Below are 144,179 nucleotides of genomic sequence, written 5' to 3'. Positions count from 1 at the left end.
CAATAAGAAGTCGGGGGCCAGGACCTGGGAGCTATGAGTCTTTTGGAATGTTTCAGCCTTTCTCCCCGCCCCCCCCGCACCCCCCACCCCCACCACCCTCTGTTTTTTTCCTTCATCATTTTGCTCTGAAAACAGATATGTGACTTTAGTTTTTATTACTTCAAAAGCAGTATGTGTCAAGGAAGAAGGCATATGGTAAGAAGATGTACATTGTGAAAAAAAACATTGGGCCTTGATTTCCAAAGTTCTTAAGGGAGCATGGAAATTTACAAAAGCAGAAAGGGGATGTGGAAAGAAGGTGGGCAGAGGGCCTGGTTAGAAAAATAAAATCCTTTGGAACTAGGGAAGAATGGAGAGTGATGGTCCATCTTTGACAGGTGTAAAACTCTTCAGGAGACAAAACTTGGTTCATACAGCAAGTGCACTAGGGGAGATTTGGGAACCCATAGTTTCATGAGGAGAAAAATGAAACAAGACAGATCCACACCATGAAGATATCCATGCCGACTGCCCATAACCAAAGAATTGAGCATTATCATAGAGAAGATATGGTGCCTATAGGTTGAGAAGGCTTGAGTTGAAACCCAGTACAAATACCTGGCTCTAACACAGTGGTGGGTATTGGCCTTCGTACATCAACATTGAAAGATCCATTGGCATGGACTGATTTAAATGTCATGGTAGCAGGTGAAGGTCACAGATGTGGGCTCCCCATAATTTCCAGTGAAACAGACGACAAAGGATGCCATGTAAAGCAGGTGATGAGCCCTGGCAGTCTCTACTCAGTGGTTGGAGTTTGTCCTTAGGACTTTCCCTCAGGTTTACCACTACCTAAGTCATTCCTTATTCCTCTTCCCCTACCTCTTCCACAACTGCTTCCTTCTGAGTCTGTCTCTCCTTTGACTATTTCCTCCCTATAGCTGTCCCTCCAATACTTCTTTTCTTTCTTTCTTCTCTATCTCTTTAAAAAAATAAAATGGATTTATTATGTGTGTGTGTGTACATGTGTGTGCACACACACAACGTAGTATGTGTCTTCAGAAGTCAGAGGGAGTCCGTACTCTCCTTCCATCCTGTGGGTCTCAGGCATCTTCTGTTTGAGTCTATATTCTCTTTTCTATGACACTGTGATCTATAGGTCTCTCTCTCTGGAGGACAGTGGAATTTGGAAGCCCTAAAGAGGAGTTAAGCACTTCCTGGTCCTTGCTTTAGACGCTGATGGCAGAGCTGGCAGGAAACAGTGACTGTAGGAACAGCCATTCACAAACTCCACCCCATTTCCTGCTCACAAGCCTACCAGCCAGGCTGTTCACATGCTGTCACTCCAGGCAGGATTGTTTATCCATCACATAATGTTAGTCTATGTTGTGTCTGTTAGGGCTTTGGCGAGGATTCTGACTTGGATTGGACAGTTGGACCTAGGCACATGGTCAACACAAAATACGAGAGATCCATATTTGGGCATGAGCAAGCCTTAGACATGAATAGGGGTTGGGACAACTGTGACTCTGGAAATCCAGCCCACAAATCAGGTCACACATCAGGGAAAATCAAAACAGAATTAAGTTGGCTGCTTTTTCTCTGCAGAGACTTGAGAGGCATTCTGTGAAGCATTTTTTTTTAATGTTCAAGTCAGTTTTTGGCATGGCTAAATGTTATCAGCGCCCTATTTTATACAACTTTTTCTCACACACCATTGAAGGAGTTCCAGAAACCCATCCAAAGCATGGATTCAGCAGCAGCACACAATCAAATGGAATTTTCTTCCTAAAGAACTGAGAGATCCCTCTGGACAACAATGCACACATTGCTCCTCAGGGAATGGACAAGAACTACCATTGCATAAAAGGACACAGATCTGTGACCTCCATGGCTGACGTTCCTTGGACCCTGAAATTTAGAATCTTTTCCGATTTACCCTTTTCTGCATCTCCTGTGAGCTCACGACTTCCCTGCAGCCAGCTCTTCGTTGGCCTGCCTTCGTTTCTGGATAGCAGTTAGCATGATCTTTCCAGTTTCACACCATTCTTCTACTGGTCATCCTTCAAGTCCTGGGTCATAGTGTCTAAATGGATCTCCCTCTCAATCAGGCTGCCTCTTTAAACCCACTGTGTGTTCCAGTTGTGACCTGAGGGAATTCTGGTGCCACTAGAGTTTCTTGCTGCTTCCAACTTGCCCCCCACTCCCGCCACCATCTATTCTTTTCCTAAAACACAAACTTTTTTTTTTTAAATCTGTTATTGGTTTGGAAGGAGAGAAAATGTTCAGTTGGACTGGAAGGAGGAAAATGCAGCAGCAGCTCAGGAACCTAAACCTGAGTTCTCTTCCAACCGCGGGCACAGGCTTGCACGCCTAATAGCCAATTTAGGGAATTAAACCTTTCGTGCTGTCAAGAGACAAGAGCAGACTTAGAGGAGATCGTCATGGTAACTTCAGACACTTGAGGCAATCTGGAAAAATCGGGAGACGTGCAGACCCAAACTCCAGAGCTCTTAAATAGGAACCGTGGCCAGAAAGACTCCCCATCCAGCAGATGGTGAATAAGGCTGATAATTATTTAAAATTTCAGACCTCTGAGTTCCCTTGTAGCCCGAAAACACAGTGTTGAGAACTGTATCCATGCACATGTTCTGTTAATGAAACACATTTCCTCACCCAAGGTTAGTACGCGTTGATAGTAGGGGTGTGAAGAAAGGAAGGCATAATGGTATCTCGGGAATAGGCAGACCTTTGAGTCCTATACCTGGGAGATGGCCTCTAAATGCTTGAAATTGACGGAGGGATAGGAGGGTCTTTGTTATTCTCAGTGGGTCCTTGGAACCACTTAGAATTTATGCCAATGAGATGGCTCAGCGTGGGACAATCATACCAGAAAGACCAACCACGTGGTTAGTGGGCTGGAGCTGTGAACCATATGATGGAAAACATGTGGACAATGAGTCAGTCAGTCATGCTTACATGGTCAAAATGCAGTAAATGTCTGGATTTTGAAGTTGTGGCCCACTGGTCTAATTGGCATTATTCTGTGTATTGTCACACATTGATGTGCTGAGAAGGTGACACGTGCCAGTTTTGCATTTGGGATCCTCTCAGATCTTGTATTGTTTTGGCTGATTCTATTTTTCCATTCTTTTGCTATCTAAAATTGTACTTGGAGCTGGGAATATAACTCAGGCATAACAGAGTACTTGCCTAGCATATATAAAGCCCTAAGCTCAATTCCCAGGGCCCCTCCCCCACAAAAAACCCAAAACCTTTAGAATATATGAATAGCACTTCCCTGAGTTGTAATTTGGAAAAATATCAAATGTGAGGGGATATTAGGAACCCGCAGGTTTAAGCCAGTGGGTCATAAATGTGCAAGCCCTGGGACTCCTGGGCTTCAAGCTCTTGCCTAAAGTGAGGAAGTCTTTTGGAGGGTTGTGCCCTGTGGGGTCAGGGGTCCTTACAGCAGGAAAGCAGATATCCACAAGACAAGATTTGCTACTCAGTGACCTGGGTTTCCAATGAAAGAGCCAGGACGCAGTGAGAACTCCAGGCTTGCATATGCCAGCGAGAGGGCTGTGTCTTCCACAAGCCTATGGCTCCAAGTATAGTTAGTATGAAATCTTAATTTGTGTTTGTTGAAAGAAGAAATTGCGTGACTAACGCTATTAAAAAAACAAAACCCCCAAAAAAAACCCCGCTAGTTTTTGCAGTTTTGTACCAAGTTGTGTGTGTTCTATGCCAAAGTTAAAAGGAAGTAAGAAAGAAACGAGTATATGCCATGAAATATCAGCAATGGTTTGGTTCTGTTCGAACAGATGATATATTCCAAAGCATATATTACTTTTTGTTTGCACATATGTTTGCTTATCTTATGCTTTGCTTTTATAATCTAGGAAAGTAAGTTAAGAGGGAAATCCAGCAAGCTTGGAGGAAGGAGAGATGGTTGCCAGAGACTGGAGAAGGCTCCTTCTAGACCTGCTTATGCGTAACTTACATAATAGTATTTTTTTCCCTGTGGGTATCATTTTGGCTCAGTGGTCTTGGAAACATCATTTCGCCATATGTTAAACTGAGGCTTAAACAAGATGACTTAATATTTCATTCCATTTTATAACTGTCAGTGTACCTCTAAAGACTTGTGTTTATTTACCCATATCTTAAAAAAAAAAATCCACAGATGTTGGAGGTAAGGGAGCAGAGTTCTGGAATAGGTGAGCCCTGCCATGGTAAGATTTGCATAAAACTGATTTAGCAAGTGAAAAATGGACTGTGACAGATGAATGCTGGGAGACGTCGTCTGCTCAGTATCTGGCCCACACAGCCTGGTCTGATCAGATCTTCAAAGTCATATGGTCCCTATTTGGTTTTACAATAAATAACTCAGACTTATGAGTTAGACACCAACTAATGAAATCATCTAGCCTAGAGGAGCGCAATCCTCCTGGGCAGTCGTTTGCAAACATAGCCCATTCATTAGGTTTGCCAAGTATGCCCCTGATAGAAATAATAGGATCCTGCCCAATGCCACAAGACCTTTGCTCTGAAATCTCCCCATTGGCTGCTGGGGAGGTCAGGGCAGGACTGATACAGATTCACTAATGACTTGGGGTGCTCTCATTTTAGAGAGTAGACTGGATAATGGGAAGTACTTGGGCTACCTTAGACAAGGGACTCCTGCTCAATTACATTTCCTTACTCTGTGTGCATGCACACATCTTGAAAGGACATAGGATCGATTTCAGGTAAGAAGCATTTTATAAACTACTTTAGGAAGCATCATGTTTCTGGTTGGGGAGAAAAAGTATTGATGTATTCATGAATATTGAGAAACAAACCCTCCGTGAGTGCTCAATAAATATCAAGCAATCAATCCATTCTCCAGCCGCAGAGATGCTTCCTGTGCCAAATATGTAGTCATGGAAGGGAGCCTGGCCCAAGACCTACCTCCCTCTTCCAAATGATGTGACTCCAAACTCCAGGGAAAGTTCTGGGTGTTTGTTTCCCTCTCCCTTATCCTGCAGCACCTGATGGCACAGCACCCTGGTATTGCTGGAAGGAGCAGTTTCCAAATCAGACACGGAAGCCATGGGATCCTGCTACGAGTTGGTCAGCCAACTACATGGAAATATAACCTCAGGTTTATCCAGGCAGCTCACTGGAAGTCGCTGTAGCTTCTTTCCGTTAAGATAAATGTGATTTTGAAAATGTAGACCTATTGTACAGAACTGTCCAGCATCGAAAGCCCCGGCTGGAAGACAGCCACTCACTGCATTTATTTGGGTCAATTTTGCATCAATCAACATGCCTCAAAGGTGACAGTCTGCATTTCTTTAAATTTAGTAATCCTTATAAATTTCTCCTCTAAGTGTTATGAAAGAACATTTAAAATGCACTCTCATGGTTGACAAGTAGCTAAGAATTTTTAAACAGAGTTACCCTGAGTAATTACCACTGAGGTCTGATCTGTTTCCACAAATATGAAATGCACTTCTGGGGCTCAAGCTTACCCTGTCCTTTAAAATGCTGCATGTTTTAATGGTTCCTTGGACACACATGATTTGTAAGACTGTTTTAGTCATAATTTTGCAGATCTTTCTATGGGTCATTGCCTTTGGCTTTAAGGGGACTAAAGTTACAGGATCATTTATGTTTTCTATTTCATAGCCACGTGTCAAATATCTGCACAGTTATTAGCAATATGGGATAATAATTTGGTATATTAGTTGTGTGAGGTTCTTTTCTCTTGCCTTGTGAGTCCAAGCTTCTCTCCTTAGGACTGTCAGACATACAGCTTCCATGGGAAGGCAATTTCAGAGAAGACAGGTGAACAAAAGACACACTGTGTATTTTTAAATTCAAAAGCTGATTTCCCTGGAGTGTGACAGAAGAGTAAGGAACCAGTGTCCCTGGGGTTCCAACCCTAACCTATTCCAGTGGTCCTCAGAGCTGGCAAATGAAAGATTACTAAGGATTTACTAACAGTCAAAAACTGAGGTAGATACTTTGCCCAGGTTGGGAAATGGATGGAGTTTGTTTTCCTTTAGGGGTGCTGAGAGATGACCAACCCCACAGGATTCCTTCTTTCACTGTGCCTCAGGAAAGCAAGCTAGATGAGGTACAGCCATCACAAATATGGAAGAGGAAAGAAAAAGAAAGTTTCAGGATGTCTTAAGGCAAGGGTAACTAGTCACTGAAGGCAGGGGTGTCATTTAGGGTGTCCAGCCAGGGGTCTAACATAGCACTCCTTCTCACAGGAAAGCCAACTTTGGCAGAGTGGCCAAGATTCAATAGATGGCATATCCCACAAAAGTCAGCAGATATGGACAGAGAGAGGCCCTGTGCTTCCTGACCCCCCGAGTTATCCACCCTCAACGCTCATTCTAGATGCTTTGTTGATAAAGAGGGTACCTAGATGTGTACCACATACTTTGTCAGAAAAGATGTCCAGCTGAAATCTATAAGCCCTCACAAAGGAAAGAAAGAAAAAAGAAATGCTCATGTGAGTGCCTTTAATATCCAAATTATAGATTAAAAAGTTGGTGAGGTGGTTCAGCGGGCAGAGGTGTTACATGGCCAAACCTTGTGATCTGCGTTCAATCCTCAAGACCCACGCGGTAGAAGGAGAGAACTGGCTCCTTCCACAAGTTGTCCTCTGACATCCACAAGTCTGCTGTGCGTAAGTGCGTGTGCATGTGTGTGCGTGTGCATGTGCAAATTAATACATTAAAATTTTTAAACCAAGAATACAACGTTAGAATTAATCAGATTATGTTTGACGAAGAGAGAAATTAAATCCAAGGATGAAGCCATGATTCTTCCCAGTTTGTGACTTGACAAATGAACATTCTTGGTGTAGAGTAAAGCACTTTCCTTATTGTCTGCCCAAACATAAATAATATACCCTACAGTCAGGAGGCAAAATAAACACTGGTTTAGTAAGGTCAGGTCATCAGCTAAAGTTTGCTTAGAGCATAAAGAGTCACCAGAAGGATCAGTCCCAGCCAGGCTACTCAGAACCTTAGTGAGCAAATTTACATAAGTCATTACTCTTTCTGAGCTTGTTATCTTATGTCAAAAATGGAGATAGCATTGCTCTGCTGTGACTCACACAAGGTCATGGTAAAAATCAAGTAAGCAGAATACGTGGACATGCTTCTTAGATGGCAAAGCGCTGCAGAAATGTGAAGTATCTTGACCATTTCTTTCTGGTGACAGAAACAGAGGTCAGCTCTAAGAAACAACGTCCAGCAGACAAAGCAACTGCCCTCAAGACCCGAGCTATGAAAATAACTCTTCTTAATGGGTATAGAAGGAAATGGCTGGAAGCGTATGTTCAGATGCATCTGAAAGATGATTTTAACCATGTCTGAATCCAGGAAGTGTGGTGGGCACAGCACCTTCTCATCCACACGTGGAGAAAAGAAACAATCAGAAATTGATACAAACTTACTTGCTTTTGATCCAAACTTTATGTTTGCTTTTATTTTACGAGGCTTGTTTCTGAGTCTATAATACTGATCCTTTACTCCAGAGGAATCACTAGATACATGACGACAACTCTAATTAAAACTGTCGATTTTCTTAGGTTTCATCTCTAGGAAAGTAAATCGGAGGCCAAGAAGCTACAAGATCCAGCAAAGCAATGGGAACATTAAGAACAGGCCCCAGTAGGTGGATAAACAGACTCTGGGGGTGAAGGTATGTGAATACAAAGGCATTATTCAGCACTGGCCCGGTGCCTGTGTGATCTCCTGTGAGAGGAGATCAACCATACACGTATACACTTAACTTACAACAACAGCTTAGCTACATATATTCATCATGTCATGCAATTAGAAATACTATAAATTGTTTCTTGCACATGTAATATTTATTATGCATTGCCTTTTCTATATAATTGAGATTTTTGTATATATATAATATATATTTCTGTACTGTGTGCTGTGAGGGTTTATCAAAAATGGTTGCATTATATGCACTTATTTCTATAAATACTGATCCTGAAATCAGATCTTTACAAACAATGGCACTTCATTACATATCTTAGTAACCATTTCTCACTAAGTTAAACAAATTTTTTTTACTATGAAAGAATCATGCGCAGCCCTAAGACAGAGTCATCCCATCCATAGCTACCTACCTTTGGGGATAGATACCAACTAAATTTCACTCCAAATTGATTTAGAAGTAAACACCCACACTAGATGTATAAACCTGAATATAAGATTTGTACCTCTTTGGCTAATCTGTTTATTTTACCCACAAGTAACCAATTCCAAGAGTAATTACCACTGTATTTCTTAACTCCATAGGAACTTGGCTTTAAGAGGTCCTGGCTTCAGACACGGGACAGCAGGTGACTAATCCATCACACACTCAACCAAGACCCAACAAAGGGCAGAAGTATCTGATTTGAAAGCGAATCTATTTGAATCACATCCAAACTTATGAATCTAGACATGCAATCCTCGGAACAGGCATGCAAGAGACGAGGAAAGACTCTTTCAATGTTCCTGTCTGCTTTTGTTAACAGTTTCTGGAGACACAGATGAATTTGTGTTTGGAATAATCCCATGAATGCAACCTTATCAAATTATGACTGGCTTCTTCAATATTCAAAATTATGATAAATCCTCTTTTCCTATTCCTTTCGGACTGAGTACCTCAAAACATCAGCAGACCCGGAAATGAGAATGATAAATAGTAGGTATTCCAACACAAGAGAGAGCGTCAAAGAGTGATGTCATCATAGCCTTGTGACAGTGCTGTTTAAAGTCACCACTGAACTGAAAGGAAAGTTGTGGGAGATGATAGTAGCTGTAGAGATACTCCTATTGATAACATCATTCACAGCCAAGCCAGCCTTGAGTCTCCGTCTCCATCCCTGCTTGGAGCTCTGTTAGCTTCTTAGCAATGCTTGCCAAGGATGCCTGGTCCAGTGTTTCAACCGTGATTAGTTTTTAGAATAATTTCCTAGAATACGCATTTTCATCCTCTGACCACTGAAGCCATGGTTACCTCATGGGTGAATTCCGGTGGGGTAGGGGAGAGCCCTGTGACCAAAACATTTCTTCTTGAAATTGTTTTGTGTATTGCAATCTTGTGATTATGTTTATTTTTATTTCCACCATTAGAAGAAAATTTGAAAAGTTCTGATTGAAATAAACTGCAGTCCCCAGTTAGGTGAGGTGGTACACACTTTTAATTCTAGTACTTAGGAGGCTGAGGCAGGAGGCTCACTGCAAGTTCGAGGCCAGCTTGGCCAACATAGTGTGATCTTGTTACAATTAGGTAGTTAAAAACACAGACTGCAGTCAATACAATTCTTTCCATTTATATTCGGAGCTAAATAATATTTCCGGGGGATGAGGTTAATGACTCATGAATAGTAATAGGTGTGAATCAATATTCAGTGGAAGCCTTTTGATTTAATTGATCCCTGTCTGGACTCAATCATGAAAACAAATCAGAAACACCTGCACTACTGTGTGTCTTTCGGCACCTGTCCCTCTCTGACATGCCTTACTTGATTAAACACTGTTCACCAATTTCCTCTCACCCATCTTCTGTATCCTTTTGCTGTTGACATCATTTTGTGTCCCTCTTGATAAAGCAAAAAGGTAGGCTTTTTGGAACACCTCTTCTTGCTGGTTGGCCTTGCTGCCTAGAACCTTCTTTTTATCCATTCTGGATGGAGAATTAGAGCAAGAAGGGGAACCGTGGGGCTTTGTGCATGCGATGTCATTCTGGTGTTTGACGTTGATGCCAATCATTTGTGGGCCAAATTTTGACCCACGGTTAGTCTTTAGTTCCTAACACGTTCACCGCCTGTGATGCGTCATATTTATTGTTGAGTCTCATCGTTTGTCTGAGGGACCTAACGAAAGCCAGAAAACTTGCCCTTAGAGGAGAGCTTCATCTCAAGGATCCAGAGTCTTATAAAGGAAATGCTTTCTAGTGTTTGTGAGGGTCATTTGGACTTTGCTTGGAACTAAGTCACTTCGAAGCCCCATGCCCTGAGTCCTCTTCAAGAAGGCTTTAATGCCAACTACCGTAGGAAGATAAACCCATGGACTGTCCACAGCAGGTCATAAGGAAACGAAAAATGTGGTGGGCAGTTAAGGAGGGCTACCTACCACAAAGGCCCCTTTGGTGCAGTCAAGTACATTTGCCTTGTTGATGAACCCCAAGCCTTGCAGGGCCAAACCCAGCCCAAACCAGGTCTCCTAACTGTCTAAGAGGGGCTGGGCAGAGAGACCCCACGAAACCAGAGATGTAGCACATCCTAGTAGATTCTCCCCAGTGCCCTGCCAGTTACCACGGTGATCAGCGCCTGAGGCTCTGTAAGGACCACAGATGACAAGCTTCAGATACGGTTAAAAAAAAAAAAACACCGAGAGGAGGCTGGCCCTCCATCCTCCAAAAGCCTTATCAGAGACGGAGCCATCCAAACTCTTTCCATCCTACCAGTCCAAACCCAGAAACAGCATTGGCTGGACACGGTGTTGAGTCTTCCCGTGTTGATCCACTGACCAAAGACGATACCCACACAGCTCGGGATTTTTGCAAGTTTATAATCCACACAGAAGAAACGTTGTTATATAAACCTTGCCAAGACTATAGGCCTTTTAAATTCCCAACTAAGAAGCCGAAGAAATTCATGACAGCGTTGCTAGAGGGGGAGGCCAAGTAAACTCACAATGTTGATCTTAGGTCTGTTTAAATTTCTCTTGCCTCCTGGCACTTTAAGCAAGAGTGGAAAGAAATCATTTACTCCTAGGAGCATTAAGCGTTTGGAAACACAGGGTACCAGGGAAGGGCATTAGGGACATAATTGATGTGTCACATGTGGTCCTGGCCTGTGGAGGGCAGGATTTCACTCCAGTGTTGTAGCCATTTGTACCCCTGGTGACATAAGAAAGAACCACAGGGTACCTTCATGTAATAAACAGTGAGTTATATGGAGGCTCAGTTTTCCTTGACCATTAACCCACGTGAAAGGGCACGATGCTCAGAGAGAGAGAGAGAGCCATCACATAAGGACAATCCAGTTGGCTCCCAAACACAAGAAAGTAGTGGATTTTCCCATGCAGATTTCCTTTGCTCCTCTGAAATTATTTCTGGTTCCCCTCTCGTGCCTTTTCTGTCTCTGAGGACTGCAGGATTCACAGCAGGAGTCGTACAAATTCTGGCCCTTTTAGGACTGTAGCCGGAGGAGAATGAGTCGAACCCTGAAGAGAAAAATCAGCATTTAGCATGGGGCCCAGATTTCATTTGCCAATCACGTGTCTGTGGGAGGGTGTGGGATTTGATCAATCATGACACCAGGTTCTTGCAAAGTGTTATGATTCTGTGGAGGTGGGTGAGACAGAATACTGTAGCAATCTCCCCTCCTGGGGAGAGCCGAGAAGGAGAAGAGGGAGCCGAGTTTTCCTCTCCAGGGCACTTTGATCTAATTTAAGATGAAAAGCAATGTGATATGTGCAGTAGTAACGGACTAACAGATGACTCAAGTGTAAAGACATTTTAATGTGCACTCCTGGCCATGATGGATAGCCTTCTGGGGAGCTGCTAGAGCCGCCCCGATGGCTTGTGTGGCTACGGGAATTTTCCGGAGGTGATGCCTACGGTTACCTACCCCCTTCCCACCATCTCCACTTTAGTGCTTGTGTGTGTGTGTGTGTAATCCGAGTCCTTCAGACAGGAAAATCTGGTTGAAACTGGAACTGGAGAGAAACACGGCTTAAGACAATTTATAATTTAGCAAGCTAATAATTCAGACTAGAATTTTTTTTGGAATAACATCTCCTAAGAACCTTCCATATCCCAACTTTCACAACTAGTAACCTGGGTCTTTAGAAGGAAGAATGCTTGACGTTGTCCTTAAGCTGAAGGAGTGAAGGAGCTGAATTTACTTCAAGTCTCTAGGGCTCTTTATAGACACTGTGAATGATGAGGAAAAGAGAGCGGAGGGAGGGAGAGACTGGAAGGAAAGGAAGGTCCAGCTTCCCACTTTTCCTGCAGCAGGAATCACTGGTTTTGCCCCGCTAGGCTCCACCCTTCTCCCATTAAGTTCTGGGATTTGTGTATCTTTCGATGCAGACTCTCAAATGCTTTCTTTACTCAGGAAGTTATCCTCCTCACGCCTTGTGAGGTCTTGGAACAAAAATTAGTTGAGAAAGAAACAACTGCTTCTCCTCTGTCCAGGAAAAAAAAAATCGCATTGCATCCTGTAGCTCAAAAAAGCTGGGGTGTTTGTGGGGGAGATAATTGGCGGGGGTGGGGGATGGGGGGTGGATCTTATTCCCACATGTGTCATTTTTTTCTCCTTAAGGGAACACAAGAGCCAAGAGGCAATGTCTGCTAACATGGTTTAGAGGAGAACAGAACAGACATAAATAGAGAGCATGAAACTGGGGACAACCTCTTAAGCCACGATGTATAGTGTTGATCCCACGAGGATTGTACTCAACTCTCTCTCTCTCTCTCTCTCTCTCTCTCTCTCTCTCTCTCTCTCTCTCTCTCTCTCTCTCTCATTTCTGCCCACCATTCCTAGTTCACACTTTGACCCCTAATGCTAAGGCTTAAAAAAAAAAAAAGCAGAAATATTTAATTAAAAGTACTTTTCACACCCAGAGAGCTGATAACTCACTCCCGTGAGTAAGGAAAACTGTGGTTTGGAAAAGCTCTGTTTATTGATCTATAAATCATAGTAGCCATGTCTGACCCAGCTGCTGGGGCGGTTGGGGTCAAGGAACCCTTTCAGGGTTAAGAAGCCTTGAAGCTTCTCTCTTTGCAGGACTCTCAATCAACCATCCCAAGGCAGAAAGAACATTAAACAGCCAAGACCCCTGAGCAGGAAGGACAGGACAAATGAGCCCACGTCTGCAGGCTAAGAATGTCTTTGAGATTCTTCCTCACTGTGAGTGATTTTTCCCAGTTATTTGGAAGTAAGCAAGAGACTGTCAGGCAACAGCAGAGATCACCGCAATTAACACCAATGGTTTGAAGCAAAGATCAAAGACAGTGACTATCATCCATCTCTTGCCCAGTCCCCTCCCTTACAGTAGAGATAACTGCTTCCTGGTATCCATGAAAGGACTCAGGGGACAGGGGACCCAGGTCCAGCATAGTGGCTGTCTTGTCTCGCTACTCAGTTTGCTATAGTGAGATCCTACTCTTTCAGACTCCATTTCTCTTGTTTATAAAACGATAATAATTGTAGGACTACTTTATAGTGCTGTTATGAGAATTTAATGATGAAAGGCACACAAGGATCTTGTAGAATAGTATGCTATATGGTATGTGCTCAAATCATAACTGTTGTCGATCCCTAACATGTCTAGACCCATCACAAAAGCTGGTCTCCCTGTTTGCAATTGTGAATCAGATAGTATGTTCAAAATGAAGCAGTAATGAAATGCCCTTAAGAACATGACTTTTAATGTCATTGGATTTGGGTTCAAATACTTGCTTATCATTGCCTCTGTGACTTTAGCCAAAGAGTTTCTCTAAGCCTTGTTGTTCTCTTCCCTGGCAAGGCCTAGCTCACACAGTAGCTATGAAGTCAACATCAGAGACCTACACAGAAACATTTGATAGTGCTGTGTGGATTAGAAGCTGGCAAAACCCCAAGGATGCTAGTTCAGCATTCACAGGGTCTGATAACAAAAGCATTTGCTACATTCTCACTATGCAGGGCTAGGCCCCAAAGATACAGAGGTAAGAATCACAGAATCTTGCTCTCAAGGTCGTCTAGGGAGGGAGACACAGAAAACACTTCAGTTTCTTCCTGTGTGGTTCCTGCCATGGTCAAAGCATACTAAAGAGACTAAGGAAGGCTCGGTGACATGGTATTCCTAGCCTGATGTATCCTCCTCCAATTCTCCATGGGATCCAGTTCTATTCACCCTTCAGCTTTCAGAAGACACTTGTCAAGGCAGCTTCCTCAAATCTCAGGGTGTTGTCCATATATGTTGGCTTAGGTCATCATATGGCCTCTTATCTCAGCCACTAGTGTTTTCAGAGTTCCGTGACTTCATTCTCTTTGAATACGCAGTTCACACATTTAACATAAGAAGAACAGATGTGTCCCCAAAGCTTCTTGTGGTCCAATAAAATAATTCCAAGAGGTAGATTAAGTATTGTAGGATGCTCTGGGGGTCTCTTGTCTAAACTGTGGTTCGCAGGAGCCGGAGGTGATTGCATGGCCGTTAACACAGTGCAGTGGGTTAAAGAGCTTAGAGCCTAGACAAACATCTGGTATAATTCAATGGTAAAATACATGTTTAGCATACACAAAGCCATGAGTTCATTCTCCCAAACACACACACACACACACACACACACACACACACACACAGAGAGAGAGAGAGAGAGAGAGAGAGAGAGAGAGAGAGAGAGAGAGAGAGAGAGAATGAATTCTAGAATATACAGTCCAATAATTTTTAGTAAGGATTCCAAACCCATTCAAGTGGGGAAAAGATAGTCATTCAAACCATTGTTGCAGGGAAATCTGGAGACCCACATACACAAGACTGATATTGGCCTTGACCTTCCATCATATACACAAATTACCTCAAAATGGATCAAAGACACATATAAGAACTAAATCTATAAAACTCTTACCAACACATATGGGAAAACCCTCATGATATTGGACTTGGCAATAATTTCTTGGATCTGACACCAAAGGCAATGGTAACAAAAGAAAATAGATAAATCAAACCACATCAAAATTAAAAACTCTTGCACATCAAAGAGCACTGTTAGCAGAGTGAAAAGGCAAACCACGGACTAGGAGAAGACCTGCAAATTGTACAACTGATATGAGCTTAATATCCATAAGAAATAAAGAAGTGCAATTCAACAACAACAAAACTAAAAGAACCCAATTTAAAAATGAGCCAAGAACTTGGACAGATGTTTCTCCATGGAAGCCTTAACCAATGTCCAAAGGATTTGCAAAAAAAATTAGGGAAACACGTGAAAATGAAAGCCACAGTAAGATAATATGTCACACTGCTAAGGTGGCTTAGTTTTATGTCAACTTGGCACGAACTAGAGTCCTCTGAAAGGAGGGAACCTCAATTGAGATCTGGCTAGGGAGCATTTTCTTAATTAGTGATTGATGGGCGAGGGCCCAACTCATTTTAGGTGGTACCATCCCTGGGCTAGTGGTCCTGGGTTCTCTAAGAAAGCAGGCTGTGCAGAACCGTAGCCACAGGATTTCCATGAGTCTGGGCAGTAGCAGGATATCTGAGAGGAGTCTTAGTGAGGGTTCAGTACCGGTGGTGTAGCAGAAGCCAGAGGCCCTGAACCAGACCAATGCAATGCAAAGCTGTTTGGGCAAAAGGATATTCTGCATGACACACCGCAGCACCCAATGCCATTATGACAGACATATATGTGATGGAGAGGCAGGAAAGACAGGAGCAGAGTGGTACACGTATGGCAGCAGCCGTGACTGGTGTGAGAGAAGCTGCATTTGATAGAGGAGTGGGTCATTGCCCAGAGGGTCGGTGAGATGTGCTTTTCTTTAATATCTTAATTTTTATTTATTTTATTTTATTTTCTGGGGGTTACAAGAGTAGAGGGCAGATATAGAAGGACTGGGAAATGTGTGGGATTGAGATGCATGATGTGAAATTCCCAAAGAATCAATAAAAAAATATGTTCAGAAAAGAAAAAGAAAGAAAGCAGGCTGAGCAAGCCAGTAAGCAGCACCCCACCATGGCCTCTACATCAGGTCCTGTCTCTAGGTTCCTGCCCTGACTGCTTTCCATGATGAATGGTGATCTATAAGTGTAAACCAAATAAATTCTTTCCTCTCCAACTTGCTTTTGATCATGATATTTCATCGCAGCAATAGAAACCCTAAGTAAGACAGTGGCTATCATTTAAAAAAAAAAAGAAGAAGAAGGAAAGAAACAAAGTAGATGATAGGAAATAAGGCCATAGAAAAATCAAGATGCTTACGCAATGTTGGTAGTAATATAAAAGTGAATACTGTGGAAAACAATATGAATATTCCTCAAAGAATTAAAATTAGCATTATCTCATGATGTAGAAAGATCACTCCTGAGAACCTACTCAAAGATGTCAAAGTAGAATCCTGAATCGAAATGTGTGCAGCTGTGTTCATGCCCGACACATTTACAACATCCAACAGGAGGAAGCCATGAGGAAATGGATGGATAAATAAAATATAGCGGACTCATACAATAGGATTTCAGTAGCTTTCAAACAGAGGAGGAAAGTCTAATACATTTCAACATGTACCTAACTCAAATACATCATGCTGAGTGACAAAGGGAAAAATGCTATATGATTTCATATACTAGGGTCCCTGGAGAAGCAACACCAACTGAATCAGAAAGTAGAATGGGGCCTGGAGAGATGGCTCAGAGGCTAAGAGCACTGGCTGCTCCTCCAGAGGTCCTGAGTTCAATTCCCAGCAACCACATGGTGGCTCACAACCATCTGTAATGAGATCTGGTGCCCTCTTCTGGTATGCAGGCATACATGCTGGCAGAATACTGTATACATAATAAATAAATGAATCTTTTTAAAAAAAGAAAGTAGAATGGTATTGGCCAGGACTGGCAGTGTGAAGACTGGAGTCACTGCACAGAAGTTCCAGTTGGGGAAGATTAAAAAGAATCTTCTAGGGATGGGTTGGTGGATGGCTGCATAACCATGCATTTAGTACCACTGAACCGTATGTGCAGTTACCATGGTAATTTTATGTTTTTTCTATGTTTCCCGCAATTGCAAAAAGAAGAGAATCGTTCTGAGCAGAAACCAGTTGGTAATGAACAGTCCAAGGCTCTCACTGCAGGACTGAAGTCTGAGGTGTTCTTTCCCAGTTCAGTTGGGGTTCTCTGCAAGGCTGAAGAGCAGCAACATTACCGGTAGAGGGAATAGGCAAGAAGGCAGGGTGCTGGGTCGTGTTTAGAGCTGGGGAAAGACTCTGGCCTGCTTGGCTATGTGTATTTAACTGAAAGTTCTTTCAAGCAGAATTTACTTCCTTTTCTTTGGCTACTGTCTTTTTGGAAAAATGGCGACCGTCTGGGCTTAGTGATTAGTATGTTTAAAAATGTTGCTTTGAAGAGCCTTTCTCCATCCCTTCATTGTCAGTCAAAATGGCTTCAAGACTGGCCAAGAGTTCACACAGCCAGTGAGAGTAGGCTTTGTATCTAAGGCTCTGGCCTGTGGAGCTGAAGCACATCCAAAACATGGCTCAGAGGAAGGGGGCTGTATGGAAACGCTTCAGAATGAGCTCTGCACAATGCCAGTTATCTAGAACGTGAACTATGACACACAACTCTGATTCCTTAGGGATCCTTCCAACAAAAGCAGGAGGAGGCAGGAAGGCTGGGATCCAGGAGGGGCCTTATGGCTATGTGGCTCATGCTCACAGAGACACAACTTAAAGAAGAGTGACATGTCTCACCAGGCTCAGGCCCCCAGGTGCGTGTGAACATGCCTTCCAGGAAAGCTGACTCAGATGGAAAAAGCAGCTTCAAGTTGGAGGAAGACCAGGATGTAAGAAGATGCTCTTAGCTATGGGAGACAGGGTTTGAACAGAAGCCGAGCCAAGTCTGTCCTGCTTCTTCTGACCTTATTCCGAGAGATACAAAGTACCTCCACCCTAGATTCAGTCTTCTGGCCTCATCTGAGGGTTTCAGTGTCCTTCTCTTCTTATTTGGCCCAACACAGAGTCAACAAAGGTGACCCTAATCAGTAGCAATGGGAGATACCAAATGTACTTGCCTCATGGATAGTGTCAACTTTTAGAAAGCAAATGGTTTGCAAACCTGGAAACAGATCTCCTCCAGCTGTGGATTCTGGCCCATTTCCATATGGATTCATTTAAGAACAATCTCTCTTAGACTAGTTTCTTGTGGTCTGTTTTCTGTGGGTGGTGCTCTCACATCGGACACTCTGCATTGGCTCCTTCCCTGCTGATAAGAAAGGAAGGCCCAGGCAAAGGATGCTTCAAGTGCAGGGCCAGGCCAAGTCTTCACATGACAGGTCCCTGAAGGGGGACTGGCAGGAAGGCAGAGGGAAGAGGGAAGGGTTTTTTAGGTTCATGTACAAAGTTTTTTTTGAACAAGTAGCAGGGCCATTAAAAACAAAACAAAACAAAAAAACCAAACTAGCAATTAATTTTCTAAGGCCCAGGAAAGGCTGAGTGGACCCGAGGCTGCCAGAGAAGAGCTGTTCAAATATTCTGTGGCTTCAGAGCAGGGAGAGTGCCCAGTCTTAAGGGAGACCAGCATGGCTGTCCTTAGCTTTCAACAAACTTCAACCAACTCTCCACTTTCCTTAGACTTATTTGTGAGCTCTCTTGGTGCTGACACTGTGTTGTTTCTCTTACAAAAGGCTTCAGATAAGCATCCATGGATGGCACAGAGGTTAGCATAGGAGATCTTTAAGAAACCATTGAAGAGACTGGGGAAGAATAATTTCAATACACACACCACAGAGGAATGTGTCTGCAGATCTCCGGTGGTGCTGGGAATTCTACTGAGTGATCTATGATCCTTTAAATATCTAGCCCAGAATTCTTGGTCTTTCTTCACTAGACAGGTTTGTGGTGGCTTCAACAGAGAAGGTATGGTGGGAGTGTTGTTATATATTATCCTAGGGTTGCCATGATGGAGCAGCCATGGCTGAACATTCTGGTCAACAGCCCCAGCTCAGCTCTCAGCTGGAAGAGGATCAAATGCCAGCCACACAAGAGGGCTAGTTATTGTAATTGCTGTTGTTGATGAAGAGGGAGTGAGGGAAACAGGGAGGGAAGGAGGGTCGAGGGAGAGAGAGAGGATCTTCATTATATTGAATGCATAATACATACTGAAGTTTTGATACTGGTTTCCAGTTATGCCTTCTAGCAACTATGGAACAATCTCTGGCCCATTTTCTCTTCCTTTGAATGTTGATCCTAAGGTCTGCTGACCCTCTTATGTTTTATGCTGTTCTTTCCTTCTGCAGGAATATTACAATGAATAGGTCCCCGTGGAAGACTGAGGCAGGAGTTGGGGGGTTGCCTTGGACACCCAGCCCCACTGAGCTTTCAGATGATCTGGCTCCAGCCAACTGCTTTGGCATCTGCTTGAGAGATTCTGAACAAGAACCATCCAGATGAGCTCTTTCCAAATTCCTTATCTTCAAATTTTGAAGAGAACACGAAGATTGTTTTAAGCTGTTAATTTGGAGAGTAATTGGTCATACTGTGATAGCAACCTATGTGGTCTGTTGTAGTTTGTGCTTTCCAAAGAAAGGGTCAGGAGGAAACTTTGCATGCATGTTACAAATTGGATTTGCAAGTCGAGCTTTGTTATGGCTTTTCAAAATTCCCATGCTGTTCCTGACAGCTATTATGTTCTTTAAAAAATGTTTTTTAAAAGATTTACCTAAAAATCATGTATATAGGTGCATATAGTGCCTGAGAAGCCAAAGAGGGTGGTATTAGAACCCAAGGAAATGGAGTTAGAGATGGCTGGAAACCACCATGTGGGTGCTGGGATTTGAGCCTGGGTCCTCTGGAAGACCAGCCAGTACTCTTAATTGCAGAGCTATCTCTCAAACCACGCTATTATGTTCTTAAAAGTTACTCATGTCTTACTAGGATTCCAGCTCGTCCTGGTTAGCCATTTGCCATCAGACAGCAGTCTTCATTATGTTTGATTGTTACTATTTACAGTAGTTAAATTTCACTTTTTGTTTTTCTACACATATTTTCAAATCTTATGTGGAAAATATTGACTAAGCACCTATTATATGCTATTATTTTAAGTGAACACATTTAATCTTCACATTGATTATACAGGATAGGTGTTATCACTGCTAATCCCACTTTATAGATAAGAAAACTGAGTGAGAAAGTTCAGTACAAACTGAAATGTCAATGAATATGTAGTAAGAGTGAATATCATATGTATACATATGTGTATACATGTCATGATAATTACAGATGTTGGATTTGGAATTGACTACAGACAACCTGATGCAAATCCATCAACCCTGACCCTCTACTGCCTCTCTACTTTGCAACATTTTACCTCATTTCTCTCTCTTCTTTCACACACACAAATGATGCACTGCAACATGAAAGGAGCAAAGTAATAACAACAATAAAATAATTAATGTCATAAGTATTAACCAGAAATCGCATATAAATATAAAATATGAGCCTGTGTGGGCTAGGATAAGTGACTTAGTATATAATATATGAAAATTAGATGTGGTAAGATTATTTACCCATCACCCCATCTCTTATAGATTATGTTATGAAACCGTCACATTGGGTCAAAAAGCAACTTAAGCCTTCCCCTTATTTTTAAACACAGCATAACCACACTCCTGATAAATCAACAGACTTTCTCTGGACCAAGTACAAAATAAGACTTTCCAATTAAAGCACTTGCAAGTTGTGTGGCTAAGACATAGGCAAGACCACGAGTATGGAGATGTGACTTGAAGTGTTTCTCTCTACAGCAAAGCAGCCACACCATTGCCAGTTGGCTTTTGAAGCCAGTTACATGTTTGCTTATTGGCAAGAAAGCCCTTGAAGCCATTTGAGAATCTCCTTTTCCAAATGGCCCTGTAGGTGCCGCCTAACAACTGTGGCATGACGTGTAGATGAGTAATTACTATCCTGTGTCACGATTAAGAACGTGGACCCTAGAGCCAGAAGGCCAACATCCACATCCCAGCTCTGCCACTCGCTAGCAAGGTGACCTTCAGCAAGGTTCTCAGCCTCTCAAGACCTCCATTCCCTTCTGTATAAAGTAAGGACACTAACAGAGCTCACCATACAGCTGTGGAAGGAACTCGGTAAATCAGTGTTATGAAGCACTTAGGACAGTGCCTGGCACAGGCAACTGGCTGTATAAACGGTTGTCCAATAAGTAAATGAAATGTGTTACCAACAGATATTTCATCCTGCGGTCATACACAACCACCGGTGTATAGTCCACAAATGCAGAATGTGAGTAACATGTACATGAGGGGAAACATGGAAGGATTTTTATGCTGATGTTGAAAGCTAATACTACAGATGAGATATTTTTAGGTTGTTATTATTATTATTATTATTGTTTGGTTTTTTTGAGACAGGGTTTTGCTGTGTAGTTTTGGTGCCTGTCCTGGATCTTGCTCTGTAGACCAGGCTGACCTCGAACTCACAGAGATCCACCTGGACCTGCCTCCCGAGTGCTGGGATTAAAGGCGTACACCACCACCACCCAGCTATTTTCAGGTTATTTTGTGAGCTATGATATGAATGGAAAAAGTGAGTTCACTTAAGCTTTAGTTGAGGGGTGGGGCAGGTGCTTAGCTGTGCATGCAGCGAGAGTAAAAGAGTAAGATAATGGTTCTTAAGAGTTCTTAAGTATGACTTTCTGCACTGAGCTCTGTCTGGTGTGGTTCTGATTGCCTATGGTTATAATCACTCCTGTAGCCAAGAGTCACAAAATCTTGGTGGTGTGCCTCCATGCATGTATGGCTCACGGAGCTGGGATTACTGCAGGGTTAGGTAGCTCCTCATGACTGGGAAACAGTGGCAAGAGAGAAAGCAGAGATGCACAAAATTTCTCGGGGCTGTGGCGGAGAAGCAGCGTACTGTCACTGCCAGCGCAATCAGCCAAACAAGTCAGATGCCAACTGGTATTCAAGGTGAGGAAACATGGGCTCTACCAGTTTAACAGCCCGGACTTTAAAGTCACACGGCAAAGGGAAGGGCCACAGAGGCAAAACCAAAGGCTAGGGCCATAATCCAAAACACTTGCCCAAGGTTTACTTTTATACTTATGCTTTTAAAAAATACATCTAAGGGGCTTGAGAGATGACTTAGCAGTTAGAGCACTTGCTGCTCCTCCAGAGGACCTGGGTTCAATTTCCAGAATCTATATCAGATGGTTCACAACCATCTGCAACTCCAGTTCCAGGAGATCTAATACCCTCTTCTGGTCTCTGTGGGCACCTTCACTCACATGTACACACACACACACACACACACACACACACACACACACACACACACAATTAGAAATAAAGATATTTTTAAATAAATGAATAATACCCTAAACCCAGTGAGTTGCATTTTGTATGAATCACTCATAAATAGGCTCTATGTTTGCTTAAAGGTTTGAGAAGCTGATTCCATCATCAGCACTAAGAAGAACACGGTTTTTAAGATAAAAAATATTTTTCAGTTTATGTTGTTGTCATTGGGGTGGGGCACACATGTGCTGTGGCACATGCATGGAGGCCAGACAGCTTGGTAGAGTTAGTTCTCTCCAGGCACCTTTACTCGGGCTCCAGGGATTGAACTCGGGTCGTCAGGCTTGCGCAACAAGTACTTTTACCCACTGAACAATCTCGCTGGCCCATAAAACAATGTAGTTGTTTATAAGACCCACCCGAATGCAGAGAGTTAGCTCTTAGGCTTTTCTGGTATTTGACTATTTTTTTTATTATTCACTTGAGAATAAAAGCATTGGTGTACTGTCAAATACATTTTGAAACTATAAGAATACACTATGATGGACCTGGAAGAAATGCCTTCCACAATCAGGTACAACAAGAATGGTTTAGGAAATACTGAGTTCTTATCCCCGGAAATAAAAGGACAACTTCCTAACTTGGAAATGCTGTGCGTTCTTTGGGCTAGTATCTGACAGAATGCTAAAAGTATCCCCTGTAACTTCGGGGTTTAGATCTAGCCTGAACCTTGATGACATGCGCAGAACCATTAAACACAACACCCAATAGCAACAACTTAAAACTAGAAATGGGGGGCTGGACAGATAGCTCAGTGGTTAAGAGCACCTGCTGCTCTTGCAGAGGACCCCGGTTTGATTCCCAGCACCTACATGGTGGCTCACAACTGTCTATAACTCCACTCCCAGGAGATTCAAAGCCCTCTTTTGATCTGCTCGGACATCAGGCATGCACATAGTGCACTCAGACAAAACACTTATACACATAAAATAATAAATCTGAAAAAATTAGAAATGGAGTTGAAAAAGAAAGAGGGAAAACAGCAGGAACTTGAGGAGATGAGGAAACAGATTTGCAGCCCAAGCTGTCAACCATGGAGTCAGGTGACAAGATGACCTTCAGGAATGGGCTGGAGAGATGGCTCAGAGGTTAAGAGCATCGTCTGTTCTTCCAGAGGTCATGAGTTCAATTCCCAGCAACCACATAATGGCTCACAACCACCTATAATGAGATCTGGTGCCCTCTTCTGGCATGCATGCAGGCAGAACACTGTATACATAATAAATAAATAAATCTTTTAAAAAAAAAAAAGATGACCTTCAGCTCAGAAGAGAATGCCAATACTACCACTCCTTTAGTTCACACGAAAAATAGAATTGGGGTTAAAATATACTATTTATTTATAAACTTATTATGACTCATCTATACCTATGACTAGCAGGCTACACGTGTGTTCTTTGCTAGCGTATGCTCTATAGACAATGATAATTTTCAGAACACATAAAGGTCAGCATTTGGGCTAGATGGTATATTGTCCCCCAAAGTCATACATTGATGTCTTAAGCTTTAGTTTTGAGGTGGGGCATTAGGGAATAATTAGGTTGAGATGAGATCATGAAGTTAGAACTGCCTCTGTGGGTGCCTTGATCTTGGACTTGCTAGCTTTCAGGACTGTGAGAAACCAAGACATGCTTTTTAATCTGCCAGGCTGCCACTTCGTTAGAGCAGCTCAAGAAAACTCAAGGAGTCTCACGTGTATGAAAAGGATCCTGTGAAAACAGCTTTGTCCCGAGAGTCAGCGGGACAAGTTCATCTGGATGAGACCCTTGTTGGTCACCTTTAGGACCAGATTTCTCACTAGGGAATGTGGTCATTCTGCATTAGAAAAGGAGCATGGTCACCCTTACTGATGAACGAGAGTGAGCAGAGGTGAAATTATCTCATTGGGGAGAATGCTCCTAAAAAGGGAAATTATTTAAAGGAACTATTGCCCTCCTGCTGATTGTAAGCTGTTGAATTATGAATTACAATGGTGCATTAGTTTTCTAGGACTGCTGGAACAAATGACCAGAGACTGGTCTTATAACAGCAATCATTCTCATACTGGTGGAGGCTCTGTGGGTCTGAAATCCAGATGTCAGCAAGCCATGCTTCCTCAAAGGCTCTACAGGAGAATCTGCCATTGCCCGCTTGTTTCTGGTGGTTCCAGACCACCCTTGGCACTACCTCTACATGGACTCTTCCCCAACCCCGTCCCTCACCCCCGTGTCTCCTCTGAGGACCCCACGGACTGGATTTAGGACTTTCTTGCACAATCCAGAAGGCTCCCAGGATCACTAACTTACTCATGTCTGTAAAGACCCCTTTTCAAAGCACAATCACATTTACAGATTTGGAGTGAATTTGTATTTTTGATGGACCAGGGACCATTCAACCCTCTGAAACTGAAAAACAAAAACAAAACAAAACAGAAAGGCTAAAAACTCAGAAGAGAATCCAAACAATGGAAGGTTCAAATCTTTGTGTTCAGGACGGGAAATGTAAAAGATGTCATTATCTTTTCTAAAGTGAACATGTGGACAATCATGTGTGAGTGTGTGTGTCTCTGTGTGTACCAGCCTTGGTTCCTGACAGGAGGAAAAGCTGATAGAAAGACCCCACAAGAGCTCTTCCTGTTTGGTTATACGGTAAGTTCTGTTCTGTCTGGTAGATGCCATAATCTATTTTGCTTGTGCTGGGGATCCCAGATAGTGAGTATTCTCTTTCAGTTGGATAGAGGCTTGCATAATTTCCATACACAGATTTTTTTTTTTTTAACTAGGGGATGGGAAAGACGATGATGACCAAGTAGGGAGGGTCTGAGCTTGCTGTCAGCTGCCTTGCTGAGAGACACCCATTTATGTGAAGACAAATGTTCTAATGTTCTAACCTGGCTTGCCTTTCCTTCTGGGTCTCTACAAGCCTCCTAATTAAGAAAAAGAAAGCTCCTGATTCCCCAGCCCCTGTCCTTCTTGCTACGTGAATATGAGTCCATTACCCCTCTTTGTTTCCCTCATTACTTAGAATTTTCATGTAAGATGATAAATAAATATCTGATTTTATTATTCACTGGGACTTTGGTTTTTTTTTTTCATCTCCACCTAATCTCCCGAAGATAGAGTTGATATCAAAAGGTGGTTTTCCAGTCATAAGATCTAAGAGTCAGGGATCTTAATATGGAATTCAGGTCCCTTTTCCTAATATTCAATGTGAATTTTGTTGAGAATTTTTCTATAGAGTGGTCTATTTTTTAGCACATTCCCAGAAAACAATTTTTTTTTGTTTTGAGAAAACATTCTTTAACAAAATCAATAACAGGAAAAATTTAATTCAAATATGAGACAAATGTCCCAGAGAAGGCTTCCCAGAAGTCTTCAGTGCAGGGGCCAATCTTCACAGGAGGCCCAATGGGCGACTGACTCCTGGTGGTGGAGGTTTTGTATGTAAATAAACGTGTGTCTGTTTATTTAACTCACATCTCAGAAAGCAGCTCCTGACTTACCTGGGCTTCTTGGGAAAGGACTGAGTCCAGTGTGGGCTTCTGTAGCCTCTATATTTTAATTGACTACATGTCCTTCTTTCCTTCCCATTTCTTATTTCTACCATGTCTCATTCCTTTTTATATAAGCATGTGTGAATAAACGGATGAAGGACAAACGCTATGGGTCTGTGGACTTCAAGCTTCATTGAAAGTCCTCAGAATACCAGAAGGCTGAAAAATACTCACCATCCAATGTTTTGCCTGATTTGCCCAACTCAAGAGACGCTGACTGAATCTATAGCCTGATCAAGAAACAAGTCACATAAGAAGAGCCCATGCCTAATCCCAGAGCCCCTTTCCCTAAAGGATTATCTGGAATGGAGACTCAGGTACCAAGAAACATTTGCATGTTGTTCCTGGGCAGTGGGCTATCCATGTGCCGTACCGGAAGATGTAGGCTGAGTCAAGCTGGGTGAAGGTGGCCTAGTCACTGAGCTTCGCCACACTGGGAGGAACAGCGGGCTAGACAGCTAGCTGCCAGTGGTGCATGCTCAGTCACATATTCATTACACTGAGACTGTCCTGGTACTCTGGATAAATAATAATCTCTAAATTAAATGTAAGCACGAAAACCCAATGACACCATTTCTTCCCATTGATTAGACCAAGAAACCCGAGAATCGTTATCCGCTCCTCTTTTAGCCTAACATCCAACATAGAGCCCATCGGTAAATTCACTACTGCCTATTGAAATCCAGATGCAATCTAACCACTTCCTGCTACCTTTGCCAGTATCACCGTGCAGATGGTACCATCATCTCTTGCCTGCTTGGCGATCTCCCCTGGTCATCTGTCACCAGCCCATGTTCTTCCACCGTCTATTCTCTCTCCCTTTCTTCCTTTTCTTTGTTATCGTTGATTTCTGAGACTGGAATTTAATTATTGCATTTCTCCCTTCCCTTCTCTCCCTGTAAACCCTCCCATATTCCCCTTCCCACTCTCCTTCAAATTCATGACCTCTTTTTTCACTAATTGTTATGGCAAACATATGTGTATTTGTATATACATCTATGTTCCTAAATATAACCTGCTGAATTCATATAATGTTGCTTTCTGTATGTTTTCAGAAAACCAGCCAGAGGATTGCTTTCGAGCAGAACATGCCCTGCTTCTACTCAAAACCAGCCTTTCCCACCTTCCCGAGAGGAAACACTGCATTCTCATGATGCCTTTCAAAGGCACCCTGCTTTACCTCCCTACCATCTACTCCACCCTCAGTGTCTACTTGCTCTTCTTGGAAGCTCACATACTTCTCAGTCAAGGAGAACTTTGCTCTCCAAAGCGATAAGACATAAACCACGTGGCTGACTCAAGCCATTGTATGCGATGGGAAGTTGAAGACGATCCTATTTCCGCTCCATTCTAGACATTAGTAGGAAGTTTAAATTGCTGCAGGGCTCTGATGGGATCTGAACGCCCGCCTTCTACCAGCACACTGCAAAACTGAAAGCCTTCCCTTGATATGACAAGCTTCACTAACTCGGGGACCTTAGGCCCCCAGGAATTTTCACCTGATCTGAGCTAATTTCCCTCAAACCTTCACACTTGAACCAGGGGATTCTCTCTCCTACCAGAACTGAGACGCCCAAGAAGAATTTGCCTCAGGTTTTTCCTATTTCATTCTCTCTGAGTTGGGACACACAAGAGAACGTAGACGAGATTCTTCAGGGAAAGTAAAGCTACAGGTGTTGATTGTGTTAGCATTTGACTGTGTTCACATGTGGACTAGCCAGGACTTCAATTTGGATGTTTGGTCTGGAATGGCCGCCCTCGCCAACATATGGCAATCACCTGCTGTGGCGGGATTTCTTTTCCTTTTTTCTTAAAAGCAAAGAGTTCTGCTGTGGAAATGTATCTCCAGCTTGTTAAGTTTATATCAAGATTGTTTTTTTTGTTTTTTTTTTTTTTTGTTGGGAGTTACGTGCCAAGCTTTTGGGAACGAAGGCAGTAACAGAGATGTTTTTGCGAGGCAGGAGACAGGAAATACCAACTAGGAGGCTGCCATGTTCAACTGGCTTGGAGACACGTTCATTGCTTTTAACAAATGTCCCTGTTAGGATCAGAATGTAGGTTAACACGGCACGCACTGCTTTCAGTCAAGAGTTGCCTGGTACTAAAGCCAGCTCGTGAAGACTCTTGTAAACTTGCTTTTGGAACAAACTTGACAAACAGCTTCATCTCGATTCCACCAGGAAACTGATCCGGACCCCGGAGTACCTCCTGCGTAGAACTGGAGTATTTGTACCCGTGACAGATCTGTAATGACGCGTTGCTCTAAGCCAACAGGGTAACCGCATATAAGCCATAAGCCTATTACTCTTCATGGACAGAGCTGCGTCATTGCTCCATGGGTACCCGAAAAGTAATTTGGTTAGCATCCAGAAAGAACAAAGGAAGCCCTGCTTCCGCCTAACTTCATTCAGGACGTTTTTCACTTGTCAATGGTGCTCAAGCCTTCCTCTTTGGGCCACTCCCTCACACATCACGCGCCCCCTTGCCTGCTGCCATTTGTCCTATGTGTTTCCCACACTTGAGAGGGTTATTTTTCCCCCTATGTTTGCTGATGTTGTTTTCTTTTTGAGACAGGACCTCACTATGTAGCCCTGGCTAGCCCTGCACTCCCTATGTAGATCAGGCCAGCCTTGAACTCACAAGATCTTCCCAAGGGCTAGGACTAAAGGCCTGTGCCGTCACACCTGACCACTCATTTTTTTTTTCTTTCTTTTACCGTGGAGTTTCAGCTGCATGTTTAGAAAAATTAGTGTCTGCCAGTCATGAGGTGTTTGGAGATTACGCTCTCACCCACTGTGGCGGCAGGGAGACCTGGCGGCAAGGGTGAGCAGGAGCCATCGCTATGAGCAAGTATGTGGTGAAGAGATGGGAGAGACGATGGAGTGGTTCATGTGTTGTGGAGAGAGGCAGAACTGGAGATTTGACAGTGGTGAAGAGCAGGTGAATGTGAGTAGCCTGCCCTGCCTCCTGAGGCCATGTGAAATCCCAGCCCATGATGCCACCTTGTCTGGGTCTGTGGCCTTAGTGCAGGTGGGGTCTGTGTTGATGTTCATGCCTGTGTTGCCACCAAGGGCCATGTGGATGCCCAGGGTCTGGGCTGCTGCCTGAGGCCGTGTTGATGTCTGAGGGCTGTGCTGAGCTGACCCGGCCCCTCATCGGCCCACCGCACTGCAGAGCTGGCGGTGGCTGTGTGAGCTGGCCCACCCCAACATCTACTCCATCTATGACCTGCTGGAGCGTGTGAAGGGACTGGTCCTTTGGAACCAAAGCAGCAGGATCCCCATGACTCTGGGCAACAGCAGGATATCTGAGAGGATTCCTGGTGAGGGTCCAGTATTGATAGTGTAGCAGAAGCCAGCGGCCTCGAACCAGTCCAATAACTCATGGCAATGAACATTTGCAAGTAAAGCTGTTTGGGCAAAAGGGTGTACTGTGTGTGTGACAGACTGCAGCTTCCAATGACACTACAACAAAAGGATATGTGACAGAGAGGGAGAGGCGGGAAAGACAGAAGAGCGGAATGATACATGCACCGTGGAACTGGAGAAAGACAGCCATGACATGTGAGAGAAGGCCTCAGGTGATGAAAGAGCAGGTCATTGCCCAGAGGGGTCTGCGAGATGGTTTTGTTTTGTTTGGGGGGCGGTGGTTATAAGTGTGGGAGGCAGACATGGAAAGACTGGGAAATGAGTGGGATTGGGGTGTATGATGTGAAATTCCCAAAGAATCAATTTTAAAAAAATATGTTGAAAAAAAAAAAAAGTAAGGGAAGAGAGAACAACTATTGACTCAAAAAAAAAAAAAATCACCCACTGCGAAGATTTGTATTTTAAGGATATTTTAGCATTGTTCTCAAAAACACATTTTATCAACAAAGAAATCTATATTTGTTAACTTTAAACAGTTCTTGTTCTCAAAGGAAGCTTAGCCCATGGAAGCCCCCTTCCCTCTTAAAAAATCACATGGGTTTTGGAGTGGAGGCTGATGAAGCTGCTGAGATAATATTAAGTATGTACAAGAAAAGGATGGCGAACATTTTTGTCAGAGAGTGAGGATAACCTTGTACAGTCCATGCTAAGCCTTCAGAACAGTGCCTGACATGGTTATATAATGTGAGCTATGACCATCATCATCATCATCATCTTCTTCCTCGACGTCTGAGGGAAGCAGCTCAGAACAGCTTTATTTTCCCATGAACCTGCACTCAGGAGACTCTTTCCTAGTACCGTGGTAGCCGCTTCATCACTTGGGGCTGTAGTTTCACATCTTTGCTCTATTTTCTAACCTATTTTTTTTTTTGCCATTTTGTAAATAAATCTAATGAATCATCTGACTCTCTATTTTAAAGAAAAAAATCCCTGTGTGGGCCAGGGCTATGGCTCAGTGGTAGAGTACTTGTCTAGCCTATGCAAGGCCCTGAGTTCAAACCCCCTGTATCACCCCAACAAACAAACACCAAGGGCCTGACACAGCAGTGGCATTTCTAGAACCTACTGTTATCACTTAAAGACGCAGATCTCTTAGAATCCCTGAGGATTTGATGTCAGGGATTAGAGATGACTGTGGAAAATCAAATTAAATACACATCAAAGAGTTTATTTGTTATTCCTGGCCTGGTTTCTGCGGTCCTGTGTAACCCTAATGGACAGCAAAGAATCTGTTACTAAACACAAGGCTGCTGGATGGACAGAATGGCCCCCTGGACCCACACTACTCTGGAACTGCCCCACACTGTGAGATGTGTCGTGTTCCCAGTTACGCAATCAACAACTACTTACACTTGATCAACTCTACATTTGTGCAATAATGTAAAGCAAGCAATGATGCTATCTTATGAAAAACAAATGGAATATTAGCTTCTTGCATTAGCCATACTAACCAGTCATGGTAATTAGTTTTGCAGTGATATACCACAGAGTTGGAAGTCCAAATATGGAGTCACTGAACATCTTTCAATTTTAATGCATACGAAGTTTGACAGCAAGATTAAAATACTGAAACCATAGTTATTTTCAAGCCATGGGTGAATATCTACTCTAGTCAGTCACTTAGGAGGAAAATATTATTTTCTCATCAACAGTTAAATAATTTTGCTTATAGTGAACACCTACAATGAGCTCTTGCCACACAAATTCAGTATGTGTTGAATGAGTGAATTTAACACTGAACCAATCAACCCAGGAGAAAGCTAATGAATTGGTAAATGAATGATATTTTCTGAGGTCAAGACTAAACACATTGTGACCCCTGTGAAGACAGAGGAGACATCATCATCTTTTTCTGCTGTGTGCAGGTTTCCAACAAAAATATATTTAATGTAAATGTAATAAAAAGTTACTAATGAACTAAATCATATAAATTATGCAAGATTAAGCTTTATAACTTTAATTATACAATCATGTTGTGAAACACGTCTCCCCTGAAAAAAATTTAATATTTTTAAAGACAAGGACAAAACAAAATGAAGAATGAAAAAAAACGTTGATATATATTTCCTGAGGAAAATACTTACCTTTCCATCGATTACTGAGCTTTTCTTACAGAAATATGACGATCTGTGTTCCTACCCTTTTCCTTTCTGCTCTGTGACTTTCATAGGCTTCACCCTTTGGATCAGACACTTGGCTAAGTGCATGAGCATATGATAGGATGGTAAGTCTTTTTTAAAAATATATGTATTTATTATTGTAAGTGTGCATGCATGCACGCCGTGATGTATATGTGGAGGTCAGTGCACAACTTGGAGTCCGTTTTCACCATATGGGTTCCAGCAAGTGCCTTTACCCACGGCACCATCATGCTGGCCTAAAAAGCCTTATGGCGAGAGGAGCTTCATCTGTCTCCCTTAACAGAGAATACTGAAGACATGATTCAGTTCTGATCATCCACCTTTTCATCTTAGAGAGCATCTTTCTTCATACCATTACTAGTTAGGATTATAGTTTCCACCAACCATTCACCATGTCCCAAAGGATTGTTTGTATACTTTAAATGTTAAAAATTCCTGGTCTTTCTGTTGAGAGGTTTCAAGGAATACCTTCCCCTGCACACACATTGACGAGAAGCATTTGAGACCCACATGACTGCAGGACTCGCTTTGGGTGCCAAGTTGGCGTGCAGGAGCAGGCCTGTCCCTAGCTAGACCAGTGGCTCAGGCTGCCCTGTAGGAAGCTGGGACTGGCTCCACAACGTGAGAATTGTGGGTATCAAAATGCCTAGAAATTTAGACTATCCAATTTTCTATTTTTTTTTTTAAGCAGAAGATAATTTCTGACCAAATTCAGTTGAAGATACATGAAACAAATCCATAACAACAAAAGTGATCATGGAGTCAGTGAAGAACCCTAGAAGGGCGTTTGGGTATGGCTCACTGCCACATGCAGTGGGAGCTGGGGAGCAGCTGGCAAAGCCATCAGAGCAGCAGCAGAGAGCATTGTTCTGGAAGGTGCCCCTATGCCAGACATGAAGGGAAGAGCTCTCATCAAAAGCTGGTATATTGCCTGGTATTCAACTGGGAAATGAGGCAAATCGCTAAGCTGATTTTTCTCACTGGAAAAAAAAAAGTGAGAAACCTACAAATGAGTTCATCGTTATGAAAGCTCAGCCAGATATTTCAACTTGGACGCGTGAACATTTGCTCCTTTGTGGGGCAGACCTGTCAGTTTCTCAAAGGTCTTGGGTCTATATGGATACACGTTCTGTTTACCTTTCCCAGGGATACACATTGGCAGATGCCTCCCCCTCACTTACAGGAGGGAACTGTGAAACCAGAAGGCACTCCCACGCACCAGAGAAAACATCTGACCTCCATGACAAGGATACAACAAAAACTGGGAGAAGATTCCGGGTGAATGACTTGAGCTGGGAAGCCGAGGCCAGAATTAACCAAGTTTATCTTTGTGGCCACAATCCAAGCCATTATTATAACTAGAGACACAATACACTTACCTTATGCTATTCTATCTTATTCTCTTCTAGATGAAGCAGTTGAGTGGTAAGGTATAGAGAAAGAGTGAAATTGAACAGAGGAGAAAGCGGGCCAGAGAGATGGCTCAGCAGAGGAGGTCACTAGTTACTCTTGTAGAGAATCCGAGTTCAATTCCCAGCACCCACGTGGTGACTCACAACTCCAGTTCCTGGGAACCAGACGGCCTCCTCTGGCTTCTGCAGGCACTGCATGCATATAGCACACATATTCATGCAGGCAAATTACACATAAAATAAAAAATAAGATAAATGTTTTTCAAAAGAGAGAGAGAGAAGAGAGCTTTTTGGAGGACCAAATATACCACGATATATTAAACAGAGCCATACTATTCCTTTCTGAAGTTACTCCATGTCGTGTGTGTGTGTGTGTGTGTGTGTGTGTGTGTGTGTGTGTGTGTGCACCCCCACATGTGCACACACGAACACACTTTCCAGAGGACAATGAGCAAGCTCGGAAAATGAGGCGCTCCTTCAAAGGCTGTGCTTAGCCACCAGAAACCTGCCACAGAATTACTATTAAGCATTCCCTCGGGCTGTTTATGAAAACGGGCTGCAGAGGTACACTCAGGCTCTGGGTTTCCACTGGGAGCTAATGGACCAGAAGTCACACACACTAGCATATTTTCCCAATGCCAGGTGGGTGCATAGCCCTTGATCCCTATTCCGGTGGCAATGATTTTGCCACACTCAGCAGGGAGTGGAGGAGCCTCCAGGGCCTCCCTGTGTTCCAGTGGAAGACGCCATTGCCTGAACTGAATCTGCCAGTGGGGCTGAGCACGATGGCTCATCCACTCAAGTCCTGCTCAGAAACAATGACAACAAAAATCACTTGAAGACTGACACCTTCGGTTCAGCCTCAGACCAAAGAACTTTATTTCTGTTTTCATTTTTCTTAAGCTAAAATGTTACCGGAAACAACATTTCCTCAGCTAGCTGCTTCAGGACGATATATTGTATTGTGAAGCTCCGTACACGGTAAAGGTGTCTGACATCCGGACAGGACAAAGCAAGTCCTCCACTTTCGTCCTTCGACTTGGCCATCTGAAGCTGTTTTTCTTCCTTTCTCCAGCATCAGTTCCAGGCTGTTGGGTGGAAAGGAGCCGCAAGAAAGTGCATGAGACGTGAAAACTACAGACACGGGCCACCTCGGAGGCTGCAGGTGGTGCCGGGCTAGGCAGCCAGGTTCTCACTTCTGCCTCAGCCATCCTTGCTGGGGTCACCCACACGGGGTGGGCCAGGCCTTGACAGAAGGAGGAAGGCCGTGCAACGGGTCCCCTTGAAACATGCTACTACCAAAAAAAAAAAAAAAAAAAAAAAAAGGTGCAATGAGAACCAAGTCCCTGTGCGTTCTTTCTCACAACTGTGGGCAGAGGAATCCTCCCTTTGGTATTAAATAACAGTTTGTTTGTTTTTTTTTTTTAAAAAAAAAAAAAAAAAACTTTTTTTAGAAATAAAGCAAACTCATGGTTGGACTGGAAATGCTAGCCATCCCAGGTGAGCTGTCCACGAAAATCAGTCTCATCCCTAGTCATAAATAAATAATCTCTTTCCTGGTCTGACTTCCATGCCAGGATCAATATCTCTTAACATCTTACTTATTTTATTACTGCTTTTGGTTTTCTGGGACTGATTGAAAGTTGCTCAGAGGAAATCTTTGGTTTTGCTTAAGTGTCCGTGACATTTAATCATGACTTTCCTTGCAGTTTAATTCCAGCCAGTCAATCAGTTAATCCACTTCGATTGATTCCGGGCTCTCGGTTATTGGCTTGCACTCGTTGGGCATTCTCTGGTGTCGACTCAGCTGCGTGGCCTGTGTGAAGCTCCTCTCACACCTCTCGCACCTGGTGGAGGCAAGAGAGAAAATTGAGACCAGGGAGCGGGGGGCCTTGGGGGTGATGGGCTTCCTCTCATCCTGACTAATCAGAACAGACACTCCAAAGTGGCTTCAGATTTGACTGGCTCAAGAGGTTTAATTGGTGGCTCCTTCCAAGGCCTGGATGCCCGGGATGGGACAAAGCCCGTCTGATGCAGAACAGAGGGACCTGTCAATAGGCAGGGGGAAGGTGATTTCTCCAGAGAACCCTGTTCTGCTCCAGCTCTGATCACTGTCAGTTCAAATAGATAAAGAACAAAAAGAGATTTTTAGGAGTGAGCCATCAGAGCAGCGGCTCTGCTGCAGTTTTCCGCTCGGTAACCCCAAAGAGAAATTGATGACAAATAGAATTTCACCCGCTGCTAATTTAAACCCCGGAATTCTACTCCCCTCATCTACCACAGCCAGAAAGCTGATCATCTCAGAATTTGGAAACACATGGAAGCAATGCCTTAGTTTCCAGGGACTATGGGGATGGGGGTCAGGATAGGGGTAGGGGATGGAGATAGGAGGTAGGAGTGGGGGGGGGGAGGAATGGAGTGGGAGGACCAAGTATAGGTGGCTGGGTTTGTTTGTTTTATTTTTTTTGGAAACTCTAATTATAACGTCACAGTCAAAGCAAATTTAGGGTTAAAATAATTTCTAAAATTAGTGTTTGCCAAGGTGGAAATGGGATGACTCATAAAAAGAACTGGGAGCTGGGGTGCTGGGATGGTTTAAGAGGCTCAGCTATAGAGGGAGTACAGTATATAGGATACCTGTGGGCCAGGGTATCTGAGAGAGAAAACAAGGATCTCTCTTTTACTTAAAAGAAAGGCTGTAACCCAGAGAACTTAGGCCAGTCCCTGTCTCCCACAGAAACCACACATCAGTTTCATGGTTACTTAATCTACTAAAAAGTCACACACACACACACACACACACACACACACACACACACACACACACACACACACACAAACTTGTGGAGGCTGAAGTTTCTCTGTGGCTGCCATTCCTGACTACGTGCACAAGCACACATAGACTCTCTCTCTCTCTCTCTCTCTCTCTCTCTCTCTCTCTCTCTCTCTCTCTCTCTCTCTCTCTCTCTCTCACACACACACACACACACACACACACACCCATGGCAGCAACCTGGGCTACCTCAAGCATGATCAGACTGGACAGCCACACTGGCCATCCTTTTACTACGACCTCCTCAAATCTTTGAAGGAAAAGGCATTCAAGAGGAGTGTCAATGGCCGTCTTCTGAAGTCCCCAGCTCTCAGAACCCTATGCTATTGGAGCAGAGGCACAATCAACCTGGAGAGAAGCCTCCTGTCCTGCCACAGACGAGGAAGTCACACACCCCATTATCTGATGAGCATTATTCTTTCCCTTCTCTTCAGGAAATTGTGGACAGAATTAGCTAGAGAAACAGAGCACAGCCATCCAGTTTGGAGATTCTCACATGCCTGGGAATGCTGGGAAACTGGAGTCTGGTGACCTGCTTTAAAGCAGTGGTTCTCAACCTTCCTAACGCTGTGACCCTTTCATACAGCTTCTCATGTTGTGATGACCCCCCCCAACCATAGAACTATTTTAATTGCTACTCTATAACTGGCATTTTGCTACTGCTACGAATCATAATGTAAATACTTTTGGAGGTAGAGCTTTGCCAAAAAGGGTCGCAGCCCACAGGTTGAGAACCACTGCCTCCAAGTTTCCAGGCTCCTGCGCCAACTGAGTGTGTCAGGATGAAGAAGTTGTGTTTCTTTGATTGTCTTTCAAGGAATATTTTTAGCAGCCTGCCCCACTGTTAAAAACTGCACAGTGATCTTGACAAATGTATAATGTCAGCTTTAATGTATCAGACCCATCAGCTCAATGAAAATAACTCAGAAGTATTGATCACCTAATGATTTTTGGTGTATTCATTAACGTCCATGAGCAGCTCATCCCCTCTCCAGAGCTACCGGAGTGCTGATGACATGGCTCGAACTGCTGATTGTTTATTAGAAAACTGATTAGTTACTGGATTAGTGTGTTCAAATATACTACCTTTCACTACTTGACAAACTTTCAAATTATTATATTTCTTTTTTTAATTTTGAAGCTGTAGGATCAATTTCAAAGAGAGAGAGAGAGAAAAAAGGTTGAACAATTGTGAAGGATGACAATTTACCTGGCTGTACCTTTGCCCTCCTCATCCTGTATATTAAAAGGTGAAGAATTCATGCGCAGGAAGCCTGGTGCTTTACATAAGGCTGAAGTCTACATCTCTATGTAATACTCAAATGCCCATGCTGAATGACCACAGCAAGAGAAGAATCACATTCTTCTCAAGAGCTTTCTTGAATGTCTCAGTGAGATTCGTATACATAGAGCAATCTGTTATAATTGTCAGAAAATTCTCCCCATTTATGATGCCTAAGAAGACCACTCCTGCAAAGACCATGTCTAGTCCCATCATCTTACCAAACAGAAGGAAAAATAACAGGCAGATGTGGGGAAATCACTTGAATTTAGATCCTATCCCTAGGAATTGTCTCCTGTTGGGAAACATGGATTATTAGATATACTAACTATGATGTTTGGGAATGATAAGGATTTGTATATTTGAGGAAGTAAATACATGTAGATAGAAGACTACCTTTAAAAAAAATAAGACTAGGGTTTCAGTTTTATATCTATCATCTTAAACTCCAGATGAGAAATCTCTACAAAATATTTTCACAGTTTTATGGAACTCATCAGAAAGACCTACTCCATCATGTACCTTGATTCTGGGAGGTCAGAGCAGGGCTTCAGCTGAGCTGGCATTTAACCCTGAATTGCAATCTTGTGCCTTCCCTTGGCATGGGCACTGATGTCACAGCCTTGAAGGGGACATCACGGACACAGGCATGTGGAAAGTCTTCCAAATGCTTCAGCAAAGACAAAGTCCCCAATTTCCTACAGGTATGAGAGTCTGAATTAGCCTTGATTCCCCTTTTTCAGTTTGACAGTCTTCCTCTGTAACTGTAGGGGCTGATTGGACAGTATGAACTGAAGCATCACAAAATGATGTAAAGTTCTACTACACAAAAAACCTGCAAGAATATTTCTGTGCATCTGCCATGTGCCATAAAATACTTGAACTGGACCAAACTGTCTAGGGCTTCATACTTGGTAAATGCTTGGTGTGTCTTTTCAGATTTACTTTGAGTATTGTCTACATCTTGCTTAAATATTGGACGTACTTTGGAATTTTCTTTTGTTTCTTTATTCTGAGCCAAACTCCCTTTACTGAAGGCAAAAACATCATGGTGTATATTTTCCCTGGCTTCTAAAAAAAATGGTAGAGGGGATCTCCTATGGTGAGTCCTGGCCTGCCCACACAGCTTCTCAGGTCAAATAAATCCCCTCCCCCAAACCTTATGAAATCTCATTTAGCACAAGCCAAGGAGAAATGAGTCCTCATTGCTAGCCCTCCGACATCTCTACCAACCACCCTTCCTGCAGTACAGTGCCTAGCCATTGCTATTAAAAGACATGATCTCCTGCGTCTGCTCCTTGTTTCCCATGACATCAGTCTCATAGAGCAAACTCAACTCCAAAGCCTTTGGTGCAGTCTGATTCTGATTGTTTTCTTGTGGTTTGCTTTACCTTAGAAATCCCACGTCTTCAGCCTCCACTAGCTGTTGACAGGCTCAGGGTCTACCTTGAACTTAGGACATGGGTTCTTCTAGGGAGGTTTCAGCTAATCAGATGTGAGGCAAAGCCCGCAAGCATTCTAGCTCCACAATACCACTGCTTATCTGGCCACCTTGGGAGGCCAGCATTCTTTGTGTCCTTCCAGCCAAGTTCTAAGCAGCAGAGGTAAGGATGATAAAAGAGCTTTTCCTGACCCAACACCTGGAGATTTTGAGAAGAGTCAAAATCCTTGGGTCAAGGAGACAATTTGGCAATGGAGACACTTGGGTCATCTACTTGGAAGTTGCATTGGGCGCTCAGTTTAGGTTTGCGCATCTTTACAAGATTCTTTTCAGCCTCTGCAACATTGTTTAAGCCAATGCCCATTAGTTGAAGTAGTAAAATTAACTGTAGTGGGGAAACCATTTTTATTGACTAGTCTGCAACAAAGAGTTTTTTAATGTTTGTTTTATAAGCTTGTAAAAGGATATCTTCATAATATTTACAAATGTCCATGGGTTGGATATCCATGGGCTGGGTTAGAAGATTCTCAAACTTCCTTGCAATAATAGAATCCCGAAAGACCTTGTATACACTAAAGGATTTAGCTTTCCATTTCCTAGAAGATGTTTAAATCTTGCAGTTTCAAAATAAGCATACACTCATCTCTCCTCTGGACATATATATTTGATCATTTTAAATGCCTCAAATATGAGAACATACGGCTATTTTGCTAAAAGTAAGAAGAAAACAGATGAAAACAGCCAGATAGAATGTTATCCAACAACCTGGCTGCTTTATGATCTTTTGTTCAGTTGTTTTTTCCAAATGAAAGCAGGCATGAACGAAACAATACTGTTGGAAAGGAGGGAAAACACGACCACTAAAACATTTCAAATATTAATCTGATGAATTAAAATTAAGTTAAGATGGCAACTCTATTGGAAACATGACAAAAACAGGATGTTAAAGAAAAAAATTGAGTGGAATCAACGAGGTTACACATAAGTAACACCTTAACATTAATAGAAATCTATTTCCCATCTTGACCCTGAAACCGCTTCAATTAATTACTAAAATCTATTTACACTGCAACAGGATAAAAATCAATCTGATTGCTGGCACTGAATCCATTTGGTGCCCTCTCTAATATGAGGGACCAATGGGATCCTCGATCCTCCCAAACTCTCAAAAAGGCATAGTTACCTTCTACCTCCAGAACAGTGACAAAGACAGAATCTGTGAGCTCCTGGGAATCAGACCTGAGTGTGGTGACAACATCCATCAGGCAGGTCACAAACACCCAAGACAGGGAATTTTATAGATAGGGACAAGCCAACTCGCCCCTCAGAAAGGTGGCCTCTTTGGACTACTGCAGCCTACAAGGATAGAGCTTGGTTAGTATATCGTAAGGTTGATTTTAGGTGCCATCCTGTCCCACTTAGGCCAAAGACTTTATGTGGTAAACAAGCACACAGACAAGAATAACCAATGTTTTTACTATTAATATAACCAATCAAACCATTAAAGAGCGTAGTTGACAATGATAAAGTGGCTGGAAAGATGGCCCAGCAGGTAAAGGTGCTTGCCACTGAACCTGACAACTTGAATTTGAGCCTCAGGACCCACCCGGCAGAAGGAGGGAACCAACTCTTCCAAGCTGTCTTCTGATCTCTACACATATGCCATCCAGACACACATACAAATAATCAATTAATTAACAATTTTAAAGGAATGGTAGGTAGAGATAAAACATGGCAACCTTTTATGAGCCCCTCCCTTGTTTGACAGATCATTGAGGCAGGCGGGACCCAGACCAACAGGTCACTGTTACCATGAGCTGTACCCAGCCTTAGGATGGACACAGAGTAGGAAACTACTTGGCTAAGTCTGAGCAAGGAGTTAGTTTAGTCTCCTACCGACAGAATCATTTCCTGTCCTGCTTTAGGTGAATAAGGGTAGACATCTGTGTTTTTAAATTTTCTTTCCCAAGTAAGGAAAGCTAGCACAGCAAATGAGTAGAAATGTAAAGGCACAGAGGGAAAAGAGTTCATCGGGTCAACTGTTCTGAGACCAGCAGCCTGATGTGTGCAGGTTCCAGGACTCTCCCTGCCGTTTGAACTACTGGAAACAGCCTCTTCTCCCTTGTATGTACCGCAAACTCCTGCTGATCCTTTCCTATATATGTTAAGCATTGTATCCCACACAGATCTAATGGTAACATTTCTCTGATACTCCTCAACAATGTACATACATGTCTTGTCATACTTTTCATCCTTTGTTGTAATAATGATTGATTGAACTTCCCCTCAGAGTATGAGGTCTTCAAAGTCAAGATGGGAAGAGGCTGAGTCTCATTCACTTTTGTATCTCTTTGTGCCTAGCAGGACGACCAATGGAAAAGCAGGCATTTATTCTTATTGAATGAACACATATGGATGGATGGATGGATGGATGGATGGATGGATGGATGGATGGATGGATGGATGGGCCATTTTGCATAGTTCAAATATCTGCTGCTTTGATGAATGGACTATAGGTTGAAACAAAATCTTGCTCAAATGCCATTACCCACAGTCTCTGTATACTGCAAAAGTCAATATGCCCTTTGTTTTTGTTTTAATTTTCATCAACCTGATGAAATAAGCAGTAACATTCATTAGAATTCTGAAGGGTTCATACTCTCCAAGAGGATTACTCAAGCATCCTAGACTGTGACCACCTTTCTCATGGTTATGGGAGCTTGCCGATAGCCATGAGATCTCGGCATGACTCCTAAATAGAGTTCAGATTTACAGATCCACAGGTAGACTACTGAAGTTAGTTACTTATACCTTCTTTCTTTACTGATGAGAAAACAGGCCCCAGAAGATCATCTCATGTCTGAGACTGCAAACCTTGGGCCAGGACCAGTGTATAGCTTTCCTGACTTCATTGTCCAAATGTCAGTCACGAAACCCAAGAGAGTCTCTTATAGCATGGACACCAACCTTATTAGTAGCCTTCTCCACCAGCTGGGCTGAGCTGGGAAAGGTGTGCCCATGTATCAGCCAGCACCCAAGAAAGATAAGAAGAAGAGGGTGGACAGCTGGCCACGACTTACTTGAAGGGCTTTTCTCCAGTGTGGGTCCGGATGTGGTTATTGAGAGTTGTGGCCCCAGCGAATGCACGACCACAGTAGCCACACTTGAAAGGTCTGTCGCTGGAGTGGGTGACCACGTGGTTCCTCAGTTCTGACGGCTGGGAAAAGGACTGGGAGCAGTGGCCACACTGGTAGGGTCTGCAACAGACAGAGAGTGACTGGTCATGGTGTCCTGTGTCGGTCAGCACTGTGGGGAAAAGGGATGGGACTTCAGCGACGTTCAACCAAGGACTGAGTTTAGAGCGCTGGCCTCTGAGTTCTACTCCTTGTTGCCACAGGGACAAACTTCACAGAGCTGATGAGACACATCACAAACGAGCATTCCCTTCCTGCGTTAATCACCCTGTTTCAGGAACGGCCATTTGCATGTCTTGATCTCCTCACCAGCAAATACCGGCGTATTTTTGTAAGCTTTATAGACATAAGCATGGGATTAATTAAGGCAAACAGTATAAAAGAAAATACATAATTGTCTTTTATGGTTCCATAGTATCCTCTCCTTTTCAAAGTGCTTTAAAATCAATTATCTAGTTTAATCTTTACAGTAATCCTCTGAGTGGGGCATGGAAAGCCGTTGCTATTTTCATGGTTTTGGCACAGACAACTGAGGACAAACTGTCCTTAAAGGATGAGATGTTGATGCCAAGGTCATCATAGGGTGTTTGAACCTTATTCCAAGTGTTAGGGAAATATGGGCACGTGGCCAAGTTGCATGCACACTTTAATAAATGCTAGACTGCCTTGGGGTCTACCTAAGATGAACCCAGACCTGCCAGATGGGTCTCTTTGAAAAAGAAATCCCAACTTCTCACCTATCCCATTTATCCACAGAGTCCTGTTTTTCTGTTTTTTGTTGTTGTTGATGTTGTTTTAATGTCTATGCTGAGTGCCTGCATGTATGTAACCACATGTGCATCTGATGCTCACGGAGTTCAGAAGAGGGTGTCAGATCTCCTGGAACTGGAATTACAGATGGTTGTGAGCTGCCAAACCCAGGTCCTCTGCAAGAACAGCAAGTACTCTTAACCACTGAGCCATCTCTCCAGCCCCGTGAGTCTTGTTCTTGAATTTTACCTCCTCTGCTGAATCTACTTGCAAGGAATGATGGATGGCAGCAAGAAATGACAACTGTCACCATGCTTGTAGGGAGGTGACTGTGATTCAAAAGCCAATGGGAGGAAGCTGGGACAAATACCTGGTAATTAGCAAGATTATCAGCACACACATTTCCCAGCTCATGAGAAGTAAATCAGTCTCGGGTTTTCATAAAATAGATTAAATTTCCGTCAGAAGTTCTTCTGCCTACTTAAGCAGAATCCAGTGAGTGATAGGAAAGGTGAGGAGTTGTCCCTATTCAAAGCTACTTCAAATCATCTCCTGACAGGGTTCTAATTTGTTTCTCAAAATTTTTTTCAGGAAATTAATAATCTGCCTTGAAGGATCCCCACTGCACTCACGAAGTAAGCCCTGGTTTGCCGCGCAGATGTTGTTGGCTGCATTTAGGAAGCCAATGGCAAAGGCAGACTTAATTGCTCTGCCATTAGCAAATACAGAAACTCCAATGTCCAGACACCCAACTGAAGGGTTGGGAGACAATGGTGACCGAGCATGTACAACAATTCAATTAAGTGCAAAATAAAGTGTACCCTCTCATTTGTCAACTGAAGTGCTTAATTGCGGCTACTTGCCTCACTGAACACAAATACTATTATTTTACCAGGCTTCAGCACACTGAGCACTGATTGTAGAATTTTTTAGCTTGATTAATAGTCCAGCATTGGTCAATAACTCAATACTATACAATTTTAATTACTTACATTTAGAAATCTATCTAACTGCTCTCAAACAGGTTTCAAAGAAATACGTAAGAGCCCTTGGAAAGGAGTTTATCAAGCTTGACAAATTGCACATGCATTTTATTATAATTATAAAATAATGCTTTGAAGGCCGTTAAAATTGCCTGCAGAGGAAAATATCCTCCTGGCAAATCTATTCTTGGCAGTAAATGTTGACCTTAAAAAGAGTTCTCAAAAAATAGTTCTCTGGGGATGAAATTTTTATATGCTATTGAGGATCATAAACAAAATAATACATTAATATATGCTATATTCACTGACAATTGATTTTTCTAATAGTGAAGGGACCATTAACATTTATTAGCCTCTGGTTATCTATTTTTAATAGCTATCACTATAAACAATAAGCCACTAAATAAAACCAATTAATCTTTTCCTTTTTTTTCTAACCTTTCTGTCAAAAGTTGGGGTGATTTATTTCTTGCAGTCAGAAGTCAACCCGTCCTTTTTATGCTGATAGTCACAGTGGCAGAGGTTCACAGAGCAGATTTGAAAGGCTGATGTCGAATTCTGTCATCAAGGGAAGATGGTGGAATCAAAGAGCATCATTTCTGCCCAGGACCAGCCAGAGAGTATTTGCTAGGGATCCAGTGGCTTGTGTGAACTGTCTTTAAAAAGTTATCACTTGAGACGTGAGACGTGTGTGTGTGTGTGTGTGTGTGTGTGTGTGTGTGTGTGTGTGTGTGTGTGTGTGTGTGTGAGAGAGAGAGAGAGAGAGAGAGAGAGAGAGAGAGAGAGAGAGAGAGAGAGAGAAAGAATGAGTCTGGACAAGCATCTGTGGCTGCCATCAAATTCCCTGGAGCTGGAGTGACAGTCATTTGTGAGCTATCCAATACGGGTGCTAGGAACCAAACTTGGGGTCCTCTGAAAGACCACGCACTCTCACCCACTGGGCCTTTTCCCCAGCCACTGTGACTCCGTTTTAAAAACTACGTGGAACACACCTTGGCCAAATGGAAGTGCCTGGAATAGGAAAGGTGAGTTCAACTTCAAGCTCTGGTTCCAGTCAGCTATGGGATGTTGGCAAGTCCCTCAACTTCACCGGCCTCTCTCTTCACATTCACTTAGAAAGGGGATAAATTCACCTGGGTGCTCTTTCCTATACCATCATGTTTTCCTGCTGCTTTAGGGAAAATGACCAATGTCCCCCAAAGATGCTTGTCAATCACAGCATCACTAATGTGATGCCTCCTTGCATGAGGGTTGCAGCTAGCTCCCTGCATATGGAAGACTCCCACTCTTCCTCCCTGTCCCTCTCCCTCCCTCTGTGTGTATATACTCTAAAACATGGACAATCTTAATGCTTTGGTAAAAACTTGAGAATTTTTGAATAACAAGAAAATCTTGTATCAAAATGTAGGCACAAACTCTGATTTAATAAATTTCACAAAGCAAAATTATATGCTTTTATTTTTAGGTACCGTACAGTGACTTCAGAGCATCTACTGACATTCATCTTGGCAGACCCTAATTCTATTAATATGAAGATTTGGATCTTAAGTGAGCTCTTGTTACTGTAACAGTCTCTAACAGTCTAGAAATGTATAGAAAGTGGAGGAGTCATGAGGATAAAAGTTGGGCCTGGGCTACACAGGAAGACCTTGTCTCAAATAAAAATAAACAAACAATACCAAAGAAGTTGGGAGTGGTGGCACACACCTTCACTAGAGAGACAGAAGAAGGCAGTTCTCTGTGAGGTCCAGGCCAATCTGTTCTACATGGCGAGTTCCAAGATATCCAAAGAAAACAAAAAACCCACAGAAGGTACAGAGTTAGTCGTTGATGGTCTTTTAAGTCTTGTGTTCTTCTATTTTCAGATTTTCCTTTAAAAAATGACTAAATGAGGACAGACCTGGCATTACAGGCCTGTAAACACTGCTTCTTGTCAGACTGATACAGGAGGATCATGAGTTCAAGATCTGCCTGTGCTACAGAGCAAGTTCAAGACCAGCCTGGTCAACTTACTGAGACGCTGTCTTAAAAAACAGTAAAATGGCCAAGAATATCAGACAGGCTCTTGTTCAATCCCCAATACTCGTGAAGGAGGGGGAAAATGATCAAAAAGTAATTTTAAAAATGATTGTAGTTAATATTTAAATATGGATATAGGAATACATTAAAAATAGAAACATACTTTCTAAGGAAAGAATCTCAGGAAATTACAATTTCTTTTGGAACAACTGGCCACAGGAGATTAGAATATGGGTGCATATTTCTAAAGCCATATTTAAGCTACACCAGAGGAACTTCAGAACAGAGTAAGTTGCCATTTCCAACATGTCCCTTAAATTTTTGGAAGGGGGTTGTGTCCGTGTGTGTGCATGTGGCAGCCTTGAGGTCAACCACTGGTGCTGTTCTCAGGAGCCATCCATCTTTTCTTCTTTGAGGCAGCCTGCCACTGGTACCCAAGCCTCCCTGATTAGGCGAGGCTTCAGTCTCTGCCTCCCTAACACTGCGATAATGGCGTGGGCCACAAGGCCCAGCTTTTTAGGTGGGTGCTGATGATGGAGCTCAGGTCCTCACACTTACATGGCAAGCACTTTACTACCCGAACCCCAGCACCTCCATTAATTTCCCAAAGCCTGGCAAAGTTAGTTATCAAACTTTTGGATAGACTCCATTTTAACTCTAAAATTGCATCTCCATTGGATGTATCATACCAGAAAAGCACATGTGGATACATCCATGGGTGTTTTGCGCCACTGGGTCCAGGATCTGACATCATTGCATTTGGGAAGCGTATTTCAAAAGCACTTGGTTCTCCCAACTCATCATGCACATACAGCCTCCCGTCATTTTCAAAGCAAACCCAGAGGGATAGCATCTCACAGTGCACAGCTCTGTGGAGCTGCGGGGAGCTGGGTGGGATCTAAAGCCAGGAGGTCAAGAGTGGAGACTGTCTAAAGCTGCACGAACTGATACAGGGCCGATAGCTATGAGGAGCAGCTGAGCCTTTCAATGGTGCATTATTTTGCTTCATTTCCATTAACAGAGATTGAAATAGCTTCATGTGGCTAATTCCAACACAGGAAAACTTGAGCTTCGGGAAAAACTAGAAAGTGCTACATACACATTTATAAAATAACTGAAAAGGACAACGTGTGGGTGGATTTACTTAGCATAAATCAACACTGGTGGACTTTTAAGCAGAAAGAAAGCAGTGAGACCATTCCGTTCATCTCCTGACGTTCTCTCTGTCACTGGTAGCTCCTCTGCCAAAGATTACGCCAGTAAAATGTGCAATTCATTTGCTTTGAGTCTGTAATTGGTTTGGTGTACATAGGAAAAGGATGAAACATTTAACAAAATTAAGCGTGGTTTGGTTTTAAATTATTAATCCTCCTTTGATTTTCCTTTTATAGCATGAAAAACCTCTAGGATAAAAGTTGTTCACTTGGGGCTACATCCTCTCCTTGCTCCGTGACAGGCAATGTAAGCTCAAATCTCACAAGACTTGAGAGGGGCCCTGCTTAAGTCACTGCCAGCCATGTGGAGGCAGAGAGAACCGTCGGGAAAGTGTTGGAAGTGTACAACCAAAGAGTCCACAGAACACTGGAAAGGAGAAAGATGATCTTAGCACTTGCATGGCAAGGGGCAGAATACAAGAACAAGACACCCTCTGAGACTCTGTGGTGGTGACGTCCAGGCTCCTCCCAAAAGGAAGCACCATCCAGCACCATCCTTTTCTATTAGAGTCAATGGTGCTCAAACACAATTGCGAACAGCTGATGGTGTAGGAGATAAAGGCAGACTTTCTCCCATGGGGCACCAACAATCAAAAGAGGAAAAAAAAGGTGTAGAGAAAAGAGAGACAGCAAAAAGAAAGAGTGGTATAAAATAAAGATACGCACTATAAATGCATTCTCTGTGAAAACAAGAACATTCAGGAAATAATCAACTGTGATCAAAGGCTTCGCTCACCCATTCCCGGAGTCCCCTCCCTCCCAACCTTATTGAGAGTTTCTGCAGCAGAAGAAAACAGAAGAGAAAGGGGATGAGAACCTCCTGGTCCCGGCAACAGTAAGCCAAGTTGCCCTGGCTCGGGCAATACGCTTATATAGAAATTCAAATGCTTACAAACTGTGTAAACAGAATCTAGGTTGGTTGACATTCCAACAACTACTTACCTGTGGATCACCCACGGACGTGGGGAGGAGTTGGTAGCCCGAGAAAAGGAAGAAGATGTGGGGATCTGTTGGCTTCGTATCAACAGAATGAAATCAAGAAAGCGAGCAATCCATGGCTTGTGGACCTTCATGGATCTTTTTTCTCTTTTGCTCTGACTCTTACTTTGTCAGATCAAACTAATTTTTCTCCTGCATTCGCTATGTGTAAGTCAGAGATGAAAAATGATGCCAACACCACTGGGTAGCCACAGACCTCCTCTTTACACTTTTGGATGGTACCCCACGTGAAAAAGATCACAGATATAGAGCATACATTCTCTTTGATGAAGATTCAAATGTCTGACATTTCAAGGCCAAATACTCTGCAGATTGAAAAATGATTTGGACCATAGATGCAGGGACCTGCTCCAAATTTGGACCTGTTTACCTTCTTACTTTGTTGTCTGGCCTCTGTTCCTAGTGAGATTTTTCTTTAGAGTTTCCCACTGAGTTTTCAAGGAGAGGGAAAATGTTTCTGTTAAACTATTTTACTGTTCAGTTGGCCCTCCCTATATGTGGGTCTCTAATCAACAGAGATAGAAAACTACTCCAAAAACATAACGTGCCTGCATGAAATACATGTAGACTTTTCTTGACAGTAGTCCTAAACAATACAAATTATTTACATAGTATTTACAACTGTTTGGGATATTATTATGATTGATTTAAAGATAATTTAACGTATACAGGAGCATCTGCATAGGTCATCTGCAAATTCCACATCTTTCAATGTAAGGAACTTGAGCATAGATTTTGATATTGGTAGGGGTATGAGGGCCATCTGGCTATGGATGAGTGGGTACAACCCGCCCAAGACAAATGCCCAGCTGTGAAGCTTGTCACCAAAGAATATATGCCTATTTAGCAGAGCTGTGTCTCCACACACATAACAGGTAAGTTTCCAAAGTCAGCAACCATTAGGAACAAATGTGATACCCACATCACATTTATGGAGTTCTTGACATTTCTCCTATTTAGCTTTTCCTTGTGTGGTTAGAGATTGTTTGAGAGCATCTCCCTGTCTCCAAAGTCTAAGGGTAAAAATAAATTATTCATCTTGCATGAACTTAGTAGATAAAATGACTAGGCATTTCCCTCTATTTCATCTTCAAAAATCATCTCAGATTGATGACGTAATTCAACCCCCCGCCATGGTTACTAAGAAACATTGCACTGTATTACGCTGTCCTTAAAAAGTCTCCCTTTCTTCAAGTCATGGCTCTTAACTATAACTTATTAATTAATGATGTCAACTACTGCTCATGTTTTCACCAACAAAGCACAGGGACAAATTAAGAACCCACTTCCTAAGTAATATGGTCACTCTAATCATTAGCCTTGATCGTAAACACCTATTACGTCACCTCATCTGAGACTTTCCCCCACCACTTCTGGGTGCTAAGTCACATGAACCTATCAGGATCTAGCACAGAAGGGGGCTCATACCACCTAGGGATTTACCAGCCACACTAAATTTGCTTACAATCATCACTGGCCTTAACAATCTCCCTGGGAGGTATTTTGTGCATGTAATTGTCCTTTGCAAATAATACACCCATACACCTGAACTTACTTTTTATGAGAAGACTTTAAATGTATCTTTGGTCTTGAAATGATGTATAAGCTGAGAAAGACACATATTGGGGCTATATGTATGCCTGCAAACTTTTAAGAAAAGCCTTTCTGCATGGGAGAGAAATAGAAAATGTTCCAGTTTTTATATTTCACCTCCACAGCACAAGTGTGTTGCTGAGCACCTAGACACAAATGTCTTAGCCCTAAAGTAAATGTTTCCATATTGATTAGTTACGGTAATGCTTGAGGCTAAGCAACGAGTCCCTAGATTGACACAAATAAAAATGTGTACAGATGTGAATGTGTACAAATACCCTGAAGCTAAGATTAGAATATGCCCACCCCTTCTACCACACTTCCACCCCCTTGTCCTTTCCTGGGATCTCCCACGCATGCTGCCGTGTGGTGCAGAGCTAAGAGAAGAGTTGAGTGTATGCATTATGAGGCAAACAGTCATGTGCCCTGCTTTGTTAAGGTTCATGAGTAGCAAAATTAAGAAAACAATTCGGGAATCCTGCTTCCAAATGTCTAATCCTTGCCCTTAAAAATTATTTTTGACTTTTATATTCAAGGTGAATTTTTCTCTAGGCTATTCTTGGATATTTGGGTTTTAATTAAGTTCTCGTAGGATGTGAAGGAGAGATAAAACACAGGCAGCCTTCCTATTGAATTAATTTGATCTTTGTCTTTTACGCTCCCCGCTATCCAGACTGTCAAATAAACCAGTTTTGATTCATAAATAATAGTTCCATTATATCTACTGGGCCACTCGTCAGAGTACCTGAAATTTTAATTCACTTGTTCAGCTAAATTTCATCCTCAGTTCATGGCCATAAAATTCCGTATTGACAAACTTTCAAGCCAACTTTGACTCTGAGGTATCTAGTCAACATTTTTCTTCTGTGTGGATATTAGTTTATTGAATAAGTGGCATCTGTTTTCCTCCGTATCACTAGCCGAGTGGGTATTTCCTTTTGACAGGTCTGCAGGATTTATGGGTTTGCATGCTCTGAAGAAAAATAGTACTAAGCAAAAAATTCCAATTCATTACCTCTTAGTACTTAATTAAGATCATACTCACGGCACACTGGAGGTGAACTCTGAAATGGCTGTGACAGCCGTCCGGCAGCCAGCTATATTATCTTTGGAAGACAGAGGGGATTCTGATTATCCTGACCTCATTTTCCACCCCGGATATTCATAAATGTTCCTTCTCTTTTGCTCCCTTTTAAACTTGGACATCACTGTTGGGATAGTGAGCGCAGACGCCTCTCAGAGGCCACCAACCTGTCTGTGCAGCCTTCAAAAATGATGGAGGCACCGCTGAGGCCTGACACAACTCTGAGACCTTCCAGCCTGCAGGCAGGCGTCTCTAAGCAGTGGCTTTCCCCCAAGGTGCTGCAGGAAGGCAAGCCCTGGGCCTCACCTGTCCGGGTTCTGTGTGCATACGTGCATCTGCAGGAGGATTCGTTGCGTGAAAGTCTTAAAGCACTGGCCGCACTTCCAAAGGTGCCAGTCGCTGAACTCTGAGTGCAGCTGGCTGGTGGAGGTTGGGCTGGCCAGGACCCGCTGATTCTTCACGTTGATTTGGTTAAATCCTGCCTCGATGGGCCCAGATTTATCCAAGAGGGTGAAATTCCTGCTGCAGGGAGTCTGTGGGAAAACCACTGAACGCTGCTGGCTGGAGGAAGAAAGCTTACTGCTTTTGTTGAAGGGCTGTAGGGCGTCTTGTCGGCACATGGCTTCCATGACTGTGGAAGGGACGTTCACTAGAACAGTGAGAGTTCAAGAAGGTCAGTTTCGCCAGCCCTTAAATAAACACAGTAACACATACTTCAAAACATCCCTAGTAAACAAACATGTGAAAGCGTGTTTTCCTGGCCCCCAAATTAGTATAATAAGATCATTCGAGGGAAAAAATCAGGCTTATCAAAAATTAATAACTCAGCCAATGCCAGTTTATTAAGCAGCTAGTCTATGCTCAGTGCTGTTCTTGTATGGCCTTTGCCTTCAACATTCACACAGTTATGACTTGAAATATATGAGACTCCACACCGCACCCTGCTTAGAGACCTTCAGATATGAGAGACAGAGTGAGCTGGAGGTGCCCAGAAATGGTGGATCTCACTGCATTAGGTACAGAGTACCAAGGCCTCCCTCCAGGCCTTTCCAGAACAAGATAGGTATTAGCCATGGAGCTGACTGAAGAGCTAAGAGGAGAAGAGATACCTGGATACAGGAGAGCCTGGCAGCTGAGGGGATAGAAGGAGATAGGCTGCCCTAGCAGGTGGGGGATTCTAGCCACTAGTGTTGGGGAAGGGGAGAAATGACAGATCTCAGAGTTCCTTAAATTTACTTTTAAAATTATTTAAGGCCCAGATAATAGACTGAGGCTGGTTTTGAACAGAGGAGGATAAGTCCACTCAGGTTTCAGGGAGGGCTCGAGAGAGGCATGGATAGATGGCTAGAAGAAGAAGGGGCGCCAACAGCTGTGGGGCTTGAGGCTGAAGCCTTAAAATCAGGAAGGCCTAGGCTCCTGTCTGGACTCTGGCTTTTATTAAAGATGGTGATCTTATCGACCCTCTGTGCCCTCTTTCCCCAGAGGTAAAATAAGGACAGTGGTAGCAACACTTCTAAAAATAATAGGCACGTGGCTTGGTGATTGCCTAGATTCGAACTCCACTATTTCCGAGCACTGTGACTGCGGAAAAGCAGCAACATCCAAGCCCAAGGATGTGGTCCTTGGAAACACATGAAGTGGTCACTCTGAGGATTGGGTGAGATCATGCGTCGATGACTTTAGGAAAGAGGCCAGCAATCCCATAGCAATGTTGCTCTGGGGGCCTGGTGTCCTCATCTTTCAGTCTCCTTTCAGGAGGCTAAGGTGTGATGTCAAAGAGTTCATCACAGGACCTGATGTCAAGAGCAGTCACCGTTCTTTGGGTTGTAGGAAGAGACAAGATTAAAATGAGGGAGGTGGTCCTTGCTGGATAGTAGAGTGACAGAGAAGGAAGACATATCAAATAAAAGGCTTCTTTATGGGAGAAATCTAAATCCTTGAAGTTTATTGTTCTTTTAAAAATTTTTGTTCTATTTTATTTTTGACAGGGTATCATTCAGTAGCCTCGAACTCACAGTGATCTGCTTGCCTTGGCCTCTCAGGTACTAGGATTTCAGGTGTAAGCCACCATTCCTGGTTTCTCTTTTTTTTTTTTTTTTTTTTTTTTTTTTTTTTTAGTTTTTCGAGACAGGGTTTCTCTGTGTAGCTTTGCGCCTTTCCTGGAACTCACTTGGTAGCCCAGGCTGGCCTCGAACTCACAGAGATCCGCCTGGCTCTGCCTCCCGAGTGCTGGGATTAAAGGCGTGCGCCACCACCGCCCGGCCCTGGTTTCTCTTTTCAATACCTTACCGTGTTAACAATATTTATCCAGTATTAACTGGTCATGCCATGGGTCTAAAGGTGATTAGAATCTATGCGAAAGGCTTAAACTTTTAAAAAAGTAACTACTAAGTCAAGAATAGATCATTGTTGGTCATTTCAGGAGTCAAAGAGATTAACAATTAGGCAATAATCAGGAGATTAAGATGAGTGGTGGTATATGCTCTCTGATATAGATCCCAGAACATGGGGGGAGGGGGTGGGCAGGTGGATCTCTGTGAGTTCCAGGCCAGCCTGGGAAACACAGGGAAAGACCTTGTCAAAAAATATGCCAAATTTTGAAGATGATTGGCAAAAAGACTGGTGAGGGCAAGAAACAAAGCCATGCATGCTATAGTTATTGATATGGGTATTGACCACTGGCTCAGAACTGTGGCAGGAAACACTGAACTTAGCTGACCCTCCCTCATTACAGGTGGTAAAACGGTAGCCCAACAGGATCCAGCGGCTTGCTTGGCATGACATATCAGCTCACTTGTCCTCAGCACAGCCATAGCTAAGCTTCCTTCACAACATGAGCATCCTCAACTCTCAAAGACAGCGGTAGAGGTGTGGGAACCCGGAAGCTCTGGAAGGAGACAGGTGGATCACACGTGTGGGTACAACTGTGTCACCTGAGTTTCTTCCACAGAACCACATGACCAACAAATCTAGCACAGCGAACAGTCCTGTCTACAGTAACTGAAGCGTACCTCATCTCATCCCAGGGAGGAAAGACACGGCGCTTGGAGTCCCGGAAAGACCCTGGAGCATCGTTCACTGGCTCCTCAGCAGTAGCTTCACAGAGGATTTTTAAAGATCACACAAATCTCTCAGATGGGCCTGAGGTGAGGTCAGGGCTGAGAATCACTGAACTAAGCTGACCCTCCCTCATTACAGGTGGCAAAACGGTAGCCCAACAGGACCCAGCGGCTTGCTTGGCATGACGTATCAGTTAAGGGCAGGCCTAAGCTACAAGCTCTAGCTTTCTGAGTTCCAGAGAATTTCACTTTTGCTTCATAGCTATAACCTCTCTGCTCACTAACTGTGTTTCAAATAGAGAAAGGCCACCTTATGGGTAGTACAGTGCTTTGTGTGTTCCATATACATCAAACTATATATGTTACATATATGTGTATGCCTGTATTCAAATTATATGTCGTCTATTTCATATGTAAAAGTCATGTATCATTTGATCTTCTGAGGCAAAAATCAATATGGAGTTTGTAGACTTTTTTTAGATGTAAAGAAAGTCTTTGTGTTACGTCTTAAGCAGACTCTAAAAGATAAGGGGAAATACGCTGCCATTTTTTTTTAATAAAAAGTAAAAACAGGAGCACTGTCAGAGGTCAGGTGGAGCTCATTTGTTTGACATTTTCACCACTAACACAGGAAGGGCAGAGCACAGAGAAGCCACGAGTCTCTGGTAAGAGTGCGCTCCCGCTGGCCAGGATACTCAGATGGAATGCAAAGAGGAAGGAGGAAGGAATGAAGGGGCCGTAGACGTGTAGAAGAGCCGAGAAACTGGCCCAAGCTTTATAGAGAAAGAAACAGATTCATAGGCCAATGAATTTTTATATTTAATGGTCAATGTCAAGGGAAAAATCAAATCTAGATCTCTAAAAGTTTGCATAATAATCAGAGATGTATGTATCTGGGTGAATATAGTGTAATAAGCAGCATTTGAGTAGTAAAAATGAAGATGACTGAAATAAGATTATTCTCCACTTATTACTTTATTTGTTTGAGATATCATAACACAAATCTGAAACACTTCCTGGCTGTAGGTGGCAAACACGCTCCCTATTCTGTCCTGAGGGTGGTCCTCCATTGTGTTTATAAAATAATTCAGTCTTACTAAATGAAACTGAGCAGATGATTTACAAGAGAGGGGGAATGAAAATTTTTCACAAAAGCGATCGTATTTGAAGTCTAGCCATTCCATGGAGTCCTACACACTTCCACAGAACCCTCAATGTATACATGTCTGTCTTAAAAAGAGAACATTTTAGAACATCCTCCCGAATGCCAGCCTCACCGGCCACACCAATGAAAAACACTAACAAGAAAACGTATCAGCAGGGGAGAGGGGTAAATCGGAAACACTATCTCATGGAAATCCAAGAGAGGCGATTCAGATGAGGCCTGAGGACAGCAGCTAAGTAATATAACAAGAAACATAAGTGGTTTCTGCATTCGAGGACACTGAGCTAGAGAGCCCCCTCAGTCTATGAAGACACAGATGCAGAGAGAGGGGGGCTGCCCAGAAAGATGGAGCCAAGCGAAGACATCAATCCATCCCATCTGGATAGCTAAAACACCTGCAGGGGGCAGTGGGGGGGGCGGGGAGGAAACTTCAGGATCCATAAAATCAAGTCTTACTTCACCCCACCTGCAAAATACTTACTGAGCATCTACTACATGCTGACTGGTGGGCGTGTAGGGGGACAGGCAAGCTCACTGCCCCTCCGGCTGTGACATTTGGACAGATAGGAAGGTGGTATTTTTACAGGCATTTACTTGGCTTCAATTCTTAAGTTCTACTAATTGGGTCATTACAATTGTAAGGCACTGACATCCAGAGTTAGAGCAAGAAAATATGTTCATTCTAGAAGTGAGAAAGTGCAGGGCTGCAAGAAAGGAAGAAGGGATGCCAGGAAGCTGGGCCTCTGAGCCCTGAAGGGACACATTCGAGGGTGCGGAGGGAGGAAAGGACAGCGAGGGAGCTGGTATGGCAGCAGCCGCAGTCCGTGTTGTGTGACAGGGAAGGAACGGAGCGCTACAGGAACCGGAAATGTGTCAACATGGCAAAAGAGGGGACAGATGTGAGGCTGCACCTGAGGCTGGAGAGAAAGGTGGGTACTGCCTGCACCTGTGGGAACTGGAAATGGGTTGGGCTACTGGGCAGCCAGGGGTCTCCAGCCCACTAAGTAACAGCTTAGCAAGGCTAAGCTCTTGGGGTCTTGGGGAGACTAATATCTTAGTTTAGTTTCGTTTGGGGTTGGAAGCTGGGTCTCATTAGACAGTCCTGGCTGGCCTGGAACTTGTGACCATCCTGCCTCTGCTTCCTGAGTGTGGGGATTACAGACATGTGCCACCACACCCAGCTGGATTCTAACGAAAACACCAGGTGTGTGGATGTCGCTCAGTTGGTAGAGTGCTTGCCTAGCATAATCAAATCCCTAGGTTCAATTCCCAACCCCCATAAAATGAGGAATGGTGGCACATGTCTATAAACCCAGCCCTGGGAGGTGAATGCAGGAGGGTCAGAAGTTCAAGATCATCCTCAGCTACATAACAAGTTTAGACAGCTAGGGCTATGTGAGACCCTATCTGAAAATAAATTAATCAGTATGTAAGTTGGAGACTATGTGGAGCTCCTAGCATTCCATACTAAAGAACGACTTATTTAATGGAAGAGCCCTTGTAAGTCTAAAAGAGTTTTGAACCAGAGCTGGAAGGGACCAGATGTTTGCTTTCAGGGTATCATCAATCCACGTTGACCAGTGTGTACCATATGCTGATAGTACATTTGCAAACAGCAGACAGGGAGCCAAACATGGTGGTGTACACCTATAATGCCAGTTACTTGGGAAGGTGAGGCAAGAAGATCAGTAACTTAAGGCCAACAAAGGCTTTCTTGGAAAGGTGGAGACAGGGGAGAAGGTTGGGTGAAGAACAGATGAAAATCAGAGAAAAAAAGAAGGGAGAATGTGTTTAGATGCCTGAAGAGAATACAATTATATTCCTGGAAGAATAGCTAAGAATTTGTCAACATCCCTCATTATCTCTTGGCTCGAGATTTGTATGCCTATAATACTTTTTGGACTTTGATCTACAAGCCCAAACTATCTGTTGATAAAAACAAGTGGATAAACTGGAATTTTTAAAAAAAGCAAATAAGTGAGATTTCACTGTGGCTGTGAGGACACCGAAGAGGTTAGTTACATCACGGTGCAGCCCTGAGTGGACGGTGTAACCCTGGTCAGGACGGTGGCGACAGAGATGAGGATGCATGAGGAACACACACACACACGGGACCTGGAGACAGAGCGTGAGGTGATGTGTCAAGGTTTCTTTCTAGCACAGTCGGATGGCTGGAAGTGAGCCCTGTGAGAGAGACAGATTGTGAGAATGAGCACAACAGCATCATTCACAACACACTGAGGATGAGCGTCCCGTGCAGGGTGGACGTGAAGCATGTTGAGGAGGCCATTGCTTAGCGAGGCCAGGAGTCACCCAAGTCTAGGTCGAAAATATAGACCCCCCCCCCCAAAAGAAAATACAGACCCAAAGGACCTGGGAAACAGAGTCTGGAAGGGAGATTTGGGGGATCTGCGTGGAGACCTCTTAGCCTTTAGGCTGAGATCGAGTGTGGAGTTCTGTGGGGGAGAGTGTTCCTGGGGAGTCTTTGGGGGATCAACATGCGCTAGAGACTGAGCGATGTATGATAGGCGCAGCTAAAGGCGGAGGAGCTTCTGGGGCTGGAATGCTTTCAGAGTCGTCCTCTCCGGGAAAACAGCCAGTCCTTCATGCCTCCACACTGAGTAGCCATTGCATGTAGACCCCCATCCAGTTCAGAGTGCGCTACGGTCAAGGGTGCAGTAGTTCTCCTAGGCTGCTGTAGGTGCTGAAGATGAGCCCATCTGAGAGGTGGCCCCCTCCCACAGGTCCAAGAACTACAGGAGTGGGTGATGATGTTATACAGCAAGCTGTGCTTGCTAGCGGGGCACAGACCACTCCTGGGAGCCAATAAAATCACCTGTCTCCGATATTTCCCTTCCTCCTTCGTCCTTCTCAGGGGTTTTGTTGTCTCCCTTCCGGTGGGTTAAAGATGAAAAGGAATCCCTGTGTGCATTTCTTGTGTTTTCTAGAATTCTACAGGTTTCTTAAGTGTGTGTGTGTGTGTGTGTGTGTGTGTGTGTGTGTGTGTGTACACGTACGCACACGCACTTGGAAGCTAGAGGACAAACTTGTCTATCATTCCTCAGGTATCATCTACCTTTTTTTTTTAATCGCCCTGGAGCTTGCTAGACTGGCTGGCCAGCAGGTCCCATGGCCCCCCTTGTCTCTGCCTCTCCAGCTCTGAGATGACAAGTGTGTACCATCTTGCCCAGCTCCATTGGGGTCCAGGGACCTCGCTCAGGTCCTCATGCTTGCAAGGCACTGATCCACCTCCCCAGCCCTCGGCCAATTTTTGTGTTAGGCTTGACCTGGAGATTTTATTTCTGGCAGGTCGTAATAAAAATCAAGGCCTACACCATTCTATAGCTATAGAACGTGTGCACTGTTTTCACAGTGTCTCAAGATGGACAGTTTCTTGGCCTCTTGGCTGGGAGTCAGCATTCTTCTGGTCTCCATTCAGAGAAAGGATAGGCCCCTGCTATACTCCGACTTGTGTAAGGAGCCCAATCCCAGTGTCTCTCTCTGTATAGGAGGGGTAGGTGCTCTGGCTCCTCAACCTAACACCCTCAGCTCGGGGGCTCTACCATAGCTCCCCCAAGAGGCGCCTTCAATGGGTTTTATGCTTAAGTTGTATGCTAATGAACCTGCTTCTAGCCTCCAAAGCTGGTAGGGACTTGCGTTTCTGCACACCATCACAATGCTTCCTTTCAGGCCTTGCACACACAGATACAGATACCTCTGTTGGATTAAATGGTATCACGGTATCCTAAAGGTCACACAGATAAAGGATCGAGCAGGGCTCTCCTTAGGCTGCACTCCTACTGTCCGTAAGAATAGAGGGGATGAGAGGCCCTGTGCAGAGGTGGCCCTTTTTATTTGCTGCTCTTTGCAAATCAAGAGGAACAGGCCTCCTCCAGGCAGGGTCTAATCCAGGGCAGCTCCCTCATGGCCATCAAGTCTCACATTCGGCCACCTCCGCTTCATACGCTGAGACAGAACAAGCACTAGGAAGACTTGTTTAACGTTTATTCCCAGGCCTTTTTTTTTCTTTCTTTCTCTCTTTTAATTTCCTCTGAAAAGAATACGAACCACTCGGGTCTTTACACTCTGCGGGAGCTAATGCCCCACTGGAAGCTTGGGGCGACCACGCTCCTTCTTGCGGATGTGATCTGTCGACACAAGCCTTCCTTCAGGCTCTTTGAAAGGCCCACGGTGGATGGAGAGGCTCTCACTTCTGGAGCTCTCTTACATTTTTTTAACTATAGTTTTTTAAAAAGAAAACAACACAGGAATTGCTTCCAGAGCCCGGATGCCAGTGTGGAGTACTGTCTCCTCTTTGAGGGCAGGCGGCTTTTGCCGGGCAGTTCATGTACCCAGTGGCCCCACAGCTACATGCCGCTGACAGAGGCAGGCACTTACTGAGCCCCAGGTCCCACTGCACATGATCAATGGAAAGTGTGTATGCTGCATGTTGAAAGAACCCTGGGAAGAAAATGATACTTTTTTAACTGAAAGTGCTTAATAAGTACTATTCACTAACTAAAATCACATTTTCCTTGGATATCTTAGTTCAGTATCCGTTTCATTAACAAAGGGAGATCTGTCTGAAATAATTTCTAATCTCCTCTTATAATTGTGATAGAAGGTCTCATCTTTATCCAGTGTACTTTTACTTTAACTCTGTGTGTGTGTGTGTGTGTGTGTGTGTGTGTGTGTGTGTGTGTGTGTGTGTGACAGGCACAAGTGTCAGAGGACAACTTTCAGGCATCTGCTTCTCCACTTCCACCATGTAGGTCCTGGGATGAAATGCAGAGATCCGCCAGGCTTGGTGGTGCCCTAACCTGCTGAGGCATCTCCCCAGCCCAACACATGTAATCGCATGCTTTGCGCACGGCACTATAAAGAAGTGTGTTTGACGAGAGAGTCTTTGATCTCAAGGAGCTCCTTTTTGAGACCTAATTTATTTTTTCACCAGCAAGGTGTGGTAAAAATCATCTTAGACTTGCTGATCTGTTGAGATGATTTGAATGACTCGGGGTGAGGAAGCCTATCTGTTAAATTCCCTGCCATGCCTCTTCATACATCTGCATGTCTAAGTCTCATGAATATTTTCTTAGCACAGAATAAGGAACCCTCATCACAAAGCACTCCCTGGCCTCTCTGTGATCAAATGGAATGAGACTCTATCTCAGAATTACAATTGAAGTCATATTTATCCCCTCACTATCTGATGAAGCCTTCCGGTTCTTGGGTGGCCAATCACATGACAGATATATGGCTTTGAGACAGGAAGTGAAATAAAAATTCCCATAACACCCTTAGGGGAAAGAGACATTGTCACCATTAAGCCTTTTAGACGATGACTTAATTCTCTTTAAACTTCCCTCAATCCTTACTGAGAACTCGGAACTGATTCCTGAAAGGGGCAACCTAGCTTTCCTACTGAAGCCACAAACTGTACACCGTTGTGATTTCAGGAGTGAAAATGGCATAGCATGCCCTGGCAGAGTTCACTTAACACTCTAGTCAGAATCCTCAAGAATGCTTCATACAGGTGCAGCTGCCAGAGAAAGGCCTGAACACAAACGGTGTGCTGTTCCAAAGAGCACATTTTTAACGACACTATGGCACTGAATCTGAACACCATTTAGTATACTCAGATCGCTGCCAGGTGGTTGTCAATGGCAAATAGACAGCAAAATGCCCTACCTGCAACCCCAGTCACCTCCATGCATGTGGTAAAAACAATGTATGAGCATACGACTTCTACTCCAAAGACCCAAGCAGGCATGGCAATTCCTATGTGGCCATCCCACACTTTCTATTTAGATAGACTAGAAGACTCAGTTATCCTAGACACCTTTTACTGGGTACCTAAAATGTCAGAAGATGCTGTTGGCCTTACTTTCAAAATGTGCCTCATGTCCAATTAACTTCTCACCACCTCCATCACTCCCACGCTGGTCCACACCTCCATCATTTCTCCCCTGGTTTCTACAAGAGCCCCTGAGTTCTACCTCACTGTTCATGTTGCAATCTACACTCAAAAGACAGAGGAATCCAACTACAACTTCAGTCAGACCATCTCACTACTGCACAAAACTCCATTCCAGACCCATCACCAGGCTCACAGAGCAAAAGGCAGGGGGTCCTCACAGGGAACCAGATACATGGCCCCCCATTTCACCCATACCTGACTTATCTTCTGCATGTCACTCACACCACCATACCCAGGGCCAACTTCTGGGATGCTCTTCCACATGCAAGGGACATTTCCATCATGAGGCTCTTAGGGGTTTAGTCCAACAGCCTGTAATACTCTTCTCTAGAGCAGCATGTGACTCAATCCCTCACCTCCTTAAGTCTTCCGTCAAAGGCTAGCTTGCCAGTGGGGACCACTTCAAGTCATTCCCTGAATCCGCAGCCCCACACTCCTAGCACACATCCTTTTTCTGCTTTAGTACCTCCACAGCACACTACTGTCTGTGTAAATATGTAAACATTTAATTACATATTTACGGCACCCTGTCCCTAGACATAAGTTCCATGAGGGTAGGGTTTCTTGACTGTTTTCTTCCTTCTGCATGTGTGGCACCTAGCAAAGACTGGCCCATAGTAGGTGATCAATCCAAATAGGAATTAATGACTGACTGAACGATGAGCTGTACTTCAGAACTCTGGGCCTTCATGTGCTTACATCCACACATTCCTCAACACACAACACAGCATCTTCAGAATGTGTACCAGGTTGTGGTCAAGGAGGAAAGAAGAACATCACAGGACTTCCAAACTTCTTTCGGCTCACACTCCACACGTTAGGAGCTGAGTTTGTGTCAGGGTTCCAGCACAGAGAAAACCCGCGGCACTAGCTTCTAGTTCTATTCATGAGGGAGGTAGACAGGTTGTCATGCGGGGTAAGGGAAAACATAGAGGCCGCCATGCTTCCGTCTGCTCTAATGCCAACCACACAACCATGTCAAAAATGGAGATTACCTCCATTGAAAACAGACACTCCCTCCAACAAGGGTATTGCAGCAGAAAGAACAGTTTCTGGGGGAAACTCCAAGAGTCGGGAGAATGTCATGATACATGTCTTCATTGGAGCTTGGTTTGAATTAGGGTAAAATAGAAAAGTTGATAATAGTGTACTCTTTAAAGATTTTCTTTTTTTCCCCAAAGGAATTAAAGACAACAGGGACAAGACCAGCACTGTGATGAGTGGTGCGGAGGGCATTTGTGGGATGAGTGTGTTGGAAAGAGAGAATGGAGACGGAAATAGGAAAAGACCACTTCTTCCAAGATGAAGCTCTCCACCCATCAACAAACCCATCTGTTGTCTCTCTTCCTTTCATGTAGCATATCAAATTATCATTCCGCAGATGAGTCAGCTCAGCGACAGGAAAATACAACATCATTGAAGCTAGTGTTCTCCCTGATGCCCATTGGGATTTGCCTTAATCTTTTCCAAATATGGATATCACCTGAACTGTTTCCCAAGCATCATACTTGAAGTAAGTTCAAGTAGAAGTTGCTGCAAGGTCACATCAGCCTAAATAGTCTATTATTGTTTTAAAGGTCATGTTTGGCAGGATAACAATGGTATCAAGAAATTTTTGTGGTTCCAGACGTGGTTTTAAAGAAGAAAATATAGAAAGACACGACTTCCGCAGTCTTATACCTATAGCTTTTACTCCCATTATTGTAATGAATATCCTAATTCACAGTCAAATGGCTGCAGAGGTGACAGTCTTGACTGAGCAATGTTTCTCTGTTACTTTTGTTTGGAGTGTGGCCCCAACAAGACTGCCTCCCTTCAGGGCAGGAACTGGCATTTTCCCTCTAAAGGTGGCTAGCATTGGAGCAGACACACAGTGAGTGCTCCGTAGAGACCCGGAGACTCCACATTCGGTTTTTGTCAGCCGTGCTTTAAAACTCTGGCAAAGGCTTTGAAACTATGAACAGGCAAAGAGCTGGCCAGGAAAGGCAAACAGTGGTAGAAGGACCCGTGCATGTTCACTTTATGTATCACAGTGAACCACATTTCAGAAGTTTCCAAAAGCATTCTTTGAAAGTGAGCTTTGAAACAGGTATGTTTTTGTGTGTGTGTGTGTGAATTCAGAACTAAAGGAGATTCTTACAGTTTTCATCCTGGGCAATGCATTGTAAGGGGATCCCAAAGAAAGACGTATAGCTGTCATTGTACCACACCAGAAGCTCGGTGCCCCTGGGGATATCTATACAGGCTCGGTAGAATATATTCGACCTATTTAAAACAAAAGAAAATCCAACTTAGTAAGACGTAATGCTCACATGTCCCGCTGCATTTTTATTGTCCCCAAAACATTCTTCCCAGCTCCACCTAAACAGTTTATAATAAATCTACACCCACTTTATTATCCCAGGCAATTGAGGAGAGCCTGTAACTCAGTATGATAAACAACGTATAGTTTATTTCCACAGTACCCCTCCAGAGAGGGTCTTGAGGAGACAGATATGTGGCCCAGGGGAGAGCAGGAAAAGAAGAGTTCATTTGAAAAAAAATAAAAATTCCATCTCACACTAATGAGAAAATTCTTTCTGGTGGCAAACTACGTAGGCAGTTGAGTGCTGCCCCAAATTCATATGTAAATTAATATTATTTACTTCTTATTTTAAGAAAAAAGCACTTGGTATATTCTGGCACCTTGGTGTTAGGAGTCCCCAAATTCATAATAAAATAAAGCAACTTAATGATAAAAGGACTAGAAGAACGAAAAACCTTCCTATCTGCTCCCCTTTCCAGCCCTAAAGTTTGATGTAGGAGAAGAGAAAAGTCCTCTTGTGTGAAATGGATGGAAATTCAATAAATACAAGAGGAGCACTTTACTCGGGCTGAAAGATTACACCCTGGATGATGGAGTGAGGGTCCCAAGAAATAAACATTTTTTATAACAGCAGCTTCGGTGCCATTAAGAAAAATCTACAGATTTTTGAAAAGAATGAGGGTGTCGAGACTGGTTTCCTCAATGAGGGATTGTTACAAATATTAGCCTCAAGTTCCAGATAAAAGTGTTTAGGGTTGGTGGGCCTTAAATTTTGCCTTTCTGGAAGGAATTGGCTGCAGCGGCGTAATTTGTCCTGTGTAGAACACGGCCGACATAAGGGGAATCTCTCTCCACATTTTTCACGGCAGTGAGATATGCACTTGTCAACATATTTTGTCACCACAAAGTGGCTCTTGGCAACAGGATCATAAAGATCAATAAAAAAAAGTGCAGATTCTCAATATTTTACTTACAGCTGCAAAAATTTCATTTATCTTGTTATTTTCCTAACTTACTGCCATCCTGTCTCACGAGAGCACTGCTCGCTAAGCAGAATGGTTTTTTTCCCCAACATTCTATGAATATCTGACAAAAACTGCAGTCGCTTGTCCAGCCCTCGCTGCCCTTCCTGCCTTGGCACCTCCAGGAGCAGCACATTTTATTAATTTTTTCCACTGCTGCATAAAAAAAAAAATCAAAATTGGAACCGAGTTATAAATCACTGACATCTCCTAACTTGAGAAAAATTGAGTCTACTTTGTACCTCACCCTTGTAACATTTCATCTCTGGGTTTGCCTTCCCTTAGTATAAACACAGCGCCCGGCAAATGAGTGTGCCGAAACCCAGCGACACACTTTGCTGCTGAAAGACCAGGACTGTTTTCGAGCGATGGGTGGTCTTCTGAGGCACAGAGTAGGCCGAAAAAGCAGGGGGGAAATGTGTAAGCGTACACCATTCCTTACAAGCACCCAGAGCTTCCAAAGCTTGCAGAAATCCCGGCATGTTGGAGCACATCAAAGGGATTTTTCCCTTTTCAGATAATATTTCCTTTGCTGACATGTATTTAGTATTGTGGTTGGATGACTCATAAGGATAGCCTCATGGCGTCCCAACGCAGTTGAAGCAGAACACATGCCAACAAACATTATTGTCAGCCTCAAAATAAAAACAAAACGTTCAGCTAAGGGTCAATCAATCAAGGGCGCTTTGAAGAAAATTCCATTTAGATATTACAAATCATAACAGAATGAATTTAAACCAGCTGACTTTTTGTGAAGAGGACATTCATGTACAATAAAAATTAGGCTAGCTCTTCGGGGTCCAACTTTACTCTTTTCTTACTTTTGGACGTGGTCACTCATGATGGATGCCAGTTTTTTTAAATTCTGTTTTTGTAGCTCTTTGTCTAAAGATCTGCAGTAATCCAAAACAGATCGGCTGAGGGCGAGCCGTGGCTTCAGCGCCCTCATGAAAGGAGAGTTGTAAAATCCACTTACTATTGACAGATAGGTAATGGCTTACTCATGCCCTGCTCCCCTAAGGGGTTTCTTGTCCCAAATTTAGAATTTGCCTCAAGAGCTCCCTTGGTATTTATTACAGAAGTGGCCAAACTATCTCTTGCTGATCCCACAAGCACGACCTTGGCTAATCGTGGAGCTCGGGGTTGCCTAGAAAATTCCCGATAGCCAATGCACACGGCCGGGTTTGCACCGATGTGACCCCGCGGCCTCCTGCACTATTTCACGGAAACCATTACTTAATAAAACTGCATGGGAAACCCAGGCAATGAGTCAGACACTGACCAACGATGTTCTTTTTAGAGACCTTCGGAGAACGAGCGAGCCAGATTTGTGAACCCTCTAAGCTATAAAGAAAAATTTTAAAAAAAGGACTTCACTTAAAAAAAAAAAAAGAAAGAAAGAAAAAAGGAAAATAAATAGCCCGAGGCAGAACTCCAAGTTGCCGAGCACAAGGCTCTCGGCTTTGATGTGTCTGTGGTGCCCAATAAAGCTAAACAGTTGCTTCTGCCTCTGAAGGGAACATGGCTGTTTATAACTGAGCTCATATATTTATAAGGCACATGTTTTCGAGGGATTCTGAGGGAAGAAGTGGGGGGGGGGGGGCTGTTTTTCTGTTCGATTTGTTTCCTGCCTTCTCATCCTGAGTCCAGCCTTCCCTGGGAACAGGGGGTGGGGGCAGCAGGTGTATTGGGAAGGGGCGACTCAGTGCTCCATCCCTGTGTGACTCTGGGAAGCGAGGATCCCTCTCTTCGGACCTGTCACTCTTTGGACTCTGCCCATTCATCTTAGGAGACAGTCGTGGGGGTGGGGACTCCCTTTCTCTAATTTGAAACAACCAGATCACCTGGAACACAGCTGAAATCATCAAAAGGCCAGACCCAGCTGCTCTGGAACCTTTGGAGAGAGCAGGAGAGGTCGCCGTGGCTCAGTCCCGCTGCTGAGCCTGGCCGGTTGGGGAAGACTGAGTTCTTGGTTTTCCAGACCTTTGTGCAAATGAACCTAATTCTGTCTCTGGGAGACAGACTGATGGACACTGAAAGGAACCGATCTGGAACCGAGTCTGCAAGCTTCCATTTATGTGTATGTGTGTGTTTACATCTGCTTGGGGGATTCACCCCGATTCGGTGGGGCTGTCAAGCTCATTCGGGTCCGTACGGACATGCAAGTGACCACGCAGAGTAACGTCAGCCTGTGCGTGGAGCCAGAGAGGGCCTCTGCTAGCGCCTTTGTTTCTGAATGTCCACGAACTAAGGCATTTCGGAAACCCAGCAAAGACAAACGGATCTACACGGAGTTCGGCAGGATGTTTTCGACCGCTTCTCAGCAAGCCTGGGTTTGTATTTGCAAGCCAGGGGGTTCCGGCGGTAAACCAAGTCATTCATACTTTACCTGTACTGAACTACTGTTAGGTTCTGCTCTCCACAGTGCCTTGCACATCGGATATACCTCATCCAGCTCGACTTGCTGGGCTCCCCACCATCAATAAAGTGCTGAAGTGTCCCATCTTGATCATATATCTAGAGAAGAGGTCAGAAGGTCAAGTAGTTAGGACGAAACATCAGCAATCCTTCTTCCTGTTTCCCCTGGTGTCTTTCCACGTCAGCGGCGGGGGGGGGGGGGGGGGGGGGGGGGGGGGGGGGGGGGGGGGGGGATTTACGGTCCTTGGGTTCGCTAGTGCCAATTGATGGCCGTGGAAACTCAGCCAGGGTAACAGGGAAATATTTTTTGGTGGGGCAAGTCGATCACGTTCCTCTTATCAAGCCAATCTTCCCTGTATTAAACATAGTTGTGGTGTCTCAAGGATGTGACCAGATTTCCCAAAGAATATTTAACCTATTTTGACAGGCTAGTCTTAAATAATGAGCTGCCGGATAAACAAAGCAAGCTGAAAGAAGAGGCCGCACTGACGTGGTTGGAACCAGCACGCAAAAGGGCCTCGGTCTCCAGCATGCAGCCATTCAAAAGCCTTCGAGGAGGCAGCCACTGTCCATCCGCCCGAGCTGGGCGATCCCCAGCAAAAGGCAGCTGGGAAGTTGTAGAACTGTAGAGGATTGGTTAAAAAAAAAAAATGGACTCTGGGATGAAAGAAAGGGACTGTCCCCCCACAGGAGATGTAGGTCTCTGAAGCCCTTAAGGGAGGGGTCATCCCAAAATATCCCCAGAAAGGGGAAGAAGAAAACAGCTGTCTCCTATGGAGTTTACATTTCTCAATCAAGGTCACTTTTATCACTGTTGCCTGAGGTCAGCCCTAGCAGATTCCTCAAGATAGGAAAAAGAAAAGAAAACCCACTTCAAACCAGTCAGTAAGCACAGGACACGCCCCGCGGACACCCACCCCACCCCGCACCCCCGGTCCCCAAAAGAATCCTTATTCCAGCAACTTGGCTAGACACACAGTGAGGGCTGAAAGTGGAGTCACTAGTGCCCCTCCAGAAACCACTTTGGTTCCAGGAACTTTGTGTGACATGGTGTCCAGGAGCAGGAGATAAGGCCGTTACATATCCAATAAACAGTAATTTTCTAAGGTTTCCCCAGACATTGAGGCAGCCAGGAAGCACAAGGCAGTTCAATAGTTCCTTGAGGTCTGGGCAGATAGTTGAGTTGGCAATGTGCTTCCTGCAGAAACGTGAGGATCTGAGCTAAATCCCCAGCACCCACATAAAAAGCTGGGCATGGCTGGGCAGTGGTGGCACACACCTTTAATCCCAGCACTCAGGAGGCAGAGCCAGGCGGATCTCTGTGAGTTTGAAGCCAGCCTGATCTACAGAGCAAGAGCCAGTACAGAAACCAAAACTACAAGGAGAAACCCTGTCTCCAAAAAAAAAAAAAAAAAAAAAAAAAAAAAAAAAAAAAAAAAAAAAAAAGTTGGGCATGGTAGCACAAGCTTGGAATCCTACTGCTGGGGAGGCAGAGACAGGCGGATCCCTGGGGCTTGATGGCCTATGAGCCTGCCATAATGATGAGTTCCAGGTTCCCATAAGAGACTCAGTGTCACCAAACAAGGTAGATGGCTCCTGAGGACCAACACCTGAAGTTAACCTCTGCCTTCCACATGCACGTGTACTCACAGACAGGTGGACACACACACACACACACACACACACACACACGCACACACACACACCTACCTGCACATATACATACATACACATGCACATGCACACAACTAGTTTCTTAGGAGTACAGACCTTACAAGGACACCAGGAGAACTAAGTATATTTTGAATAAAGTCAGTACAGCCTCCCGGGAGCTGCTGAGGAGTTCCCCAGGGCATCCTGAGAAACCGTGCCTCTTTTTCTGAGCCCTCCCACTTTTCCCCTCCAAGTAAACACGCAGGATAAATCTTCCAGAGAAACCCTCACTGTGTGGCCATTCATACTCATTCAGATCAGCGTTCCGGTTCCGGAGGACCCTGGGCTTCATGCCAGTCCCTTCTTTTGCTTTCACCCATTATTTTAAAGCAAGCGAATGCTCTCCCTTGATCTGCTTGATGTTCTGTCTCCTCCTCCAACCTCTCCACTGCCCCCCAGGAAAAGGCAAACATTAAGCCAATAAAGGCAATCATCTGAGAATTTAACACTTGATCGCCATACTCCAGGACAATCACAGCTGATAATCAACTCAGCCCGAAAGGAAGGAAAAGGTCCCCGGTCGACTGTGTTACAGTTGAGGCTAAATGCCTCTTCCAATTCCTTGCTTTGGGATAACAGCAGAAAATGGAAGCATGTTACATGGTAGCTCCACCTGCTCAGCAGCAAGCGAAAGGTAGACAGCATGTTTAGGTGACATTACACTCATTGATTTTTGTCATTGTATTTTTTGGTTTTGTTTTGCTTTTTTTTTTTTTTTTCAAAGACAGTCAAACAACACTCAAAAATCTCACCCCATGAGACTGCGGTCACCAGACAGAGAGACTGAACAAAACTATCCTGTCCCCTCAACACCACTATTGATAATTAGTGGGATAAAATTTTTGGATGAAATCCCTTCTCCCTTTCCCTACAAAGACATCTTGCATAAAGGATGCCGGTAGTAATTACCACAAACACCCTAAGATGTGAGCACAACAGTCCACTTTACTGCTCCCAGCCAGGATCCTCAGCCACAAGCGACTGTAACGTTGTAGACCAAAGGGCCCAGCCTGCGTGTGAGCTCAGCTGAACACCATGTGCTCACGAGTCCAACCTGAAATGACTGGAAAGGGATTTCCTGCTCTGAATAGATTGTGCCCACAAAGGAACCCACAATGTGTGTCTCCTTCTTGCCTCGAAGAAAAAGTAGATCATCATGTGTCAGGAAGTATATTCTAAAGCAGCATGTGGCATGAGGCCAGGCCTTCCAGGCTTTGGCCAATACTGATTGCAGTATTTCACAGAAAGCTGTGACGATCCTGTATGCTTTCTTCCGTCTCATAGCTGCATGTCTAGGGTTGAAGAAGCTCATCTGGCCTTGACTCTGCCCTCAGTCTTGGAAGCACTGCTACTACCATACACAAATCTCCTTCCTAATGGCTTTCAGTTGCATTCAATGCTCTCTCTCCACGGTTAGCACTGGAAATGGGACAAGGATCCCCTTAACCCATCTTCCTTACAGGATCTCTAAGATATTATCTAAACGTTAGCCTTTGTAATCCTTAAAACATAGATCTAACTATACCTGTAGGCACAACACCTCTGGGAGGGAAAAAAAACACTTCACAAATGTTATGCGTTTCAGGTCAGACAACACACATAGGGTTCCTCAAAGGAGCTTATTAGACAGATATGACCAGCATCTCCTTGGTGGTTACTGAGAGCCCAGAACCCAGTGTTTTGCACTTGGCCTCAAGACAGTTCTGAGGCTCTTTGTGGTCTGTGCTGTTAAGAGACAACATTTAAATGCAGCCTTTCTTGCAAGAACCAAAAGGAGCCAGAAAATCTGGAAGCCTATGTTCTTTCCTCAGTACAAAGAGCATAGAACGGGTAGGGGGATGTGCAAACGCGGAGTGCTGAACAGAAGCCAAAGGCATCCCCAAGAGATATAGCTACAAAGGGTGCGCTTTGCTAGTCACTATGGTCGGTTGGCTTGGTCAACACTGAAGAGCTTGGTTAAGAAATCTGTATGTAGCTTATCTCCCAGACAGCAGCCATCCTCTTCTAGGCAGAAGGAAGGTAAAAGGAACTCCAAATGAGACGTATCAACTGCGACCGCCCAAGGTAGCAGCTACAGTTACAAGTACAGGAAGTTGTTCTGGAGGTGGAACTGACACCCATATTTGTGGGACATTAACATGAAGTTTTAAGATGGACACCTGATAGCCCCCCCCCCACCAGACTCAAGGAATTTTGGAGATGAGTTATGCCAAGACCTGGAATTACTGGTTCTTATTATCTGTCTTTCAAAAGATTTTTAAATAAGCAGGAAACATTTTTTTAAATGCTCAAAGTGTTTAGACAACTCCCCTAGGACCTATGAAAGTGTTGGAAAAGTCAGAAGTTGTTTATTCATTCAAGTGGGGAGCATAAAGGCGTGCGTGTTAACTTTCGGTTAAGGAAAAGATTCATTCTGCGATAACACCTAACACAGCCCATTTTTGGCAGAAATGGTGTCCTTGATTCTGGATGAAAATGAACGACGTTTTAATAGTTTCTCTATTCTTTTCCAAAGTGAAGCCAATAACTCTCAAGGTGGGAGAACTGCATGAGAAGAAACACATAGGACACCTGGCCGGGGGCGGGTGGGGGGTAAATTCTGTAATGGAGACTCTGAACTGGAGAATGGATCATTTAGTGTTTGTTATGTAAAAGCCATTTCGCCTGTTGCCAAATTGAAGTGTACTACGGCACAGCCACCCTGGAGGACACTTTGACAATATCTCAGTAAATTTGAGAACGGTTATTTCCTTTGGTTTAGCAGTTTCACATCTAGGAAACTACCCCAGTGAAATTCTGCTGAATTCAGGAGATGGTTTCAAAGGCATTCACGGAGGGACTGCTTGGAATGGCAAAGAACTAGAAATAATGGGAGCATCTCATCATTGGAAGAATAAGTTGTCTTAGGCACTCAAAAACATTTGTTTAGCACATTTAAAATTAATGAATTAGATCTGTTTGTATTAGGAGATCAATACTAAAAACATAATGTTGACTGAGAAAAAGCAAGTTCCAAGCCATTGTGCTACCAGTTGTTAAAATACACAAAATAATTCTCTAAGTAGAGCATGTGATGGCAGTAGCTACTGCAATGTCTAGAAAGCGTATGCAAATATACGCAGCCAAACTCTGAGGTGCTTCATGAGAAGGATCCCTGACATGCTCCTTAGAGAGGGGGTCTTCAGAAGCAAAGACCATCGAGGAAACAACGGGATTCCACTTTAAAAAGGTTTCATTGCTTTGAATGAAAACCTGACACAAATCCAGCAAGGTGCCAATGACTGGTCAGTGCTTTTGGTGTATAAACGGGGATCTGCGCAGTGACTCTTTTTCTCCACGCCCCCCACCCATTTTTTCTTTTCTGTTTTCACACTAGACCTTAAACCCAAGGACTCAGCTCCAACCCTAGACTCTATTTTTCCTTTCTGATCAAAGAAAGAAAAATACAAACAGAACATAGAAACCTGGGTCTTTATGTCTTGGTGCTTTCGATGTGTGTGTGTGTGTGTGTGTGTGTGTGTGTGTGTGTGTGTGTGTGTGTGTATTGTGAAGACAAAAAGGCTGCCTATTGCTGGAGGTCAGGAGTGCCTCAGTGCACCCTCCTGGGAAATGTCTCTCTAAATGATCAGCCTCTGATTTTCCTCTGTGATTGTCGCTGCTATTTTAAAACGACTGCTTCTGGCCCGTGCATCTCTTCTATCTTACATCAACAGGCCTAGCAAGATGAGTAACGGGAGAGCTAACTGTTACTTTTAAAGGTGATTTTAAGTTTTCGATCCACAACACCAGCTGTAGTTGCTATGTATAAAGACCACACAAGTTCTCTCACTTCAAACCGCGTTGTGGCATTGACTGAAAACCTCCACGAGAAAGGAGTTGAAGCACCTCCCTGGCATCTGAGGTGCCATTCTCTTCCATGTTTATATTTTCCTAGAACAGAACTCCAAATGAAAAGAGAAGGAGTAAGATGTACGCCAGTGTTGGACAGTAATGATTGCTGGTCAGAGTAGCTTGAGTACAGACAGCTTAGCCACTTGTGAGTGCTGCCAGCTTGTATGGCTGCCATGGATCCATCTTATCACCGATAGGAAGACACCACCTTCTGAGTCATAGGAATCTGAATGAACAGTGTAAAGCAGGATTTTCGAATGAGTCACTCACAACTTCGTTTTGCTTGCCAAGTGTTTAAATTTTTTTTTAAAAAATGTGGCCTAATTTGATTTTCAACTTCTCTTGAAAAAATCGCAAAGCAGGCCTCCAATCTTGCTGAGGAAAAGTGTCCACCTCCACTCTTCCTAATTCCCAGGGCCTCTTACTGACTGGTGGGACACTGACTTCACAAATGCTTCCAGTAATCTTCTTAGTGCTTGGCCAGCCTCCTTCAGCACTTCCTGGCAACCACAGCTACAGGGCAATCAGCACTATCACTTTGACAGAACCTTGAAGTAACAGCCTAAAAACCCTGCAAACATCCATCACTCCTGCACTGCTCAGAAACCTTCATCCTTCCAGAACAAAGGAGAACATGCCTATACACACACACACACACACACACACACACACACACACACACACACACATGTTTTAAGTATCTTTTCAAGTGAAGGATCCCTTGTAATAAATGCAATGAAGTCTTGAGCACAGACAGGGTAGTGCGTGCCTGTGATCACAGCACTTGGGAGGTTGAGGCAGGAACGGTGCAAGGTCAGCTGAGCTACACAGTGAAACCCTGTCTCTAAAAAGGAAAGAAAGAAGGGAGGGAGGGAGGGAGGGAGGGAGGGAGGGAGGGAGGGAGGGAGGGAGGGAGGGAAGGAGGGAGGGAGGATCAAACTAGGTCAGCTAAGGGTTAATACCAGTAGCTTTGCCCTGGCTGAAGAAGGAAGGCTCAGTGGAAGCAACAGCATTATCCGGGGGACACCATTCCTGGGGCGTCTGTAGGAATCTTGTATTGACTGGGGGGAGGAGAGCACTGTATGGAAAACCACAGGGAGAGCATTTCCTGTGGAAGATAAGGCCTCCAGGAAGATGAAACGGTTCTGTTAGACTGCTTTAAAAGGTACTTAGAATGCTAAATCTTGAGCACAGGGAACTCAGCATCCATCTGTCCCAACCCAGTCAGCAGCGACAAAAGGAAGGGAGGGAGGTCTCCCAAAGCTAGTGACAGCACTTGGAGAAGGCTGGGCAGGCCACCTGTCAGTTCTCCACCTCCCCACCTCTCCCAGAGTATTCCGGAGGCTGCCTCTTCTTTTGAATTCTGTGAGTGCCCTGAACAGGCCCAGTAGCTTTGAACTAAAGAAGCCTGAACTACAACTTAGACTCATTCCTCTCATCCCCCAGTGCCCGTGTTTTGTCCGAGTAAGGAATAAAGGTAGTCCCTGGGTTGGACAGTGGGATTAGTCAGTTTTCACAGAGACATTCTCAATTCTATCTCCTCGTCCCCATCCCTGTCCTAGCCCTGCACGAAGGCCCTGGTCCCTGGCGTTTGGTTGTTCCATTGAGTCTCGTCCAGCTTTTCACCAAGCACCTGAGAGGAGGGAACATATTTTAGACCCAAGCATCCAAAACAGGCCCCAGGACCACCACACTCATGAGAAGCACAGCTTCGTGAAGATCTTGGCTCTTCCTCAAGGGCTCAGGAGAAATTATTCCTAAATGCAAAGAAACAGGCTGAAAAAGTACTAACAACTCAAGCTCAGAAGCAAATGGTCATCTCCTTGAAGAGACCTCCTCTGATTCTCTGAAATGTAGGTGAATTTCCTATGGTGGTTGAATGAAGTCGGGAGAAGTCACGGGGAGTGCTCTATGCACACCCGGGAGCCGGATGCTGCCTGTGTTTTCTATTTCTTCACAGCTGATGGAGAATCCAGAGAACAAAAAGTGTGTGTGTGTGTGTGTGTGTGTGTGTGTGTGTGTGTGTGTGTGTGTTAGGGGGAGAGTCCCTAAGATTTCCTCTGTCCATTCTCACACCATGTTTTTACAGTTGTCCATCTTTCTGTAAAGTTCAAAAATTGGGGTTTTAAGTTAAAAAGTTAAAAAGCATATGATTTGCCAGGATAGGTAAAAATGTGTGCTCTGAGATTCCACCGTGTGTCAAAAGGACCACAGACTTGATTATTTTGACCGTGAAGTTAATCATCAGAACACCTTTACTGAAAAGTAGATTTTAGTCTCAACATATAGTTGGCAGAGGAACTCTTACATATTACAGGTAAAAATGTATTCTATGAGCAGGTCTAGTTAGTGGTGATCACGGGGGCACACCTATGGGGGTCAGGTCCAACAAGTGTGAGTTACAGTCATGACTCCATCATGAGTGGTCCTGTGACTTTGGGCAGTTGTCCAACCTCAATAAAGCTGACAACTAGGGTGGAGGGAGGGTGCGAATAAGGTCCCTACTCCAAGAACTGAGATGAAAATCAAATAAGCATGTGTGTGTAAAGGCTCAGCACCCAGGGACTGCCCAGAGAACATTAGTTATCCTTAGACCAACATTATAATTGACGTCTACCCAGGCAAAATGTAGTGGCCTGCCAGTGAGCAACAGTCATAATATATGTGGAACAGGCTGGTGTCTAGCTCGGTGGTAGAACATTTATCTAGCATGTGTGAGGATCTGGGTTAAAAAAAATTAAGACAATATCTATGTTGGCATATACAAATGCATTACTCCTAAAATGACCGGACCATACCCTCATCGAAGGCAGAAATGCATTTCATCATTTTAAAATTTTAACCATATACATTTTTCACACAAGAAAAGAATGAGGAAATGATTTAGAATGTCAAATGGGATATAAAAGTCAATCAGTTGTTTATATTTTATCATTCAGGTGAGATTATTTAAAAGTAAAAGTATGGGAGGCTGGAGAGATGGCTCAGTAGTTAAGAGCACTGGCTTATTTTGCAGGACACAGGCTCCATTCCCAGCATCCTCGTGATAGTTCATAACTGTCTTTAACTCTAGGCCCAGGGAATCTGATGCCCTCTTCTGGTGCCTGAGGGCATTGCATGCATATGGTGCACAGATATACTTGTAAACGTATAACATTCAACATAAAAAATAAAAGTACATACGACAACAGAAAAATGTTTCACTAATTTAACTACTGTCTAGAAAACAGTACACAAATTTGTCTTCAGGCCTGTAGTTTGTATTCCTAAATTTAATTATTTTAAGCTTGTCATTCACACCCACACCCACATCTTTAAGAACATTCCTGGGACATATTTGAAACTAACAGGTATTGATCACAAATGTTTTAATTAGTGGTGGCTTGGGGAGTCCAATATCTCCCTCCCTGTACATCAGCTACAAGGCAGGATAACTGATCACTGATATATTGATCACGGAAAGCCCCAGAGTGGCATTTTATATTTCCATGAATTCATCTTATTCAAGGAAAGCAGTAGTCTGTATGATCAAATACATCTGGGAGCAGGGACATGTGGAAGTTTCAGCTCAGAGCCCCAAATGGCACAAGGATTTGGCATAGTTCTCCACTCTAAGGAAGACATCAAGATCCCCACAAGTGCGACTCCTAATCTCATGTGCTTGTTCATGCTCTCTTCCTTCCCAACCCCTCTCACTTGTGTGTGTGGGGGGGAGGTAAATGCACACAAGTGTGGCAGAGTGTGCAGACTGCAGTCCAAAGGGAGTTATTAGGTACCCTCCTCTACCACTCTCTGCCTTACTGTTGAGAAAGGGTCTCTCCCTGAACCCAAAACTCATACTGTTTTGGTTGGACAGGAAGTCAGAAATTCCAAGAGAGTCTGGTCTCTGCCCATCAATTCTGGGGTTCCAGGTAACCGCAGAACCGCTGAGCCTAGTCTCAGCTTGTAACATGGGTGCTGGAATTCAAACTCTGGCCTTCATGTTTATGTATTCAGAGGTCCTAACTGCTGAGTCATCTCTCCAATGAAGCTACCTCAAAGCATAGGAAGAGAGGTTACAAAGGCATACAGATTGAGCACCCATCACCTGAAAATTAAAAATCCAAAACAGTTCCAAAGTTTGAAACTTGTTAATATTGTTAATATGGAAACACTTCAAAATCTTTCAGATTTCAGAGCATTTTAAATCGTGGATGCTGGATTAGGGATGCTCTGAGAGGAAACCTATGTAAAGATTCCCAAATCCAAAAGAGCCTGAGATCTTAGCAACTTCTGCTTCCACACATTTCAGATAAGGAAAGTCAATTCACTCCTCTGAAATGTGTGAAGACGCCTTCACCTCCACTCAAGAGGAATGCAGTCAGTCACCAAGTCATAAATCTTACCGCATCTTCGTCCCTACCTCCTCTACCACGCTGACTTGATCCTTACATCTCACCTATGAGGAGGGCTGAGGTATTAGTCAGTCTTACAGATAAGAAATCTTGGAAGTTGACCTCTAGCCTTCACATGTTCTGTGACATGCATACATCTGCAAACACACAATTGTGAATGTGCACACACATGCAAGTGTACACGTGTATACACACACACATAATGACATTTTTTAAAGTTAAAAAAAGAATCTTGCGCTAAGAAAGGTGCATGACTCACCCCCAGCCTTCTGGTTGCTACTGTTGCTGTTTTTTTTATTTTTCATTTTTTAAAATCATATCCCACTCGTCCTATCAGGGGGAAACGGTGGGGCTTTTTCTTTAAAAGCATCTAAAGTTTTCCAAAGGAGGGTCATAACTATGTTCACCATGATTAATAATGCCATTTATCAAACAAATCCCTATTTTCAGAGCAAATGTCAATTTAGTGAAAATTACTTAATCTGTTAGTAAAATTTACACACCCAGAAACCGTGCAATAGATGAAGACATAAATCCCCAGGCCTGTGTAGAACCACTCTCCTTCCTTTGGCAGGGTGCCAGAATGGCCAGTGACATTAAAAAAAAAAAAGGCAGAAGAATGAGGTCGCCTAGTCCGCAATGCTAGCTTCTACATTAAATGCTAGCTAGTGTGCTCATATTATTTGTGCTGTTTTATCTTTTTTCTCAAATCTGTAATTCTGTTAGTGTCCTTATTATGACACTTTCTCCCCACGTCTTTCATTACAATTAACTTCTACTGTTGTTGTTTCTAATGGGTAACACACGCCCCACTTTGTTTTGGAATTATTCTGGAATGTCTGGAATGCCTCGATTTTGAGACAAGACTTCAAAGGTCAAGTAATAAATGCCCCCATAAAGTAAATGAGTAATGATTCTACACACAGTGGCTGGATTTTCAGTAATGCTGGGAGAGAGCTATATACTGTACTTTGTCAATCCACATTCATCACGCCCCAGAAATATTAGAAAATCATTACAGGTTTATGTTGAGTTTGCAGATAACACTAACATATAAGTCAAGACTGAAATATGGTAATCAGAAAAAGAGTTGAAAAGTGTCGATGGACTGTAAGACGCCGGTGGTGGTGGCCCCGGCAGAGCAGCCTTCATCAGAGACCCACCCGGCTGGGAGAGGAGATGGAAGTGGGTATTTTGGTCACAACATGGGTGAGTGGCTGCTAAGTGTCACTTAGCAGAGGAGATGGTGATGCTCAGGATTAGGACAGGACGCCAGGGATGGCCTGAGAACCTCCAGCGTTTGGTGACTCCCATTTATCTCTGAGGACAGTGGTAGCCTGTCACCCATCAATCGGCAGTCCTCCTCAGACATCCCCTGTCTGCCGATCAGAGCAGGACTCAGGGGAATCAGGCTGCCGTTATCAGGACTTTGTGATGTGAACAAGCCACCGAACCTTTAACTTCTCGAGGGGCAGAAGCATACGGGTTGGAAAAGTCCTGGCAGTTCATTCATTCTGCTCCATCCTGGAGCCAGCCGATGTCTGACTGGGGAGACCCTCCCTCTTTGATGTTCCACTCTCGCAAGAGCGCCCCGCTGAGAAAGAAAATTTTATCCATCCAAATTAAAGAGGGATATTTCTGCATCCAGCTGTTAGCTCTGACATGTTTGCCATTTTTCAGGGCACTGGCTTGGTGCCATCCTCAAGCTCTACTGCAAACCTATCTTTTCCCTGCTCCTCACAACAGTACTATCCACAGTGCACAGCGGTCTCCAGTGTCCACACGGCACCAGCTCTAGAAAGGAAAATACTGGTAATGGCACACTGCTAAGAACCACCTTGGAAATATTTGCATGCAGCAATTCCCTTCCTCCCTTCCTCTCTCTTCTCCTCTCCTTCCTTCCCTCTCTCCTCTCCTCTCCTCTCCTTCCCTCTTTTCTCTCCTCTGTCTCATAGTATCAGTGTTAAATAAATGTAAAATCACAAATGTGAAATTCTCTGCAATGATGCACCCATCTAAAACTTGCCTAAATCCAGTATTTATTTTAAACCCAGTTTTAATCAAAACAGCCAGTCAGTCTTGCTCTCTGCTAAATATATTTGCAAATGAAATTAACTTGGGTCCTATAAGAACCGGATCCATAGATTGAGTCCAAGGTTTTAAGTGACATCCATTCTCATTTAAGTGAGACCTCTGTGTAGATGGAAAGTCTCCCGGAAGCTGGAGTGGACACTTAGCCGGAAGCCACCAAGGAACTCTTCACCGTCAGTTTACTGCGTAGCATCCAGGAGCATGCCATCCACCACTGCCATCTCATCCCAGAACTCTCCTCTTCAAAGCGCAGAGTCACACACCCAGGTCCCAGCCTCTCGCCCCTTCTAGTCTGGCTGTCTCCTGTCTCTCCTTTGCCCTGTGGCTGAGACGGGAAGGGATCTGGTAAACAACACTACAGCACTCCGTACCAGGGAATTCCAGCCTGTGGCTGATCTCAGCCTGTGACTAGCAGGCAGGAATCACTGCTTGTGGGGTGTGTGTGTGTGTGTGTGTGTGTGTGTGTGTGAGAGAGAGAGAGAGAGAGAGAGAGAGAGAGAGAGAGAGAGAGAGAGAGAGAGACAGAGACAGAGAGAGACAGAGACCGAGACCGAGACAGAGAGAGAGAAGGAGCAAAGAGGCAGATTTTGAAACAATAAAAGAAAATGTGTTATATGTGAGAAAGTATGAATTTAGGAAATTAAACCATGGAGGAAATTTGATTCTACATTATCTCACATTTGGCAAAAAAACAAAGGCCAGGTCTTCACCAAACAGAAAAGGGGATTATTATTTTGTTACAGCAATCCCACAGCGGATACCAGTGTAAACTGATGAGATTTTTCCCACTACACCTACCATTGTAGCAAACAGTTCTGCCCTTAAGACCATAAGACAGTGGTTCTCAAACTGTGGGTCTCGATCCCTTTGTGGGTGGGGCTACATTTTCACAGCAGTCGCCTAAGACCACCAGAAAACACAGATGTTTACATTATGATTTGGAAGAGTAGAAAAATCACAGTTATGCAGTGGCAACGAAAATAATTTTATGGTTGGGGGGGTCAGCACAAGAGTAAGGAGCTGGAGAGCCACTGTCGTAAGGTAGCACATTGAGCTAATGCAGCAATCACAAAGCCCTGCTGAAATCCCTGGAAGACTCGTCCAATGTGTCTCATGGAGTACTACTGAACCTTTCACTGTAGCAGAAACATTTGACTCCAGGGTTCTAGTAGGAACACACTAGATAGAGCTTGGTGAAACTGTTACTGATTTTACAGCCTTAGCACAGTGGCTACTAAGGAATAGATATCTTATCTAAGTACTGAGGAATAAGGTTTCCAAGGAGTATCTTGGGCCAACGTGCAGTGCAAATGACTGCACTCTGTGGGAAGCATCATAAGTGTGCACAAAGCCCTGAGTAAGGAGGTTTGTAAAGGGACTGTATATCAAAAGTCAGAGGAAGGCCGGGCGTGGTGGCGCACGCCTTTAATCCCAGCACTCAGGAGGCAAAGGCAGGCTGATCTGTGTGAGTTCAAGGCCAGCCTGGTCTACATAGCAAGTTCCAGGATAGCCAGGACTGCATAGAGGGAGCCTGTCTCAAAAAAAAACAACAACAACAACAACAACAAAAAAGAGTCAGAGAGACACCACCTTTCTATCTGTAGACAAGTGCACGCGCGCGCGCGCGCGCGCGCGCACACACACACACACACACACACACACCTTGCCCTAGAGCTCAACTCTCCTTTTTTTTTTTTTATAAGAATTCAGTGAGGACTCAGAGTGTTTATCCCAGTGAAATAATGGTTTCCTATGGTTTCACTTCTTTTCAAAGCAGCTCACTACTTTATTTCTTTGCTGAAATGTGTCATTCTTTAAGTTATTATGTTTTTCTAAGTCTACAACATTCTTTTCATAACCATACCAATAAAGTCTAATTGTCAGACACACTTTATTAGGGGAAGGGGGCTGTCTGTGGAGGACAAAAAAACGTATTTCCAGACTTTAAGTAAATGAAGAGAAATTACTTACATGGAGTTGAGCCAGTGCCCAGTATACCCCCAGGTCTCACTGGACACCATCCTGCTCTGGATCATAGGACAATGGCAGACATTAAGCTGGCTCTTGGATTCAGTGCACTCAAGAAAGTTAAGAGAGCCCTGGGGTGCTCTAAAGCAGCTATGGTCCCCAAGGAATGTCCCCTGAGGTGGCTGCCATTCTGAGATATCTACTTTGAGGTAAAACTTAATGGGATTCCAAGTTATCCCCAGAGGAGGACAGGAGGAGACTTGTGAGTAACATGGGTGGCTTCAGTGTATATGAGCCCTTGTCCTTGAAGGTGTATAGAGGATCTGAGCAAACACATCATAGGCCACCAGTCTCCGACTTAGGAGGCCAGTTTTGCTATAGTAAGGGCTGAGGCCACTCGTCTTGATTCATCAAGATCCAGAGACTAGGTAGCAAAGACAGAAGGAGATGGTACTAACGGTGGGTCTCAGATCTTGACCTTTTACCTCTTGGTTAGAATTCTTGGGATAGACATTTGGTTAGTAGCCACCATGTGCCAACTGCTGTATTTGAGGTAAGACATTAAAAACATAGGTTCAACTTCTACCCTCAAATAACTTACAGTATAATAGGAAAGAGATGTGTGTGTGATACAAATCAAGACATTTCTTATGGTACCCAAATCCATAGACGTTCCCATCCAGTCTTTCTTTGCATCCTATTTAGAATGGGTTCATAGGTAATTTTGAAAAAAGGACATCAGTACTTAAAGAGAGAGAGAGGGAATGCTAGTTATTTAAACCCATCTAAACCATGAAGGTAGCATTAAACAAACATTTGATTGAAATCTGCCAGAATATCACATCAATGAGAAAAAAAATAAAATCTGCCTATGACTTGTAGCATTCAGAACAATGGGAAGCCTGGTGTTCAGAAAATGCTGTTTGGTTGGTTGGTTGGTTGGTTGGTTGGTTGATGTATGGATACGTAGGTGGGTGGGTTGGTGGGTGGATGGATGGGTAAATGGATGAATGTTTTGATGGGTAGGTGGGTAGATGGTAGACAGTCAGGTGAGCGCAAAAAAAAGGACAGAATGCCCCGTAATGATTCAAATGCTGAACACTAAACCAGTTCTTTCTGATCTTTGAGTGGACCAATACATTTAAGATGAATATCCACTCAGAAAAATGTCAAAGGAAACAATAATTGTTCTTTCAAAATGTGCCTTGTCTCACTGGCTAAAATTAACAGGTCCTTCAAAAGCTTGCAGGAGTTTTTGCAAAGTTGAGCTGAGAGAAGCTTAATTTGAATTCAGAGTCCGAAGACTGCTCAGAGTAAAGTGGACGCCTGCCCCTCTCCCAACATCTGTTCTTCCTTCCCTCCAGGCCCCAAACTGTTCCTTGCTAAGGGTTGCTGTTACCATGCCTAGTCTTCCCTTTTGATGGCTCTCCAGCCTTCTATCCCTCTTCTGCGCCCCAAGATCTCACTCATTAGGACCCTGGTAGGTAGGATTTACTCCAACAGTGAGTGTAGATCCAAGAACTACTCCCGAAACAAAAATTCTCACTTAGAACTTGAAGTGAAGCTTGAGAAGGAGCAATGAATTTTTAAAAGATTCGAAGTGCTGATACCCCCCATCCTTAAGAGAAGACAGGAACCGTTGTGGCGCCCTTCCTATTGGGCAATGCTGGTTACATCTTTGTGGCGGACCAGGGGACAACCATTAACTGTGCTGCTGAAGGTACAGAAGAAGAGCACAGGTTCCCTCAGAAGGAAGGAGCGAAGGGAGAAGGCAGGGACTTCTGGAGAAGAGACAATCCCAGCTCATCCTCCAAGCTTTCTACGGCAACTCTCGAGGGAGGCAGTGGGGTCCTTTAGCACCAGTTTCATAAAGGCTCTTAAATCGAGAGCTTTGAAGCTATTTCCAAATGGGGCTACCCACACAATCATAGAAGACGGGATTCAAAGAAGGAGCCTCACTCTGCACAACTCTGAACTCAGGCTCTATGACGGGACCACACTGCCTGTCGTGAACCATAAATTAACATTTTTATAAGTCCTGTAATTAACTTATGAATGGCACAGTTCTGTGTTTCTAGTATTAAAGGCATTAAGTTGTTAAAGGTAAACATTTAAAGTATACCGCTGTTTTCGTAACCCTGTTTTGGCATCTCTTAATCTCTCAATCTATCAAGAGCCTTGAAAAATGGAAGTAGCCCAGGCCTCTAAACAACCCTGGTTTGAGCTTGGTAATAAAGCTCCTTTCACAGAGTCAGGCCAGAGGGCTGGCAAGTGTACTGTGCTTTCTACAGAGGTCCACCCTGTGTTTCTGGACAGCCATTTGAGTCCACATGGTGTGATTCCCTGGGAACTGAACCAGGAGATCCTGTAAACCTCAATAGCTATGGCTCAAGGTTTGCCAGTCGTCTGGTTAGCAGAGGTTATGACTCATGTCAACCCCAAAGAAAAGCGACCACCTAATTAGCATGTGTCTATAAAATCAGTTTCCTAATCTTTAGTCCTGACTGAGGACTCCCTCTTTCCACAGGAAACATCTGTGGGCTGAAAGGGAAGAATGGAATGGAATCTCTTACACTAGGTCCACGGAGAGGCTCTGGGCAAGGCTGCAAACACCTTGAAACCCTGAGAAAATGATGGATGTTCATGAGTAATCTTCTGGGAAGAAGGTTCACAGTTTTTATTAGCATCTCAAAGGGGGCGTGTGCATACACACACACAGGAGTTAAAAAGGGTTGCCAAAGCCCAAACTTCCAAATAGAAGGAGAGCAGTGAACAGAGAAATAGAGAAGAGACTGTCTGGAGAGGAGCTAGAATTCTCAGGGTATTTTTGAGGACATTCTTCTCAACGGTGGATGGTGTTTTTCATCTCTGAAATATCTCTGTCTCTCTGTCTCTGTCTGTCTCTCTGTCTCTCTGTCTGTCTCTCTGTCTCTGTCTCTGTCCTCTCTAATTTCCTCCCTCGATCCCCCCCCATGGGGTCAGAGACCCTGTGCTTCCTGTAGGTTTTTCCCCCTGTACTTTAATTTCATATTTGATTGCAATTGTGTTTTGATGTGCTGTTCTTGCCTAGGTCTCTGACTACATTTTCAGGACCACTGGAGATGCAAACGGGAACAGAATCTTCAGGGTGGTTATTTTATAAGGCAGATATATTTAGGGTAGAAATCACGTGAGCCCAGATTACACTGGGTGGCTCAAGGTTTGAGCTTTATTTAGCACCATCTGCTGCTGGATTTAGTGAGTCAATGGTTATTAATACGCCCCAGCAGTCCCTTTCAGCCTTGAGACAACCCCTGGTGCCACCATTTTTTCCAACTGAAATGGAAACACATAATTTGAGCAATTAGTCAATGCAATAGAATTGCTTTTAGTAATCTTTAAAATCATTTGTTATTAGGGACTGAAGAGATGACTCGGCGGTTGAGAGCACTTACTGTTCTTGCAGATCTAGGTTGAGTTCCTAGCACCCACATGGCAGCTCACAATTGCCTATACCTCTAGTTCCAGGGGATCTGATGCCCTCTTCTGACCTTCTAGGGATCCTTCACGCACATGGTACATACTTAGGCACACACATTGCACATACACACACACACACACACACACACACACACACACACACACACCACAAATAAATACTTTTAAATAATTTGTTATTTATAAATTAAGATTCTTTATTATTTCTGGCTTATGCCCTTATATTTCATAATAAATTAGTTAGAATACCTATAGATTAATGATTCTATAATATATACACATAAATAGTTTAAATGTAGTTAACCTATAGTAGGGCAACAATGCCCCTACTGGACACCATAGCATAATACATAAAAAGCCGAGTGCCAGGAATGGGCTATCTGTTTTGGAGTTATTGGCAAGTGATGTTGCATAGACCTTCACGCACATGGTACATACTTAGGCACACACATTGCACACACACACACACACACACACACACACACACACCACAAATAAATACTTTTAAATAATTTGTTATTTATAAATTAAGATTCTTTATTATTTCTGGCTTATGCCCTTATATTTCATAATAAATTAGTTAGAATACCTATAGATTAATGATTCTATAATATATACACATAAATAGTTTAAATGTAGTTAACCTATAGTGGGGCAACAATGCCCCTACTGGACACCATAGCATAACACATAAAAAGCCGAGTGCCAGGAATGGGCTATCTGTTTTGGAGTTATTGGCAAGTGATGTTGCATAGACCCCACCAAACATTACAGACTACAGCCAATGCTCTTTCTTGGTTACCCTCCAGAACTTCACAGTAAGAATCTACTGCTAAGCCAGGCTGTGGTGGTGCACGCCTTTAATCCCAGCACTCGGGAGGCAGAGTCAGATCTTTGTGAGTTCGTGGCCAGCCTGGTCTCCAGAGCGAGATCCAGGACAGGCACCAAAACTACACAGAGAAATCCCGTCTCAAAAAACAAAACAAACAAATAATAATCTACTGCTAAAGACATGCTATGTTTGAATCACAGAACAAGGAGAAGTCAAGTAGGTACTCAGGTGGAGGGTTCATCCCTATTGGCTAGTTTTGATAGTGCTGGAAGGTGCTATACACACTACTGGAGGGAAAAAAGAACCACCGTTCTTACCCAGCTCTGAGCCCAGGCATCTACAACGACTGACCTGGCAAGACATGCTCACTGGTATAATAGAAACATAAACATCAGAAGAGTAACCAACCAGCTTGTGCTAGGATTTAAGGTCCACTTCATACCTAGCAGTATTACCTGGGCCAAGTACCTGTGGCTATACAGCTCATAGGCCCTAGAGGAAAACAGACTACTATTACTCTGCTAAATAGATATAGGATTAAACTGATATACTGCCTTGTTGCTATATCCATAGCTTCTCTCAGCCCTCACTCAAGAAGCTTCTTCTAGCAGTAGACAGCAACTAACACAGAGACCCACAATTCATTAAGGTACAAACAATAAGAGTCTGCGAATGTTCATCCCTAAACAGGACATTTATATCATTCTCCCTCCTTCCAGGACTCAGAAATCACTGCAGAGGAGGGAGCAGAACAAGTGTCAGACCCACAGGAAGTGGGTGGCTATAATGAAACAGTGTTTTCTGGACATAGCAGGACAGCTGCATACATGAATTCACTGAAATCGAAACAGCATTTCCCAAGACTTGCGCTGACTCAGGACAGAGCAAATTCCAACATGAAGAGAGGGAGTGGGGATGAAGTCCCACTCTTAGTGAAGGAGTTGTTAGGAATAGAGAGTGCTGGGAGAGGGAGCATCAGGTTTTTCAAAGATGCAGCCCTGATGGGCTGACTGCCCTCCAGTGAAGACCAGCCATCCAGTCAAGAGTATATGTTCTGCACAAACTATACTGGTGGCGAAAGAGAGAAAAAAAAAAAGGAGGACACACAGTTGGATGGGTAAGGGGGGGGTGCATCTAGGAAGAATGGAAGAGGGGTGCATGTGATAAAAATGCATCATGTGACATTTCCAAAGAAATAATAAAAAAGGAGGAAAAAAATAAAAGCATTAAAAGTCTGAGCCTAAAAGACAAAGGAAGAATATTGAAGTTGGGCATGGTGAGCCATACCTATAATGTTTGCGTTTAGAAGGCTGAACTAGGAGACAAGCCTGGGCTAAAATGAGACCTTACCCTCACCCCCACCACCACCTTACCTCCACACAGATCATTCTGAGCACTAATGTGCCTTTGGCAGCACTGTCCTGGGGATTTACTAAGTCGCTTCACCTGAGTCTCCATGTCCTGCAGTGATTCTCATTCTGCAGCCTAGATTCCATGACCCTATGACTGGCTGACTGTGCAAATGGGTGTGAAATGTAAGTGCTTCGCTGCTGAACCCCGAAAGATAAAGCTCATAGTGAACCCATTTCAAATACATCAAAAGATTTCAATGCTCATCCCGGGAGATGTAACATGACATAAAGCAATGCAATCATTTATTAGATCTATGCAAATGTAATTAGAAGTTAGACCTTCTGGATAGTTTGAGTAGCTCAAACACAAACTCTTCAAAAAGCTGTATTTTTCAATCCCATGTGATTGAAAGTGAATTCGATTACATAGACCTGTGATCTCTACACTGTCATTTAAATTAATGGGGTAGTAGAGTGGTCCAGATGGCCTGTGTCTAAGAAGTTGTAAGCAGTATCAAACACTTATGTGTAAGACGAGGCTACTCTTACTGCCAACTTCAATGGTTCCTGCGGGATGAAATGAGAGCATCCATGTAAGTACCTAACACAGAATCAGTGCACAGTAAATAGCACACTACCATGGCTTATGGTTGGAGGATTCTGATTTTCCTTTCTCAATATTTCTACTTCTGCTTCAATATTTTCCTTCTACTTCAATATTTCTGCAAAAAAGATACAACTGTACAGAAGAACACAGAGACACAGAAGTTTGGACCCTTGGGTCTCTTATGTGAAGCAGAATTGCAGAGGACAGGAATCAAATCTCAGCTGTGTGACATCAGACAAGTGATGTGATTTCTCCAAAAGAATAGTGGCAGTCCCAGGGTGTACCAGATGAAGAGAGATGTGATGTAGAAAGGCTAAGAATGGTGTCTGACACACAACCACAGAAGGGGGGGGGTCCTAAAAACTATCTTTCCTTTAGTTCAATGACCCTGTTGCTATAAATACTAAAAGTACCTTTCACAAATCACGACACATGCAATCATTACATTACATAATGAACGAGAATGTAAATGCCTGGGCGACATCATATTCAGTGGTGTAGCCACGGGCAAGCTGCCCACGGGCCAGTCAGTAAACCCTGACCTGTGCTTATGCAAACAGCTCTCAGCTCGGTGTATCTCACATTAAGAAGACAGGAAAGTGGGAGGGGACTTGTTGGGGGGAAGAAGGAGTTCATTGGGAGGTCGAGGGAGACAGGTGAAGACGACGGCGTGAATATGTTAAAAATGTGCTCTATCCATGTGTGAATGACCCATACAGATATATAGATAAAGATATTCAATCACTAAAAATTGAATATTTTTAAAATTAACTAAAACACATTCACACTTAAAAACATGTATCTCACTGACTTCCTTTTAAGTGAAAGTCTTAAAGGAAAAATCATATCACTGCTACACTGTCATAGCAACCAGAATTGGGCACATCCATCTTAATGAAAAATTCTAAGATTGGGATATAAAGGCTCAAAATTCATTTGTCATTATAAACTCCACATAATTTATGTTTCTCAGTTTATTTTTATAATCATAATTGCAACAATTACCAATCTTCACTCTAAAATAAAAAAAAACTGACTTCATTAAAAAAACTTTTAACTTCAAATCTGAGTTTCAGCTTAAATGTGGAATGTCTGATGAAAAATAGGCCCATACACAAAGTTAGAAAGGATAGAGCCTATGATTAAAATCTATTCAAGAATTAACAGCTTGGCTTCTCCTGAGTTGTAAGCCATTTTGCAGAGCCAAGTCACTGAATACAAAGAACTTATTCTCCCTCATAACCACTGCTCAGACTTTGGTAAAATTTTCATCATAAAGCAAAGATGCAGAGCCCCACGAAGATAAGTGCCCTCAGTTTGAAAGATATAAGAATTTCTCTATGATTGATCTCTGAATTTCTTTTGTAATAAATTAAATACATAACAAAATATAGATGGCATAATTAAAACTCAATAAACAACTTTTTCCCCTTTAAAATGGAATCATTTCATCCTGCTGAGACATTGCATAAATCTTGGCTAGTTTGAACATTTTTTCTTTCAAGGATGTAATGCAACCATGAGAGCTGTTACATCATGTAAATAAATTTCAAAGATGGTATTAATATAAAAAGTATATCACATAACCCTAAAAATTTAATATACTGTTATGGCAATAACCAGATCATTTTCCCAAACAAATATATATTCCATCATGTCATTTTGAACTTTTTCTGACCTTTTTTTTTGAAGAAAGAGAACTACAATTGAGACCAAATGTTTTTTTTTTTTTTTTTGGTTTTTTTTTTTTTGGTTTTTCGAGACAGGGTTTCTCTGTGTAGCTTTGCGCCTCTCCTGGAACTCACTTGGTAGTCCAGGCTGGCCTCGAACTCACAGAGATCCGCCTGGCCCTGCCTCCCGAGTGCTGGGATTAAAGGCGTGCGCCACCACCGCCCGGCGAGACCAAATGTTTTATGAAAGAAAATATAGGCAAGCTGATTTGGCCAAGCACAGACACTTTCAGATTAAAGGTGTTATTATAACTTAAGACTTAGTCCATTTTTTCATAAGCCACAGTAACTGTGATATCATTTAGGAAGTCCACAGGCTTGCAAGAGTGCTTATAATGTTCCTTAATAGTTTAGTATAAACTATGGCTACCAGCTACAGTTTCTTTTTTTTTTTAAATCAAATTCAAAGTTGATGATAGCTTGAAATAAAGGATACAATTGTGTTAGCATCATTTCACAAACAAATAGTAAAAGGAATATTTACAGGAATCTACCCTTAACCCATGTTCCAAGAGTGGGCACCTCAAACCACACACAGTTCTAAACCCTACATATACAAGGTTTTTTCTATACATACACACCTATAATAAAGTCTATAAACTAGCCACGGGAAAGGATAAACAAGAAAGAGATAAATATAAAATAGAACAATTACAATAGTGTAATAATTCAGTTATATGACCACAGTCCTCTCTGTCTTCCTGTCTCTGCATGTGTCTCTCTCTGTCTCTCTCTTCTCTCTCTCTGTTCCTCTTTCTATCTCTCTCTGTGTCTCTCTGTTCATCTTTCTCTCTGTCTCTCTCCATATTCCAATCTCTCTGTCTCTCTGTCTCTCTGTCTCTCTGTCTCTCTCTCTCTCTCTCTCTCTCTCTCTCTCCCCCTCCCTCCCTCCATCCCTCTCTTTCTGGGCTCAGTATCATCTGCATTTGCCGACAGGTAACGGAAAGTGTGGATCAAGTAGTCTAGTACAAATCGCATGGCAGTCACTCATGCAGCCTCCTATTTGTCATTGTTCCGCAAACACCCCAGCCCATCCTGCATGTTCCTCTCTCTTAGTCTATCCTACTTCATTTTAGTTCCAGAACCTTCGTCTTCTTTCAGTTCCGATCGGTAATCAACTCAAAGCTCTCAAATACTTGGTTTCAGGCAATGATAAGAGCAGTCAATGAAATCTAAACAGCAGGCACAGTGACCCTACAGAAATAGCCACTAGGTAGAGTAGCCTACATCTCCAAGGAGTGACTCTCCAAAGTGACTTTCAGGAGTGGCTGGCGGCTCTGCACCCCACTACACACAGCTTCCTTTCTGGAACACATCATTCCAAACTACAAGCAAATACACATGCACAGACTATGAAAACTGAATGCAAAACCACATATAAATTATGAAATATGTCCTTCTGAGTGTTCTCATGTGATCAAATCATAGACTATCTTAAATAAAATAAAATAAAAAAGGGCCAGGCATGGTGGTGCATGCCTTTCATCCCAGCACTTGAGAGGTAGAGGCAGATGGATCTCTCTCTGTGTGTTTGAGGTCAGCCGGTTCTACGTAGTGAGTTCAAGGACAGCCAGGGCTACACAGTGGGATGCTGAAGGGAATGGGTCTTATTCTTAATACAGAACCGGCCCAGCAATTACGTATTATACTTTTATTTAAAGCTTACTTCAGCCATCTGAGATCTGTTTTGAAGTCTAATACACATCTACTCTTAGCTTTCTTTATCAAAAAAAACCCTGAGAATTTAACGTTGAACTTTTCATTTATTTAAAATAATGACCGAGTGTATTTAAAAGGAAAGGTGGGGGAGCAGGGTGATTAGGAGGGACTGTATATTATTCCCTTCCTTTAGACTAGATGATATTTGCAGCGGCTTCCTTCTGTGCCGTCTGAAGCAGAAAAAAACAGCTACAGCACAATCGAAAGTTGTTATCTACTTTGCATAAACAGGGAACATTCTCTGATGACATGATACACTAAGAATGTGATATGTGAAAATCCAAATTTATCAAAGAAAAGTGATTTTGCTTGAAAACAGCCTTCATTTGTTTCTCTTTAAAGAAAATATGCATACATGTGCGCGCGCGCGCACACACACACACACACACTAATGTAGGACTCAGAGAAAAGAAATTCAAATTACGTTTTTAAAATACTGCTACTGTGTGAAAGAAAGTTTACCTGTGCTAACCCAGATAAGGAAGAGAAGTGATAGGCACTTAATCTCGGCTGAAAGCAAATGGCTGACTGCTCACATGCATGTGATAAGATAGCCCACTATCAGAACTACTCCTGACATTTTGGTTTTCATATCTCCTTTTTCTTCCAAAGTACCTTTCACACTTCCCTCAGCACGATGGCCAACAACTACTGCTTCCCTTTGCACTTAGGATTCCAACACAGTATGTCATAGGGTCAACTAATACTTACTCCAGCACTTTCTAAAAAAAAAAAAAGGAATTGAAAAAGTCCTTAGGCCTAAGTCCCTTTTAAATTTTAGGTCACAAAGCTATGAATGAAAAACATCTTACATCATAGAAATCAAGAGGACTGTTATATAACCTTGGTCTCTGTCAGTATCTGAAAGGGAGTGGGTAAAGTCACAGTGTCTGAGTAAAGTCTTAGTATGCAGGATTTCCCACATCTCAGCATGAGCATTCATGAGTTTTGCTCTTTACAATACCCAGACCATTGCATGTTTAATATTATTCTTTTCATAACTTTAAATTGATCTGTTCATGCTACCTCGACCCAACAAAGTCAACAATATTTATAAAATCACCAGTCTGTAATACCAGCTACACTTAGAAAACATTTTTTTCTTCAGACTACTGAAAAGTGATTAGAATATGACAAGATGCCACACTTTGGGAAATGCTGGCCTAGGATGCAAGAGGACTAGGCTGCTTTCTGAGCCAACTTTGCCCTGCTGTGCTCCATTTTAAGTGAGTCATTCTAAGTTCTAGAGGCCTCTTGCTTTGTTAGTTCCTAAACAAAATTTTGGATAATCTCGGAAGTCTCTAAATTCTAAAAATAAAAAAATAAAAAATCAATGATCCTAGGCTCCAAGAACTGCACCCCCATCCAGTAAATCAAAGCATCATCAGACTCAGAGCCTGTAATTCTGAACTCCCAGTTTGGTACTTGAGTTTAGTACCTCACAGCCTACTATTTCTCCCAAGCTTGGCAATGGCATACAATGGAAATGACAGAAAGCACATTTCTATATTAGTCTCTTGCCAGGAGGCTACGCCATCATCTCACTTCCTTACAACCATCCACTGACTCTCATAGGCAGGAAACTGAGGCATGAGGAGAAGTATCTTGTAAACGATTATTGGGATAGGAAATGATACGTCTGGAAATTAAATCTCTCGGGGGCTTGCCAGCAGAGGGTGATAGGCTTCTACCACTAAAACACACAGCAAATTTGAGGGGCTTCTCAGTTCCGGGGTTTCTAGGCATACATACCTGAAATTGCCAGGAGGAAGCAGCAGAGAGAGAAGGAAAGAAAAACAAACAAAAAACAAAAACTAAACCAAAAAACACGGAAAATAGCGGTGGGGAAAGAATTCCAGTTGGAAAACATTAAGGAAACCAAAGCAAAAGGTTCTTCCAGGTATTCAGCATGAATGAAATCAGCATTAAACCTTTTCTTAACACTAAGGGCAGATAAGAAAAACATACAATCCAAATAATATCTGCAGATTCTGGCCTCAAAGGAGGGGGGCAACATTAACAAGAGAAACTGTAGCCAAAAGACTTCAAAATGAAGTCAAACATGCTAAAATAATACATGTGATCTCTTAGACTGACTGACTGTTTTCATTCTTTCTACAAAAGAAAAGAAAATAATAACAATAAGGACCACTTTTCCTGGCCTCTTGGGTACCTATTTTGTGAAAGAGTCTACTGGGTGAATAATACTGTATATCTCCCTGGGGGTCTAAGTCAATATGAACTCGATAAACACATTAAATGGCCAGGGCAGAAATAAAATAGCTGTGGTATGGGTCATCATGGAACGTGCCAAAGAACACAACCCACGCTGTGGCCTTACAATCATTGTCTTAAAACTCACAAATAGAATGATTTCCAAATGAAGATAAAAGGCTGCCTCCAGAGCAGATAGGGACAAGCTATAACCTTGTAATTGAAATCTTCCTTCCAAACCCTCATGCGAAATGCATTCCCTCTCCCTTCACAGAGGCCTCTGGGAAACTGTGCGTGCCCAGCACAGCAGTGAGAGTTGGCCTAACAAGAAAGTTTCGTTTTTATGGTGAGATCTTAGCGTCTGAGACCATCTGTGAGCATGATTTTAATACTTTAATTTCCTTTACTTTAGTAAGAGTGAAAAACTAATAATTTTTGAAAATAGCCTAAGGCAATGTGACAGTTAACAAAACAAACTAATGAAATGTTAGAACAATTATGTTGATCTTTGCTGTCCAAGCGGCTTGGTCTGGTTATTTTAATATTTGTGTATCGTGGACAAATATGTGTGTGAGGGGTGTCTATGAATAGATTCTTAGGAATTTAGAAATTCATCCAAAATTCAGCAGTTTTAGATGACTTAATGAGTTTGATAATGGGACACAGAAACTTTAATTCTTAAATCATTTGTTTTATTTCAAAGCAGTCAGGGTTGATTAATCGGCTTTAGTAATAGTGGAGGGGTTTGGATGTAGTTCCCCAAGCCCTGGGCCAGGGAGCTGGTGGGTGGGGAGGGAGATTGTGTGTTTCAATACCAGCATCCCATTGCTTGAGATTTCTGAGGGGCATGCCCTAATGTTTCATTTAACCCATGAATGGGTCTTTGGCTGAGCTGAAGCCATTCACAGAGTGGGGCCACCCTTGGGAGAACTCCTCAGTTCACCCTTGCAGCCTGTGATGCTTGTCTGCGTGTGTGTGTGTTTGTGGGAACAACCTTGGCAGCAGGGTAGATTTCATGAGCTGCATGATGCCGTCAAGATTTCCCACTACTTCTCGTCTGAACCGGTGATCTCTTTGCCTTCATCTGAGAAGACACTAAAATGTTTTCAAAGCACACAGGCAAAAGCAGCTTTGTTCATGTTCGGAAGATAACGGTTTGTATTTGTGTAAGACTCCTATTGTTTTCAAAATACTCTGCTTTCCAGTACATGCCAACCATCTAAGAACTGCTAGCTCGGAGATAGCCATGGCATTTAAAATAAAGGAAAACAAAGAGATAATCTGACTTCAGCCAATGATTTTAGCTAGTTAAAGAGCACAGGGATCTGTAAATTTTCTGGAAAGAATTCTCTTCTTTGCTTCATGCATTATTTGATAAGATCTGACTGCCCTTAAAGGCTGTGGAGGCTGACTGTGTCCTTTCTTACAAGGTGTCTTTGCACTGTGATGTGACTGGCTGCTTAAACCCCCACGTCTTACATGACATCCATCACACACCTCTGCCTGTGGAGCAATAACTTGAGATGATCCGTTGTTGAAATGAGTGTTAATTTCTAGGGACTAAGCCACAAACAGCTCAGCAGGAATCCATCCTATCAGGAAATCATGGGTGGTGATTTGAAGTTAAGTGTTTTCTCTGTTTACAGTTATTCTTGCCTAATTTTGTTCAACGAAGCCACTATATGACAGACATATGAAAAAGTACATCCAAATATGCTCATAAGCTGTATCTGCCCCCTGGAATTTAAAAGTCTACATGCTTCTGACTAGATGGCGGGAACCTTAACATCCAAACCCATGTGCTCATATCAACTCCTAATTCATTACAGGCTGTACCATCACTTGACTTTTCATTTCCCTTTCATCTTGAAATTGCAGGAGCCTGCCTGGTTTTATTTCTTCTACACCAGTGGTTCTCAACCTGTGGGTTACAAACCCCTTTGTGGTCGAACAACCCTTCCACAGGGTCGACATTGGAAAACACAGATGTTTACATTACGATTCATAACTGTAGCAAAATCACAGTCGTGAAACAGCAACAAGGTTGGGAGTCTCCACAACATGAGAAGCTGTATTAAGGGTCACAGCATTAGGCAGGCTGAGAACCACTGTTCTACACATTTCTAAGCACTAACATAAAGCTCTCCACTGACAGCCTTAGCTGGGACAGTACCTACCTTTTTTTTTAGTGTAACCGTTACCATTTAAAGCAGTGCTTCTCAACCTTCCTCAGGCTGCGACCCTTTAATCCAGTTCCTCATGCTGTGGCGAGCCCCCAACCATAAAATTATTTTCATTGTTACTTCATAGCTATAATTTTGCTACTGTTATGAATTGTACTGTAAATATCTGTTTTCTGATGGTCTTAGGTGACCCCTGTAAAAGGGCTGTTCACCCCAAGGGGCCACGATCCGGAGACTGAGAACCTCTGGTTCAAAGCCTTCAGTAATTAGAATACCTCCGTTAAGGAACAGAGAACAGCAGCTCGTGACCGTCAATGTTGGAGCACATGTCTGGCAAGCACAAGGCTCTGAGTTCAATCCCTGGCACCACAAGCAGAGTAACACACAATTTGTACAGAATAGCACATTTAAAAGATATCATTTTTAAAAAGAGAGAAGAACCCAAATGGCGTGGTAAAGCCATGCCAGGAAGAATATTAGTGAAAGCCCACATTTATTTCAGATACATTTTGAGTTTTTACAAGGGGAAAAAGTACAACTTGGCTAACAATTAGAGAAAGATATTTAGGAAAAGGACAAAGTGATTTGGAGTTGGTTGGAACTATTTACACAGAAGTAACCCAAAGCTTTGTAAACTGATTCTTCACTGGTTTGATTAAAAGAAGGTAATTAATAAATGACAAGACAGAATGAAAAGTTCACCGTGCCATTTGATAAACCACCCAAGAAGTTAAATCAATGCTTTTCTGTTTAATTTCACTATTTGTTTTTCCATTTGGGCTGCCAATTTTCTAACAAGTTGCAGAAGGAATGACCCTCTCTTCTCTCTCTCTCTCTCTCTCTCTCTCTCTCTCTCTCTCTCTCTCTCTCTCTCTCTCTCTCTCCATGTATGTCTCTCTGTGTGTGTCTCTCTGTCTCTCTCTGTCTCTGTCTCTCCTCCCCTCTGATTGACAAATATCACAGATTTTTGTTTCAAATCCATTGAACTTTCTCCAGGTGATCCCTGCATCTGTCATGACATTTTGGTCAAGCTATTATTTCATCAACGCTCTGTAACTAGCCCCCCCCTTTTTTTAAGCCTCTTTGACAAGAACACCATAACAATTCACATCACCCTTGACCTTCAGGATGTATATCATCTTGTCAACATATAAACAAACACACTATTGGTTGTATTTTAATAGATTGTGTAAATATCAAGATCCAATTTATCAAAAGGTTCACCCTGAGTGACAGACAGCTCGGAATTTCTGCCTTGTATTTGCAATGCTAATTCTGACTTTTAATTTGAAAAGGATATTTGAGTTGTGATATGTGCTTCTGTCTCTATTTCTTTCCAGGAAAGCATAGGAAGCTACTAGAACCATACGTTCCTCTACATGATAGAACGTTGGTTGTGGTTCTGTTTCACAGTGAGAGCGCTAGAACTAACACACCAGTAAGGGACAAACACACGGGACTCCTCCTCCTCCTCCTCCTCCTCCTCCTCCTCCTCCTCCTCCTCCTCCTCCTCCTCCTCCTCCTTCTTCTTCTTCTTCTTCTCCTCCTCCTCCTCCTCCTCCTCCTCCTCCTCCTCCTCCTTCTCCTCCTTCTTCTCCTCCTCCTCCGCCTTCTTCTTCCTCTTCTCTCTCTCTCTCTCTCTCTCTCTCTCTCTCTCTCTCTCTCCCTCCTGTCCATCCTTCATCTCTTTTTCTGATATGCTGGGATCATGCTTGGGGCTTCACACATGCTAGGAAAGCATTCCGCCCTGCTAAATGACACCACCAGAACCAAAAGAAAAATGTATGGGCTGGGCGGTGGTAAAGCATTCTGCCCTGCTAAGTGACACCACCAAAACAAAAAGAAAAATGTATAGGCTGGGTGGTGGTGGCGCACGCCTTTGATCCCAGCACTCAGGAGGCAGAGCCCGGTGGATCTCTGTGAGTTGGAGGCCAGTCTGGTCTACAGAGTGAGATCTAGGACAGGCACCAAAACTACACAGAGAAACCCTGTTTTGAGAGAGAGGGAGAGAGAGAGAGAGAGAGAGAGAGAGAGAGAGAGAGAGAGAGAGAGAGACAGAGACAGAGAGACAGAGACAGAGAGACAGAGAGACAGAGAGACACAGAGAGAGAGAGAGAGAGAGAGAGAGAGAGAGAGAGAGAGAGAGAGAGAAGAGAGAGAAGAAAGATCTATAGGATAACCCTACTATTGTCCCCTTACTTAGCAAAATGGGACAACCACTAAGCAGAAAAAAACGGTTGCATTTAAAGGCACAACTTCCTGAATTGTCAATACACTCTTGAGAAACTATAACTGCTCTTAGAAAAACGTTAAAAGGTACTTACAAAAAACTCAAGATATACAAACTTCTCTTTGACAACTTACGAATGGGAAACAAATAGAGAAACGACTCACAGGACTCTCTATTACCCAAACAGAGGAATTTGTCTGGTTTTTGTTGTTCTCTGTGTATCCCTGGCTGTCCTGGAACGTGTCCCGGCTAGCCTAGAACTCATGGAGCTCTATATACCTCTGCTGAGTGCTGGGATTCAAGGTGTGCACCAACACTCCCTGGCAAATTTGTCCTATGTAAAATATGAACCAGCAAAATCTCTAATTTTGGAAGTCTCAGGACGTTTCCTAATATTCATGTGCACTGTACACTGAACATAGAGTTTTAACTGTAAACAGTCCACAGTGGACAAATTCACCTCCAGAGAACAAAAGGAATTGGGGTCTCTCTCTATGAACATTTTAAAGTACATCATCACGAAGAGAAATGCTATTAAGAGGGGACATAATTCAGACTAAGATACACCCAGGTTGGGAAGAATGATAGAGGCTGATACATTCCTCATTTGCTGTTGCCCACAAAGGACCAGGGACTGCATTGAGTGTGTCCCATACACTAACTCATCCCCCCAACCCATCCCACCCCCCAACCCATACCTCATGGAGATTATCCCATGTCCCTCTCTTCTGTCTTTGAGGCACAGAAAGTGAACAACCTGACCAAAAGGCATGCCTTTAGTAGGGGACAGAACTGTTGAAATGTGACCCTCAGTAATCCTAGCTACAAAACAATCTAGCATAGCACTAGACACATGACAAGCAGTCAATTCTGGATAACTATTATCAACACTGTGCATTCAGCAAGCACTGAGCAAATGAGAGAATGTTCATTAGAGTGATATTTTATTTGTGCTGAAATGTGATTTTATTTGTATGTTAATAAATAAAGTTGCCTGGGAGGTCAGAGCGAAGAGCAAGCCATTTAGCAGAAGTCTGGCAGTGGTAGCACACACCCTTAATCTGATCACATGGCAGGCAGAGTCTGTGTGTTCAAGGACATAGCCAGCTTGGAGACACATGCCTTTAATCTCAATACCAACCATAGAGACCTGGAGGTCTGTATAGACAGGCAGTGATGAGGAGATTATGTGGTTGGGTTTACAACCAATGAGAAGGCAGAACAGAAAGTCAAGAAAAAGACATACAGGAAGTAGATCTCTTTCTCAGGGGAAAGATGACAAGGACAGTGAGGGGTAAGAAGGTGGTCTTAGCTCTTGGCTGCTGCTTGATCTCTGGGCTTTTCAACTCTGCATTTGACTCTGTGTTTCTTATTTAATAAGGCCGTTCAGAATTACATCTACAGTTCATACGAGTTAATCACAACTCTGCACCTCAAGTTGAGTTTACTCAATTTACCGAGACAGATACTCAAGTTTATGAATATAGTGTATCATGGCTGCATAGCAAATATATCTTGTTGGGGACCCAGTTTTTAAAATATATTTAAGAGGAATAATCAAATTGCCCTCAAAAGGGCGGCTCTAGGCTAAGGTGAGTATATAGAGCCCACCTGACCTGTGGCAAACATCACCAATGTTAAGTAATAACAATAATGTTTACCATAATGAAAACAGTGTGGTAGTGACAATGTCGTGTGCTATTCAGAATAAATGCACAACTGTACCCGTGCCAATTTCTTAGACAAATTCCTCAGAGTTAACACTTCTGATTGGCTGTTATTTGACTCAAATATAATCTTTAAATTTCTTAATACTATAAAAACTTTAACTGAGTAGATGGACTTTGTTTTTTTTTAATCTTGAAATAAATGCCAAATTTTAAATAAAGTTATCACAAAAACAGATCCCTCTCTGCCTGGTTTTAGTCAAAAGTAATACATGCATTTTTGCATGTATAAATAAATGAACGAGCCAGGCATAAGCGGCACACACCTTTCATCTCACTACTTGGGAGACAGAGGCAGGTGGATCTCTGTGAGTTCGAGGCCAAGCTAGTCAACACAGCAAGCTCCAGGCCAGCCAGGGCTACATGAAAAAGAAGAGAAGGAGGAGAAGGAGGAAAGAGGAAGAAAAGGAGCATGAGGAGAAAACTATTCCCCATGCCTGAGAATTCCCTGCTTCTCCAAGATATGTCAGGACTGGCCAGCAAATCGGCTCAGCTGGTAAAAGCAGTGCTATCACACCTGGTGGTGTGAGTTTGGTTTTCCCAGATTCCACGTTGGTGGAAGCTGTCCTCTGACTTCCACAGATGTGCCTTGGCATGCGGGCACCCACACACAATAAACAATAAACAAATAGATTAGTTGATTAGTTAAACTTTTAATGTGTCAGAAATAACTGCTATGGAGAGAGGGACAAAGAGAGGAGAGTGGATTTGGGGACGAAGAACTGGATTTTCTGGTTTTCCCTTGCTTATTGCTAAGTGGGATAGAACTTCATGCTCTCGGGCTTTTTTTTTTTTTTTTAATACAATCAAGGTCCTATTATATGATAGGCAGTGTGATGTTGAATTTATAATATTTGGTTTCATTTAATTGTTATAGAATGAAGTAGCATTGGTGTCCTCCATTCTTCAATGGGAAAAAGAAGTTAAGGAAAGTTCCAAGTGACCTGCTCCAGGTCACATGAATTGGTGTAGCTGTAACCCAGCCTACGTGGTCACTGAGAGAGTTCTGCTCATCACATCACCCCACAGAGCTCTTTCCCCAGGAAGGCTTTCTGTGTATAGGACTGACAGGTCACTGGATACTTGGAAACGACATAGTGACCGTCATCTGATGTCCCCAAACTTCTGCTTGTGTGTAATGCATGGTGTCACACCTACCCTTTCATTCACTGGCTTAAGGATGGGCTTAGAGATGTAATGGGCACTTCAGGACATGATCACTGAATCCAGAATTCAGGTATGTACTTGCTAATGACAGCCTATGCAGCTAGTTCTGAATTCATACGTGGCTTGACAAGGCACATCAACGTTTTCTTCCTTTGTACGCCCGACCCCAGCATTTGGAGGATTGGTCCTTTACCTCCCAAAGAACAGTTCCAAGGAGAAATGAGAACTATCCTTGGCCTACTGTTTCCCTTCTTTTTCCTTCTCACCTGTCAGTGAGCAGGGACCTAAGAAAGGAAGTGTTGGGAGCAGGGTGGGGCTATCTCTGTCTAAACTTTGAAGCCAGGGTTTCCCATTGGATTTACTGCTAATTTATCTGTCCCCAAACAATGGTGACAAAAAAAACTTTACCCTACAGAAGCAGGGTGAGTCCTACCAACATCACCATGTAATCCCAACATTGGTGAGTCTGAGGCAGGAGGGTTGCCGTAGCTTCAAACCAGCCTGAGCTACATAATGAGTTCCAGGCCAGCATGACTACATAATTAGACCCTGTCTCTAGCTAGCTAACTAACTATCTAGCTAACTAACAACTTATTTCTAACCCCCAAATTATTAAGGAGTTGGTTGCACAATGTAAAACACATTCTATTTATGTTAACAATTCCAGGAGCTAGGATCAAGAGAATGTCTATGTTTCTTCCTTGGAAGCAAAGATAACAACAGTTATAAAATCTTTGAGTGTCCTTGCTATTGGGTAAGAATATTCTCCTGAAGATTGTTCTCATTTCTTACATTCTAAGAAAACACAGGAATGTGTCACCTGTTGCCAGGAAGCTATATTTTGCTTAAACAGAGGAATAAAAGAATTCATCAAGGTAGAATCCAATGGGGCATCTTAAAGAGAACTAAAAAGGCTCAGTTGGTTAAGCGCTTCCCTTGAAAACATGAGGACCTGAGTTCAATCACTAGAGCACATGTTTAAAAAAAGAGAAAAAAAGCTGGGCATAGCAGCACACACCTAGAGTCCCAACCCTGGAGAAGAAGAGATGGAAAATTCTTGGGGTTTGCTGGCCATCTACTAGACTAGCCTATTTGGCAAGCTTCAGGCCAGTGAGAGACTCTGTCTCAAAGAAAAAAAATGGTGGAGATCTCCAATTGATAACCATTGCAATGGAAACTTAGTTTTCCTCAAGGGAATCTCACTGGGGAAATAAACCACTCTGAAGGGCAGGCCACATGCGCATCAGTAGATGCCAACAGAAAACAAACTCAATGGCATCTTGGCATGTTCTTCGTCTTATAATACATCAGAACTTTTTTTTTTAACTTTTAGTCTATTTATTTTATCCTACATGTTTGGCATACACACACACACACACACACACACACACACACACACACACACACACACACATACACACACATATTACGGCTTCCGGTTTTGTGTTTCTGTGGACTTCCTGAGTGTGCAAACGAGCGGGCCTCTGTGTCTGTCTGTTTCCTGCACCTGTTCTTTGGCTCTTTTCCTCTTGTTTCAATTGTTCTGACTCGTCAGGTTTTGTTTTATCTCATTACATTTTATTTTATGATTTTTCTCCTAGATGCCTGTTTGTTTTCTAATGAGAGGCAAAAATGGGATGGATCTGGGTGGGAGGGGAGGTGGGGAGAGGCTGAGCAGAGCAAAGGGAGGGGAAGCTGGAATCGGAATCTGTTGGATGAGAAATGTCTGTTTTCAGTGAAAGGGAAAAAAATGATGGCTAACACCTGAGAAATGACACTGGGGTTGTCCTCTGGCCTGTGCACATGCGTGCACACAAGCACAGGTGCACACACAAAATAATTAAACTACATCTGAGCTTAGGTATAAGGTGGCAGTACCTAGCACAGTGGTCCTCAACCTGTGGGTCAGGATCCCTTGGGGGGGTCGAATGACACTCTCATAGGGGTCACCTAAGACCATCTGCATATCAGATATTCACATTACAATTCATAACAGTAGCAAAATTATAGTTATGAAGTAGCATCGGCAATGATTTTATGATTGGGGTTTACCACAACCCAAGGAACTGTATTACAGGTCGAAGCATTTGGAAGATTGAGAACCACTGAACTAGCAGGAGATCATTTTCATAGCTAGCTGAGTGCAGAGAAAATGCTCGTCCCAAACAGTACTGGCCATGGCCAGGGGTCCTGGCTCCTCTTCAAGATCTTTGAGAAAGGACACTATGCATTTCCTCTCCAGAGCCCACACAGTGGACTCAGCATCTTTCAGGACGTGAAAGTCTTTCTCTTTAGTGAGGCCACTTTGTGAAACTACATTCTTCACATGTATGACATCAGGGATTCTTTTTTTCCCTACCTTTCAAATCTATCCCAGAGAAATCACAAAACAGGCAAAAAAAAAAAAAAATCTATTCCAAGTGCTGGGTAACTTTTTCCCCAAACACCAAGGACATTCACCTAGCTTGCAGCCCGCCTTAAACTGATCAGGCCCACGGGAGTGAGATGGAAGGAGGAGGGGCCATGTCAAGCCAACTTTGCATTTCTGGCAACTGGTTCACTGTATATTTCATTTCAAAGGCCTAATTACGTCTGCATAAATAAACTGTGCTACGCAGCCTGATGCATGGCCATTTGTCATATTAAAACAATGGCACCCAAAGTAAATCCCCATTAACATTGTTTAACTTTAATGCTTTGGGGTGTTTGCTACTCAAATGATTAAAAAATGGAGTGATTTATGACATCGCAATTTAAATGAGGCAACAAAACAAATAGACTCCGAGTCACCAAGACTTAAAATGTGCTAGGAGACCAACTGGGTTAGCTGCAGAAAAGGAACTCATGGCTAAGGAGTCCCTGAACCCCTATCCTATATGGAATGTGTGTGTTCGTGTGTGTGTGTGTGTGTGTGTGTGTGTGTGTGTGTGTGTGTGTGTGTGTGTGTGAATACAGCTTCCAAAGGGTACTGGGAGGTTGTAAACAAGATGCAGTATTAAGTTTTATAAGTCACCCACACCCAGTTTCCTTAAACTGTCTGGCATCAAAGCTTTAGGGTATACAGAGCATAAATAGAGAATAAGTATAAAATTTCCCCAAACCTAGTTGCACCATCATGAACCTGTTTTTATTCGCTCTGCTTCCTCACTTTTAGAAAACTCTATAATGCATCTTTATCTTATAGAGAGGAAAAGTGCAGGGTTTGCAGACCATGCTCTCCACAGGCCGTGGCTGGGTCTTCTAAAGTAAAACACCTTACACGGGCCAATAAATTAACAAGTGACAGAATTAGCCTGCTTTCCAAGTATTTCTGGTCTTAACCATAAATTTCTGGATGCAGCAATGTTTGATTTTCACTGCTGGCCAGCTTGTCTACTTTGCTCCCAGGAAAAACCATGTTAATCCTTATTCCCTGTCCCTAAAATGAGAGCAGTGTTATGCCACAGCTCTGGAAGACCAGAATCCCTCTGCCGAACACCAGCTCCAAGCTGGGCTGATGTTTGAAAGAGCAAATTTGGATCAGTCCAGTTATCCATGGAGCAGTGAGATTTTTGCTGTAGCCTTGAGAACCAAACTTCCTGTGTCTGTTCAATAAAAATACTTGGAGGTCTTTTAAAACGAAGCACCATATGAAGTGTGTCTAAACAGCACAAGAGTAAACTGAAATTTGGCCACGTTCATTCTGCCTGTGTGAGCAGCTAAAGTGAACAACTAAAGAGAAAATCCTTTCCATCGGAGTCCGGGTTATCCTGCTGGCCATCTTCACTGAAATAATTATTTAGAAAATCACCAGATTGGCTTTTCCTGTCGGGCGACATCAACACTGACTTCTGGTGTGGTTGCTCTACTGCAGGGCAACCACAGCAAAACACAAAGGCATGTTCAGCTCCCCTTCCATGGAAGACCAGCCGCTCAGCCTAGCAGGCAGTCTCTACAGCAGTGGTTCCCACCCTTCCTAATGCCGCAACCCTTTAATACAGTTCCTCATGTTGTGGTGACCCCCGACCATACAATTATCTTCATTGCTACTTCATAACTGTAATTTTGCTACTGTTATGAATCATAATGTCAATGCCTGATATGCAGGATGGTCTTAGGTGACCCCTATAAAAGCATCATTTGCCTCAAGGGGGTCGCAACCCACAGGTTGCGAACCACTGCTCTAAGGTTCAGCCTGCCCTGGACCAGATGGAAATGAAGCAGAGATCTGCTCTCTCCTCTTGCCCTGAGCTTGTTTAAAGGCAATAAAGAATCGACTCCAAGCCAGGCATTTCTCATATTTCTAAAACTGTTCAAATACTCCGGCATGCCTTTTTCCTACCCCAATCTCAGCTCTGTCCTTTGCTTCTCTGTTATTATTCTTTGTTTAGTCTCCCTGGAATGAGAGGCCAAAAGACTCCTATCTGGTAGATGAGGCTGCACCAGTGCAGTCAGAAGAGCCAGGTAAGACACTGGGGGCACAGCTAGGGTTCTGCATCAAGTACGACCCACATTACAAACATTCCCAGAGCTTGGCTGGGAGGAGTACAGTCTCCTATGTCTGTTCAGTAGCAGCAGTACACACGCAGAAAGAGATGACAACAACACAAACGAGAAGAAGCAGTTGGTCTGCAACACTTATTTGTGCACACTTGGACCCTACAGATCCGAAAGATAGCCGACAAATTTGTTTAGAATGTATTGGAAAACCTTCTGGTGGAGTGCAGCCATTTCGAGGATCGGTATACCTTGCTGCCTCTTCCACAATACATGATCTGAAAGTAAATGTGTGTGTGTGTGTGTGTGTGTGTGTGTGTGTGTGTGTGTGTGTGTGTGTATCTGTTGAGGTATGTATATACATATATATGTGTATATATGTATATGTATATATATAAAACTGCCTGTTGAGGTATATATCATTAATTAATATATAATAATATATTAATATATATGTGTGTATGCATACCTCAACAGGCAGTCATATGATTCTGAGCATTTTTAATACCTCTCATAAGAGCCCTGGGTTCTGAATGGACTACAGGCAGCTTCATAGACCTCCAAAGGCATTTTTCCCTAACATGAGGCAAAAGGAATAAACAAGAAATCACCGGCTATGATAGCCCTCCAAAGGCTACATAAGGAACTCTGCTAAAAACAGCAAATGCAAGAAAGAAATAGAGCACGCCAGTAGTTTACCACAGAAGGAGACCACAGTGTAGACAGGGGACGGGGAAGCAAACACTTTGTCCTGCCGTCAAGAAAGAGGCTGAGACACTTCTGAAGGTGAGGAGGTTGAATTAAAGACTTTTAAAATGTGAAGTGTTTTAATTCAGGGTCATAAAAAATTATAGCAAGGAAATAGTTATGGATATGTAAAAAAAATCTGCAAGGATTTCATAGCATATTTAAGTGTGTCAAATACCCAAAACGAGACTATCTATATATATATATATATTTCGAGATACCAGGTAGTTCTTAAAGTGTTTATTCATTTTTTTTAATTACAGCATGTTGCCTTTCAAAAGTCACAAAACTCATAAGATTTTAAAATCGGTTTTTAAAAAAGTGTCTTGCCATAGGAGAAGAATATGGGAAAAACAGATGTTACAGGTTCTTTCTTCTTCTTCTCCATATAGTTCTAGTTTTCTACAACAATTATCTTCTGTCACCAGGAAAAAAAATGTTTGCAAAGAGTCACAGCTATGACACAACAGACTGAGGGACTGGAATAGACAGGGCACATCAGAAGGCAGGAAGATCGCCTGCAGCCAAGGATGAGGAACGGAAGTGAAGGTACCCAGAAGCCGGGAGCTGCTCACCTCCACCATCAGCCAGAGAAGAGGAAAGACGCACCGCTAAAACCCAATGGACAAAGGCCTCACACTTGTAAAATGAGTAATTAGACAGCTAGAAATAATTATATTTAGAAATGTCTATTCATTGACTAAAAAAAAAAAAATCATTCCAAAGGTGTTTTCAGTTTGCCAATTTGTTTTTGTTTGTGACTGGGTCTCACACCATAGCACAGGCTGGCCTGAAACTCAGAATCCTCATGCCTCTGTCACTTGAGCCCCAGAACTACAGATACATGAGTGGCCACAAAATTTGTTCCTCTCTGTAGAAATTCCCAAACTGTTTTGCTCATCAGAATCCCCTGTAAAGCTTTCTAAACTGTACATCATCCGACCACATTCATGGTGACTCAGCTTCCGTAGATTACAGGTGAGACTCAAGGGTACTTACAAAAAAAGAAAGAAAAAAAGGAAGGAAGGAAAAGGAAATTCTCCCAATTAACTGTCACACATTAAAAGAGATGTAAAAGGTAAAAAAAAAAAACCCAACTATAAAAAGTATATGAGGAAAAATGAGGGCACATTGAAATTGAGTATTAATAAATGGTTGTTCTTATTTTCAGGTGATTATGTGGGGGATTTTACTTGTGTTTTCAGATCCATATCTTTCAGAGATAAATACTGAAATATCATTATGTTGACTGGGATTTACATCAAAATATTTCAATAAGGCAGGACATTGTGGCGCATATTGGCAATTGTAGCATTTGGAAGGGTTGCGAGTGGAGGCCAGCCTGGCCTCAACCCTGAGTTTCAAGCTATCCTTGGGCTGTGCTACACAGCAAGGCCTTAGCACCAAAATCAATAATCATGGACACAAGTGAGGTGACTCACTGGATAAAGGTGCTTGCCCGAAAAGCCCAATGGCCCGAGTTCAATCCCTGGAACCCATGGTGGAACGAAAGAACCAACCCCCAAAAGTTGTCCTCTGACCTCCACATGCATACTGTGGCCATGATTACATGCTTTGGGGGATGTTTGAAACTTCTTAAAACCTTAAAGAAGAGGGTTAGGTCTCCAGTGACTTGAGGCACTGCCCAGTGAATCCAAGAAACTCGGCTTTCAGGGCTCAAAGGTAGCTCAGAGGCAGAAGGAATACTTCGCTTATGTGAGACCCCAGGCTTGATTCTCAGAACCCCAACCCCAGCACATTCAGTTTCTAGTTTGAAAAACAGGAGGACCCTAAAGTCGCTTTTCAAAACCCACTACTGCGGAAATTTAAAAATGCTACAGTTTCATAAGGAAAATGTGATCCATATTTAATAAATACCTACTTATATATACTAATCACTTTGAATAACCCTATTAAGAGAAATAATCCATAATAGAGAGAAGTCTGAGCCACAGTTCCAAAAAGCTGAATAACATGTACAAAAACTCTCACTAATCATAAGAATAGTAACTGCTAGCTTCACTGTTAAATGTCTAGCAATAAGGAAATAGTAAGCAAATTCCAACTTACATGTTTGGTGGACAACACAGTAAATATGGTGACTGCAAAAAAATTATTAATTACACCAGGATGAGTGTAGATAATAGTTTTAAGCAAAAAAAAATATTTTTAACATAATAGAAATACATAAAATTTTTAGGAAAAATATTTCAGAGTTTAAGAGTTTTTCTACAGGTGGTATGTTTTGAGAATTAAAAAAAATTATGTGTTTTCTGAACTGTGGATAAAGAACATTAATCACTTGCTGGGAGGGGGATAAATCCTTAATTTAGTAAAGAAACTCAGCATTGTCTACTAGTCAGCTCTGTGTCATGGGTGGAGACTGGGGTCCACAGGTTGGGGCAAAACATCCCATTACGGTCACTCCAGTTCCATTGAAAAAACAAACATCAGACATCCTGGCAGGTAACTGGGTCAAAACAGCACAATTTGGATGCAACACATTCCGGCATCAAGAATAGTTTTAAATTATGCACATTTGTTTCTCTTTAAAGTTTTCCATTTTCATCTTCTCAAAATATTTAGCCATCTCTAAACTTCAACTTTATAAGATACACTCAAGATCTTTTTGGAACAAAGTGAATTGGAGATAAATAAATAAACACTCATCATAAAATGAAAAAGCAGACCAATAACTACAAAATATCTACTGGATAGCAGAGCATTGAAAGACAGTGAGGAGGCAGGCAACACATTTGAAGACATTTGAAAACTCAAACTTTTTAAGTAAAAAATATGCTGAGGTATAAATTAAAATGTCATTTTTAACCATTTTTAAAACTGACTTGGTTTAATTTGGTAGCATAACCATGGATGTATTTGAATTTACAATATCTCCTCTTAGCTTGCCTGTTCAAATTCCTTTCTGTTGCTTAATTTCCAAACAAGAACCATGACTACTCGTTTTAAAGGGGTGAACCTTCTGAGATGGGTCTGTCTGACATTGCTGACATTGTAGTTCTAAAAACAGAAAATTATAGATTATCAGAGAAGGAAGTTTAGAAGTATCAGCTTGGAGTCTTAAGCATGTCTTGTGAGGCCACCCAAAAAGACAGCTTTCCTAGGAGTCCAAGCCCTGGGCTCTAATCTCCAGCCCACAGGGCAGATGCATTCCACTAATTCCAAGAGGGGGCAGGGCCAGGCATCACTACCGAAGCTTCTGGTCACCACAGTAGTGTATGATGTTGCTGAAGGCAGTCTCCAGGAAGAAGGACCAAACCTGCCTTGACTGGCACCTGGCCATCACTGCTCATACCTCCATCCTTCCCTTGAGCTCTTTCTTCGGCTCAGGGGCTTCTCTCTGGAAGTGGAGTGTGAACATCCATCATCCAATCCTGAGCTCCTACACAGGTTGAATCCTTCTGATTGTCTCTGTTTGTTTCCTCTATCTCTGTGCACAGCCCAGTGCCTTTTGCTGAAGGACTAGATCAGTCGTTCTCAACCTTCTGAATACTGTGACCCTTTAACACAGTTCCCCGTGTTGTGGTGACACTCCCCCCCTCAACCATAAAATTAGTTTCGTTGCTACTCCATACTTGTAATTTTTGCTACTGTTATGAATTGTAACGTAAATATCTGTGTTTTCTGATGGTCCTCCGGGGGTCACAACCCACATGTTGAGAAATGCTAGACTAGATAAAGGGAGAGAAATTTGGATCTTGAATCTAGCAAGAAGTATGTATTGTCACAAACCTATGCTGTTCCTCTCTGCTCCCATGAAAGACTTCATAACTAACTATATGGTACCACTGTAGTCTCTACTGGAAGAAATAAAAGAGGGAAAGAAAAAGGAAAGAGAGGGTAAGGGAAAAGGAGGGGGGTGGGCAAACAAAAGCCCTAGAATAACTTCCAACACAAATGCTGTCTCTCACACAGAAATGCCTGCTTCCCTTTGGAGCACTGTCAGACTCAGACTCAGTGCCTGGCTATTCTCCGACCATCACAGGAAGTGGCTACACCCCACGCCCAAGGCGTTTGCTCTCAAAGTCCTTGCAGTTAGTACAAGATTCACACCGATGGAGATCAGAGGACAGGTCTGTGTTCCCTCCTCCCGTCTTTACATGGGTTACAGGGATCGAACTCAACCCACCAGGCTTGCAAGGTCAGTGTCTCTGCCTGCTGAGCTGTCTCTCTGGCCCCAACTTAGTCAGCTTCTGAGGACAATCTACCCAGTCATCCCTCTGGCTTTTGTACTAGCTGTTTACCGGACTTTGAATTCCATCTCTCCTGGTGGTTTCTCTGTCATGTTCACTGACCTGGAATTGCCACATTGCAAACTAACTTCCAGAGGCTGGAAACGACTCTACCCCTGAATGGCCCTTTATTTGCCTCCTTATTACTCCCTACACGCCCATACTCAGGCGTTCAATTATACTCACTGAAGATGTTTGACATATTTAAGATAATAAATCTCTCTTTTGAGTATTTGACAATTTCCTCACGAATTGTAAGCACTTCTGTGGCACAGACCGGGTCTTTCTAATACAGCCCTCTTCCTTCATCCCACACAGACTTGGCACATAGAGAAATGTGCCAAATAGAGGTTGGATCACTAAGTTCATGGCCCATCAAAGCACACACCAGGAGCCTCTCCCCAGCTGGAACCGCCTCTGTCAACGCTTCACACACCTCCACCCTTTCTGACCTGGCTCTCGGGCCGATGTCACCACACGTGCCGAGGGAACACTGCCTGGAATGGCATCTTTATCCCTGTGTGATGTGCTGCACAGTTGTCTTTAACGAAACCCCTTACTCCTTCAGCTTCAGCTGGATTAAGTAGAACACCCATCACTGGAGGGATACAAATGCCAGAAAAAGCCCATCTGTGGCTCTGACCAACCACGAGAGGGATGAGGGACGTGGAAGACAAGTCCATCTTACTTCCTGGTTACCATCTACTGCTTCTAAAGCATCCACTCTAAACTTTCCAGGCACCCACTTGCCATGCTCCTAAGTTAAAAACATGAAATTTTCCATCAGGGCCAGGCCACCAAACAGAGTTCTCAGATGCAGAAGCCACGGTTGTCCCACTTTAGCTAGGAGAGAAGGGGAAGGACCAAATACCAAAGGTACCTCAAATGACCCACTGCCTTTCTCCAACAGGCCAGCCTTGGCTGTGACCACATTAGCCCTGTGCTCCCTAGCAGAGACGGTTGGGATACGGGTGTGTTTGCCTTCTCCCTCCCCTCGCCCCCCAGCTCCAGGCCCCTTCCTAGGAGCTCTAAGAATTGCCATTGCATAACTCTAGAGTTACTCTGGACCGGCATCCAAATTTAAATGAACTGTTAGGTTGCTGGGAGGCCATGGCGGCCTTCTGGGAAAAGACATCAGAGCCCAAGTTCTGCTGGGCTCGGGTGCTCCCTGGCAGGCAGGGTGGCAGTCCGCAGTTGTGTGCATCAAGGCAGGCGGCAAGACAAGGTTTGCAGCAGAACCTGGTAGCTGAAGAGCTGATTTATTCGAGGGACGGAACGCAGGAATTCGCCAGCTCCAAAGAAGTGAAAAAAAAAAATGAAGAAGAACGGGGAAAAGACTGGCTAGCAGACAGAGTTATTATGGAGAGCTGATTTAACTGTCCAAAAATTTACCCTGCATTTATTCTCAAAATTATCCAAATATTTCAACAATTATCTGTTTATAGGGCTGTTGGCTGGACATTTCCTGACTGTTCCTCTCCAGACTTTCTTACAGTGTGAAAATGGTTTGCTGTTGAAACCGTTTCCTCTGTTCTACCATGACCGGCACAACCTAGCCTAGCTGTCCTTGCCGGACCCAGAGGATCTGGACTTGGGTAGGATTTTTCAGCTAGTCTAAAGCAAATGTCCTGTAACAGGAAAAAAAAATCATAATTTTTTTTTTACTTGTGGTACATAATTGAATTTGAGTTGTATATTTATCCTCTCCGATAACCACTGTGAACGGTGATCCAAATGTGTTTTATAAAGATATTTCTGTTTTCTTTGATACCTCCAGACCCAGGAACACCAGATGTGGACCACTGTCTTGCCTTGAAACCAGTACAGTATTGCCTTGACTGTGCATATTTTGCACACCAATGCCTTTCCATGTTGTGCATTTTGGAAAACAGAGCACATAATAGCAAGGACATGAGTCATTCCCATGGAGGTGACTTACAATTCAAATTGAATTAACTGTAAATGCAAGCAATTTGAAAAAAAAATGAAGGCCTTATGTTCAGCGTTGTCACAACATTTGTTAGGAATTTCATCACTGTGCAGAGGCGTTTAGTTCCAGGCTAACATTTGGACAGATGGAAAGCTCCCCCCCTGGAGAATGCGGGTCAAAAGAGTCGCCCCAGCTCTACACTGCCCTGCCTGGAGAAGCTGAGTAGACAACCTCTCTGGATCACAGCTTCCCCATCTCAGTCCCACCTGCATGCAGGTCAGAACACTCCCTACAACACAGGGCACAGCCACCAAACCATCCCCCAGAGCCGGTTGTGAAATCCCTTGTAAGCTGAAAGGTGATGGATAAACGTTCGCTGTTGTTCCTAATGCCATTCGTGTGAAGGGGTTTCTCTGTGTGTTTTCTCCTGCAGATATTTTGGCAAGCCTGATTCAGTACACTCACTATGTCAAATGATTAGGGATTTTTTTTTTTTAATAAGAGGAGAGACAAGAGGGAACAAGGGAGGGACTGATGTAAATGTTCAACTATTTGTTGAATCATATTAAGTAAGCCACATTTAGCATATGCAGAATAAAATTACGTTCACAAAGAACTTTCAATATGAGGAAAATTTTTATGATTTTAAGACATAAATAGTATGTTTTCATCTATATCTATAAAGAAAATACTAACTTCAATAAGAAAGAATTATAGCAGATTAATTATGGCTCATTTCTCTTTTTAAAGTACATTTCTACATGTTCCAAATTCCCTTTAATAAATGATTCACCTTTATTGTCATGAAATAATCAACATAAATATTAAAAATAAATAACAAAAGAAATATTGTAAGAACTGGGACCAGCATGTACAGGTGTCTGTCCATCTCTGCTGGAACATGCATGTGTGGCCAGGCTGGCTCATTAGGGGATTTTTGGTAGAACATTTAGGTTAGAGATTAAGCCTCCCTCCCTTTAGGAAAGGGTTTGGTATAGGTCTCATCCAGAACATATAATGACTTTATGGTTCCCAGGTGCCACCATATTTAGAAGTGGCTGCATCAATCAGAGATCACTCTGCCTCAGTGCGTGGTCTGCCAGGGGTACAAGCAAAGCTACTTCATGATTGTCCGAGGAAGTATCCACTTACCTACATAGTCATTTGCCCACATTCAACCTACAGACTCACGCAAAGGCTTACAGAACTAGCCATAACCTCTGCAGCTTATAAAAGTTCTACCCCGACCCGCTCCTCTGCGGGGCTCAAGCAGTCTTGTGGATGTCAATAACAGCCATACATACATGCAACTCCTCGTTTGTCCCTCCAATGACAAGCTATGCTGGCCCCTCCCACAAAAGATGCTCCAGCCCACATCCAAGTGGTCTTTTGAAAACAGGTCCGCACATGTCAGCACCCCACTCAAAATGGACTTCACTCCAAATGAAATGCAAAGCCTTTGCCATCCCACTCCTCAGAGCCTAGCTTCCTCAACCTTACCTCTCACCGTGCTCCTCCAAACTCACCTGGCTTTAAACATACTGGTTGCCCTGCCTAGCTACAAGACTTATTCCTTCTTACATCACATCTCTCCTTGGTTGCCACCTTACTTTTAAATCTAGGCAAATTTAGAAAGTAAAAGAGCTCACCAAAGGACCCGAGGCTACAAGCACTCGCAGGCCATAAAGCAGAACCGCAACATCGCGAAGCCCACAGTGGAAGAGAAAAGAATGCTGAGACCTAGAGTTCCTGAGAGGCGAGCCTCTTAAGAAGGAAAAGATGTGAACTGAACTGACCAGAACGAGAAGAGACGACATTTTTTTTTGTGAAGGAATGACTAGGTAAGATCAATTCGGTGGGAATCAGCAAGACCCCGGGAAAGAGCAGGAGCTATTGAATTAGCTCAAATGAGAGAGCTAAGTGAGGGAACAGAGTAAGTTTTGCAAAGGCAATGGAGCCCACTGACAGCTAACCCTGTCCAGGAGCCTCCTTCCTCCCAGTCTCCATTCTCCCTGTATTTGCCACATGTGACCTCCAGATCATACTCTCCCTCCTTCCCAAATGATGGAAACAGGAAGTTGGCTCTTCTTCCTCTGCGAGCCCCAGAAAGTTCTTCCCTGCGTACTGCCTACTGAAGTTGCCCATGCACCTACCACTTCATAAGACGTCAGAGAACCTAATTTGGAGACTATTATTCTGGAACACAACGTTTACTAACTATGCCAAGGGCCCTTGAGGGTGAGGGTTCTCGATGAATTTTGGAATGGACAGTGTCTAACAAACCAATGCAGTTTTCTGCCAAGAAGGGAGAGATCATATTCAGATCCAGATCATATTCAGGTCAGTGAGACGGTGAAACCTGTGACAGAAACGGTGGCCCCATAGCTTCATGGGAGTTTAAGTCAGACAGCGAATAGAGAGCAGGCGGCAAAAAGTAACAATATCAAGGACTCTCCTGTGGCTAAGGAAAAATTCTCCCTTTGGTCCATCTAACCCTCAGCAAAGTGTCTCACTTCTTGGCCTTCGCCTGGAAATTTCATTACCTGAAAAAGGACTCAGGAGTCCTTAACTCACTGGGTTATTCGGAGGATAAATGAAGACAACCCTCGTAGATCTCGGGATTGTAGCCTCGTAGTAGACAACTTAATGAACATACACAAAGCCTTGGGCTTGAACCTAGCATGACAAACGAATACCTGTGAGTCCCTTAGCAGAGTGCTTGGCGTGTGGTTTTAGATGAAGTACGGTAACCCACAGGACTGCTTTCAGATCAAAAGCAGTTACTAAGTGAGCTGAGTGCTAAGTACTCCGTTGTTGCGGTTACAAATATCTGACAAAAAAAAAGTCATTACATTAACTCCAGAATTTTGAACTCATAGGCTGAAAGGACTGTAAAATAGAGATGATGAAAAGATGCGCATTTCAGAAGCTCTCAGGCAGGGGCAGTTTGTCAACTCCATTTGAAACAATGTCAGGACAAGAGGTGATGTCCCACAAGCTTTTGAGCATAAAGAATGTAAGTGGAATAAGTGGCTAGGTGTGGTGGAACACGGCTTTTCCCCCCCTCTTTTTGGTAATTCATTTATTTTTATTTTATTTGCATTGGTGCTTTGCCTGCATGTATGTCTGTGTGAGGGTGCCAGATCTTGGAGTTACAGACAGTTGCAAGCTGCCATATGGGTGCTGGGAATCGAACCCGGGTTCCCTGGAAGAGCAGTCAGTGCTCCTAACCCCTGAGCCATCTCTCCAGCCCTGGAACACAGCTTTAATACCACCACCGGGAGGTACAGTCAGAGGGATCTCTGAATTCAAGGCCAGCATGGTCTGTCTAGTGAATTCTAGGCCAGCCAGGAATACATTGAGAGAGCCTGCCTCAAAGAAAGGGAGGTGGTGGCACACACCTTTAATCCCAGCACTCGGGAGGCAGAGCCAGACAGATCTCTGTGAGTTCGAGGCCAGCCTGATCTACAGAGCGAGATCCAGGACAGGCACCAAAACTACACAGAGAAACCCTGCCTCAGAAAATCAAAACAAAACAAACAAACAAAAACGAGAGGGAAAGAAGAAAGGCAGGGGTGGAGATAGAGTCAGCCAGCCTTCCTAATGAATGAATAACAAAATAACGAGGACCAGTGAGCTCTCGGGGTGTCAGAACAGGCCGTGGACTCAGAATACCTCTAGGCAGAGCAGCAACGGGAAGCCAAGGAGGAAGACAGGGGAAACAACAGTCAACCAGTAGATAAAGTTGGCATATAGAGAATTCCAGGCTGCAAATCACAAGGCGCATATGGCCTCTCTCTATGATACAGGACTTCGTAGAAGAATCTGGCAGGAGATGCAGAAAGGACAGTGTAACTGGATGGGCCACTGCTGGCAGCCGGGGCGGTGTACGGCGGCATCCTGCACATGCTACACAGGTCAGACCCAGAGAGAGCTGGACACACTGAGCGCCTTCTGGTGGGCACCTCCTCCCGCAGCACACCTTGATTACTTAGGAGGTAATTACACTCTGCCGTTGACACGGTGTAACGATACCCACCCTTCTCACTGCTTCCTTCTGCCTAGCCATGGAGAGATCCAAAACACAGAGAGGATGCAAGTCAAGGGAGGTCATTTGGCTCCGGTTAGATGTTCTGTAATCTTTGCATCTATCATTTTCCTTCTGACTCTCCACCTACTTGCCACATCTGGGGGTGGGAGCAGGTGGTGAGGGAGAATGAGATGGTCCAAAGTGGAGTAGTCACAGTGTAGGAGGGATAAAGAAGGGGGGTGGTGGTGTAGAATGTACCCAGGATAGGACCAGACTAGATGTGGAATTAAAACAGGGAAAAAAAGGCTGGTGAGAGAGAGTGAGAGTACCAGAGACAAGGAGCAAGCAAGAAAGGCGGCAGTCACATGGCATGGGAAGGTCAAGTCTGGCATTTTGATTTTTAATCCCAGTTCTAGAACATCTGTTTGAAAAGCGAATTCCCCGGTCCCTAATCCCGAGCTACTGAGACACATGCATTTGATTTGACTGAATAGTGCTTGGCTCCCTGCTCCTGGAGATTCTTAGAGCCACTAGACTCTAGTGTGTTGGTTCTCAATCTGTGGGTCGTGACCCCTCTGGGGGTCAAGTGACCCCTTTCATAGGAGGCGCATAATCAGATCTCCTGCAAATCAGATATTGACATTACAGTTCATAGCCATAGCAAGATTACCGTTATGAAGTAGTAACAAAGATAAGTCTGTGTTGGGCGTGGGGGGGGGGGGGTCACCAAAAACCATGGGGAGCTGTATTAAAGAGTCTCAGCATTGGGAAGGTTGAGAACCCCTGATCTAGCAACAGGAGTCTGAGAACTTCTGACGTACCTTAAAGTCACTGGAAGCTTCAGATTTTAAAATGCACCGAACGTAAGACTTCTCACTTTAACTAGCGGTCAAAAGCACGGTGTAGTAGTCTATGCATAGTACATGTTGTTTCTTTTATTGTATTAAAGACAGGGTCTTTCTAGCTAGCCCAGGTTTGTCTTGAACTCAAAAATCTCCCAGCCTCAGGGAGTGTTAGAAATATAGGTGTGTGTCACCACACTTGGTTCCACACCTTTATTATTATTATTATTATTATTATTATTATTATTATTATTATTACTATTATTATTTGGGGGGGTGTGTGTGGGTGTGGGTGTGTGTGTATGTGTGGGTGTAAGGCCAGAGGTCAAGCTCAAGTCTCATTCTTTTCAGACAGACCTGGGGCTCTCTGATGAGGCCAGGCTGGCCAGCCAGTGAGCTCCTGCCCCACAAATCCTCCTATCCACCTCCTCAGCACTGGAATTAGAGGTGTGCACCACAAAATCCGGCTTTTTACATGGGTGCTAGAGAATCAAACTGAGGTCCCCCAAGCTTATGCAGCAAGCACTGTGGACTGAGTTCTCTCTCCAGCCCTTATATTGATGCCTGTGAGACGGCATCTTGCTACGTAGCTCTGACTGGCCCAGGATTTACTATGCAGTCTAGGCTGGTGTTGAATTTGTGACACTCCTCCTGCTTCTGCCTCCCGAGTTCTGGGATGGCAAGTGTATGCTAGATTATTCTTCTTGGTATTTGTTTGCTAACAGTTTTGCCAAAGGTTAGCCAATTATCTGAGATTCAGAGTGGACACCCAACCCACAGAACACAGAGACTACTGCAAGCAGCTGGGCTTCCGTGTCAGGGTGGAGGCTGGACTACTTGAGATGTTTTTAAATTAGACTCTGGGGTGGGGGGAGCACATGCATGGTGGTCAGAGGAAAACTTCCGGGAGGTGGTTCTCTCCTTCCGTCATGTAGGTCCCAGGGGTAGAACGTAGATGGCCTGGTCAGGCTTGGTAGCAAGGGATTTAAACTGCTGAGCCATCTTGCTGGCCCAGCTGAGACATACTTTGATTATCTGCTTGTTTTACCATCAAAGTCTGGTGATCTATTGTGTACCCTAAACTTAGCCTGAAGATCAGAGGACAGAACAAACCATTAGATTAAACATAGAGACCAGAAATGGTGGCACACACCTTTAATCTCAGCAGTCGGGAGGCAGAGATCCGTCTGGATCTCTGTGAGTTCAAAGCCACCCTGGACTACATGTGACTGACTCACAGTCTAAGAGAGAAATAGAGTCAGGCAGTGGTAGCACACACCTTTAATCCCAGCACTTGAGATCTCATGCCTTTGCTTGTGATGCACACGTGCCTTTAATCTCAGGAAGTGATGGCTGGGCAGAGAAAGGTATATAAGACATGTGGAGACAGGAACTAGAGGCTCTTTCAGGCTGAGGAGTTGGTGAGATAACAAACAGGTGGTGGCTGTGGCTTGTTCTGCTTCTCTGATCTTCAGGTAAATTTTATTAGAGTACACAATATATCACCACATCGAAGTAAGGACTCCAAGTACTATAATCGAAATGATTTATATGATATACATATATATTAGAAAAAATATTGATTTCAGTCCAACTTTTTGCTCTCTATAATGTGCTTTGGCATTTAGAATTTTTATTCAAAATTTCTAGCTACAGATTGTCACTTGGAGTTATTGTTTTTTCTATGGTCAACACTGATGGGATCTGTACAATGTGCCGCTGATGGGTCCGTGTTTACTGATACACAGTGGCACACATATTTTTATAGGCAGTGGCCAATGTGCCCCTGGGATGATCTGCTGTTATTTAATATTTATTGACAAGTAACAGTGTGCTGGGTATTGAGATGTATTCAGAACTCAATACCAGTGTCAAACCACCCTAATGAATTGCCCCTGACCTGAGGTCCATGGCCAAGCAGCCTTTGCACCTTGGGGTTTCCTTGTGATCCGGATGTCACTAAGCCATTCCCACCGCATTTCATATTCAAGCTGGCTCGTTGCTGGGAGGACACTGAGTTACTGAAACTATGTATGTCTAGAACACATGTCTTATATGTTCCCAGTATCTGCATCCTGATTACCCTCTAGTAGAAATAGAGTTCTAAATGTGAACTCATTTTCCTTTGGTGGGTGGGATAGGGAGATGTCCATGATGAACTGACTTACAGACAAGTGGGAGAAATATGTTCTAGTGTTCTGTTTTACAACTGGATAACTTAGATGACAGTATTGGACTATACACTCCAAAACAACTAGAAACATATTAAGCATTTTCATTAGAAGTAAATGATAAATGTTGGAGGCCATAGATACACTACCCTGATTTGAACATTACAAATGTATAAATGTATCAAAACATCACATAATACATCGAAATATGTATAATAATATGTATTAATTTTAAACATAAAAAATATTAAATAAAAGAACAAACACCATCTAGTCATTTAAAAATTATCTACGTTGTGTGGTATATCTCTTTAGTACATAATGCTTATCTTGTGAGCAAGCTTGAACATTGCATTGAAGCATTATTTAAACCTGATTTTGTTGTAAGTAATTAAATCCAAGATGCATATTGTGGTCTAGTGTATATGATTTTTTGTTTTCACAGATAAATAATAAAATTCCTTAGAAAACTTTATTGGTGTATGTTCACTGTATATAGTGATGGCTTCATAAAGACATTTTTATTCAAAGGTACCATCCTTTGACCTTTTTCCCTGACCAGGCCCAAACGACTTTATATCTATGTAGAATGTACTAGAGACGAAATTTACTGCTAAAATACAGCTGAAGTTGAGAGAAATTCTGCATTGTTGCACGAAAGTCATATTTTATCCTCTCTGTACAGCACTAAGCTATTATTCTAATTAGCACACAGGGAGAGATTAAGTAGTTTCTCTCAGGCCTAACACAGCTGTATAAATTCAACTCCTCATATTTTAAAAAGGCATTCCAAAGCATCTTGATACCTTGGGAAATAGATCTCTCCCCTCCGTGAAGGACCACTATAGTCTCCTCAGACGCCTGAAAGGGCCTCTGGTTTTATTAAGGACGTGAGCTATAGAACATATTTAAATCTCAGAAGTGTTTCTGTGATATCAACGAGTCTGCAGACTGTTAACTAAATTTTCTCACAAGGTACAGCCATGGGAGCGTGAGACTAGACCCACAATCAAAACCTGCTCACTAAGAACCCAATTGAAGTATTTGCCGAGAAGCCTGTGGGAACAGTCCTGTCCGTGTGCTGCTGTAAAAATGTTGTTTGAGGTATCAAGGACATCATGCAAACATCCCTTTCTAAAACAGTGGTTCCATAGAATAAATGTGTATTCTCATACGTAGCCCTCCCTCAGAGGCCATGATGAAAGCCATCGGTGCTGTTTGTGGTTTTATATCATTTGAATTCTTATGATGTGCATTCATTTCTTTTAATAGAAAAATCCATGTATACCATCTTAAAACTTAATAATGAGACCTTTCCCTTTTGTAGATCACTGGAGTGAAACATGGTATCACAATGGGCTGATGCTTCCCTTAGTAGTGTGATTGTTTTTAGGTCACTTTCTATCTACGTGTATATATTTTACATCAGAGGTTCCAGAAGCACTGTATTCTAAATGAAAATCTACAGGGTTTCGGGGGTGCCTACTCCTCTGTTGACATTGTAGATAGACAGAAGACTCAGCACTGCCCCTTTGTGATAAACATTACTGTTCCCAAGTAGGCTAACAAGCTTCTGGTGCTTTACAAGATGCTGAAAACCTGTCTTGATTGCATTTAATTTGATTCCAATTAAGAAGCACTTAAGAAGTTTCTACTGAATTAGATTACACTGGGTGTTTCTAAAGAAGACACTTCATTATTGGAGGCAGCTTTAATCTAAAATAATCACAGAGCGAAAAACACTGTTCATTTTAATAAAATGAGCTTAAATCCCATGACATCATTTCACAGTTGCATACTGTAGATTATGGTTTATTAAATAATAATAGTACGGGGGCCCTGAGAGAATCATTTAAAACACCGAGCGCCTCATTCACAGTTCACCCGAGACAGGGCAGGTCACATTGCTTTTTTAATACTAGACAGAAACCAGAAACGCTACGGGGGAAATTTTATTTAAGTGAAAATAAGGAGATAAAGCCAAGGCACTGCAGTGAAAATGTTGCCTTTTCACCAAAGTTATAAGCAGTGAGTTTTCCAGCTGACTGAAATGAAAATGAACTTCTGACTTAACAGGCAAATAAACAGAAAGTGCCACCAATTTCCTTAGCTCTTTGAAATGTAACATTGCTCCTTTTAAAATAAAGAACTGCTCTGACATAAAAATTTTATGCATTCACAATCAGGACAAAAAAAAATCAAGCCCCCTCCTCCCTTTTTTCTAAGTCCAGCAGTGTCAGATATTTTTTTCAGAAGTTATTATTTTACAAGCCTTGGTTTGTGTTAATGTTTCAAAAGAGAGAAATGATTAAAAGCAAATGTCCTAAAGTCGGTTATTTCGTACTAAGCAGAAACCACACAGTTAGCTTTCATTGGATGAAGCCCCGCAGACACATTTGGCTTGCCCATCACTGATACTTCACGAATAAAAGCAACTTGTGGTTTGTGGTTAGTGATTAAGCACCAGTGAACTCATGTGCACGCTTGTATAGAAAAATCTGCTGCATTTTGAGCATTTCACACTTTGTAACAACATCTTTATTATACCTTCCAGGATTAATTGACCTAAAACCCAGCAACTCTACGATATATCTATTGGATAATTAGAAGTCTGAGGACCAACAAATACAACCCATTATTGACGTTCATATCTTTAGTCAAACAAATACTTTACAGCTGCAATTTGCAAAAGTTATTTCCTTTGAAATGGGCATCATATCAAAGACACAGGCAGCTGATCTGATTCATATGGGTGGTTTCAATACCCTCTCTAAAACAGATTAAAATCTAAAACTAATGCTACGAAGTCAGGAGGCTGAGGTAGGAGGAGTGAGTGTCAGGCCAGGCTAAACAACACACTGTGATGGTGTCTTGAAAAGAATTAATAAATGGACAACTCTGTAACCTTGAAAACAACCTGCGCTTCCTCTCACAGCCTAGGTGGGTCTCTCCTGGAGATAATTGAAGCTTCCTAGCAAGTCTGCCTGACCTTGAGAGCAGGAACAGCAGGGTGGGGGCATAGTGACCTACTTTAGTGATCAGCAGCTATAGATATCAGACAATGTGCTGGCTGTCAATGATCATTGCTAAAATCTGTCTATACCACACTGGAACAATCAATTTTGTAAATGATTGCAATAATCAAGGAAATCGCCTAATTTATAAATCCTTGCATAGGGCATTTTAATGGATTCCTCCATTTTAATGCTGATGTCTTCAGAGCTCAATGAATTGTTGTCTGGGCTGTCAGGGCACAAAATGATAAAAACATTCCGTCTGGTAGGGAAACCACATCTCATGGATATTCAGACCCTCAAGTCGTGATCACTCATTGGTGACTTCCACAAAAGTTCCAGGCTCCGGAGGAGCCTCGCGAGGAGCAAATGAGCAAGGCGTGTTCGTGTCTGCGTGTTTATGAAAACCATTACAGTTTTGGAATCTGAATGAATGACCTTGTAACGAATGGAAGCGTAACACAGTGGGAACCTCTGACAGCCCATATCACGACAGTTTCTCTCTCCTTTCTGCCTAATGCTGGGTCAGTTTGTTTTTTAACCACCAAGTCTCAGAGTCTGGAGGCTCCACCCCATGCTAATCTCCCAAATAGTGAATCACGCCAGTGAGGATGCTCCTGGTTGTGCTAACGTAGATGTATGCCGTCCCAATCCTCACTCGCCCACTAACAGGTGGATCTCCAGAGTCCACCTGAAAAGCCAGGCTGCACACTTAGCACACTTCTCCCCTAAGCCCTCCACACATAGATTACTCGTCTTGGTTAATCCTTGGCCAATTGATTCCGGCCAATAGTGTACTGTCAGTGCCTTACTTACTGCTCAGTCTCACTAACCTGACATTTATGGTGCACTGATTGGCCTCTGTCAGTGCTGCTGCTTGTAAATTCACTTTGAAAAGCTTTGTGTTAACAGCCTTCAGCCTGGCTCCGAGAAGAGTACGAACAGGCAGCCGACAAGCTTGACCTCCTGCCCTTATTACAGTGAGTAAATCAGGGTTTGAGCCATTAGGCTGGAGCCTGGGGCCTGCACAAAGAGGACTGACATGACAAAAGGTCAACCTCTGTCACACATGTGTAACAATTTGGATAATGGAATTCTGTAACTTATCTGAGCGAGGTGGTAAACGCTCACCAGGAAAAGGATACTGGGGACCTGGCTTCTCCCGCTTTATTGCTAAGTACTTACACCAGAGTCTGTGTTTCCTTTATAAATACACAAGGAATGTCTGAACTCATGAAATCTTGGAGCATATATGGTTCTGAAACAGAAAGAAAGCAAAAGAGAGGCAGGCTCCTATTTTATATACAACTGCCTTCGGAACAACTGCACGCCACCAACGTCTCACAGGCATCGCTGGAGAAAAGAGGACCTCTCTACTGCGGGAATGATTCCCCAGCTAAATAAGGTGCAGGATTTCCCACTGGATTGAAAGTGTCTAACCCACAAAACCACACCACAACTGTCTGTGACTCTAAGGTGAAACATAGCTTTTCCACAAACAATTAAAATTGCTGTAATTTGCACAGGGGAATGAGTTGGCACCCCTGTCAGTTTCTGAGGATAATGTTTCCATCAGATCACCTGCTGGCATGCTGTGTGATGGGAGAGACAGATTTCATCTTCAGAGTAACCTCTTAGATTCCCATTTTGCTTTCTACATTCTGCTACTAAGGCAAAGGAATAAAAAATAATATGTGACAGAAGAAGATAATGCCGTTTAGGAACAAGAAATACCTATGAATCTTTTTCTTCCCATGGACAAAATGATCTCAGTAAAAAAGCCAATTTCCAAATAATAAATAAAATGAGAAAAACAGTCCTGGATGCACAGAATACATCAGCTTTATAAGGTATTTACTCCTAACACATACACCATGTCAAATGCATGTTTAGATGAAACCTCGCCAATGCGAGGATTTCCAAATAGGTTTTTAAAGTTTTGTTTTTTAAGCTCAGTCTTTTAGGGATTTGGAAAATCAAGAAGAATCTGAGGCCTCAACCTAAAGGGCTGTGACTTTAAAGAGACTCTGTCAGGGCCAACATGAAGTATTACATCTTTGATTTTTTAACACAGTACTGGAAACCATTCCAAGAGGCAGCAGATGGTTTTACAGTTTACGTAAAACTACAAAACTCTCTCACTCTATCAAACGAGCACCACTATAAAAGACATCTTCAAATCAAATGAGGCAAAACCAGGGAGGTATGCCAGCTGTTAGGATGCATGATTGGAAACATAACAAGGACATAGCAATAGTTCATTTTTAAGGAAGAAATTACTTGAATTTTGTGAAATTGACTTACTTACAACTAAATTGATAGGTGGAGCAGTATACTAAATGATAAATTGCTGAAAATACGATTTTCACGTCACTGTAACGTGACAGCCACAAAATGTATAGAACCTGTCTTCCCATGGTGTCTTGGTGTCTTGTGAATCGGGCCAATATGAGACAGTGTGTAACACAAAATATGGCATTTACAGTTACAATAGTATCACTGAACAATTTTAAGTGATTTTTAACTTAATATAAAAGTATTGATTCAAAATGATTTTCACACCTAAATATATATGTATGTATGTGTGTATATGTATATATCTGATAGAGTCATTTAGCAGCATGAAATATATGTTTAATATTGGTTTTCATTAATACTTTTTGACTTAAGCTAAATGGTAATGATCAAAAATTAGACCGTTTACTTTAAGCAGAACTCTTATTGTGTCTAAAATATTATGGCACAAAATCAAACCACAAAAAAGCCCAGGTTATGCTATCTTTTTTGAGTTTTCTGAAGAAAAACAGCTAATCTTTCAATAGCATGCAGTGAAAATGAAAGCTTCAGACTTACTCAACCAAGGGGGAGACGGGTCATTTAAAATTAAATTCCCCTCTAGCACCTTGACTGCTGTAATCCTAATAAGCCGCTACATTATCTCAATTAGCGTGCGGGGGGGGGGGGGGGGGGGGGGGGGAATTAAGTTGAAAATGGGTACAATTTACTTTGTCATGTTGCTAAAATTTCTTGTCAAAACAGACCTTGGCTTGAAAGGTATAATCCTAGCTTATCTTAGATTGTAACTTTATTTTAAACTTCTGTATTTTATTCCAGCAGAATCTTAAGTATACACTGTGTGCATTCCTCAGGTCTAGTCATATTAAATTCTGATGTTAAGCAGAAAGAGGAAACCATATACAACTAGATTAATTTCTTTCAAGGGAAAAAAGAACACATTAATAACCAAGATAATGTTTTCATAAATGTTGGAATCAAATGTGCCTTTTCACTTCTTCATCAGAAAACACATTAGGATAAAGTTATCTCACTCCCATCTCTGAGTCCTAACTGCTGAGAAAGAGTCTGTTTTCACTGAATGGTCAGAAAGATTTCTGCCCAGAACATCTAAATAGAACTAAAGCCTGTGTCCAGGTCTTGTTAGAATCAATGTATGTAACTGAAGGGCTGCTTAATGTTCTCTGTAATGTTTTTGTTTTAAAGGATCTAAAGTTGTTATTTTTCAAAACATATTAAAATTATAATCCGAAAAGAAACTGGCCAAATAGAAAAAAAGAGTAATTTTGGTTGTTTTTTTTTTATTGCTAATCTCTTTAAACTGGAAAAAAAAAAGTTAATAACCTTAGATCATTAGCGGAGGGAGGTGGGGTGGGGGGAGAACTGAAGAAAAGAAAATCTCTCCTCATAAATACCTAAAGACTCAAATCATGCTGAAGTGCGCAATGGTGCTTAATGTCTTTAAGTTGCTGCATTTTGAATCATTGGAAATATACATAATGAAAATAGTTAACCCAGAAAGTGACAGCATCCTTACAAATTCTCCATGGTAATGCACATCATACATCTGAAAGTTCTTCTATGAATGAAGCTTTTCATGAATCATCAAAAGGAGCAACTAAGTGTGAATCTGTTTGTTTGCATCATAAACCTCCATGTGCACCATAAAGTACAGAAGCAGAACCAACCATACAATGAACTGTAAACTGAAACAAAAATCCACCATTCACTCAGAAACAGTAACAGGGAAATCAGCAACCTATTTATCATACTGAAATGAAGACAAGCAACCCTGGTAAGAGCTATCAGGACCTAAGAATTGAACTCTGAACACGAAGACATTCCTTCAACAAATGACTCAAAAAAATACTGAGAAGAATAATGATTACAGTTGACTTTTAAAATGAAAGAACCATGATTTAGTGGCTTTTGACTTCCTTGAAAATCTGACTTAGGTCACTCAGATATCCCAGAAGATGTCTAAAATAATATTTAAGGGAATAACTATTTTGTGAGTCATTAAAATGTTATTGCAAAGCCTTTCCTGTAAAGATCTATAGTGTAGCCCAATCACGGACTCTATGTGATATAAACAATGATTAAACTTTTTCAGGATAGATTGCAAATTTAGAGTCTAAAATTTAAAGGGCAATTTAATATTTCCTATTATTGAAAGTGATTTGATTCAAATAATTGTGTCTCATAAATCATGATGCTTAAATTTTTAAATCATAATTTATTCTTTTTTTACTATTTTGTTTTGTTAAGACAGGGTCTCAAGTAGCCTAGGCTGTCCTCAAAATTCCTATGTAGCTGAGGCTGACCTTGAATGCCTGAACCTTCTCCATCTCCAACAAAATGCCTAGTTTTATGCAGTGCTGGGGATCAAACCCAGGCTATCATACATGCTGGATAAGCACTCTGACAACCGACCTACATTCCCAGCCACTCATACTTCATATCTTAAAAGTAATTGTACTAATAAAAGTCTATACCCTATTTTAAAAAGTGTTCTGTCACCACAAATAGTCACTGCCACTAAATTACCCCAGTCAGAAACATTTTTTTACCATCTCTCAGGAGACGTTTTACATGGTTGAAATTTCAATATTCCTCCAATCCCCCAAATGTATGTCATTCTAATTATTGTTAGAGAGGGATGATAAAAAATAGATTAATTATGTTCTAACTAGGAGTAGGAGCCTATAGATCATTCAAGCACAAACCTAGTAGGTCGGTTAATGCCAAGCACTAATATATCTTCCTAATATACCCTACTCACATACCCCAAACAATAGGTGAAACTCACTTTAAATCTATGAAAGTAGCAAGAAAAAACATCAGTCTTATAATTACGACAGAGTTTTTCCTTCATCATGTAGTAATCAAAAGTGTAACAAAAAAGTTCCATAGTTTTCCATGTTATTATGTATTGTTGAAGCCTGTATGTGTAGTGGCTTCTTGCCAACATCCCAATCACTCAAAGCCTTCTAGGAAAAAAAAATGAACTATGGGATTCTTTTTTCCATATTTATGGCTTTGTCCTCTAAAGTCTAAAAATAGACAAGCCTCAGAGGGCGGGATCAGATCGCTTTCACATTTTCAGATAGAATAAATCTGGACACACACACATACACACACACACACACACACACACACACACACACACACACACACACACGACTGCTTTGTGGGTTTCCCTGGGAAGCATCAGTGGACCTTTAACAATGGGATATTAGAGGCCTTAATAACGCCACTGAAGCATGAAGAGTGCGTGGATGCCTGGACCCTGGATGGACTTTCTAAACTTGAAACCACACTGGAGGTTACAACTGAATTAACGAGAAACAAAAACAACAACAACAAAAACCAACTACGAAGGAGGGCGTCAGAACCAGATGCTTTCACTCCCCCTGCCCGTCAGTGTGGCTATGAACTGGCTCTAACTTTTGCTTCCATGAGGTTTCCTGCCAAGCCACTTCCGCCTGCCTCTTTTAGACGTTGAATTTCTGAATTTTTACTGTTGTTTTTGTGTTTGGTTTTTTTTTTTTTTAAGAAAAGCCTCATTTGGTGGCATAAATATGCCCACCCCTTCCCGCCTTGCTCAGGGATTCCATTCTGAAAGACAGAAATGTTCAACTGCTTTCCAGCAACTGTTTAGGAGTGATAAGGAAACTGGAAGCTCTGCGGATAACTATAGCGCAGGCGGCTCATGGACAGCCCTGTCCTCACCTTGGGCTGCTGGGCTGCAAGCTCCTGTGGTCATTCTCTCTCCATCAAGGGAGACTTTGCAAACACAGGCCTCAGCCCCCTGACCCCAGTAGTCACGTGAGGGTTCCGGACAGTAACTCTGTTTGCCACAGCACTATCTCCAGGGCCTAATACGAAGCTGGCCAAAGGGAGCTCAGTAAATATGTAAGTGGATCATTAAATGTTGTAAGTTTTATGTAGTGAGTTGGAACAGCTCCCCACAAAAATGATCACATTGGCAAGCCATTGAGCCATATGTAACCAGGAAGCATGCTGTTGCTGAAATAGCACTATACTGGAGCCCTAGAGTCCACATGAACAGTAAGGCCCTGACAATTAAGAATCTTACCTTTCAGATGGCTCCTCCTTCATCAGTTCACCTGGCTGCAGATTTACAGCCTTTACGGTTATGGCCTCTAGTATTTAGTATTTCATAACTAGTTTTCCATGGGGTGAGAAGCTAAGACCAGTCAAAGAATGATCTAATTATAATCCTCTCTCTTTCAGGAGTGGGCCTCAATAGTCAAGCAGGAAGCTCTGATAAGAATTTTTTAGATATGGTATTTCTAAATAATAGTTGGGATTAACTTATACCAAAATGTGGTTTTCTCATGTTTTAATTATCTCCTTTGTTGAAAGTTGTATAGTTTTACTTTACCAGAAGAGAAACTTTTTTTAAGTTTTGATTTATAATATAATTCATGAAGGGGTTTGAGTACTTTCAAAGTTCTAGAACATATGTTGGTCTCTCACATTCAACATTTACCAAAAAAAAAAAAAAAAAAAAAAAAAGCTTTAGATGACCTAGAACTGTCCCCAGACTTGCTGTGTAGGCTAGGGTGACCTTGAACTGTTGACTTTCTTACCTGCACCTCCTCAGTGCTAGGATTACAGGTGTTCACCATCATTCCAGTACAGTGACACAGAGGACCAGACCCAGGGGTTTCTTAGGAGGCAGGCAAGCACTTTCCCTTATCACCACAAACTTGTTTTCATCTGAGAAAATTACCCTGACTGTCCCCCGCTCGGCTTCTACTGCTCCAGGCACAGAGACCTGTGAGAGGAGACGGGAACCTAGCATTAAGGTCCCCTGGCTGTAATTGTAACTCTTCCTGCACCTAGGCTGTTTCCTCTTATCTTCAAGATGGGGATGGGGGAGGGGTGCTAATCCTTCTCAGTTTGAACCGAGGCGGGTTAAGGTGGCTCTGACTTCTGCAGCCCCCAGGCCCTGTGGCCAGCCACGCTCCACCAACGTCCTCACTGCAGGAACTTCAGAAGCCAGCCCTCCACAGGACAGGGGAACTTAGTCCCCCGATACATCAGGGGGCTTCCGCCAAGGGCCCAGGCTGCGGTGGCGAGGTGTTCAGCTAGGTCAGCTTACCTCCCAGAGGTGCTGCGTGTTCCTCACCGCGCCGGTCTGCACTTTCTCCGGTGGCAGGAGCACGCCCTGGAAGGGCCCAATCCAAGTGCCCTGCTGGATCCTTTGCGCTGCACAGATGCCGTACGCCAGGCCGGGCACGGTGCTAGTGCACAGGCACACCTCCCGCGGCAGGTCCCGCAACCACTCGGGCAGCTCCGGCGGGGGTGCAGCGGCCGCAGCGCTGCTGGTGCCCACAAGCCGGCGCAGCGAGTGCAGTGGCCCGTGCATGGGACACTCCCCGTTGCGGTTGTCCGCGCACATGTCGCAACCTGTGGGAGACACCGGAGAAGGAGGGAAAGGAGCGTGTTAACCTGATCTTTTGTCCGGGGGTGGGGTGGGGTGGGAGGACGACCCCTCGGGTAAACTCCCTAAACTGCAGCAGGTAAACCACCTGTTGAGGAGGGGACACCAGAAGGGCGCCAAGATCGCAGGATGTCGGAAAGGAACTCGCACCACACCCTGGGAATTTGCAACACTCAACTCTGTCTGCTGGGTTCAACGCAAGGCTTCAGGGTTGGGTTTGGATAGGTATGCTTTCCAGGCTCCTAACGCTCGCGCCTTTTGCTTCCGGTCCAGGTTGCCAGCATTTCAGCTTCTCTCTCTAACCCTCACCGGCTCAGGCTTGAAAGCCTTCTCCCTATCCCAGCGTTTCAGGGTGTGGTTATCCTTGCATCCTCAAGAAGTCTGTCTCTTGTCCAACCGGTTATCTCAGATAGTCGCCTGAGTATTTGGTTCTGCTCTTGGGCTATCCAAGCGGGAGTGACAGGGACAAACGTTGGACTCCGCAGCTTCCTAGTCTACCGCCCGAGCACAAGCACCAATCCCCGTTCTGTAGGAGCTATGGTCCCAGTTTCTGTCCAGCGACCACTCCAGGGACTCCAGCCATCAAGGATAAGTAGGAACTGGGCCATGAGTGTGGGTATCCGTAGTGATTGTACGTGCAAGCTATTCCCAGAGGCCAAACCAAATAGGAAGCTTAAGAATCAGGGTAAAGGGTCTTCTTTAATGATCGGGGGTAATGATTCAATGAGCAGGCTGGAAGACTGAGTCCTAGTTAAATGAGATTGTCTCATTAAGGGAAGCTGTTGCCCAAGCTGCTCCTAACTTGCCCCAGGGCAGACAGCTCGCAAGGGGATTCCTACCCTCCAGGCATGCCTCTCCAGAGCACCCAGTGTCGTTTGATTCGAACTGGGCGGAAAGGGCCAGGCAGACACAAGAAGCTAGGCTTTCAGCAATCGTGCTGTCGGAATCGCAGAGCCTAAGGGTTATTAATGGGCCTGGCGGAGCCGCTGTGTCTGCTCCCTGGTGGGGCTAGCTTGCTCCGAGGACTCCCGCCTGTGCAACTCTGCCTCCTGAGTCCAGCCTCCCTGGGGACCCCCAGAGTCCTCCTGCAGCTGAGCCCTGTGGCACTGCCCCAAGCACTTGGTACTCCTGTACTGGTGGAGATGGTAAGAGCCAGGTATCAGGGTACCTGAATTGTCCTCGGGGCTTGTTGGCATCTGCCCCTTGCCTCCATGGCAGCTAGCCCTTGTAGATCACTCCGAATGTGCCAGATCTGTGCTGAAACTGCAGAACCACCCCCAGATACTTGTGACAAAGCAAATCAGTGAAGAATTTTCCACAAGGAACATTCAATCACAACCCAGAATGGAGCCAGAACACTTGGCATGCCAACTGCTTGATAATAATGGTTGGATATGTGAGCATCCTATCCCACCGGAGGTGGTTCCAGTCAGCTGTGTCCTCTCCTCAATGAGCAGCCACTCTACTCCAGCTAAGGTTGCTCAAGGAGTGAGGAGCCCTGCTGGCTGCAACTTCTCAGCAGCTGTCCTCAAGCCTTCTATGAGAAGCAACATCTTGTTTCTGCAGGTCTGCCTTCCTTAACACAAAGGTACTCACTCCCCGCCAGCAACACAGGCTAACGTGAGGACTCTTCAAGGCTCCACTTTTGACCCACCGGCCCAGATGAGAGCATACAGACACTCACTCTCACAAGTCAGCAATTCAGAAACGCGTATATTGCACTCAGACTCTCAAACCTTCACTTGTGAACAACAAACAACAAAACCAAGATGTGGTAGAAACAAAAACGACAGCAAATGTCATCCCTGAATGTCTTCTGTGTGTCCTGCATTTGTCTTGCAGCAAACTGCCACTCTAGTATCTAAGTACCACGATTCCCATTTTGCAGACAAAGCAGGACATTTCCGGGGCACAGAAACAGGTCCAAGGAAGGGCCAAGAAACTAGAGACAGTAAAAAGATTCACATCTCAGTCAGCCTGACCCTGAAGCCTTCAAAGGCAGAGATTCTGAAAGACTAATGAAAGCCAGGAGAATTTTATATACCAACTCATGACTCAATCAATAGAATTGAAAGAGTTTACTGATGTAACCATTTGGGGGCCACGAAAAGAACTCTGGCATGATTGAGTTACAGAGCTACAAGGATAGCTCGCTCTCTGTCTCTCCCACATTCTTGGGCTTGAAGAAGCTAAAGTATAATAGCAATAGGAAAATACATAGCCACTGTCCATAATTTTTAATGTGTCTGACTTGGCAGACGTGTTAAAATGACCTTTCACCACCTAAGCAAAAAAAAATATAGCTTTTTTTAAAAAATGACAATAAAAAAGGCAATGCGCCCATGAAAATAAGTATAAATCACCCCCAGGAAATACTTAACTAATAATTCCTTTCTGGTTCATTCAATTAAGAGTGAGAAACAAGGCCGGGCGGTGGTGGCGCACGCCTTTAATCCCAGCACTCGGGAGGCAGAGCCAGGCGGATCTCTGTGAGTTCGAGGCCAGCCTGGGCTACCAAGTGAGTTCCAGGACAGGCGCAAAGCTACACAGAGAAACCCTGTCTCGAAAAACCAAAAAAAAAAAAAAAAAAAAAAAAAAAAAAAAAAAAGAGTGAGAAACAAAAAAATTTCACTACTCACAGTCTAATAGCTTGTGCCAAAAATTCTATCAACTTCCCCTTGTCTACCTGGAGCATCACGTCATCTATGTGGATAAACAGATTAGAAACAATTAACTCCAGCCACTACCCCACAGACAAGAAGCACACTTCAATAGTATTTGGAATGAATGGCAGCTAACTCATGTCTCAATCCCACTTCAACTTGTTAGGTTTCATTTTTCTCTACAGCATACTTTAAAAGTAGCATTTTTGTAGAGTATTGAAAAACTGGGACCCCCCCCCAATTCTAGAAGACTACATCCTAAATTCACTGAAAAGTAGCCAAGTCAAGTCCATGCTAATTAGTTCACTTAATATGAGTCTTAATAAAAATGTAAAAATATTCCTCCCAGAAAAGTTGACCAATTGCCATCAAAATAAAGTTATGTACAGTCTCCAACATTTTTACCACACAAAATCTCTCTTGGACTGAAAATATTTATATCTAACCTGTCTCAGAGTCCCAGAGGAGCCTGGGGAAGTTTTGAACAAGTAACTTTTTTCTCAGGATTGACAAATAGTCACAAGTTGGCAAACACAGTATTTTCTAGCCAGTGAGCCACAAACACACACATAAAAAGGTTTGAAGGAAAAGCCAGCTAGATCCTCAAACCACTCCACACCACACCGCATTCCAGGCCTTTAAAAACCATGGATTTTTGTACAAATTTACAATTATTATTCACAAGAGTAGAGAATTATAGCAATCTAGGTCTCCCTTAGAGCCCATCTGCCTAGGGTCCATGAATAAGGGAAGAGGGAGGTTGTGGGTTACAGGCTTGCCCACCGTATCGACCTCAGAAGGCCAAAGCAGGCCTTTTGAGTGGAGAGAGATCCTCCACTCTTGTTTTTCACATCTTTCTTATGGTGTGAATGCTCTCAGTTTTTATTGTTGCTTTCTTATGCATGCACTATTTTTTACCACTTTAAATGAACCTGCTAGCAAAACAGGCTATGGCTCTATTTTCTGACATTTCACTTCTAATTCTAGGAACGGTGAAATATAAAGCATTTCAGGGTTTTTTGCTGTCTGCTGAAGATCTGAGAAACAAGTGTGGGTGCCGGTAGGGCTCTATCCCCAAAGCTTTGCCCGGGAGTACCTCCGCACTAGGCTTTCACTGTGCAAAGTCCCTCCTGCTCTCACAGCCCTCTGTTTAGCAAACCACAGAGTAACTTGGAAGCCTGCTGAGCGGGTCTCGCTCAGGCTGTAAATCCTTCTTGGCGGCAGCAGACAGGGTCGCAGTCCTCAGTCCTGTAGGCCAAGCCCTGAGGGGCCGGGATGCATTGATCGGTCCCGGGAGTGCCACCTTCTGGCAACCCAGAGTCCAGAGCTCCCGGGGGAGGGCAAAGTGAGCTGAGGGTCCTAGGGCAGCCCGGCATGCGGGGCCACGAGCCTCACTCTGAGTTACTCCCCAGGGCTCCATCGCGCCCTGCCTTCCGGTGTGCGGGAAGTGATGCGAAGCAGACTGGGTGCCTTTGCCTCCAAAGGATTCGGTTTAAAAGCCTTACCCAGCTTCTAGCTAGGAAGGCCTCTCAGGGGTGGTGACTGCCAATATATTCAGAAGACCCAGCCGTAATGGACACCCATTGCAATGGACTCCCCAAAACAGAGAATCGCCTAGCCTCAGTCATCCTCACCCACAAGTCTAGGCGGACCAGAAACCAGGCAGCCACCAGGAAGAAAAGTCCATTGTGGCGGCCCAGCTCATAGGGATGCTCTGGGGATTCTGGCCGCCGGCAACACGCAGAAACCAGGGGCTTTCTCAGCCTAGCCTGCCGACTTGGCCCAGGGACCAATGAAAGAGACAAAGAGGGAGGGAAAGAGGAAGGGAGGGAGAAAACGTGGATTTTATTTGTCTCCTGGTGACTGTATTAATAAATTAAATGAGAGCGCCAGGGTGTGAGGGCGAGAGAATATTGCACAGAGATAAACCTGGCCGCCCTCTGCCCCTGCGAGGCCGCCATATACAAGGCGGAGATGATGAATAGGAGCTGCGAGAGAAGATCGAAGAGGGTCTGGGCTGGCTCCACTCTCTCCTACGAAACTATAGGGCAATTAATTGTGGCTTGTCCCCTCATCCTTCATCTCCTGGTGGCACATATCGATGGAGATTACTGCTGATGGACCATTTTATCACCTTAAATAAACAGTCGCCACCTCTTCTAACCTCAATCTAATATATGGCTCTATGTTCAGTTTCAGGGCTCTGGATAAAGAATGATGTAAAATAGCTAAATCATGTGTGTTACGAGGTGGGGCTGGGCCTGCACATAACACGTGAGAAAAAGAAAAATAGAACAATATAAAAAGCCGGCACACCAACACTGAAGTCCCTCTCCCTGGGGACCAGGTCTGAAATCTATAATAAATTGCTTGCTGGTCGTTAACAGCCAGATTCGCTGGACGGGAGTTGAGCAGAGGGTGTGTCTCCTTGGCACTAAGATCCCGCTGGCAGGTTCTCAAGAAGTACCCCCAACAAAGAAATGAGGAGAGATGAGGATAAAGTCAGAACCGACGACACTCCCCAGTTTCCCACACCCCGCCCCCGTACAGCCCCCTGCAACCCCACAAACACCAATCCTTCACTATTCTCAGTCCCTTCCCTCAGACATTTGGCGAATGTGGCACTGCCACCAATGAAGCCTGCAACCCTGCTCCCACGCCCATGGTTCCCCCAAAACACGGTTCCCTGCACGGGCAGTGCTTTCCTAAATCAGAAGGGTCACAGAGCAGCACCCCAACACTGAGAAGGTGTAGGGTGACCTAACTCTATGCCTAGACATCAGAACAGGTTCATTTCCAGCCTCCTTCTCAGTATGAAGCCAACTATCTTCACAAAAAAAAAAAAAAAAAAAAAAAGATTATGAAAAGTTAACTCTGCTGAGATAACTCTCTGCACATACTCCGGGCATGCCCAGTAACTACCTCTCACTATCCTCCAGGAGTAAGTACTGAGGGGGGTCTCAGGAAACACATCAGCTACCCAGAATTTGAGAAGAGGCCACAGGGATGGAGCCCCAGGGATCAGGCAGCTCAGCAACAAGAAAGGGCTGTGTGTGTGTGTGTGTGTGTGTGTGTGTGTGTGTGTGTGTGTGTGTGTGTGTGTATTACATGACACAGCACTTGACTTTTAAGGGGGAGAGCAGCAGCAGCGGCTGAGCCTTGAGAGCTTTGGTGGAAAGTGTACCGCAATCACTTGCGGGCAGTTAGTTCAATGATAGGAACCTACTGAAGGAGCTCACTTGGTCTAATTTGCGTTTCCTGTGTTTGAAAATCTGACAGGAAAGAGCTACAAGCTTATTCACTGTGGCATCTGCCATACATGCCAACAGGGTCTCAAGGTGTGCCTGAGCAATGGTGGTGTGCGTTACTAATCACAGGCAAAAGGAAGGGGAGAAATGAGGAGGGGTTTTTTTGTTGTTGTTTTGTTTTTTTGCCTAGTAAGAAAAAAGAGAACTGACTTGACACTCTTTTAACACAAAGTCACAAAACGATGCTATGCTAAATGATCACGAAAAATTTTAGAGAGAAACGGCGAAAAGAAAAAAGACGGAAAGCTAGGGCAATCTACACCTGAGAAATTAAAATTACTTCCTTCAACTCCCCCCCACCCCCACCCTGCCTCCTCTTCTCACCCCTCCCTGCACGGAACAGAAACAGAGAGGAAGCTTTTGTTTTCAGCCTTTCAAGGGACCAAAATACCAACACCCCAAGCCCCTGGGAAGTTTTAAGTCTTTGCATTTCGGGTGTGTTGGAAACGCCTAGTTAGATTAAACCCAGTCACTGCTCATCTTTAAAACACACCATGCAACGCCTGGCTTTAAGAGTCCCAAGTTTACTTGCCCACGACCAGAGGCCGTTTTCTCATTACCCAGAGCTACGTTCCCTTTCTATTTTTCTCCCAACCGTCCCTTTAATTAGCAAGCAAAGTGAAGTGTACCAGTCTAACTTCCTTCTGTCTTGACTCCTACACTTTGAACATTGAATCAATCCATTTGACTCAAAAGAGGATACCAGACGATTAACAAAATGGGAATAAATAAAACCACAAATCATTCTCTCTTACACAAGGTGGGGGAGGCTATCTAGATAACAAACCGGTTTATACACATATGTCAATTAGTAATCGGTCCTAATCCTTTCTCTGATTGGTGGGTGTTTTCTCTATTGAAAATATGTTAGATCTCACCCCTTCATTGTAAAAATCATACATAGCACAACACAAAGCCAGGGTTAGTATCCAACCCAGATTTCACACAGAGAAGTAACTGCAAGCCTGATAAGGTGTTCCCAATCTACAATGATTGTATTTTGCTTAGCAGTAAGAACTACTGCCAAGTTTTCTATTTCACACTTTAAAAAGTACTGGTTGTAAGACAACATCTGGAAGAAATTCACGAGGAAACACACATCTTTGAACACGATTAAGGCAAAGCAATTTTATAAAATGTTCTGAAACCCAGAAATACACGTCTTTTTAAATGCAGCACCAAAAAAAAATAATAATAATAACTGGAATTGCAGCTCCTGTCTTAAAACACTGTTTTACCATGAGATGCTAGAAAGGAAATGGTAAACAGCACAGCCTCTTGGGTTAGCAATTGCTATCTCCATCACAATAACTATTTCAAGAAGAGTGATAAGCCCCAATTATGAGGCTAATACCCATTGTTTTGTTTGTTTGTTTGTTGTTTATCAAAGCAACAGCCTAGGAAACTTTAAATTACTATTCTAATTATATTATTTTGTTTTGGTAAGAAGTCAAGAAGTTTATAGTGTAATAGGCATTCCACAGGGAACAACTTATTAAAATAGAATCGAAGTAAATATTCAATATCTATTTTTCTTATACAGAAGCCAAATGAAGAATGGATTGAAGAAAACCGATGGATATATGCTGCTCTCAATGTGACTCTCACTCAGTTGCTTTACGGTTCGGTCTGAAGTTCTCGGAGGAAAGTATAGTTAACACTTTCCTATGTCAAAGCCCTAGGTGTTAATATATCCTAACTTTTGAAATTACCAAGAAGTACAGATGCACATCAATACACATTCTTGATCCTTCATTGAGGGTTTTGTTTCAAAATACCAGAATACAACTGTGCTCAGGACAAGCGTTTGGAATTACGACTACAGAAAGCTTGGGAAGTTCTGATATGTAGCCAGCCACTTGACCGCTTACTTGAAAAAGAGGTAATTTTTTTTTTTTTTATGAAATTGCCATCAATGTTAACTTAAATTTTTTTTTTCTGTTTAAACAAATAAAGCAAGATGGGTTGCAAACATTTGCAGGATCAAGGATTGCCGGAGAACGCGGGATCCGCAAAGAACGACAATGTCCTGACATGGGAAATTTTCTTCTCATTTAGTGGGCTCCACCCCCCCTTCTTTAGCGTCTAAATAAATAGTAGCTTACTTTTAATACCTACCTGCAGGGAAAAAAAAAACTGACCCACTGCTAAAAAAAAAAAAAGAAAGAAAGAAAAGAAAAGAAAGAAAGAAAAAAAAAAAAACTCTGGACATTCGTGGGGCCCAAAAATGAGCTGCCACCGTTAACTCCGAAGGTTGGAATAAAGACCGAGAAGCAAACCCTGGTGTCCATGCTTCCTCGGAAACTCGGAGAGTCCCTCCCTCGTCCCGATCAGGGCAGGCTGGGTCCACCCTTGCAATCCCGGCCGCCAGCTGCCAGTGACCCGCCTGTCCCGGAACACTGGGCGGCAGGAGGGCGGAGGGCCACAGGGGTGGTAAAGCCTTGTGGCTGGGAAGCAAGGTCCGAAGAGAGCGGAGAGGCAGAAGCCCGAGGTGACACCGGGGCACCCGTTCCTTCTCAGATGCCAGAAAAGTTTTTGCCACAGTGATCTGGGTGGCGGAGGAACAGCGCCTTGGACCCAGATCCCCCCCACACCCTTCACCCGTGTCATTCTCCTGGGACCCCACCCGCCTCCTCCACCATTGCCTGCTGTCGCCCTCGCCGGGGCAGAGCGGGCGAGCTAGGGCTGCGGCTACGTACGGTTGTTGGGGTCGCTGGTGTGCTGGTTGAGCGGGATGATTTCCATGCGCTGCTGGCCGTACAGGTAATAGTCCAGCTCCTCGGCGCTGCAGCGGAAACGCGGGACGCCACGGCTGTCCCCCGCGCTGCCGCCGCCGCCACCGCCACCGCACTTGGCGGGCCCAGGGCCCGAGGAGGCGCCCAGGCACAGGTCCTTGGGGGGCAGCGGCTCCGCGGCCACCGCAGCAGCAGCTAGGGGCGCGAACACCGGCATCTGCGCCACCGGCAAGGCCGAGAGACCCGCCAGCGCGGCGGCGGCAGCGGCGGCGGCGGCGGCGGCGGCACAGGAGGAGGCAGAAGAGGCGGAGGTGGAGGAGGGAGCCGGGGTGGACGAGACGGACGAGAGCGAGGCGGGCCGCGGCCGCAGGCCGTCCGGAGGAGGCTCGGCGCGCTCGGGAGGCGGCGGCGGAGGCGGCGGCGGCGGCGGCGGCGGCGGCGGTTGCAGGGGTTGGGGCGCGCCGAGGGAAGCGCGGTCCCGCTGCCTTTGAGCGGGCCGCCGCCGCCTCCGTGCGGGAAGAGTTGCTGCCAGTGCTGCAGGTAGGCTGGGTCCACTTTGAGGAAGGCCGAGCCACCGGGGTCCCCCGGCTTCAGCATCTCCGACGCCTCGAGCTGGGGAGGGGGAGCAGAGGAGAGCAGGGAGGAGCGCGGCGTGAGCGAGAGAGACCCTGGCCTGGACTAGAGGGGTGTGCGGGAGGACCGCGGGGACCTGGGTGGAGCACTGGAGTCCCACACGGCTCCGGCAGCACCGCCCGCCGCCGCGGCCCCAGCTTCCCAACTCCGCCCGGGCGCAAAGTTTACTCGCAAGCCGCGGTGCGGCGCAGAGGTGGCTGCGTGCACCGGGCGCTGCCTCGCAGCCTGCGAACCCGGCTCCTACCCTGCTAAACTGGGACCCCCCCCCCCCCCCAAGACCTGGCGCTTTCCGGCACAACTCCAAGGCAGGACGTCGCCCCCGCCCTCAGCCAGCGCCTTGGAGCCAACCCCAGGCGAAGTGGCGCTGCGCTGGAGCCGCGCTGGCCCCAGGCACCGGGAGGCGGGACAGTCTCGCCCCCCGCCCCCTGCCCCAGACCTCCAACCTCTCGGGGCGAGGGGCCCACGACTCGTCACCCTAATCCAGCCCCGCCGTACCTGGGAACCGAGAGCAGCGGCCAGTGCTAGCGTGCCTGCGTTCCGGAGGCCGTTTCCGATGCAGGAGCGGAGAGTGGGAGCCCCGGGCGAGCTACATGACCCCAAGGCGGAGGAGGTGGAGGGTCTTAGAGACCCCGCCGCCTGGAACCCTCCCCGGGATGCCAGCAAAAGACGCCGAGGCCCGCCGAGGCCCGCGGAGGGCGCAAGAGCAGCTCCGCTGAGAGCGCGGGAGCGCTGGAGGACTCGGGACCGAGCCGCCGCTGGCAGCTGCGCTCGGTCGCTTCGGCGCTTCGGCTCTGCTCTGGCAGTCCCCCGGCTGGACACGTGGGTTTTACGACAGCACCAAATACATGTGTGTGCGTTCGTGTGTGCGTGTGCGTGTGCGTGCGTGTGTGTGTGTGTGTGTGTGTGTGTACGCGCGCGTGTATGGAGGGCGAGACAGAAGGAAAGAAGGGAGTGGGGGAGAGGGAGGGAGGGAGGGAGGGAGGAGAGAGAGAAAGGAAGGGAAGGGAAGAGGAGAGCAGAGAAGAGGGGTGAGGAAAGAAGAGGAGCGGAGAGGAGAGGAGAGGAGGAAGAGGAGAGGAGGGAGAGGAAAGGAGAGGAGGGAGAGGAAAAGAGAGGAGGGAGAGGAGGGAGAGGAAAGGAGAGGAGGGAGAGGAAAGGAGAGGAGGGAGAGGAGAAGGCGAGAGCAGGCCAAGGGAATGGAGGGGAGCGGAGCGGGAAGAAAGAAGTTCAAACTGGGCTGGACCCGCAGACACCCCGGTGCGTCTCCGCCTCTCCAGCACAGACACCCACTCTGACACACACACACACACACACACACACACACACACACACACACACACACACACACACACACTTTTTAAAAATTTATTTTTTGACGTGACGTCTCCGGCTTGTTTGTTGTCCCTTTTCTGTCCGCAATGAGGCTTTTCTAGGTTTCGGGCTCAGTGCCCTGATGCCGAAAGCGCTGGAAACGCACAAACCAGACAGGCACCTCTGGGTCAGCTGGTGTCTGTTGGGGAAGCAGCGCACACCGGGGCGGCAGGAGATGGGGCGCGCGCGCGCGCGGGGGGGGGGGGGGTGTTTAGACCCAATCTCCTGAACGAGTTTGCTTTTCAGCCCGGTTCAGATTTTTCCTGGAATGCTGTTGGGTGCCAGAGTTGACTCGCCCGCCAAGCAATCTCTAACATAAATCCTCCGGAGAGAAAAGTTGGGGGTGAGGCGGGGCACGCTGTGCGCTGGCGTGAAGCCCTCTGTCTGCAGCCTGAGCGGAGCAGGAGGGCTTGGGAGCGAGGGTCTCTAAAGGGCAATCGGGCCCTGGCAGGACTCCAGCCTGGCCAGGAGTAGAGAGGGAGCTGCAGCGGAGCCTGCACCTAGTGCCCAAGAACCCCCATTCCAGGCTTGCCTTCCAGGATTTCCCACCTCTCCTTGATGGCACCTCCAGCCTTACCCGTGTCTATGGAGTTACCCCTCTGCTTCAGCTGCCCCGACAGCTGCCGATGCCTGCCCTGGGAAGTCAAATACCGGCTTCTTTAATTCAAATCTAGCGTTAGTGGTACCGGATGCCAGCGCAGCCCATCCTACCATGACATCTCCCAGAGCTTTGAGCCGCAGCAGCTCCAGCACGCATGATCTGCCGTCCACCCCGTAAGGCACTTGCCACAAACTCTTAGCTTTCTGGCATTCGTAGTACTCAGTGGCAGAGGACAGTGACAGACTGTGTGAAACTGGCCAACTCCGGGGCTTTCTCCTGGCCAGGGTTCTGTCCACACCTTAAAGAGGGGGGAAAATGGCATTTATCTTTCCGCAAACAACCCAATTTATTTAACAGTCGCCATCCTGAACAAAAGTAATCTCCATTCTTTCCTAATTTCTGCTCCTTTCGTTTTCTCTCCCCACCCCTCATTTTGTCCGAGCCTGGGAAACGCGCTGTTTAGACTTTGTCCGGGTCTCAGGCAGAATGCCTCCCTTCTGGTTGGAGCCGAGTTGGACCGAAAATGTTTTGACTGGCGTCGTTATGACAAGGTCATCCGTCATTCCTGGATAGATTGATAGCACCCAAGTCTGAGGCAAGCACCACGAGGGAAAACGCACTGCGTTGTAGACCCCGAGGCTAACCAGGCAGTCTTCGAAGACTTCAGACAGCTCTCCGGAGAAGGGGATGAAGTTCCAGGCCCCTTTCTATTAATCTGCGTCCAGAATGGCTGGGGCTGATAGGACCCGGGAGACGGAGCAAACTCTCTTTCTCACATTCCCCTAGTTCACTGAGGGAGAGACCTGGACCTTTCTCAGGTCTCTGTGAGAAGCAGGGAGCTCTGGGAATAAAAGTCTGGACACTGCCCGGACACTGACCAAAGCAGGCTATTTCCTAGAGTTGGGTGCCCAGAAATGGAAGTGCCAAAGGATCACAACCCTCTTCCTTCCCTAGAAAATACCAAGATTTTTGAGATGGTAGTTGCAGCAGTTGCTTGGAAGGCCAATCACATCGTGGCTAGAGAGGGTGGGCGGGCGCCCCCCTCACGGTCATCCCAGTAAAAGAAGCTGCGGTTAAAGATTGCATAGGACGTGGGAAGCACATACATTTAGTGTATCTAGCAACCACGCCGGCAAGGCATTATTAACCCCCATATTGCATACAAATGGTCATCAGAAGCTTCTGAAACGTTAGGTAGGTTGCCTAAGGTCGGGCCACTAATGAATGGTGGAGGCCCACTCAAACCCCCCGCTCAGTGGGCTGCCAAGTGTCTGCTTCTAACTACTCTAGTCCAATCTCTGCTCATTACGTTGAGCCTGAGCTGGGAGGTGGTGGAGTATCATAGGAGAGGTCTGACGTGCTTCCGGGGTCAGGAATTAGGCAGAGGAGGTGGTAAAGGCCCTCTCTTTCATTATGCCTGCTGCAGAATACCTGACTTGTCATGTTGGATGACAGCCCCACACTCACCCCTGCCAAGCATTCCAGAGGTACTGGGCACAAGTAGACAGTGAGGAGATAGGGCCTAGGTACCTGAGGGCATAGGGAACTTCCTTGAAGGAGGAAGGCACAGTTACTGCTCCCACAGCTTGGGAGCAAATGAGAAGGTCTCCCGGGGAGCATCTACAGCCTGGACATCCCCCAGTGTCCCTGCGGCAGGTCCAAGGCGCTGACTGTGGCCAAGGTCAGCTCCATCCTTGCACTTTGGGTTCAGCACAGTGAGCCTCGGCCAGCTGCAGGGCAATACTAGTAAAGTCGCTTTGTCACCCGGCTGACCCTCGCAGGCTTGGTCGCGGTCAGCCTAGAACATCTTGGGGTTTTTTAGAAAGTGAGCCGACTGACCGCAGGGGTGTGTGTCCCCTCCTCAGAACTGTTGCCTGCTCTTAGTCCTTAGAAGATGGGGAAACAAATCACTCCGACCACTTAGGAAGCGATCAAACCTGCATAAAAATCCATCGCTCCCGAATCGATGGGTGAATATTTGCTAGGAATTTGTTCCAGAGGAATGAATAAGGAGCGAGAGCGGATTAGATGCAAAAGGGGGACACGGTAGTGTTTTTCTTCATTGATTAATGACCTCTAAAATAAAACAAGTGGGAAGAGGAGTCGGGATCGATAAATTAACTGCCCCAATTTATCTTTTCTCCAGGATTTTCCCCCGGAAAATTCTCCCTAGGGAGCCCCATTGTACCCTAAGCTGAGCAGGGAGAAAATGGAGCCAGCAGCAGAGTAGGGAGACAGTGGTAGGAGGGCAGGAAAGCAGGAAGGTGGTCTATACAAGAGATCCCCCCCCATCTGACTTCGTGTGACATACAATTAAAAAAGTTTGCCTTCCATATTAATTACTTTTTTCTTGGTGGGGGAGGGAAACAAATGGCCGTCACCTTTGACAGGACTCCAATAAGAGATTCAACAGCTCTCCATTCTGCCCTGGGTGCTCCTGTTTCTAGGTTTAAGGTCACGGGCGGCTGAGTTAATAATTCATTAATATAGACATTTATTCAGAAGGTTTTTCTGAGGTCTGCCCTCCCTGCCTCCTCTTGGAGATTTATTTTCCTGAGAAGTGCATGGGGGGGGGGGGCTGCTGGTGAAAGGAGGGGTAGGAGGAAAGGGGGGACTCTGGACATCCTGATTAGCCATCCGAGTGGGTAGTTCCCTTCAGCTTGCCACCAAATTCCTGGTCAAAACTGTTAGAAAACGTGTCATCCCTTAGGAAAAGGATCCTGGCCTCTACTGACCCTTTCCCCACCTCTACAGATGTCCAGAGAACTCTTTCCTCTCATGATTTAGGGTCTGAGTAAGGGAGGCTCAGAGACGACCCTGGAGTTAGAGCAAAGAGAAAGCTCTCCAAAGCTCCCTCTACCTTTCCCAGAGGAGGTTTCCCAACTTTCCCTGATCTGGGATCTGGAAATTTCCTTCCTAGGGGTATGGGCAACTGCAGGTGGATACTTTGTCTCTCAGAAATGGAACCCTGGGGGTATCACAAAGCAATGCCTGAAGCCCAGGTTCTCGGGGTTTACATCTAAGGAGCTAGAGGCTGGGAGGAAAGGATGCTGAGGAAAGCCAGATGGAGAGGTGTGCTATGGAAAGCAGGGATGGGAGGAAGGGGAGGAAAGAGCAAACCTGGGTAGAGGATGAGACACACAGTGGCCAGGGCTGGTCTTCTCCTAGAAGGTATCATTTGGATGAGATTAAAGACAGGAGAAACCAGTTTTGTCGTCTGGATGGGACACTCCAGGGCCCGGATGCTAAAGCAGTAAAAGGGTGTTTGGGGTAAGGATTCTACCTCTTGAGCTCCTGGCCTCTCTGTCATCTCTCAAGGCACTGTGAGCTACTGGATATCCTTCCGGAACATCCATTCACGCTTCCGTCAGTTGGAGTTGCCTCTGCACCTGGTGGCTTAAACTGACATAGTGATCTACTTCCAATCGTCTGGGTCTAAATTTCTTCGAAGATGAGACGAAAGGATGAGACTAATGTGACTTTCCAGCCTAAGCTTTGTATGAAGTAGGCACTGCCTTGTGACCACCCTGTACTCTGCACCTACACCCTAGAGGTCAGATGTCTGGAGTGTGAGATGTTCTAGAATCAGCGAAGTCCACCGTTTATTTGATCCATTGTGGTCTTCTCACCAATTCCTTTACACTCACATTTCTTTTACTCAGTGACAGAATCACCATGGGAAATAGAAGGAAGTGGAGTGGGTGAGGTGGAAGGCATTTTCAGCTCCTCAGGCAGAATCTGCTCTTTCCTCCAATGATGCCTTGGCGTTCTGAAGACAGACACACCATCTCTTCAGAGACACAAACAACTTAGATGTTCCCTCAGCCTTTTCCTACTACAGTCTGTCCTATGAAGGCAAGCTCCTCGCTTTACCAAGTCAAAGATGGCCTCTGGAGCCAGGAGGTCAAAATAGCCTGTTTCTAAGCACGGCCTTTCCTCCTCTGCCAGGACCAGGGCAGACAGCCCCTGTTCACCTGAAATGCAGCAGGACCTCTGGCTCCTTTCACCTGGCTCCCAACACCTGTTGCTCACACAGTGCTTCTTAGACACCTTGGGCCTGGATTTGGATTTGACCCACTGATCTTGAGGCAACGCAGTATGTTGCCTATCCCTGGGGCCAGCCAGTCCATTTTCCCAGGGAAGCCTCTATCTAAATATATCCTTTCCATTCACAGGAAAATCAGCTTTTATAATTTGCTATGTTTTCCTGAATTAAAAACTTAGCTATGACAGTTGAGTCCTCTAAAGACTTAATGAACTACCATTGGGTTAAAAAAAAAAAAAACCCAGCAGCCCCCCCTCCCCCTCCACCTTTCTCTCTTTCAATCTTGAGATGACAAGGAAAATGTAAATAATTAGACCGGATAAACTGCTCCTTCAGATATTCAGGTATTTATTGCACTGTCTTTAGCTCACTATCCTTTCCCTGGGA

General features: G+C 43.9%; 1 protein-coding gene across 1 annotated transcript; it reads right to left on the bottom strand.

Moving 5' to 3' along the window:
- Positions 1–34,009: 34,009 nt before the first annotated feature.
- Prdm6 (PR/SET domain 6) lies at positions 34,010–138,844 on the bottom strand. Its single transcript, XM_052741460.1, is given in 9 exon segments — positions 34,010–34,419; positions 41,209–41,385; positions 50,271–50,613; positions 62,306–62,430; positions 65,882–66,009; positions 128,095–128,402; positions 137,107–137,613; positions 137,616–137,754; positions 138,271–138,844. Coding segments are annotated over 8 exon segments (1,827 nt in total). The 5' UTR covers positions 137,740–137,754; positions 138,271–138,844; the 3' UTR covers positions 34,010–34,304.
- Between the last annotated feature and the right edge of the window lie 5,335 nt (positions 138,845–144,179).

This window comes from Peromyscus californicus, unplaced genomic scaffold (genome assembly GCF_007827085.1).
Source record: "Peromyscus californicus insignis strain IS unplaced genomic scaffold, ASM782708v3 Scaffold_17__1_contigs__length_78620276, whole genome shotgun sequence".
Lineage (NCBI taxonomy): Eukaryota > Metazoa > Chordata > Mammalia > Rodentia > Cricetidae > Peromyscus > Peromyscus californicus.
The sequence above is the reverse complement of the archived record's forward strand: the minus strand, read 5'-3'. Positions and strand labels throughout refer to the sequence as shown.